Below are 144179 nucleotides of genomic sequence, written 5' to 3' on the forward strand. Positions count from 1 at the left end.
CTTTTGTATCAATCAACAATCTCAAATTTAAGCAAAAGCGCTATCTTTTTTATCATATGCGCTAATCGACCATGCATATGCGCTAATTTAAGCAAAAGTACTATCTTTTTTATCATATATGCTAATCGATCATGCATATGCACTATTTTATGCATTTACACTATCCTATTGAACATAAGCACTAACAAATAAAACATAAGCACTATTCTAAGCGTTTGCACTAACATTCTATGCATAAGCGCTAACAAATAAAACATAAGCGCTATTCTAAGCGTTTGTGCTAACATTCTACGCAAATACGCTAACATATAGAGCATATGCGCTAACCAAAATTGCATATGCGCTCACCTAAATTGCAAATGCACTAAACTAAAAAATGAAAAAATTCAAAATTTTCAAAAATTCAAAAAAAAGTGCCTAAAACATGAAATCTTGAACGAAAACTTTAAAACAAAGCTTGGGATAAGATACATACCGGATACCCATACTCGGCTGGCCGCTGATATCGCTGAACTCGCTTGAATCGATGGTTCTCCACGGGAATCACCATTTTGTCCACCTCAGCAAGAATATTCTCTCCAAAAGCTGACAAGGATAACAATGAAGTTAAAATTAGCCTTGGTTAATTTTATATTTACTATTTCAAGAGTAATTAATTTCAAAAATGAGGCAATTTAATTTGTTTTTAACAAATGAATTTAATTGACTGAAGTTTTATCACATTAATCATGAGATTAATCATTCAAACTAAAATTTTCGACAATTTCACGATCAATCTCCTGAGGGGGCACACAATCTGGATTTTCAATTTCTATCAGGCATTATCAAGACTTGATTTAATCTTTGAAATAATGTTGTCTCGACATCATTTCAAAGAGGGGGAAAATGTATACACCTAAAAATGGGCTATGAGCAATTAAATAAATATTTTATATTTATTTAATATTTATTCTTCTATTAAATAGTTAATTCGAAAAGATTAATTAATTTAATTCATTTTCATATCTTTCTATTAATTAATATTTTATTAATTAATTCATTTATCTTATTCCTCTAATTAATTAAATATCTAATATTTAATTATCTCCTCCAAGCAATTAAATATCTAATATTTAATAATTATTCTCCTATCCTATAGTCTCAAATATTAAATAATTCTTAAATTATTTAATATCCCTTTTCCAACTCACCCTCCATCTCCACTTCATCTTCCCTTTGCCAACTCATCCAACATGTGGCTAAGGAAATTAATATTCCTTAAATATTAATTCATGATTTATCTCCAACCTCCAAAATTAATGAAATTGTGTACGTACACACATTTCATAACCATTTCCTATATTCTCTCTGACACCCCCTACATCTTGGGAAGGACTTGAGTCCACTTGTCCTACCATGCCATCCCTAGATTCCCTCAGTCAACAACCCAGTCAAGGTGAGATGAGTGACACTTGTCTTCTCCTTCCCCCTTTCTCTCAACCTTCACCTTTTCTCACAGCCATTCAAATCTATAGATCTGATCATGACCGTTGATCTGAGCCACATCATCTTATCCTCTCAAAGTCTATAAAACCAAGAGCTTCAGTTGAGAGGGAGAGAATCTTTAAAAATAGTTTTCAATCATGCATCTGTGAGTTTTTGAAGCAATTAGCAAATAGAAAATATCATTTTAGCAATATAATCATATAGTATTATCATTTTAGCACAATCATGTAGCTTTGCATATCATATTATCAGTTAACTACAAGTTATCAGTCCATTCTTCATATGCCATCTTGGAAGCCAACAGTGCATTGTCTGAGAGCACACCATCTACAACCAGGAATAGTGGAGTTAGGACACAATGAGACATAAGCCATGAAGGTAAAATAATGTTTTATTTTAATATGTATTTCATGTAGTTTCATTGGTGGATTTTGGATTTCCTGTATGCATTTCCATTGTATTTTGTGAAACTAACATATTGCAAGTAACATTCTAAGGATGAAATTCAAGCTTAAAGTCTCAAATAATGGAAAATCGACCTATGCAAGAAGCTCAACTCAACATGGATTGAAGGAGACCTAATAGTGGAGGTAATAGAGGACCATGTTTCATACCTGAGTCTCCATCATCTTTGTTTCAAAAACCTGAGGTCCCAACTACACGTGGTCAAGTTTATGATCTCATGAAAAAGCATCTCGTGAACAACTCCATCTACGCAGTCCTTTATGAAAGTCTTATGCAGAAAAATATACTCAATCACATACCAATGCTAAGGACCAACCACCAAAGAAATTGGATATCCAAAGGCATGTTCAAAATTTGGACACAAGGAAACCCCGCATCAAATTTGGGGGCAACACACTAGAACAAACTCATGACATGCCTGGAGAGTATGGTATACATGGACAAAACAAATATTCCATTCCTCATCATGACTCTATACCAATTGGTCCCTATACGCAACATCACTATAGACCTGCTCCATATGAACATGTATATGATCAATATCATCCATATCTACAGTATGCTCCTCCTCCACCCGATGGCTCAGCCATGGGATATGGTCCAAGAAGTCGGTCTCCACCTAAGAACAATTTGGAACAACAAATAAAGGATTTACAAAATTAAATTTAGGACATAAATATACCAAAGCCAACTTAGACAATGAGAGATATATGTCCATATCCATTTGACAAAAGCATTCCAATGCTTTATTTTCCTACACACTTTGTAACACCTAAGTTTGATAAGTACAGAGGCAAAGGAGACCCTAAGGCACATATAAGATAGTTTTTCATGGCTTGCATTGAGGTAGCAGTAGAAAAGACATATTTGATGAGATTACTCCCACAAAGCTTAGGTGATCAAGCTATGGAATGGTTCTCCCAACTCTCACCTAGAATTAAGTCATGGGGTGATTTAGCAGAGGCTTTTATCCAACATTTCTCATACAACATAGAGACAGATATATCAATTACCACTACGGGCAACGCCAAGCAAAAGGATGGAGAATCTTTTTCATCATTTTTACAAATATGGAGAAATATAGCTAGCAGATGCTCTTGTGAAATTCCACAAAAACAAATGGTAGAGATGTTCACCCAGAATGTCCACAGAAAAATTGGTTATGATTTAAGGAAAGCTTGTTTGTCCACTTTCAAGGACGTCATTGAAAAAGGCTTAGCAATAGAGAAGGTCTTAATCGAACAAGGAGTAATTAAGATATTCAAGGAAAACAAAGAAGACTTTAAAAGAAAGGACAAGCCACAATTTTGGAACAAAAACAAGAACACAATCAATGATGGTGTTGTTGATGCTAATACAATGCGACCCAAAATCCTTTTTTCTGGATCAAGTTCTACAAATAACTAAGTGAATACTCAAACAAATTCCAAACCACGAAGGAAATACACCACATTGGGAGAACCACTTGAGTCAGCTTTCAAGAAGCTAGTGGCAAACAAGATAATAACAATTCCTGACAATCCTCCATCTGAACCAAAGGTCAAGCCAAATTGGTGGAATGACGATGAATACTGTGAATATCACAAGAGCAAGGGATATAAAAGAGGAATTTGTCATCGGTTGAAGAACATCATACAAGATCTTATGGATAGAAGTGACATTGAGATTGAAGGACATTCATCCAATCAAGAACATGAGATGTTTAAGGAACCATTCCCTAAACATGACAAGGGAAAAGCCAAAGCCACATATGAGCAGACCAACTATACCAAAGCATCCTATAACTATGATTCAACTATTAATCACATTTCGATGGAAAATTATGTCTCTACCATTATCATAAAGGACAAAATGCCTGAAAGTTCTACCCAAAGACCCAAAGTTGTCCTAAAAGGCATTGGAACTTCTTCTGAATCTACCTCTTAATGTAATGTCACAACTCATCGAGGTAAGGTCACTTTGCAAGGTGCTCCAGCTAAAACCACCACTTCTTAATCAACCAAACCTGAGTATGACCTGGTAGAACAGTTAGGGAGGACGCCCACGCTTATCTCCATCCTTGAGCTTTTACGCATATCCCCCGCACATAAGGCCATTCTTGACAAAACTTTGAGAGACACTACTGTCCCCATTGATCTGAACCATGGACCAGTTTCAAGCCATGGTGGGATACCTTTTCATTCCACATTCTCTTACATTCACAGAAGCTGATGATGCCTCTGTAAGCCAACCACATAATGCACCTTTATATATTGAAGCCTTCCTATACAAGCATCGAATAAAACAAGTCCTGATAGATGGAGGAGCTGGTCTCAATATATGTACTTTGAACACAATAATACAATTGGGATATTCTGATAAAGTTGTGAATGCTACAAACAAAATTACCATCAAGGCATATGATGATGAAGAGTGTTCATCCAAAGGCATAGTCACTTTACCTCTCAGAGTTGGCCCGGTTACAAAGGATGTCATTTATCAAGTCCTAGACCTCGATCTCACATACAACTTATTGCTAGGACATCCATGGATTCATGAAATGAGAGCAGTCCCATCTACATACCATCAATGCATTAATTTTCCTCACAATAGAGTTGAAGTGACAGTTAATGGCGATCCTAATCCTTTTATATACTGCAATAACTTGAAGCTAAAAGTCAAGACAACAATTCAGATTAATAGAGAGGCTATCCCATCTTCTGCATATATTGACCCTGAATCATTAAAACCTTCAACATCAAAGCAAGGTGAGCTTAAAGGGAAATATTAGGAAGGACAAAGGCATGGGTGAATACACTTTAAATCAAACCATGTGCTTATGCCAAGTTATGAGTTCACCGAAAGAATATGGACGACCACATCCTTCTAAGCGAGTATCTATCATTACACTAAAATGGGATCCTACTATATTCCAAAAGTGGAATGAAATGGAAGAAGAGGACTTATACAAAATGCTTTACAAAGACCCTGAAGATGTTACACAAGATAACATCAACATACCATGTGAAAAATATGGCAAAGGATTCAAGATTTTACAAAAGTTTGGGTATGATGGTAAAAGTCCTCTTGGCTTAAGAAAAGAAGGTATCACTCAACCTTTATAACTAGAGTTGATACTTAAAAACCAGTGCTCGAAAGGGATTGGTTTCATATCTTCTAGGGTAAACACTCAAAAGGCAAAAAAAGCATTACAAATCAAGGCTTCTAAAGATCAACAAGAGAGATGCTTTTCCACCAACTCTATGAATGGGAATGGGGTTCAGAAAAATTCTCCAGTGACTATGAACTCACCAAGACATTCAGAGAACCAAGTGAACCCATAGAAGAAGAGGAATTTCATAAAAAATTCAAAGTTGGTCAATAAACAACCCCTGAGGATCCCACGCAGTCTTTGTCTTTAGATTCTAGGTCGAAATCACGAAGAATGAGGACACATGTTCCAGAATGCGCTTTTAGTGATGACAATTTGGACTCGTTCATGATTGAGACAAATGAGGAGAGTGCCAATGATGACCTAAACAAATTTCTTGACATACCTAAATATAATTGTATCTGCACCCTAACACCCGCTGACTTCAAAAACTTTGAGGGCCTTCCTCTTGTTCACAGCCAACTTATTGACCGGGACCATGAAGGACCTGTACAATTCGATACATTCCAAAATGATGAAGCCTTTATCAACTATTTAGGCATACGAGATGATCTTCTGTGTGGGGACCATAAGGCTAGATACACTATAGAACTCAACAGCGTGGCATATTTTGGTGAGGGTGTTGGGCCTTCCAGTCGCAAAATGTAAAAATAAAAACAAATCATGGTTTTTATGGTGAAAACCACATTGTGGCATTGTTTGACCCCAAAAAGGTAAAAAGAAAGGACGTATATGAGGGTGAAAACCTCTTTGAGGTGCCCAAAGATGGAAGGCTTGACATTCTCCCGACGTCATATGAAGAAAAATCATCCATGTTAGTAGAGGAGACCATCAAAACAAACATTGGTATAGAAGAGATTCCACATAACATCTTTCTGGCACAATCTCTCACAGAGAGAGAAAGACTGAAGTTCATAAGTTTCTTCACAGAACAAAAAATCAATTTTGCATGGTCATACGCTGATATGCTTGGACTGGATCCAGATTTAGTGATGCATCATTTCAGAGTTAAACCGGGGGCAAACCCAGTGAAATAGAAATTAAGAAAGATGCATCCACAGGTGGCATTATTAGTCAAGGTAGAGCTTGAAAAATTATTGGATTTCGGATTCATACGCCCAATTGATTATCCTGAATGGATTTCCAACCTAGTACCAATCAATAAATCGGATCGCAGCATCAGAATATGCACAGATTTCAGAGGCATTAACAAAGCTTGTCCTAAGGATGACTTTCCATTGCCAAACATCAACCTGGTTGTAGATCTCACAGCAAGTCATGCAATGTTATCTTTGATGGATGGATTCTCTGGCTACAATCAAATAAAAATTGCATCTGAGGATCAGCATAAAACAATGTTTACTTGTCCCTGGGGAACTTTCTGCTAGAATGTCATGCCCTTCGAGCTAAAGAATGCAGGCTCTACATACCAACGAGCCATGACTACTATTTTTCATGATCTCATGCACGTAACTGTAGAAGATTATGTTGATGACCTCTTGGGAAAATCAATAGACAGAGATACACATTTGAACATCCTTTCAATCATTTTTTATCGGTTGGAAAAATACAAAGTAAGACTAAACCCCAAGAAATGTGTCTTTGGAGTAACCTCAGGGAAGCTCCTGGGATTCATTGTTTCAAAATGAGGAATTGAAGCCAATCCAAAAAAAGTCAAAGCAATCCTAGAAATGCCACCACCAAGAAATATCGATCAACTTTGATCTTTACAAGGAACACTCCAGTCCATACGATGATTCATAGCACAACTTGCAGATAAATGTCATCCTTTTCAGCACTTGCTACACAAAAACATCAAATTCAAATGGGATGATAACTGTCAATAGGCTTTTCAAATACTCAAAGCTTATCTTCGAAATCCACCAGTCTTGATGCCACTAGTCCCAAAACAACCCCTGTTACTCTACATATCAGCTACATCAATAGTACTGGGGGAACTCTTAGCGCAACAAGATGCTGACGGCAAAAAAAAGGCAATCTATTACATCAGTCGTACTTTGGTTGGTTATGAGATAAACTACACACCAATTGAGCGTGTGTCTCGTTGTGGTTTTTGCTTCGTAGAAATTACAACATTACACGCTAACTCATAAAACTAAGTTGGTCACAAGGATCGATCCATTGAAGTATCTTCTCAATAAGATGATGCTTAATAGCAAACTAGCCAAATGGGTGATTCTCTTGAGTGAATTTGACATTGAATATGTGGACAGAAAAGCAATAAAGGGACAAGCTATCACAGATCAGTTAGTAGATGCACCCATGATAGATGATGCTCCTCTAACTTAAGAGTTTCCAGATGAATCCATCCTAACAATATCACATACGAAGCCTTGGCAACTATACTTTGACGGCTCATACACATAGCACAGTGCAGGAGCCGGCATCCTCTTTATCACACCTCAAGGGGATTCCATTCGAAAATCATACCGATTGTCATTTCCTTGCACCAATAACATAGCCAAATACGAGGCATTAACAAGTAGATTACAGATTGCAGCTCATTGGAAGATCCAGGAACTTCATGTTTTTGGGGACTCTCAACTAGTAATTCGTCAACCAACCGATGATTACCAAACAAAGGATGAAAAATTAATGCCTTACAAGAAAATGGTAGATGACTTCAAGCAAAATTTCATGAAGATAACCTTTGAGCAGATACCAAGAGAGCAGAATTGAGCCGCAGATGTCATGGTTACTATTGCCTCATTGATTGATCTACCACAAAATGAAACCTGCTATGAGTTCTTGGTGGATAACCTTTTGGTTCCCTCGTATGAAATCACTAATACTGAGATGATATGTGTCGTTGGTTCTAATTCCCCATTATATGGTGTCATTTTCACATACCTTCATAACAACACCCTTTCTCCTGACTTATCTAACAACCAACGTCACACTTTCATTTGCCAATCTTCCCGATACGTCATTTTAGCCAATATCCTATACCATTGAGATCTAGATGGCACTCTTCTTAGATGTTTAGAAAGGGACAAAGCTCAAATTGTGTTACATGAAGTTCATGAAGGAATATGTGGTCCACATTCTAGTGGTCCTACCTTAGCCAAGAAACTCATCAGGACTGGATATTACTGGCCCAATATGGAAAAAAATTCATATCAGTTTGTTAAGAAATGTAAGCAATGTCAAATTCATGGAGACCTTATTCATACGCCACCACAAGAACTTCAACCGATTGTGACTCCTTGGCCCTTTTGTCAATGTGGACTCGATCTCATAGACAAGATTCACCCTCCTTCCAATGGCCACAAATTCATTATCACGACCACAGAGTATTTCACAAAATGGATTGAAGTCGTGCCTCTTACACAAGTCACTGGAAAACAAATTGCTACATTCATTCTCAACTATATCATTTGTCGGTACAACATTCCTCTTTCCATCATGACTGATAACGGGCGTCCCTTCAAAAACCAAGATGTTCGTGAACTTTGTGATCGCTTCCATATTAACCACCATTTCTCCACTCTATATTACCCCCAAGGTAATGGTCAAGCTGAGGCGTCTAATAAAACTATTCTTAAAATCCTCAAAAAGACAGTTGATGACGCTGGTAAAAATTGGCATATCCAACTTAATCCCGCACTTTGGGCTTATCGCACAAGTGTTCAAACACCTACAGGAGCGACACCTTATTCACTTGTCTATGGCATTGAAGCTATCTTGCCTATTGAGGTCGAGTTACCATCTTTACGAGTCTCTTTGCAAAACATTATCAGTGATGAAGACTGCAGGGTCTCTTGCTTACAAGAACTAGAACTATTGGATGAATGAACACAAACTGTTTTCAATCATCTCAAGGCTTATCAAAAATGGATGAGTTGCAGTTACAATCACAAGGTAAAGCCTCACACATTTGAGGTAGGTGACTTAGTTCTCAAAGAAAACCCCAAAAATAGGCAATCCAGAGAGAAGGGAAAGTTTGAACCAAATTGGCTTGGTCCTTACATCATCACAGTAGTCTATGGATCTAGTGCATATCAGCTTTCAACTCCAGATGGAAAATTTTTGGAGGATCCTATCAACAGCATGCACCTTCGCAAGTTTTACACATAGCTCTTTAGAATATCCTAATTCAAAAATACAAAAAAAAAAATCAAAAATACAAAAAAAAATGCAAAAATACAAAAAAATCATAAAAATAAAAATCATTACTTGGTGAAAACCTGGCAAACAAGAGCCTTGTGACAAAAAAAAAAAAAATCAAAAAAATAAAGAGAAATAAATTCGTTCAATGGTGAAAACCACTTTGGTGGCGCCCTGGGCAAGTACCATGGTGAAAACCAGGTTACTGGCGCCATGCGTAGAGACCTTGTTCCTCCTTCCTTCAGGATTCACTTTCATCATTTCACTTTGCACACACTCATAGCCTATCCATCCATAATAAAATTACCCATTCCCATCATGGTTTATTATTGATCTACCTAAGATTGGTTAGTCATTCATGATAATCCTTCCTTTTCACCCCTTTCCATCCATAATAAATCAGCTCCTATATGTGGCTAAGGAAAATCCTACGTCTAGTGATGGGTGTGGAACTAAGAGCATCACAAGTTCCGAGGAGTACAATTTCTTCTAGTTTTCTTTATTCTATCTGCGCACAATCCACTATAAAGCAGCACTTCCATCGTAGATCCGCAATAAAGTTTTATCTTCTCCACAATAAAGTATCAGTTTCATGGATTCAATCAGTTTCAGATGAGACGCAAGCAACAATGGGCTTCAACAAATCAACTCTTTCAACAGACTCAAACAACATTATGGTTCAGTGCTATCTATCCTTTTGTGAAAGTAAACATTGTGACCACAATCAAATAGACTTATACAAGTGACAAGAGACACTAAACTTGAGGACTACAATGGATGTTGGTGTCGAGTCTTGATTTTCCTTTGATTTTATCTTTCTGGTGACATGTCTTTTAGATTTTTCGGGATGACTCTGACTAGAGATTTTATCTCTAGGATGTCTTTGACTAGAAAGGCGAGGATGGGGTATCGTCACCTATTTTTCTTTGTTGTCTGGGGATTGTCTCTTAGTAATGTTATGACTTGTCCAAGGATATGACGATAATGTGAGTCTAGTATGAACTGGGGCATTCTTTTTTTGTGACTGTCTGATCTCCATGCAAACAGGTACAATGACTTTCCAAGTCGAACATATGCCTCGATTGTCATAACCTATTTGCCATAATAAAGCTCAATGATGATAATAGCACAAGAATCTCTTTCACTTCCATATCTTCTAGCTTCCATCACCCTTTCTTGATTGACCTCCATCATCCTTCCTTAGTCCGTGTAGCCTGCTATCACATGATTGAGTATAATGACATGCCAAAAATATTTGCATTTCATGTAGTTTGCACCTGCATTACCACATATTAGCATTTCATACATACACATAGCTATCACAATTGTACCATATCTTGCACACAACACATGTTAGCACATTTTACATTCTCATCATGTAAATAGTTATTTGCATTATCGTATTCATATGTATGTCATACATTCACATTTGCATCATGCATAACATATTAAAAACATAAAAGAATAAAAAAATTACATTTCATCATGTACATATTTGCATCCATATCATAAGCATCACATAGAAACATGCATCACATAGGTAGTCATGCATATACCTGCCGCAAGGATGAATCATCTCATATATATCTCAAAAACATAAGTGTCATGATATAATGATGTCAAAATACATATGGCTGCAATAACCCGAAGGTGTCTACATCATCATACAAAATGGTACAAAACTGATACACAAGGAGCCCTCTAAGGTTATTATGAACTCCCTCCTTCAGAGTCAGTTGGCCTCAACAGAGTCTGAGCCCTGGAAGGACCTACCCCAGGATCATCTCTCCTACCTCCTCTATATGGTGGTGGTGGAGGACCCATGACCCCACAGCTAAACACATGTCTCCTATCTCTCCCTCTAGTGGTCATCGTAGTCCACGATGGTCTCCGAAATATCCTAGCCTATTGATTCAGTGGCACCACTCCATAGTACAAGTCTCTCCAGTAAGCTATCTCCTCCCCTTCCCGCAGAACATAGGTGTATCCAACCCCTATGTCCTCTACTGCTTGTCTCCCTTCCCTTAGTGTTGTCTCAGCCTCTGTATAATGTTGAATAGCTTGATCTCTCTCCCGCTCAGTGTCCCTCAGCTATCTCCTAAGCCTAGCCACATCCCTCTCTAGATCCTGGATCTCATTTGCTTGTCCCTGGCAGATCTCCCTCAAGGATAGTAGTTCATCCTCCTCCTCCCCTCTCCCCTCACCCTACCCCTGTGGCTTCTCCTGTCCTTGTACCTATCTAGGAACTTGTGCTATTGGTACCTGTAATAGCAATCCACCTCTACCCCTCACTATGTGCACCTGCCTCTCCTCTCCTCCATCTCTCCTCTGAGCTACTCTCCTCTCTGCCACTGCACCCTACCTTCATCGTCGGCCTCTGCCTCCACCATCTCCACTATCATCTCTACCATCACCCTCTATCGGCTCCCCTGGATCCATCAGTCATGGAAATGGATGCTCTGCCCAATATGCACTGTACTCAGCATCCATCCCTACATCCTCCACATCTACCCATATATCCCAAGGCATGGGAACCATCTCTTGCATTTGTGCCACTACCTGATCATAAGACAATAACAGACCTAAATGTGCCTGATCCCTCACTCTTTGTGCGTACATCCCTAAACCCCGTGGCATTTGATGTATCCTACCAAACTGCCTACATACTTTATCAATCAACTGCCTCTCAATAATATATGGTGTCCTCCCTATCAGATCTGCTCCTGAATACATATGGCAGCTCCACTGCATCATCCTCCCACTCCTCGTAGTCTAAGTATGGCCTCCATACCACACTGTCTATCTCATCCATAACCTGACGCTAGTACTCGAGCCTCCCAATTTGTGGTTGTGAAGTAATCATATCATACAGATGCACATAACTGCGCCCATGTCCCCTACCTCTAAAGTGTATCAGTCATGTCACTGAAAGATGCTCATATTCCCATACCTACAACAATGTCACTCCACACCCCAATCCTATTGATCCATGATATACAAACTAATGCAGCTCATAATACAAGTGTGCTAGCAGACACGACCCTCATGCAAACCTGGTGTGCTCAGTCACCAATGTCTCCAGAGTCCTCCCCCATCCCACAACCAACCCTCGTGTCGCCCTATCCAGACATAGGAACCTGCTGATCACTCTTACCAGCACCGCCGGTAGCACCAATCCTATAGCTATCATGGTGTCCCAAGCCACATGTCCTACCCTCATCTCCAGTCCTGGATCCTGGAACACTCCTCTCAGTGCATCCATGTCTCCCTCTCAATCATAAGGAGATAACTCCCCAACGATCGGTATCCTCAGTATCTTATATACATCCTCTATGGTGACTGTCATCTCACCCATAGACAAATGAAACGTGCATGTCTTTGAGTGCCATCTCTTAGCTAATGCAATCAGCAATCCCATGTTCGCCTGAAACTCAGGCACATACATAATATATCACAGGCCTGTATCCTCAACTACTGCTCTATCCTCGAATGTCAGCTCTACTCACAAAATCTGAGTTGAAGGGAATCTCTCTCATGACTGCAGCATCGGTAGGTCCTCCTATAGTCAAGCAAATCAACTATGTCAATCCTAGTGGTACTCCCTGTTCATCACAAAGTGTTGCTTTTTATCCTAGTGCTTATATATATCATATGGCACTCTATCCTAGTAGCATTCCCTTTTCATCACAAAGTGCTTCTTTTATCCTATATTTTAGGGCACCTACTTGAGTGTATCCTCTTGAGTAGCTTATCCAATTGGCAACGTATGTTCTATCACAGAATTGTCAATTTCTCTTGGTACTTCCTGTTCATCACAAAGTGCCTCGATCTATCCTATCCTAGGGCCTCTGCTTGAGTGTATCTTCTTGAGCAGTTTCCTCATTGGCAATGTATGTTTTATCACAAAATTGTCAATCCCAACCCTATCTATTATCCTAATCTTCCCTAGAGGACCTGCTTGAGTGTATCCTCTCAGCAGCTTATCCAATCGACAACATATGTTTATCACAGCACTGTCGATTTGACCTTGAAGACATAAACATGCATTCATGACACAAACGCACTTGCATACTACATAGACATTTCTACCCTGCACAGATGCGCCTAAAACACATAGACATGCCTTTGTTCTGCACAGACGTGCCTGCCCTGCATAGACGCAGTTACATTCTACACAGACATGCCTAGCCTACCCAGATGTGCCTGGCACCAACATAGATGTGCCTTATCATTTTTCCCCCTGCTTGAAATTTCTTTGCAACATACATAATGTGCATTTATTGCACTACCTAGCATACATTTATGACAACAATTAATGCAACAAGGTAAAAGGAGGTTTTGTGGTACTCACTAGCTCTCTTGCATCTGTTGGCCTCTGATAATGGTGAACATGATTGAATCTATGCACCAATGCCATCATTGCTGACTGCTCTTTGCTCTCTCTAAACTTTGATATCTTAGGTGTGTGGATGACAATGAGGATGTTTTCCCTCGTAGTCTATCTTATAGACTACCCTAGCCCTAATCTTCTGAGTCAGTATTATTTATCTCGTGACTCTTTCACTCTATCCTATCTTTCTTATCGATATATTGTTTGCGATCCTTTCAGACATTTTCATTCAATCTCTCAAGGGGACATATCATTCCCATCTTGGGGCAACTTTGTATCAATTTATCTCATCTTCTTTGAAACAACGCGACAAGCTGCATTATCTCAACAAGGGGCAAAATGTAGACACCTAAAATTGTCTTGTCTAATTAAATAAATGTTTTTATTTATTTAATTATTTTAAGCCTAATTCTTCTATTAATTAAATAAATCTTTATTTAATTAATTAATTCATTTATCCTCTTCTAAGCCTTTTTACTCATTTAAATAAATACATTTATTTATTTAAATTGTCATTTTTCTAAATTAAATAAATACTTTTATTTAATTAATTGATCCCACTTCTTCTATTAATTAAATAAATCTTTATTTATTTATTTAATTCATTGGCCTTTTCTACCTATGACACATGTCATTCATCTCTTAATTCCTACACTATCTACCCTTTAATCCTAGCCGGCAATTTATCTTTTACTCATCTCAACCTTATCTCTCCATTTCTTACAATGTCTTCTATATAAGGAGATACTTCTTTCATTATCAACCCTAATCAGCTAATCAATCCTTCAAGCATTCTAGCATTTGAACTTTCATATGCGATCAAGCTAATCAACCACATTTCGGTTCTTTGTTGAGCTCTTGTGCACACATAAAATCTGAGAGCAAATATATCAAGCAAGATCAATGGAGATAGGAAGAATGGAGATCCAAACCCTATTGGATATGTGATGGTATAATATTTGTGATTTCATTTGATTTGCATTGTCTTAGGGAATCTTCATATGTTATGGTGGATCTTTGTTGTTGATTAGGCTAGGATTTTGTGGTTGAATCTATTCAGTCTTTCAATATTGTTGGTTCCATTTTTACCATAAACAACAACAACCTTTCCCTATTAAGCGAACTAACTTACATGCATGCATTGAATTAGTCACAAAGTGTTAAATATTAGAGACCCCAATGTCTTCTTTAACATCTTTCACAATTTGAAATTGGAAGTTTGCACCCTTCCTTTCCATTGAACAATCAATATCTCTAATAAAATAAGATACAATTAAACTTGTGACAAATAGATTGATGAGTGGTCAATATTTAATATCGGTCCACTGATCAATGATAATAGAGTAGGTATCCATTATCCAAGTTTGATTCATTTCTTCCATCACACACTTTATTTAGAATATTCACTATTAAGAAGGGTGTTGTGCAACTTTAATTCTCAAGGGGGGAATGAGGAACCAACAACAATGTCATATTTGAACATTTGTTAAAAGTATGGAGAATGTGCCAACAAAATGGCATGTTATAGACAAAAAAATATTGAAATAGAAGAATCAACTGCTTGTTACGATTGTGCACCAAATAATATTTAAATAATAGTGATAATTTCTTTGTCTTGGTAAAATTAGAACCTTCCCCGCTTTCATTTCCAATATTTATGGTTTAGGAGGGAATGACACACTAGGTTCCATAGTCTCGTCTGGAAATTTTTATTTCTTGTGTTACCTTCCATGTGCAACTTAGTTTCCTTAGTCTTCTCTATTAGGGTGATTTTGTCACAACCTTTTACCATAGCCCACTTATGTGAAAAGGTAAGAATAAAATCATCTAGCTACCACTATTTGATGTTTCTTGCACATATGTGAAATTGAGTTTCAGTTTGTTGTGTTTTTTGGTAAATATTTTGGTATACCCAATTTCTCTACTTTACATTCTTTACAAATTTGAATTAGAAGTAAAAAGAAAGTCTTCAACCTTGATCTAATATTTCACAAGGGTTATTAAATGTGAAATTGATTATTTCCTAATTGGTTTCCTTCTAGGACCTATTTTCACCCAACTCTTAAGTTTACTTGTCTTGTGTAGGGTACACATATTATACTTCTCTCTTTGTGTCCCATATCATATGATTGTGACATTTAACATAGTCCTATATTTTATTCTAGTCCTACCTTAGATTTAAAGGCAAGGCTTCTCTTTTACATTCTGTATCTTGAGCATATTTACCATATTGTATTCATGTTTATAGTTTTGATCTTGCATCCTTATTTGGTACAATAATATCTTTTGTTGTTTATATTAGATAAGCTCATGAAGCGTCTTTTGTTGTTTCTATCTTATGTGCAAAAGGTTATTTGGCATTGCAAGTTTCTTGATCTTGGTTGTTGACTTCAATATGATAAAACTATGAAAATTGTATAATATTTAGTTGAGAAACAATGAAGCAAATTTGAGAGAGAGATTATAAAAAACAAACTACAATGTCCATCATTCTGTAAAGAATGAAGATATGTAATATTTGATAGACCTAGCACAATCTTCTAATATTTCATATCTTCACATAGTATAATGTCTAGTAAAGAAATACAAAAGTAGATGAGATTGGGTGTGCAATCAAGGGTAACAAAGGTTGGATACAGAATTTCCTTGCTCAAGGTTCAAAATTAATTGATGAATCTACTTTATTGCATCATAAAATCTATGATTATTTCAATCACATCAAAGAGTTAAGAAAAAGGAGGATTTGAGGTTGTTGACATTGGAATTTCACTTACCATTAATTAGAGAGATAAAGATTGTAACTTTAAAATCATGTTAGCATAAAATATCCTTAATAATTCAAAATGTAGATTGTTTATTGAGTGGATGGATGCATTTAAATTGGAAAATTAAAGTAATCAACACTAAAGAGCAATTCAATAGTATAAACAAAGATACTCTCACAAACATGCAAGAGGTTATTGAGAAAATATCATTGATTTAATTTCAAGGTCCTAACATTGATATTCGAAGGCATATAGACTCTCTCTAAAACTTGAACAAATTATGCCTTGATTATAACATTAGAGCCTCAAGAAAGTGAATGTGATTATTTGACATACTTAAGAGAGAAAACCTTTAAAAAAATTGAGATGAAAATTTCATGACGATATAATAACAATTAGAAATATGTCAAATTATGTTAAGAGGTGTAACCTATCTGCAATTGAAATAAGGGGTGGATTGTAATGGTAAGAACATGCTATTAATATAGGGAGCTATCCCCATAGCCGATAGCACTTACCTTTTTTTTTTAAATGGTAAGAACATGCTTACAAAAACTCTTTATAGTTGACAATTTTTTTTATATGCGTCATAATTAAAAATAATAAAAAATATACATCCATTTATCTTATTCCTTCTTGTAAATATTTTCATTGAAAAATAATTTCCATTTAGACTAAGGAATCCTGGGCATTTATGTAGTATCAAAATTTACTTTACAAATTTTCCTTCGGTTCTAAGAATGTTTTTTAAATTATATTTAAAATTAATCTATTTTCTTTATTACAACTTTGTAGATATGGCTTGATTAATATCAAAATTCAAAAATAAAGAATAATGAAGAGAATATTAAAAAACAATATGTTAAACAATTTATTGAAGATGACAATGAGAACAAGTGAGGAACATATAAAAAGAGGAATGAAGAAATCTTAGAATGGTAATGATATAGAGAGACATAGTAAAGTAAAAAAAAATGGTAGTTGAAGAACTCGAAGAACAAATGAGAAAACATGTGAATGAGATGATAACATCCTGCATACAAATATCACAAGAGGATTGAACTATAATAACAATAAGATTGTGTTCAAAGAAGTATGTTTAAATCAATTTATTAAGACAAAAGCAAATATTATAGGAACAAAATTATGTAGTTCAAAGATATCAATAATTGAAACTAAATGTTGAACTTAATTCTTAAGTAAACTCGATGACTTGTTCTAATTGGGAAGATAACATTTTGCGCATGAGATGATACAAGTAGTGGTTTATTTTCCTTGAAAACTTTCTTACAATTTGAAACTCTATTCAATAAACTTTATTTTCATAAGACTTTAAGAACCATTTGTGTTATAGTTGATCGAACTCTATGTTCTAGTTGATCAAATTTGCACCTGCATTTGATTTCAAAGCATAGTTTCCTTATAAATAATGCAGAATTATAATTCAAAAACCTCCATGCAAATTTGTATAGTGTGAATATCGTATACATATATTCAAGTTTTAATTTTGAATGTGGTGAATTTTTAACTGACGTGTTATAACATAATTTTTAATCATATAAATGATGCCAAAAAAAGCATAAAAAATAACTTGATGTAGTGTCAAATATCAAGAATAAAACTAATGTATTTATGATTAAATCTACCAAAAAAAGAATTTATCATTCTTTAAAAAAGAGCTCTTAAAAGCCACAAAAATTAAGTCATAACATGAAGACACCCATTTGAAATTAATTCCAAATCCATGTTAAATCCACAGGAACATATTGTCCCTAGCATTCATATATGGTATGAAAGGTGTGACAAGTAGTTGCTCTAAGAAAATGCAACGACAAATGATTTACCATTTATATATCCCATGTCCAACCGTGGTCATGCAAAGCATTTGAAACCTAGGAAGGACATGGTTCTAAAGCCTTTTCAACAAACCCATTTTGTTAATATCTTGTAATCAAAGTGTTCCATTAGAAAAATTCTCTTTGAGGCATTTTGTAAAATAGTTTAGTTGCCTTTGTCTACGATTCCACATTTTGCAAATCCTACATTCAATTTATTCCATGAAAACAAATTTCTTGGAGGCATTATGTCAACCAGTTCATGTGTCTTGTCTATGCTTACACATTTTGCATACATGTTTGTAAAGGCTATTGCACGGCTATTGCAATTGCAACATCTACAAAATTCCTCTATTGTTCATTGTGTGATGGATGTCCTTACCCTTCACCAAAGCTCCCATTTTCACATAGGCTGTGAAAATTTTGGCTTGGGTTGGAGATTATATTTTACACCTGCAAATAGCATTTGGTTGAAAGTTTGTAAATCTTTTTCAACGAATGCATTTTGTGTATATCTTGCAATCCACATTTTTTCATACATGTTTATCAAAGCATTTCTAACTGTAATATATGATAATAAGCTTCCTTCCATCATGCTTCGATGGATGTCCATTCATGTTTCAAAGCTTCGGATTTCGCACAGGTCGAGAGCGGACGTGAAAATGAAAATTGCTCGATGCGAAATATGCATATGGAGATTGACTGAGCGAGAGAAACAGTTTCAAAGTTGTTGGGCAGGAGAAACAGTTTTATGTTGGCATGATGATGATTTTTGTGTCTGATGACTTCATGTGTTGTCATTGATGGCACACATATGTTTTGATTGTCAGTCATCTTAGTTAAGGTTAAACCGGTACTACTATTACGTCTTTTGTATTGTTAACCGATATCATTTGTATAGAGTAAGTCTAACCCATATGAAGATGTCTAAACCGGTATATGTAGACAACTGGTATATGCAGTTAATGTTGGAATCCAATAACACTGAGAGGGGGGTGAATCAGTGTTGTACCGGAATGATTAATTTTAGCCTTATTAAAACATGCATACACCAACCGGTATACCAGTACATACAGAATTGAAAGAAGTAAAGCAACCAATAAGCCAATCACATAAATGAGAACCATAACACACAAAATTACATGTGGAAAACCTCAAAGAGGAAAAACCAAGGTGGGATTTGTAACCCACAATATCAATCCACTGGCCATATGAAGAGATATTACAAAATATGAAGGGTTTGCACTTGCAGGAAGGCTTACAGCCTAGAGCACATTGCTCAATCACAAAAGGAGCCTCACTAACTACATATAAATCCAGACTACAATCCGAAAAAGTGTTGGACTTCTTAACAAATTTCAAAATTTCTGAATAAACCTTCTCTAAGTAGGAACTTACCAGAGCTTAACAAATTTCAAAATGTCTGAATAAGCCTTCTCTAATAGCTCAAGATAGGTCTCCCAACCTGTTTTGGAAGTGCCAGAAATAGATACAAGTCCATTTAGTAAATGTGCAAATGACTCTTTCTCATTTACCTTTGTTGGCGTGGGCTTTCCCACCATATCCATACACTCTTTCTTATGTATACTGAGTGAATCCAACCAAGGACTCACCAAACCTCTCAGACTTTTGGCTCTTCTTATAATTTTATCTCTTTCCTTCTCAAGAACAGAAATTTGGTTTTCCAAAATCAAAATTTGACCATCAATGGATGTAGTCAATGAAATCTATCTGTCAAAAGAATTAGCTATATTTGCAATTTTCTCCTGAAGTTCTTTTATCTTCTTATCCAAATTAGTTGTAAGTATATCAGTGTTACAACATGCCCTATAAATATTTGTACATTGCTTCAAAGAATTTTTTATAAGTTTCAGCTTCTCATCAATCTTTGTTGCCTCTAATTCAATTACCTAATCAAATGCAGCTCTCTTAGCCTGAGTAAACCTCTCCAATGCTTGTCGGTTTGAAATTTGTTGTAAGGATTGAAAATCCTTTGAAATATGCTCAGTAATTATCTGAAGCTTGTCGGATGGGCTCGCTTCATTGTCAATCTTGCACTCTAGGACTAGTCTGTGTAAAATAGTGATTGATTGATCAGTAATCCCTTTATCTGTAGATCCTTCCTTCATCAGTTTTTGTGCTGCCATCATCATGAGTTTAGTGGGACTCATCTATGTTATTTTTTTCTTTTCGACCTATGAGGTGTCAATTGACAACAATGATGGACCAACTATCGGTTCCCTGTTGGATTCCCCTATCTTCTCCTCTGAAGATTTATCCTTTATAACTTCCTCACTTGAACCAGTGGCTTCGCCACATGGTGCAGTCTATGTAACTGTCAGTTCCTCTGTAGGAACTGTAACCTCAACCTGTACATTTGTATCTGGAGGATTGTTATCCTCAATATTATTATCTTGTACAACATTAACTTCTTCACTCTATGTGTTAACTAGTTTCTCAATGTTTGTCTGTACATTTGTATCAATCGGGGGCTTGATTTCCACTATCTTAATATTTTTCAAAACTGAGGGTGAACTACCCATAATCCCCTTTCCTTTTCCTTCAACCAGGGTGTCAACAGTGTCTGTTTGTGTTATTGTTTTTGCTATCACTGATTCATCCCCCCCCCCTCTCAATGCTTTATAAGTTTATCAATTGGTATCAGAGCCTAACTTCTTTAATGCTTAACTGCTTGGAAGGAAACCCTAAAGCCATTATAGGGAGATATGAGTTATAGAGAGATGGCTAGAGAACTTGTTGAAACTAGGGATGAGCTAGAAACCTTGAGAGGTAGATTCAAGGCTTCAAAAGCAAAGAGGAAAGAACTGACCGAGCAATTATTGGAGATCTCTTACAACAACTCTTCAGATGAGGCAAACATTGATGCACTAGTTGAAAAATAGAGAAATTGAATGGTGAGAAACTTAACCTAAGGAGATAAATTGAAGCCCTTACAATCCGTATGAGTCAAGAACTTGAAGCTAGGAGGGCAGCTGAAGACTTGATCAAAGAGAAAGATCATGAAATCCTTAAAATCAAGCAGGAGAAGGCAACCTTGCATGAACATTGGCATGAGGAGAAAGAAGAAAAAGAAGCATTACAAGCAGATCTTGAAATAGCAATGTCTCTTAGAGAGACCTTGATGAAAAGGAATGAAGGTCTTACTAAAGAGTTTATAGAAGCCAATGAGAAGCTTGATAGATTCAACAAGAGCTCCTCTATGTTGGATGAACAGATCCAATCTCAAAGGATGAAAGGTGATACATATGGGCTATTATACAATACATCTAAGAAAGGTGAATCTTCTGCTACCAAGAGTGGCATGCTTAAAGGTAAAACTGCTCCTAAGGCTCAAAAGCCTACCGGTAAGAAAGCTTACAAACCTGTTTGCTTTAACTATCATAAACCAGGACATACTGTTAATGTTTGTAGAAGCACATCTAATGGTAATACTGGTTATAGACCTAATACTAGGTATATGCCTAGAAGATTTGAAGGTTTTTGTTATACATGCAACATATATGGGCATAGATCAGTTGAATGTAGATATGGAGCAAACAATCTTGCACCTCACATGAATCCAAGACCTATTGGTGACTGTTGAAGGAATATCACTAACCGGAGGAACACAAATTGGCAAAGACCCTATGTTAACCGATCTAGTCCTTATGAGATGGAAAAGAGAGTCAATGTGACTTGCTCAATTTGCAACAACTTTGGTCATGTGGCTATGAACTACAGAAGAAGAACTAGAAGGGGCAATGCAAAACCTTGGAGAGCATCTGGAATGGTCTGCTATCATTGTCACAAACCGGGACACATTGCCAAGTTTTGCAGAACAAAGAAGAACCAATCGGTAAGTCACAATGAAGATCAAAAAGGAAAGCAAAAGGTTGATGTTGAAGAAAATAGAGCGGAGATGAATAGAATTTGGAAGAAGAAAAGTGAGGACAAGCCATCGAAAGAATCGAATACGTCACCTAGTGTGGAAAATCCTTCATCAGCAAACTGAGCTTTTCAATAAGTTTAGGGGGAGCATATCGGTAAATCTATTTCCGGTCCCCTTGAAGAATGTATAGTAAGTAAATTCTGCATTTGGAATTGGGATATGAGAATTTTTTATATTGTTATCTATCGGTTTTCTAAAGGATTATCAATTGGTTAGTATATCCACCGGGTAAGGCGAGTTTTATCAAGTGATAATTAGGGTTTTTCACCCCATTGGTAGTATAATAAATGCAATCGGTAAAGTTAATAAAAAGCAATTTCGCTAAGTCATTTTTATCCTACTTGCATCCGAAGAGCATTTTGTGAGCACTTGCAGAGCAAATCAAAGCATTCTTAATAGATTGTGAACGGATTTGTGCTACCGAGTGAGAAGTTGCATTGGATTTGAAGCTAAGAAAGGTGAACCGGGTGTGCAAGCGAGAGAGAAACCGAAAACCGTAGCAACGCGAAGGGAACAAGGTATTTGGTCAATCTTCTCTCTTGAATCAAAATGATTTGAAATGGCATCTTCATCTTTTGCACCATCAAAGAGTCTTTTTATCACTGTCGAAGCTACTGAGTTAATGGAGTCAAACAAGATAGAGTTGTACAACACATTATCAAAGGTACCCCAGGGAGTTTTGATTAAGGGTGATTTATCCAGTTACATAGATTGTAAAATAGAAGATTTAGGATCTTTGGCAATCTATTCCCAATTGAAATCTTTGTGCGACAAGAACGGGAAGATCAAACCCAAGTACATTAGGGTTTATGAGAAAGGTTTTCATAATGCAGTTTATTTTCTGGAGGATTTTGAGGAAGAACATGTCAAGATCATTCTAAGTTGTGTCCATGGAGGGAACATGTACTTAGATAGGTCACACACTATTACAAAGGAGGCTATTCATGTTGTGACCGGTTTCTGCCAAACCGGCAAAGTTCCTAAATTGAGGAAAATCTCACAGAATATTGTCATTGAACTAACAAAGACCACTTGTGACGGTTGTGCCATGTCTGTTAGCAACATTCAAGATGAAGCAGTCAGGTATGCTACAATGATTATCGGTTACAAAATATTCCATTCTAGTCGAATGAACAATGTGTCATCGACTGTTGTACACGTCACCTACCGGATGATTAAGGAAAATGCAGATTATGATCTGTGTGAGGCTATGCAAAGTCAGTTGATATTGAATCTGGAATCGGTCAAGAAGGACAACAATCAGAAGTTTAAGTTTGGACAACTTTTGAGCGGTCTGTTTTTCTATTTCCAAAATTTTATTTCAGGTATTGGAGATATTCAATGGTCTAATGATACACCTATTTCAGCCTAGATTAAGAATAGTATAAGGGTTGTAAATAACACATTTCCAATTGCTATGAACAAGTATTTCAATGAATTCCAGAAGAAGATGAGCATGAGACTAAGTTTATTAGATGAAGTGGTGAAACACTTTGAAAAAGACATATGTTCCACTGTGACCACTGATTTCTGCCTTATGGAGGTTATTGAACCAAGAGAAGAAGAAATGGAGCAAATGGGCTATGAAGTCAGTTATGACTTGTTGATCGGTGATGCCAACAACCTTTTGGCATCACCTAAGGATACAAAGAAGAAAAGACTGGGTACTTATCAAGAAAGGATTGCACCGACACAACCCAATAGTGTGAAAGGGAAGAAGAAGAAAGATGATCAACAGGCTTTTGTGTCAGCCGGTACTAGAGTAACAAGAAGTGTTCAAACCAAGAAGGAACTGCTACCTAAAGTGTACACAAAGAAGACTGCCACTAGAAAGAGAGGCAAACATCTCATCCTACAAGAAGAATCCAAGGATACTGAATCTAAGGAAGAAAAGAAGAAGTTGAAGGCAACCTAAATCAATAGGGGAAATCCCTAAACCAAATATGCCTATTGATATTTCATCTTTCAAGTCAATGAGTCATTTTGAGAGGACTCTGAAAAACATTAAAGAGAAAGCAATTTAGTAATATAAAAGAATATTTTGATTCTTTTGATGACGTTCAGAAACAAGAAGTGGTACAAGAGGTAATCAATTACCTATGTCAATATAACCGGTTACCACATGAGATTCATAAGGAAATCTCTGATTCTTTAAATTTAATTCTTGAAAAATAAATGGAAGTTGATTATTGATCAGGAACAAGAGATTATTGATAGAATTTTAGTTCAATATTTTCCTGAATTGTCTCATGAAGAATTGTTAGAAATGCTTTTTAAGCATAAAGGAAAATTTCATACAAGATCAAGGAGAATGAAACTATTGGCAGGAAAAATTCAGGAAGTTGAAGATGATACTTATCGGGTAGCTAAAGCTATTCAGGGAATGAATGGTCAATTGAAGAACTATCATAATAAGCCTGATGAGACTGATACTGGAGCTCCACCGGAGCTGGACACTAAAGAAATTATTACACCAGATGTAGTCTACGCTATCAAGGATAAAGGTGACACTATTTCACCACCTGTCATATTCTTTGTGGATGAAACTGAAGATGTTCAGGATACTGTTGATACAACCAGTACCTAAATTGAATCGGTTATAGATAAAGAATAGGAACCAGATATGGTTAAGGAACAGAAAGCAGAGGAAGCACCAGCTACTAAACAAAGTGTGAACATACAACCACCACCAGAAAAAGAACACAATGTTGAGAGTCAACTGCCACCGATCATTCCACCTACATAGAAGGAACAGATAAAGACAGAGAAAGAGAAACCAGAGAAGAAGTCTGAAGAGAAAACAATAGCTAATGATGATGATGACTCAATCAGCATTAAAGGTCCTATAGATATGGACAATTTGAGTGTCTGTGAGTTAATGGAGATTGCTGCTGTTATACAATCTTGTGCACAAAAGAAGAGGTTGAAAGAGAAGAAACGAGAAGTAGAGACCATTCAAATTGTTGTTGACATTTTGTCAAGTCTCCTACCGAAGTGATACAAAAAATATATCCACCCCTATTGCTAAAGCTTGGACCGTTAGTTGTTGATGTCAGTGAACAACTAAAATCACTTGAAGAGGCAGCTCATGCCTTAGCAGAAAAATATTATAGAAAGAAAAGGGGAGAGCAATTGATTTCAGAAATTGATAAAGGTAAGATTGCTTTAACAGTGAACAGAGATATGTTAAGAACCGGTATAGAGATTGGAGGTAAGCTTTTGGCCACTATATCCAAAGTATCATTATTCTATTCTGACTTAAAGAAAAAGAGAGAAGATGCAAAAAAGTAACTTGAGAGGATAAGTGATGCATACCTACCGGTACAGGATTATGCTTTGAATTTTGGTAAATTTGTTGATGCCTTACAGCACCTATTAGAAGTTTATGATTTTGAACAGGTGAAGCGGATAAGATCCTTGAAGGAGCTGAAAAATCAGTTAATTCCAAAAGTTGAAATCTTACAGAGGGCATAGAAGGATTCTAAAGCAATTTTGGCTACCCTGGAGATGAGCACTGTTGATGCTATGGAAGAATTTGCTGCACATATTTTGACACATGTTGAAATCACTAAGACACTGTTAGAAACATGGGACAATGACCTTAAACAGTTGAAGTTTCATTTCAGTGGTATTTTCTTGAGAATTGCATTGTAAAGACTTCAAAACTCTTATATCTATATATATATGTAGTTTTTGATGACAAATTTTGATGTAATGTATGTATTTTACTTCTTTTGTTTGGCATTGTTGTCAAAGGGGGAGTAGAATTAGTTTAAGAGTCAAAATTTTGTATGTATTATTAAGGGGGAGTGTACATTTTTTTTGTAAGCACACTTAGTTGTCAAGATTTTCCTAAGTGTTGTCATCAATGCCAAAGGGGGAGAATGTTGGCATGATGATGATTTTTGTATATGATGACTTCATTTGTTGTCATTCATGGCACACATTTTTTTATTGTCATAGTCATCTTAGTTAAGGTTAAACCGATACTACTATTAAGTCTTGTGTATTGTTAACCGGTATCATTTGTATATAGTAAGTCTAACCGGTATGAAGATGTCTAAACTGGTATATGTAGACAATTGTTATATGCAGTTAAGACAATCGGTTTTTATCAGTTCCATTGTTACCAATTCCGAGATGCAGCAAAGAGAGACAAGGAGGCGCATGGAGACAATCGGTCTGTGAGTTTGATGTGGTCAACACTCAACCGATATCGGTGTTCCAACCGGTTTCCCAGTTTGTGTGATGAGTTACGGCCGATTGTGATGTGTTACCACCAACCGACACTATGGCGGTAATTTGTGTCGTGTTAAGGAAGATTGTCTAGATTCACTGAACCTAGGAAATTGTGCCAAGGTTCAGGAGTCGACATGAAATCTTATGTCTATAAAAAAACATTGTGATGAGTTGTTTGAAAAAGAAGATACACAAGTGATGTTATGAGTTGAAGTAGATGCGATTTGTTGAAGGATTTGCAGTAATGTGTGAGCAGAAAAGGATCTAAACAAGCAGAATGTGCTAGTCTTAGATCATACCACTTGTTTTTTTCTAATCACTACAGCAGTTAAATCCCCTAATCGGGTAAGCTCTAACAAGCTTCATTGTAGAAATCCTCTAACAAGGTGATTCATTAACTTGGATCTAAATCCTCCACTGAGGTTATCTTTAACCAAGTATAGCTCCTAACAAGGCTCGGGATCTTTAACGGGATCTACTCCCAACAGAGCATTTTGTAGACCTTAACCGGTCAGTTACCTATCCTGCAGATAGTTAACTTGTGAGTTCCATCTCACCATGGTTTTTCCCAGTTGGGTTTTCCACGTATAAATATTTGTGTTATGGTGAATGTTTTGATTATGGTGAATGCTTTTATAACACTTTGGATTACATGCAAAGTCATTAGTAAACTGGTTAAATGTTTTTACCGGTCTATAAGTAAAGTGTTATTGTTTTTGCTATCACTGCTCCCCCCTCCTCCCTCTCAGTGCTTTATAAGTTTATCATTTTGAATGTTTCAACTTTGGGCGAGACTAACAAGAGATGGGAATAACGGTGAGGGAACAAAAACGGTCCAATGAAACGGAAATGGAACTTAGAGGTAGACCCACATAGAACAACACACACTAAGTCAAAGCTTAGTGTGAATTGTTTAAGCCAGCCCCCACAACACTAGCCATAGCAAGCTTATACAAACAATTGCCTTCCCAATAGCCTTCAATCCCCAAACTTGGTGCTAACTTGTGCCAAGAATTACGACCAAGATCAAAGAAAGGTCTTCAGACCATCAGAAGGAGTGGTGCTTGACATCACACCAGATGTGATAGAGAGGTCTGTGTTTGGGATACCTATCTACAATAAGTATCCAAACATGAGCATTGACTTTGGAAAGCAATATCATAACAATTGCCTCGATCCTATAAAGTACATCAATTACAATGTGTTGGACAAGCGATAACCAAACTAGCGAAGATAATCCATAGGAGCATGCTACATGAAGATTTCGAGGATCAAGTGACTACTAAGTTTTCAATTCACAAGTTTTCAAAAATGCTTTCTTCTATGTTATAAGGTAGGAATATAAATTCATCATAAAGTATCATCTATTTCAAACTACAAAAGCAGTCACAATTCATTATTATAATTGTATATTAACACAATTATGTAGAAGAACTAGAGAATGTAACTTACCTTAAAAAATTAATTATAAAAAACATTCAAATAATATCAAGGCTTAGATGGGTTAAGACGTGTAAAAGAATAAATATAGCGTATTGTCTTCGATTATTTCATTACATATAAGCTAGAAAAAATGTCACTCTATATTACTCCAGGAAACCCTAAGGGGTCCAGTGATTTTTTAATTATTGTGCGAAATGTGTAAGATACAATATTGCCATGGAGGTCTTATCACCAGTATGTCACCAAAAGGAGTGGGTCGCTACATGGTGGCTCACAAAACCCTTATTTTGCATAAAGACGATAAGTTTGAAGGGTGCTTTGGACTTAAAGGTAATTCTTGTTGGTGGCTTAGGGCTACATGTGGACAAGGATGTGGATGGCCTACAATCTATTTGCAATAAAAAGCAACCCACTAATATTGAGAGGGATATAGTTGGGATGGGTAATGGATGGGACAAGGGTATTCACAATTCACTATAATGAGGATAATAATTATCATATTGGTCATGTTAGGCATGAATGTGAAAGATGAAGAGGGTCATTATTCTAAGCTAAGCTTGACTTGTAATCGACCCCTTTGGCCCAATTTAACAATCTCTTTTATTGGATGTCAAAGTTATGGAAACCTCTACTTTCTAAAGATTTAGTTTTTAATATCCCTGTGCATAGATATTTTTAAATTGTTGCTTATGGCTCAAATAAGGATTGTGGCATTATCCTTGGCTCTAGATCATGATGCTTGGAGAGGGCAACAATATTCATAAAATCTTGGTTTAATGTTTTTTTGCCTATCTTCGTATTCCTTTGTGTCAATTTGCCTCTCAAGTCTTCTATTACAATATTGGGAACCAATAAGTTTAAAGACTATAAGCAATTCGATGGGAAAATTCTTGGCAATAAACCTTGTTTTCAGTGAGCACTCTCACACAACCTTTGCAAGAGTCTAAGTTGAGTTGGACCTTGCAAATAGACTCTCAAAGAGGTTCACTTACTAGTTGAATACCAAGTGTAGTCTTTTAAAAGCCCTTAACTATGAGTGGATTGCCTTTCAATGTAGGATGTGCTACTCCTACAGCCATTATGCAATGCATTGTTCACACAAATGGTCTCCAAAGAAGACAACTTCTTGGTGAAAAGGAGCAAAATCACAAGTGATGTCAGAGTCCTCTTAAACTACGTTTTGTCATTGCTTAGCTCGAATGAATATGACCCGTGTGACAACCTCTACCAATGATGGTAAGAAGAATGCTTTGACATCCAAAGCAAATGAGGTCTTTTCCTCCAAAGTGGAGGATCAAAAAGATCATGGCAGAGTATTTGCTAGACATGACCCTTCTCCCAAGAGGCAATGTTTATTCTCTAATTTGAAAGCATAAATCTTGGTTCCTTGGCAATTGTAATATGCCTCTCAAAATAATGAATTGGATAAACTAGATGGTTCGCCTTAAGTTAAATCACGAAGTTCAAGAATAAGAATTGTTGCAAAATATTTTTTGAATCTCATACAAAGAATAGAGTAGTTCATGGTTAATGAACTTTCTCTAATTGTATGATAAGTTTCTCTTAGTTTCTTCTTAGCTAAAATTAGGGCCAAAAAATTCTTTAAAATCTGACAATTAATGTTTGAATTATGGTGGAATGGTTATTCTTTACTACCAATTAACTGATAAAATTGTATTGCCATATATTCAACGGTGACAACCAAATAAAACCCTCTCTAAGTGATCATTAAAAAAAATTATTCATAGCACGTAGGTAGGATAATTAGTCAAAAGGCTATATATGATAGGATATAGGCAGGATAATTAGCCAAAAGGCTATATATGATAGGAATTTCCCCATGTCACACCCGTTTTTTATTTGGTTTTTGGAGCAATCAGATTTCTTTTCCGACGAGTCTCACTTCTGACTTCTAGGGTTTTGCACGGAATCGTATCCTAAATAGATTCCAATCGGTACGACCAATTCAAATAAACTAAAAGACGCACTAAATGTTTCGTTTTCCAAGAAGAAAACTCTATTTAAAAAGTTTATTTTTGATGGTGGGTGGGATGAAACGAGGGATTGCTGGACTCTGACAATTAAAAACGAGCTCCATTAACAATCCGTCAGTCTAACTCACAGCAATGCACGACAAGAAATTTCTGCGCAGCAGTCTAACCGCAGTTAGCGCAACGAATGAATCGTTTAACCAGAGGCTGAGGCCAAGCCAAACTGATACAAGATAGAGTACTTGAATGATATAAATATGTATTGACTATAAAGAAATAATCTTTAGGTCACTGCCATGGCATCCTGTCCCAAGATTATCAGTAACAGTAATCCTCGCCATAACCATGAGCTTACTTTGTGTGAAGGTCTTTACCCTTACAACTGCGATGGATGCAAAGAAAATGGCGCCAATATTGGCTACCGCTGCAGCTCCTGCCAAAACTTCACACTGCACGAAGTATGTGGGGTTTATCCAGACGTTTTTGTTCATCCCTTTTATCCCACATATGAGTTCAAATTCAGGCAAAAGACCCGTTTGAATCATGAGTGCTATGCCTGTGGAAAGGAACTAGGAGGATTTGTGTATGAAGCGCCTACAGGTAATTTACTGAGGCCTTTGAGGCTTCATCCTCTCTGCGTTGCGCTCCCCGCCTGTCTCGAGTATGCCGTCCATAAGGAACATCCTGTCAAGCTTATTATGGGGACAGGAGGGATTTTTACTTGTAGCAGGTGTCACAAGAACAAATCAGGGTGGAGTTACAGGTGTGAGAACATTGCGTGCAGGTTTCGAGTGGATTTGGGGTGTGTCAAGGATGATATTGATGTTCTCGGAGCTTGGTATCGCAACCATGAAACTTGGCAGAGGCCCAAGATAATTTCCTGGGAGATGTAGGAAATACGTCCTTTGCAGCACTAAAATTAGGGTTTCTCACATACGCTACTGCTGCTGTACATAGCATAGATGCCCATCAGTCTATCTTCATTTTGGCAAAATAGTTAATCAGTTTGTCTAACTCTGTCAGAAGTTCTTTAGCACAGCACCAGCAGGAATTAATTACTGTTGTGACATGTCTTTTGGAGTGGTTATCTAGATTTGTATTTTATGTAGGGAGCTTTGTTCTGTGAACAATTTCTTTGTAAGTCGGGCTTTTCTCATTCACTTACCGCAAAGATGGAGTTGTAATAGTGATTAATGTTGTACCATAGATGATAGAAATAGTAATTTGGTTTTCTGTTTTGTTCTAACATATTCATTCGTGGATAAGTTGCAATACACAATTTTATCTTGGTATTATGTTCATAAATCTCTCTATAGAAATTGGGGTATTCGCTAAAGGAGTTCAATTAAACTAGAGCTCGGAGATCATGTACAAAGGAAATTTGAGTTAGAATAGGTAGTCCTAAGAAAAATTGGATACAGAATCTCATAATGTAAAAATTGTATTTGTTAGTGATATTTTTTTGTAATGTAAATGAATTGTTTTTAAAATATAAAAATCTAAATACAAATGAATGCAAATAAATTCGGAATGTTACAATTACTTGTGTTGATTCTACATGCCTTTCACTGCAAATTTGCCTTTCCCTTCTAAGATCTTTTATCAGTGTTACAACATTTCTTATCTTGCAATGCCTTCTAAACTTGTCATTCATAGCATGTCTTTCCCTCCAAGTCAACTCTTCCCCTCTCAGCCTCTTCCAGAATTTGAATTTCTCATTGTGACATCTATGTCTGACTTGTCATTCTTAGTATTCCTTTCACTTGAAGTCTAGTTTTTCTCAATGAACTGTTTTTCGGAATGTTAGAATTTCTCATCTTGGCAACCCTGTTAGATTTGTCATCCTTGACATACCTTTTCCAAAAATGCACTTTTCTCTGAGCTCCTTTTCAAAGTTTCAAAGTTTCTGACCATAGTATGTTTGTCAGATTTCTCATCTCCAACATGTCTTTCCCTCTAAGTTCGCTTTTCCTCTCATAGAATTAACCCCAAGTGTTCCCTTATGCTAATGGTCTGTCAATTTGCAGAAAATGGTATAACCATTATTCATAACCATTATTCTCATTGCACGAGATGCCAATAGAGGATTGAGTGCCATAAAAACCCTCCATGATCAAGGTTTTTATAATCTTGTGTTACATGAGCTGGATGTTGAGAAACTCTACAGTATTTCAGGTTTTGTAAGGTGGATAAGGATACCTATGGCGATCTTGACATACTAGTAAAAGTACAGCTGCTAAAGTCCAATTGAGAGTAGCTTTTGTCCAATATTTTGGAAGAAGAAAGCCCAGAAGACTTTGGAGGATAAGAGAGAGAATTACTAAGTCGAGGTACCTTAATGATACTAAACTTTGTATATTTTTTTGAACTGCAATAGTTGTATACAAGATATACCACCAACCAACAAGTGTACTCAATCCAATCGACTTTTTGAGTTATCGTCTTCTTACATTGTAAGAAAAAATTATATAATAAAACCATTTTGAATAACATACCAGTTTAAATTAAGTTGTCTTCGCTCATATTCAGTTGTTTGCACATTTCATGATCAGCTGACTTTTATTGTAAAAACTTACTCCCAAAAAATGCAATTCCCACTTCTTACAATTGTTCCCCGCCCTCCAATATATTATCCAAACTATATCTTGCTATTGGCATAACCTTGCCTTTTGGTTCAAGTGCTAGCATATGAAACTCTTACCATAAAAAAATTATCCATTACACGAGTAGGATGACATGAAACTCTAGTATATTAAAGAATTAAAACAGCAGTACGCCATGCATAAATACTTCAAATCGTAAAATCATACCACAGGTACTATGTGATGATAGAGATGCACGCTAGGTCTAGTCTGCAAGTATTCATAAAAGTTTACAAGAGAACAACCTGAGGATAGTACGTATAGTCTCTTGCTACCACATGCGGCCAAACAAACCAAATTATCAATGAAAATCAAGTACACGTTATGTAGCAGGATGCAGTTTTCAGGGTAAAGTGGGAGCAAAAATAACATGAGAGATCAACACCATTTGCTTAGAAAATCACGGCTGTGAACCAGAATTTGATATATAAGCATGAAACATGTTAATACTTTATAGAATCATTCATACCTTGTGCTTAAAAAAGCACAAGATACATTTACTTGCATAAGAATTGTAAGTAGAAACTGTAAAGACCTTAGAGTAGTGGGAAAATATGTAAGGAGTGGAAGTGGTCTAGAAATAGCAAATACTCAAGCTCATTATATCATCTTCACCAAGTAGTAGCACCAAAATCCAACAACTTATATTAAAGTTTTAAACGGAGATTTAAAACCCAGACAAAAATGGACTGGCATACTATGATTAAATCCCAGCCTTTAAACGAAATAACTATAGCAGGGTTCCTTGTCTTTGTTGCATTTTTTTTTTCTCTAATTAGTTTTAAAGCCTAATGTTTACCTGCCAAGTTGCCTACCATGCAAAGCTCTAACAAGACATTTACTTAAGGTGAGTGACAAAATTATTAAATGTAGACTAAAATGTGATGCACAAAACTTTCCGTACCAAAAGCCAAAAGAGAAGGGATAATAACAGTACGGTATCTCAATGTCATGTATTATGATCACTAAATTCAGTTGGTGGCCTAATAAAATGTCATACAAAATGAAGGAAGGATGATTCCAGATAAATACTGTGCTGAATGATGGTCAAGTGAGATGATGAAAGCTTAAGGGAAAATTTTCTTGCAGGAAAGCTCAATAATCATCATCATCTTCTACATTCCTTTCTTCCTCATCAGTATAATCATCCACATCTTCTTCATCATCTTCTTCATCTTCAACTTCATCCTCCTTGTGTGAATCTGAGCTTAAAACAACTCGTGCACCCTTTGACTCCTCTAAATCCTTCTTCAAACGCTCCATACTGGCCTTCTTGCGCTCCTCCTCCAATTGTTCTTTCTCTGTGCGTCGTTTCTCAAGATCAACCCTGGATAGAAACAAATTAATCAGTACCATTTTCCAATCACAATGTAAAAGAGCAAAGAGATAAGGAGCTAGCAAAGGAATTTTCTATTAGTCACCTGTAGTTTTCCATGTACTCATTCGCACTTGATTCAACTGCTGCAAAGAAATCATCCATCCCAGCACCTGTTACTGCTGACACCCCAACGGTTCGTAGATTTTGATAAAATTCATCCAGTACAAGACATAAGCTTCTACTGAGGGTAGAAGTGTATGATCTGTCATTCTCTATTGCTGCCTGAAATGCCTCAAAATCCTCCATCCACTGATTTACCATGTAAGCCACTGAATCAGAAATTGTCAATCATATTTTCATAACGAACTAAATTAAGATAACGACCACAATCAGTGATCTGAAATGCATTGTAAATAATATAGTTCCTCTCTTTAGAGTTGAAAGAAATAAAATAATCTGCATTTCATTAACATCCTCCAATTAGTTTCCTCTCATTATTCTGAAATTCACGTCTTTCAAAATGTCATATAGCTTAAGGAAGCCTTTAATATTATTTATTTGAAAGGTTGCCAAGAAATTGTTGATCGCCCAAAATTCTTACAGAATGTTTTAATACATTACACTCGGATTTGTTGGCCTTGTTGCTAAAGTTCCATACTGTGGAAAGGGTTTCAATGTGGTACCATTCTTCCCTTTGAATGTGAACTACTACAGCAAGACCTTTTACACATCAATACAAAACATAGTCAAATATCATACACTACATGACAATAACGCTGCAGAACATTTTAAGCTCTGTGTGATGTTCAGATTATATTTTAGATTTTCAAGATTCTGCAGTCTATTAAATTTGTTGAATTATTATGCTCAAGTTGCATTGATGTTTTTGACCTACTAGATATCAAATGACACTTGATATTAACATTTTAAAGGCACAGAAACTGCTAAAACAGGATCAATAGTAAGATATTGACTAAGAACATTCATGAAGTCACTGAAAACATTTCCAGAATAATTCGAACTTTCCCCTTGACAAGCTCAAGACATAAATCGGGTAAACGAAGATAGATTTCAGATGCAAAATATATTGTGTATGATTAGTTTGCAGGATCAAGTCAAAAGAAACCAAAAAGTGTTCAGAGATTATCACAAAAGATAGGGCATTCCAAATTTAGAGGTCAACTACCAAGGCTTAAAGAAAAATAAGATACAGAAAACCAGCTTGGTTTTGAAAGGCTGGTAGGAGTCTGAATAAACCTGATGGAAAAAATAGAGAGCCTATTCCAGAAGTGAACAATAATTGCAAAAAACAGTAAGGCACCAATAAATTTCAAAACCTTCTCTGGAGCTATTCGAGCATTACAAGGAGAATGAAGTTATAAACTAGTCTAACCAAGGGCCTTTAAGAACAAAAAGCAACATTTGAAGCGTTAGTAGGAAACAAGAGAGTCCATTGGGATACTCTGTTTGACTCAGCAAAGCATTCAAACAACAAAGAAAATAGTACCCTGAGCATAACTAGATGCATATGCTCAAGCTAAATTACGGGGAGGGTAATGATGGCACAGCATAGTTACCAGATTTGAATAATTCTGTCCGGAATTACAGGACTTGAGAAATTCGGACCAAGTCAGATAGATCCAACTGGTCAAAGAAATCCAGATCTAGCTGCATTTGGTAACTATTAGGCACAGAGAGTCAATCATAGTATTGCAGTGTAAAAAATTCTGGAACAGGAGAATAGCTTAATCCTCAAAAGTGCAAAGAAAGTGTGGAGAGATTATATCATTCAAAGGATTTATTGAGCAAATTGAAAATACAAAGAAAGCTCCGCTACAGGGGATCATCCATGTAAAGGGAAACCTAAAGAGGCAAAAAGGCTTCATACGGAAGCACAGGAAGCACTTGATGCAAGTGGCCAACTTCATCTAACGGAGATAATATAATGAAGGAGAATGTCCCTCCCAAGAACAAATGAAGTTATCCTGGGATGTCAGGAGCATGAACCTCCTAAACCCCAAACAATACAGGTTGTTTATAGACAATTTCAGTTTTGGCACTGTACACAATTTTCATTCAAGAAACCAAGATTGTTACCTTGGATATGAAGAATTTAGAAGCAGCAACCTGGAATAACAAGGATTGTGTAGCCATTGAATTAGTGACCCAATCTGAAGGGCCAGCTACCATTGGGAGTCTCCATCATCTCTGTTACTCCTCATCATGCACAAATAGAGATAGGATGTGCCGCAGAATAAAATCCTCTTGGGAAACATGAACACTATTTTCATGAACATCAATGCCCAAACAAGCTCATTCCTTAAACAGGCAGTGCTGGGAGAACATTCTGCTTTTCTAGCTTCATTCAGGCCGAAAAGATGGATTTAGGAGAAATGATTAACTGTTTGAAATACTCTTCAAAGAGAACAGGAGACTCTTCCAAGGAATCTCAATCACAAGGATTTTTTGTGGTTTTATCATCAGATCTTTTAGGTGAGATGTGGAAAACAAAAGTTAAAAATCTTCTTAAAACATGAGACCAGGATTGTACATATAGGTTCCTAGCCCCCTCATGGCATGACCATTACTGCATTCCAGGATCGTAAAAGTCTCAGACTCTGATAATGCTCACATTCTGCCTTCCATAAAGAAGGATAAGGACACCCTGGTGGAAGCCCATTGAAGATCAAGATGATGTGAGCCCAAGAGAAGGTTCTCCAGGAACAAATGTTGATTAGTTCAGTGAGCTGATTTAAACCAAGGGCTCCAAAATATTAATATTGACTCCAAGCTCCAGTGTATGAGATGTAATACATCGGACTGGAACAAACATGCATTCAATAACATCCTGGAGAATCAGAATTTGTGTCTCCATTGAAGTCATCCATGAGAAATTCCAAGTAATAGCCTTGATGAGAGCTCCCTTCAAGCCTACCTTAGCAGAATTGTTGGTGTTGGAAATAAGCCACACCTGGACCGACAATGGACTGGTGCAAGAGGGGCCAGTAGCTCAGTGGTAGAGCACTCCAGCAGCATATGGAAGGCCCTAGGTTCGAGTCCTAGCTGGTCCATGTCTCAACATGGTATCAGAGCCAAGTTATAGAACCTGAGGCTATTCAATTTTGTGGAAAATTTAAGAACTAGTTTATATCAAGCATTCTATTTCTCTAATGGCCAATGCTATGAGATTCGAAGATAGACTTGGTGTGGGTGATGATTTCTCCGCATGGAAGTTTAGAATCAAGATGATTCTAAGGGAGAGCAAAGTCGAAACTTTTATCAAGACTGAATCTACGGAACCAGAGACCGAACCTGACAAAACATCATGGTTAGTAGGAAATGAAAAAGCAATCAAGATTATTGTTGATGGGGTGAGAAATAACATAATGCCCATTATAAAGAAACATGAAACGGCTTTTGAAATGTTCAAAGCACTTGTAAACACATTTGTGATATCAAATGCAAGTCGAACTCTAGCCTTGAAGCGAGAAATCAATCATATAACCATGAACAAAGGAGAGACAGTAAACGCCTACTTCATGAGGATCTCAACTCTAAGAGATGAACTAGCTACTCTAGGATATGAGATCCAGAGCAAAGAGTTAACACTCATTGCTCTAGATGGGTTACCTAGTACATGGAAAATATTTGTCCAGGGCATCAGTGCAAGGGACAAATATCCTGAGTTTGAAAGACTAAGAGATGACTATCTCCAAGAGGTATCTAGACTGAATAAGAAAGGAATAAAACATAAGAATATAGATGAAGACCTACAAGTCCTAAACACTAACTCCACCAAGCAAAACAAGAAAAGGCAGTTTAGGAAGAGAAAAGGTCGTCAAGGCAAGAACACTTCAAAGAAGGACTTATCTCACATCCAATGTTATAGATGTGATCAGTTCGGACACTATGTTGCGAAGTGCCCGGAAGGAACCAAGCAACATGCTACATTTGCCAAAGCAGGAAAGACTAAAGGGGAAGATGACTCCGGAAAGTATGTATTCTACTCAGCACTCACAAGCCAAGCTTCTAACAAGATCAACTCATGGGTGATTGATAGTGGTTCATCCAGGCACATCACAAGGTTTAGAGAAGTACTTGACTCCATGACAGAGGAGAGTAATGAGGAAGTAACCATCGGAGATGACTCCACACATCCAGTCAGAGGAATGGGAACCTGCACCATCAAATTGAAGACATGCATATCCTTACGACTCGAAGGAGTACTATATGTCCCCGGCATCAAAAGGAATCTAGTCTCTATATCGGCACTGGAAGATAACGGATACAAAGTGACATTCATGGACAGCAGAGTATTGGCTTGGCCAAAGAACTCTTCCATCAAGAAGGCAAAGACCATTGGATAGAGACAGGGCTATTTGTATGAGCTGTGCACATAACCCAACCTAGCCCTAATCCATGAAGCCACTAATGCAAATGAAGTTTGGCATAGAAGATTAGGCCATCTGAATTTTAGGGCTTTCTCTTCAATGGAAAACCTTGTCACAGGTCTACCTAAGTTAAAACAAGATCATTCAGGGGCATGCAAAGGATGTGCCCTAGGTAAAAATACCAAGGGTACATTCCAAAATAGTACTAGGAAAACTAGTAAAGTTCTAGAGTTAGTTCATTCTGATGTATGCGGACCTATGTCTGAACCCTCTCTAGGGGGATTCTTGTATTATGTAATATTTTTTGATGACTACTCTAGGAAGATTTGGATCTACTTTCTGAAATGTAAAGAATCAGAAGAGATCCTCTCTAGGTTTAAAGAATTTAAATCACTCACTGAAAACTACTCTGGAAACAAAGTTAAAACCCTAAGAACTGACAATGGGGGAGAATACACATCAAATTCGTTTAGAGAATTTTGTAGAGATAATGGGATTAAGAGGGAGCTTACTATACCTTATAACCCCCAACAAAATGGGGTAGCTGAAAGAAAAAATAGGACTATAGTCGAAGCTGCCAAGGCCATGATTCTAAATCAAAACCTTAACACAAATCTCTGGGCAGAAGCATCCAGCACCGCTGTATATATACAAAACAGATGCCCACACTCCCATCTTGAAGATAAAACTCCTGAGGAAGTATTCACTAAAATTAAGCCAAATATCAGCCACCTTAGGATATTTGGGTGTCCTGTCTATATCCATGTACCTAAAGAAAAAAGACTAAAACTAGACCCTTCTGGAAAAAGAGGAATGCTTGAAGGATATAGTGAAACCTCCAAAGCCTACAGAATCTATGTACCTGGTCAAAGAAATATTGAACTAAGTAGGGATGTAATCTTTGAGGAAGACTTAGCCTTCAAAAGAGCTCAGAGCTCCATAGAACTTGAAATCTATGTCCCTATTTCTAACTTAGATGAAGATCTTGCTCCTGAGTTTCAGAGGGAGAATCTAGATGAAACTGAAAATGAAAATGAACACTCACCTAGAAATCTCAAGAAAAGATCACTATGGGCCACCAAAACAGTACAAGAAGCTCAGAGGTTTGTTGCTCCTTCAAGAACATTCAGAGAAAGCAAAAAGCCTAATAAATTTACTAGCTATGTTGCTCTTATGAATGATCTATCTAAAAATGAACCTGACAATGTAACTGATGCCCTTAAACATCAAGTATGGAAGGATGCTATGTCTGAAGAGTATCAATCCATAATGAAAAATGATGTATGGGAGATTGTTCCTAGGCCAACTAAGAAATCTGTTGTTTCTTCTAAATGGCTTTTTAAGATCAAACATGCAGCAGATGGCAGTATTGAAAAACATAAGGCAAGATTTGTAGCCAGAGGGTTCTCTCAAACGAAAGGAATAGACTATGAAGAGACATTTGCTCCCGTAGCCAGATATACCTCAGTAAGGACTGTGCTAGCCATTGCAGCAGCAAAGGGATGGAAGGTACACCAAATGGATGTAAAGACAACTTTTCTTAATGGAGAGATCTCTGAAGAAGTATACCTAGAGCAACCTGAAGGGTTTGAGATTCATCGTGCAGAGTCTCATGTGTGTAGACTCAAGAAAGCTCTATATGGGCTTAAACAGGCTCCCAGGGCCTGGTATGAAAGAATTGACACATCTATCAAAACTAAGTTTCTCTAAAAATGATGCAGATCCTAATCTCTACTACAAACAGAACAAAGGTGATATGCTAATATTGATTTTATATGTTGATGACTTATTAATCACAGGAGAAGATCACCTTATAGATCAATGCAAGAAAGATCTATCCAAAGAATTTGATATGAAGGATTTGGGATTCCTTCATTATTTCCTAAGGTTGGAAGTATGGCAGAATTCTGATAACATTATTCTAAACCAAGGCAAGTATACCTTGGACATCCTAAAGACATTTGGAATGCTAAACTACAGACCCATGACCACTCCAATGGAAACCAATCTTCATAAACTTAAAGAAGCAATAGCAAAATCACCTTCTACTGACCCCACTCTATACAGGCAAATGATTGGGTCTCTTATGAACCTGGTAAATACAGGGCCAGATATCTGCTATGCAGTGAATGCTTTGAGTCAATTTATGTGTGAGCCAAAGGAGATACACCTGGTTGCAGTAAAACACATTATGAGACATTTACAAGGCACCTTGAATCTTGGTCTCAAGTATGAGAAAGTTGATCTTAATCTACACGGATTCACAGATTCAGATTGGGCTGGAAGTGTGACCGACAGGAAAAGAACCTCTGGGTGCTACTTCAGTTTGGGATCAGCCATGATATCCTGGATCAGCAGAAAGCAATCTTCTATAGCGCAAAGTTCCATCGAGGCTGAATACATTGCGGCCTTCATGGCTGCTCGAGAAGCAATGTGGCTTAGAAAATTACTTGTGGGATTGTTTGGTGATCCTATGAAGCCTACTATTATCCATTGCGACAATCAAAGTTGCATAAAACTTTCAGTGAATCCAGTGTTCCATGATAGATCCAAGCATATTGAGATTCCATACCATTACGAGCGAGATATGGTAGATAAAAATGTGATCCAATTGGAGTATGCGAATACAAGAGACAAGACTGCAAATATTCTGACCAAACCCCTTTCCAGAGTGAAGGTTGATCACTTCAGAAAAGGTTTGGGTATGATAGAAAGGTAATCTGTTTTGTAACCTATACTTGCATATCAATAAGATGTTTAATGTGTAAACTTCTTTGTCGTGTTAGGACTTCTATGGGTGTAACCCCCTATGTTCATATTCAAGAAGTGACGACTTTTCAAATATTGTACACTTGTATGGGAACATCATAAGGTGACGATCTTATGATGTTCGAACCAGTTATCGTGACCATGATTATGTTGTGATATTACATTTGAAATAGAATGCTAGTGCACTTATCACAACTTGGATATGTTGAAAATTTAATTATTTTCATATGATTATCCTTAGTATTGTGTGTGTAGGCAATACTGATATCATGTGCTTAGGTGATATCATGTCATTACAAATTGACTAACCCCTTGTATCACATGTTTAGGTGATACTTCATAATTGAATGGTATAATCCTATGTAGAGTAAGATTATGAAACCTCATAAGGAATCCTGACCATCATAAGAAATGAGATGATAGATATGGTAACTTTATCTTCCCTAGCTAAGAGGGAGTGTTGATTCAAGTAGCATCGATCAGATAAAACCATATACCTATCTGTTTATATCAAAAGAAGAAAGACGGTAATTCAGATATATATTTCATATGAATGATTTATATATCGAACCTCTTCACTATCGAATGGCAATTAATACATGTCCAAAACATTATTGATATATAAGCGGGTTATATTAGAATTGACCCGAATTAGTTATCAGGCTTGTTTGCTTTGATACCGATTCATTATCGGGTGTGTTTACAATGGCACAGATTAGTTATCGTAGACACCGAATGGATTGGTTGCCATATGGAAGAGTCACGACCAAGTGACATCTTGGTCGGACATGTCTAAAAGACATGTCCGATCAAGGTGCCACTTGATCGTGGCTACCTTAATATATATGCATCATTCAAAAGAAAGGGGATGACATTGAAATCGATACATGTTCATCCTCTATACCTGCAGCAAAAGAAAGACAACAATATTATTGTCATAGTCATAATACCTAAATCTGAAATACACCATCTTGCATATAACTTGTTCATTAAATTGGAAATTGCAATAACATTTACATGGTATCAGAGCCAGGTCCAGGCTAGGAGCCCCAAGCACACGAGAGGTGTGGCTTAAGGGGGGGTGTTGGTGTTGGAAATAAGCCACACCGGGACCGACAATGGACTGGTCCAAGAGGGGCCAGTAGCTCAGTGGTAGAGCACTCCAGCAGCATATGGAAGGTCCTAGATTCGAGTCCTAGCTGGTTCATGTCTCAACAAGAATTGGACTCCAATAGTTTTATTGTAGAGAGGAGATTCGCTAGAAATAGAAATAAATTCACATTTGGTTTAAGGATGGGGATAGAAACACCTCTTTCACAACCAATTGTTACAAGGCGGCAAGCCAGCCAAATATCATTGTTAAAGGAGGCTATAAAGGCTGTAGCAATCAATATTTTTCAATGTTTGCTAAAGCGTGATGGCTAGGGAAGATCACAAGCACAGGACTCCCAGCTTGGTAATATCCCTCAACTAGCTACAAAAGCTGTTAACAAGTCCACAATGGCCCCTACTACAGAATGGAAGATCAGGGTGATTGCCTTGAAAATGAAGGGTCAATCACTGAACCTGACTGCCAAGTTTCTGCCAAGGCTTTGGTCCACATAATGGGTAACTGCTGGCACTCAAGACCCATCTCTCCAACTTCAGAATTCCCAATCTCCAAGGTCCAGAGACACTCAGGTGGAATGGGAAGGAAGACAACCATTTGATCATTATGAAATACTTCAAAGTTGTTAAAATTCCTTCCCAAGATCTATTTTTCCATGTCACAACATTTGGGCAAAGGTAAATTTCCTTAAGGCAAACACTTTCCTACGGCTGGCAGCTAATAAGAGAATTCTGGCCAAGACAGGTTGTATTCTCTGGGGTTCTGTATGTCCCTCCACCTGCATCATGTGCAAAGTGGAGAACAAAAATGTCAACCACCTTCTCCTTTGTTGTGGTTTTGCATTGTTGGTTTGGTTCTGGTTGCTACAAAAAAAAAATGTCTTCTAGGTTTGTTCCCAACTCCTCACCTACTTCATGCAGTCATGGCATTACTCAAGTTAGTGGTTAAGGCACTGTGAATTGTTGCTTTAGCATTGATCTCATGGCTTAAGATGAAATGAGCCTTAGAAATAGAATTTGAAGGATTAGGAAGTAGACCGAGAGTGTTTCCTTGCCAAGCTGGAGGCCATGTCTTTTGAAGTAGTGTCAACTAACCAAAAACGGAAGCTAACTCTAGCTCCTGCTGAAAAGAATATCATCAACCAATAAATCCTCATCCATTGCCCTTCCTCTGTTAATGGGGTTAGAACAAAAAGGTAAATTAGAGTTGAAATTATGTGTACAGTGACCTAGAAGAACCGGATAAAATTAGACTTTGGATGTTGTAAGATGTCAAGATAAGAGGCTTTGTTAGGGATCAAGAAGAGAAGAAACTATGGGCTTATACTTACAGTATCCCACATGGAACTAACAACAAAGCAGAAGCTATTCGCCAAGTCAACTGGATCAAACCGGCTTTTAGTGAAAATTTCAATGTACTCCTTGATCATACTTATAGGAATGAACTCATAAGATACCTGTGCTGGGGATTAATGTCACATTCAATCATTACTACAGCATGGTTACCTTCTTGCTAGCCTGGGAATAGTCTAAGCCCTCAACAAGGACTTGAAGACTAGAGATGATGTGGAGACATAGAATGTGGTTAATACCCTCGTGCGCAAGGACCCTCCTCCAAAGAGAGTTGATCACAGTTTGGCATACATGTGGGATGACAGATACACACAACATCGATTTCATTATCATTTGAAAGTAACTTCCCTTCTAAATCTCAAAACAATCATTCGGTCTCATAAAGGCTGCCTCAAATTTGGGTGTGGAATGTCTCAGTGATTATCTTCCAATTCCATCAGTATGAGACAATGCAACAGAATAGAACAATGGCCAATCATTGATCTTTACAAATGGCAACATGAGACCAAAAAGCTATTCATTAAGTGAAGATTTTCTACTTCTATCTGCTTCAGCTATTCTATGGGGTCTTCCTAGTGCTTCTCTGATTGTTCTTTGGGCTCCTCTGGCAAAAGCAGTCAAGAAAGCAGTGGAAATGGATGTGATATCAGTGAAGTGAATGTTGACCTCATGATTTTAGAGCTGCCATATGACCAGAAGAAGCAGGGAAAGAGGCAAATTTTTCGGAAGGGCCCTGCACCTAGAGAGAATATTTTAAGAGATGTGACTAAAAAAAGGAAGTTCAGTTTGTCTCCAATACATCCTATTTTTAGCCAACAATACTTTGGATCCCAAGCATAGTGTAGATTTTTTGAGATAAAAGTTTGTTATTGATCAAAATTCAAAACACAGGACTCCAGATGCTCTTTAAAGCAATTTCACCAAGGCATGTATACCAAAACAGAAAGAAAGTAGAAAAAGGGCCACAAACCCAAAGGATGAGATCCTGTTTGAGAAGTAGGTCAAGAAGTTATCATTAAGAGTGAAGGTTTAACACTGACAAAGATGGAGAATGTGATTGCCCAACAGACTGATCTAAATTCCATCCTAAATTCTGATAGCATTGTTCCTCCACTGTTGAAGATTAGGGACCAAAAGCTAGGCCTAAGAAAGATCTTATTGAAACAGAGGTGAGGGGGGAAAGACAAAGAAGTATTAAAACCAAATGTTCTTGGTGAGAGCTCATTGTTCATTTGTGGTTTACAATTGGGACACAATTAATTGTGCCACTCCTAGGTCCCTGGAATCTCCGCACCGCAAACTGAAGAAAACCCTTGCATGCATGGTTGAGGCCTCTCTCAAGGACAATGAAAATCATATTGTACTCAAGTCAATATCTTGATTTTTTATGGCAGATATGGATTTGTTTTCTTTTGATAATTAATCAGTTGTCATAATCTAATAAATAGCAGCTTTGAATAGGTCTCACTAATACCCTTTCAAGTATTTTGCCACCCCTTCTCATATATTTAAGGAGCCTCTCTCTCATTGAGAAGAAATTCAATTTGGACTTATGGTGAATTCTATCACCATGCACAGGAGGTATTACTGGATACAATCTTGAAAGTGTTATTACAGACTGATGCTTTATGTGGTTTTATACTAGATTATCAATTATTTTGAAATGGTAGTTTTGAATAGGTGTGAGTCAGTGTGACTACTACCCTTTCCAGTATTTTGCCACACCTTCTCTTTTATTTAAGGAGCTTCTCTGTCATTGATAAGGAATTCAATTTGGAGATTTCTAGTGAATTTTATCACTATGCATAGGAGGTAATTATTGGCCATGTGAGAGTGTGGAGAAGTAATATCCACAGGTTTTGTCTATAATTTTATTGTCAATTTTTTAAGTGATTTATAATAGAATGATGCTTAATGGGGTTTTTAACCCAAACGAATTCTCCCCATGTATATATTGTGTAATGTGTTGAAAATGTGCATCCTGTAATTCTTATTTCATTTATCTTAAATTTTATTTGTAATAATTAATAACCTAAGATCCTAATTCTTATTTCAAAACAAAAGAACATGAAAAAATTTATTCAAGGAAACATGGCACTAATTCTTGTCATTCACTTGGATGCTTATTCTGATATGCAAAACAGTATGTCACAAAGCTAAATAATGCAATTATTCATGGATGATTAAAACTTGAAGATTTTATTTTCTGCATATGCTTTCCATGTAAAAATAATCATGTAAATTAATCCCTAGATTATAAGCATGGAATTACTCTAACATTGTTCCAGCATCAACAACCACCCTGTTGAAATATATGAACCATTTTAACAAACAAAAGAGCGCACAATCGCTTGGTTATTAACACTGTAAATATGTTTCATGCACATTAATAACAGACAACATTAGAGAATACATGGAATAATACTGCAAAATTTGCTTTCCCTGTCTTCCCACATGGAGTGATCAATAATATATCGAAGTCCCTAAGAAAAATCTTTCTATGGAAGCTCACCACACAATAGGGCATTTCACAATATAGATAATCCCAGATAATTTGCAATACCCAGATGTTTATTGATGACAATAACTGAGAGAACTTTTACATGGGAAAGCAGCTTCAAACAAAATCATTTTTTTCAATGGCATACAAAATTCAACTTCCATAATGAATTTGAAAAAAAAATTAAAATCCAATTAAGGCCATTCTATTGGATACACATAAAAGATAGCAATAAAATTTGAAGAGCTGGAATATAATATTGAACATACCTCTAAAGCAAATTGATGATGAGAAACATCTATCTTGTTAAATGCAAGGAGAAGAGGCAGGCGTGTCTTGTAAAGTATACTGCATGCATAAAGCATATTGCTCATAAAAGTGATTGGGTTTGTTGAGCGGGGAGTATCAATGACATAGGCCACCATGGTGGGGAAGGTGGAAGCAAAAGCTTCTGTTATTATGGCTCCCGAAGCAGACCAGGTAAATATTTCTATCTGACCTGGTGTGTCTACAAGAACATAGTCAAGATCGTCTGCCCTTTTCTCCACCAATCCTATGACCTGGAAGCAGAGAAAATGAAGAGCTATAACAGAACATTTTAATGCATGGTAAAATAATTCAAACAAAATGTACACAACAGAAAACACAATAAGAAAGACAATTTCAACGAAAAATCCAATTTAATATATCTCATTAAGTTGTAACAAACCTTTGAAAAGTGAAACCTTGTTATAAATAAACTATTTAAGCTTGTAGTAGTCAACAGATTACTAATTAAATTATACAGCTACTCTGTGTGGCTGATAAACATCACTTTAACACACATCTGAATGTTCTACTTAGAGAGCATTCCTTGAAATTTTCTACTAATACCCACAGCTAAGAAAGCAATATAGAAATCTTGTCTTTCATCGCCAGCTTCATTTAAATTAATATTAGTCACATTTTCTCATGTCTACACTGAAAACTAAATTAAAATACAACTAATTCATCTCTATTCTATTATTGAGCTCTCACATCCACTGGGTGGTAGTGTATTTGTATTTTAGTATGTTGTGTGTCAGAAGTCCCAAGTTAAATGCTAACCCTGTGATAACGCAGTTTATTAAAAATTGTGGACACACAATACATGCTTGTATTTTAGTATCCACTGTATGGCGCCAGGCTGCATGATCTCCCCAAGGACCCCAAAAAAAATAATTCAGCTCTCACCCTTCAACCAGTATGTCAGCTCTTTGATGAAAATAAATAGGTATTTAAAGATGATCAAAACATAAATTTTAATACACAGACTCTCATGATTTTGGGGTGCATAATTAAACTCTAAAAATTTCCTCCTGACAAGGGATCTCATGAGCATAGACTGACTAAAGGTTAAGCAGTGTTACCTGGAGGTGATTGATGCCAAGTGTTACCTGGGATTGTGAAGAAGATAGCTGATGGTATCACTAAGGTCACCAAGTGGTATATGTCAAAAGCTACTTCTTCCTGGTTGGACAAACTTGTCACCAATGGCTTATAGGTGATTGAAGTCGGAATCCACCGGGTTAGGTTGGTTCACTACTTGTGGAAATCCTTGGGATTAAGGATGGACCTGCAGTGTAGTATGGGATGCACCAAATCCTCTTCCCAGTTGTTAGATGGTATACTTGACCTTGTCGGGTTGAGGATGGACCTGCGGTGTAGTATGGGATGCACAAAATACTCTTCCCAATTATCCACTAGTGCAAAAGACCAGGGAAAGGAATGGGACCCATGGTGCAGTTCGCAATGCACTGACATTCCTCTTCTATCTGGGATGCACTATGGAAAGGAGATAGTTAGCCATTGTGTATGAGCCAGTCACTATAGTCCTTGTGCTGCGAGTGAGATCTATTCACTATTGTCTTTGTGATGCCTATATGAACCAATCATTGTCTTTGTGATGTTTGTATGAGCAAACTCCCTATGTACCTGTGATTTATGTTGGAGCTATTCATTGTGTATGTGATGTATGTCAAAGCTAGGCAGCTTATGTACCTGTGATGTGTGATGTACGCTCAAGACAGTCACTTGGTGTGTGATGATGATATGACCCTTCTGTATGTGTATATTGAGCACTAATGATTGGTAATGTTGTGCATGGAACTAACACTTGACGGCAATGGTTATCTTTCTATCATAATGAAACTAAGTTAATAGATTCACTTAATTAATAGTCAAGGTTTAGATAGATAATAGATCTCATCAAGAGGAGCGAATGAACTCCCTCTAAGTGCGAACTGCGAAGCCTCTGACTTCCTATCAGAAAATATGTAGGCAGGGTCATCAAGAATGAACCCTCAAGGCTTAGGTCTAGGTCTAGGGATGACCCTAATTATGGGAGCTTGATACTTTCAAGTATGAGCAGTTAAGTGATTCATTGAGTTGACACCACCAAGGTGAATGAAAAAGTTACAAAGTCAACCCTTCTAATCTAGAGGGAAAATGTATGGTCACTTAAGTTAATAATCAATGTTAAGTGTATTTAAAAAAAAATTGGAGTGGTCAAGGGGTGGATTTTATAGATGAGAAACTAAAAATAAGTCGAAGCATTTACAAGTGATTTTGATGTGGGTTATTACAAATCCATTTCCCAAAAACTTCTATGTGCCCAAAAACTTCTATATGCACAAAACACACACATTGTTGTAAAATTCAATATAATGTATTTGCTTCAATGTGAACACCCATCATCTCCCACATCTTGCACCTTAGGGTCCACACACACCCAGATATAATACTACTGACCTTGAGACCTAGATGCACCATCCAGGGGACTAACCAAGGCAATCTCCCAAGCAAACATAAACATCTTTTTTGTTCTCAAAGAACTTCCATCTTATATAATTGTGCACAGGTAAATGGGACATAAATTCTACAACCACCATGAGCATTAGTAGACCCAAGCACAGATTCCCATAAATTTGAAGGTGCACACAAGCACAGGACACTACCACCTTTTTCAGATTGATAGCACAACTTGGACATTGTAAGCACAGTTCAGGGGTCAGCTCCATGACAATTTCAGCTTTCTATCACTTGTCTCAGGTCAGCTGCCTACACAGATTCAGAGGTCACTACCCCAATCTTTTGGGTCATAACCATAACTTCCAAGTTGAGACTGTCTGTGTCAAGTTTCCAGATTCTTGAACCTTCTTCCAGAGTTTTCTTCAATTTCTTCAACATTTTGCCTTCATCGACAGTCAAATCAGAGACACACTCTCTTACCTTACGCACTTTTCTTTTCCCATCTCAATGTACTTGCTTAAAGTTTATTATTGTTATTCACATTGATAAATGTAATTAACTGTAATTAATGTAGCCACTTGCACAAATACACAATATGTAGGAAAAACATTTTTTCTATTTTAAAGGTGGTTAAATTTACCCTACAATATTAAATTAAAACATATCAATTTCTACTGCAAATTGTTCTTAGAGCCCTCATCTCAGCAATTTGACCTTTGCTACAAGTCAAATTAACAAATTTTTGGCAAGCAGAGGAAGATAATAGAAGAGGCATAACAGAGTTGACAAAGAAAACAAATGATATTGATACTATAAATAAAATTCTGAATGTAATAGCATATCTTGCCACCACTGTTTTCAAATCAGAGGAGCAAAGAAACACAGAAAGCTAAACAAAGTGCACGAGGACATCAATATCATGCACTTGCTTCTCTTAAACATTTCCTAGCATCTTTAACCATAACATCTTGGTGGGTTGCAGCTGTCCTGTTCAAGTAAATAAAATGTGGCTACAGTAATCATAGTTGAGTTACTGCCTATCAGATTTAAAGTTTTAAGATGTAACTAAGAGAAAGTAAGGAAAACCACTAACTCACTAACCTACTAGCTATTGGAATCTACCGGTTAGCAAATTTTCAGACTTAATTTTAAACCGCCGGAAGCATAAACATGAAATTGAAATGCAGGAACATAAAACAATCAACCACAAAATCATAACACGGATTTTTTACGTGGAAACCTGTTGTGACGTTTTCACACATCGCCCCATTGCAAATGGGGACCCATGTTTTTTTGCTCGTTTTGTTCGTTTTCGCTTTGCTTTTTCTAGGGTTTTGTTAGTTTGTTAGTTGTCTGGATTTAGGGTCAAGCCTTAGGGTTTTAATTACCGTCTTTTCGGACCAGAATCCAGTCGGTTTTGGGAGCTTTTTGAATTTCCTTTTCTAGAATGCAAATTTTGAATGCAATGAATTCGCCAGAATGGTCTAATTTTCAATTGGAATGTTGATGCAGAGCTTAAATTTGTCTAAGTGTTGAAGATGAAATGTGATTTTTTGTCCAATTGAATATTTTTGACCAAATTTTGACTTTTTTGAATTTTGATCCTAGGCATTTCAAATGATTTGTTTTCGCCTTGTGAAGTGATAAAATGTGTAAAATCATGATATTTTGGCCTGTTGGAGCAAAATCGCTCCTGTCCCTCAGTGAAGGACGGGAGCTCAATTTCAAATATCTCATCGTCCCTGCAGAGTCCAGACAAATTTTACGTTTGAAATAATGGAGAACGACGAGATCTTTCCATTGAATATAAATTGAAGATTTTCATGAGCACAGAAATGCCTCCAGGGGAAAGATCGCCCCTGTCCCTCAGTGAAGGACCGGAGCTACAAATTCAATTTCGCCTTGTCCTTGCAAGATTTTGATGACTTAATGATTTGAGGACGTCCAAAGGAAGATGTTTTGCGAAATGAATATAATTTGAGATGCAAAAATGAAGGAGAATGACCTATATTGACCAAATCGCTCCTGTCCCTCTCCAAGGGACCGGGGCGAGGTACCTTGTAGCTCTCGTCCCTCTCCCAGGGACCAGAGCGATTTCCTTCATTATGCAAAATCCAGACAAAGGTCAAGGCAAGTTTACGTTCAAAAACAAGGAAAAACATGAGATGAACGCATTGAATACAAAATGAAGATTTTTTGGACGTCCACAAAGGTCCTAAATGTCTAGTTCGCTCCTGTCCCTCAGGAAGGGACCAGAGCGATTTTTGATATAATTGCTTTTCTTGCAAGGTTACAAACAATGTCAAGGCATGAACGAATGGAGTGAAGAAGGACGAGTCCGTTGAATATAAACTTGGAACCTGACAAAGTGAGATAAAGGCTACAAAAGGAGGATCGCTCCTGTCCCTCTCCAAGGGACCAGGGCGATACAATGGTGATGTTACTTCCTATGCAAGTTCGAGGTCGATCCAAGTCAAGACAAGGTGGCGAGGGACATTTCAAGGCGTCTTTAGCAAGCACAAACATTAAAAGGTCGTCACAATGATGAAATTCGCATCCTAGGACATAGATCGCTCCTGTCCCTCTCCAAGGGACCAGGGCGATGTTAGATGCATTGGTCATTTTGTGCAAGATTTACGTAAGAACAAGATTTCATAAGGTAATGCAAGGTCTAAGGCATCGTTTGAAGATAACATACAAGAGTTTTGAACGTCCAAACATTGCTAATCAAGGTAAAAAGCTCACATCGCTCCTGTCCTTTGGACAAGGACCAGGGCGATCCTATCAAGAGCACTCATATTCCTTCAAGATCAAAGCAAGGTGAGGTTAAGCGAGGCAAGGGACGACGTTTGGAGGACATCACAATGAAGATCGAAGATAAAAGGATGCATATTGAACGTGGAAATTTGAAGATCGCTCCTGTCCTTTGGACAAGGACCAGGGCGATGAACATCCAAAGACACTCATGAACGCATGCAAGGCAATCAAATTCGAAGAGCTCATCATGATGATTAATGTTGAACGTGGAGATGAAGGAGTTGAACGTGAAAAATGCAAAAATCAAGACAAAATCATGGATCGCTCCTGTCCCTCTCCAAGGGACCAGGGCGATGAGGTACGTCCCTCTCATTTTCATAGTTTTGGCGCCAAATAAGCAATTCAAATTTTCCTTAAATGCTAAGTTCGATAAAAAATTGAAAATCCTATTTAATTTGGCATTTAATGTGGCGTTGATCTTTTATTAATTATTTTGCCTTTATTAAAAATCGAAATTTGCAAATTAAAAACGTAAGGCATTAATAATTAATTAATTAATTAATAAAAATCGAATTTGAAGCGCTACAAAGGGAGGTCGGCCTTGCTAAATCATTTAAAAATCATTTAAAAAATTGTTTTATATCCTCAAGTCGGCCTAAGGGATAAATGCAATCCAAGCGCTATATATGGGGAGTGGAAGATTTCATTTTCACATCATCATTTTATCCTTCTACATGCGAATTAAGGAAGACAAGGGAGAAGTGCGATTTGGAGTTTACTAATAAAGGTGGTGCGATATCTTGGAGACTTCGTTGGAGCGAATTTGTCAAGGATTGAAGACCACGTCAAAGGTGCGAGACTAGGAGGATTTGTTGAGGCGAACTTGAAGTTTCCATTTGAGCGAAGTTGCCTAGGACGTCAAAGACATATCAAAGATGGCGAAATTGCTAACTTGAAGAGGAAATCACGTCCAAGACTTGAAGGGTGGCGAAGTTGATAAGAGGAACGTTCTTTTGAAGATCACATCAAGACTATCGAATTTCAAATTTTGCCTAGGCGAATTCCTTTATTTTGCATTCTAGAGTTAAGCTCTCAAAGAGGTATGACGATATGGATTTATTGTTTTAATTTCGAACGTTGATCGTCATTTCCTTAATTTCGGATTTTGAAATTTTGTTTTTCCTTAGCTCAGTCTTTTTTAGGAAATGATTAATAAAGGACTTATCATTAAGTTTCCTAAAATTTGCTCTCTAATTTATGTTATGTATTGCAAAATCATGGTACTAATTTTGAAATGTTGTGTAGGCATCAAATGGAGGTCTCTTCAAGGAAAATCAAGCCGGATCAAGGACGGTCTTCGCCAGGACGGTCTTCGCCAGGACGATCAAGCCAAGACATGGGCGACCTCTTTCAATCCAGCGTTCCAAGGCGAGGTACATCGTCATCCTGCACATCAAGGACAAAAGGAGTTAGAACAAGAGTTAATTAAAGATAGCCTCTCAACGACATCAAATTGAATATCTAGCAAGCTTCAAGTGTCAGATGAGGTGGCGTCCTAGTCATCATTTCTCCAATCAGTGAAGTCCATCTCAGCATGTCCAGATTCAATGTACTTAACTCATGGAAGGTGGCACAAACTCCGATGTACCTACCCCGGCTATCCATTGGTCGATTTTTCTAAAAGGGACATGTGTCCAAGCAATACAATTTTATCATTGGTCAAGCATTAAATGTTATGTAATGGTTGTAACAAACCCTAATTAGGGTTTTCATTGTAAAATCTTGGCCATTGATCTTGAATTGATCTAAGCCATCAAATTGTATTGTGGGCACTATATAAGCCCAGGCATTTCATTTTGTAAAGGTGGAATTTTAGATAGAATTAGAGAGAGTTGTAAATAGTTGAAAGTAGTTAGAGAGTAGAATAGGAGGACAAGGCAAGAAATTGTTGCCATTGATTGTAAACAAACTCCATTTTCATTGAAGTAATGGTGAAATATGTCGTTTTTCTTGCAATTTGCATGGTTTCTTGTTGAGTCTTCAATCTTAGATGGTAGATGATTAAATGAATGGAGGGAATGTGATTGATTGATGGTGGAATTCGTACATCCATACTACTAGCAGTTTGTTGATTGCAAATTTGCCTTGTGTAGTCGACTGGAATCGTTCAGCTTAAGCTCAATTTCAATTTGTCGCCTCTTCATTGATATGCATCAACTTGGATGGTATCTATGCCTGCGGTGATGATTTGAACATCATAAAGCTCCCTTAGAAGATCGCACTAGTCTTGTGTAGATGTTCCATTGATGTCAAAACAAGATCTAGTTAGAGTTTCACCAAAAATCAAGTCATTGCTCCTACATTCTTCGTATTAGGATTAGATCCTCTCTTCGCCCTTATCCTTTTTCCATTTTTTTAATCTAAGTTAGTCAGAGCCTGTGTCCAGCAAAGCAGATCGGAAGTTCAATGTAAGTCCCCTTGTGATTCCAGCAAATCACATCATACCACTGGAGCTTGTCCACATGTAGAGACCCTACCAAAAGGAACCTTGGAGTCATCCTAACTGATCCTTCATGCGAATCTTCAGCAGTTAGAGGCTTTATTCAAGAGAGGATAAGATACCCTTAGGTATTTTATTCTGTGTATGATGGTGTACAAAATACACGTCAACAAAACCCAAATGGGAAAAACCACGGTGGGATTTGAACCCAAAATATTATTCCACTATGGCCAGTAGCAAAACAATATAACAATATGGGGAATGCACAAGCATTCAAGCACACTGCCTAGAGCTCACTACTCAAATACAATAAGGGCTACAACCCCGAAAGGCTCACTACCTTACTGATTAATTACAGTGGTGAATTACTACAAATGAACTCCAAAATGGCATCTACAATGCTTGGATGAGTTCCGGTTAAGTGCCAAATACACCAACTGAATCACCTCTGTTGTTCTGCTCTATTCTGCCCTGTTCATTGTCTCAGTCAACTACCGGATCAAGAATGCGCACGTGAAACTGCGCCAAAACGGATTCTCGATCACCAGTCGCTCGCATACAATCATATCCTTCACCAAAAAGATCATCGACACCGGTCTTATATATCCACAATCACAAAATAGATCATTTACCATGTCGACCTGCTAATGTAATGTGTAGTCATGTCGGGTTGACCGGATCACCAAAGATAAATGTAGATCACCAAAACAACAATAAAATGATGTCTCTATGTCGGCTCAATCAACCCATACACGATTCATAGCTCCGCAATCACCATAAACCTTCCAGACCAAAACTACTCAATTCTTCCTAAAATACCGGTTAACTAGCTACCGGTTGACATCCTCTTCCGGAAATCAAGATCCGTGATTACCGGATGGGAATCTCATGAAGAGTTGCCATCAATGACAAACATAAACCAATAATAAACCATCAGAAGCCACCGGATGAGTGGCAATTGCCAACACTAGCATGTGTCTATCATGTGCATGACTCATTACTTTATGTGTTTTCGTGCTTAGTTTTCTATCTTTCATTTCATGAATGCTTAGGATGATTGGTTATGTTGATGCTTATCTAAGTTTTCTAACTTTACTTTAATTACCTGCACACTAACTATGGGTTTGCAATAATCTTCCAATTATCATGATTATTTCTTAGTTTCTGCATGCACATCGACATCTAGTTTACCTTTACTTTGTTATTATCTTTCTTGCGTATGCATGTTAATTATCTTATGTTAAATGTTGCACTTATGGTAATAGTAATTTATTTTCATCGATATCTTATTAAATGTATGTCAGATTTAATTAGGATTTAATTATGCTGGTTTAATTAAGTAAAACTAATATTTGGTTTTATTTATCAGGGAAAACTCAGGTATTTATTGAAACAGTAGTGTATAGTCCTCAAAAAAAACCATTACACAAAAATATGGAATATGTACTGTAGGTTCAGATTTGAATTAAAAACTGTGTGCTCTAGTATTTAAAAATTTACAAGAGAGTAACTGGCAAAATAAAAAGTCCTCCAAAATAACTAATAGCAAGATACAAACAGAGAATTCTCTGCAACCTTTACCAAAATATAGCTTATAATTAAGCATAAAGTTAAACTTAATCTAAATAAATTTTAAAATGATGTGTATTGGTGAGGATGCTCAAAGCAATCTTACCTCGTCAAATTTGGTTGCAAATAAGTTCAAGGATGTCAGAATTCCACCATTCGGACCTAGATTGAACTCCTTCATAACTTCCTTGTACTTAACAGTGTCCCGGATATCAATATTAGCACCAAAAGGTAGTGTCATTACTGCAGGGTCCAGGTTCAGAACATATCCTCGGATTCCAGACATCTTTGTGTGTGCAACAAGGCGGTGCAACAGAGTTGTCTTACCACTTCCTGCAAGTAAACAACAATTCGATTAAAAAATAACTTAAATGCCAAGAAATTGGTACAGGTACAGGAAATGCCAAAAAATATAATGAGGACTTACCATAATATCAATGTTAAGTGTGTAATCAGAAAAAAATAAACAAAAATTTGCAAAGCACTGTATAATTCAAAATATCTAGTTTTCAAATTTTATAAATTATGATTTAGGTTAAATTAGTATTATTGTCACCAACACATCCAAATTCAAATTTGGGGCCACCTCTTAATTTGGACAGATGTGATACGGATAATCATGCCCATTCCAAGTGATGTTTGATGTTTAATTTGTAGTGTTTATCATCTTGGTATTTCATTTCCTATTCAGGCATTTTATTTGTTGTTACAGTTTGCGAATCTCAGATATTTTCAGGAAGCATATTTTTTATTCAAATTATGAATGTAAGTTTGCTCAATAGAGCATGTGAAGCCAAAGAGAAGATATGCAGGGTACAAACATCTTGCAGACAATTATATGCCTACATAACAGGAAAGCCTGTGCCAGAACAAAGTGCAGCTCATTTGTAATGGAACAGTGAGAAGCGACAACAATTACCATGCAACACAATGAACACCCCTCTTCATTTAGCTACCTATACTCTTAATCCCAAGTGGTATGCACCTAAAGCTAGTTGAATTCTTCCTTCTAAAGATGATGAGGTAATGGATAAGATGTATAGCAATGAGGAGGCAACCATACTTCGAGAGCACTGGCTTCAATTTTCCGATTTCGGGGTCCTACATTTAGCTAACCAAAGGCTAGAATGGATAGAGCCACTATTGCACAAAAAAACTCATTGGATGGTGGAAAGTTCATGGGAAGGACACACCAGAATTGAAACAACTTGCTATTTGTCTACTCTCATAAATTTTTAGTTTCCTCTGTTGCAGAGAGAAATCGGTCTACCTATGGCTTCATCCACTCAATTAAGAGTAACCAGCTTCCCTCTAAACAAGCAAAAAAGCTAGTTGCAGTTTATAGTATTTAGAGACTACAAGATCAGATAGACTATTCAGTATCGACAAACACCAGCAACGTATTGGGACGTTGATCCAGGATGTCTGGCAAATAAATGAGAAGAAGCAACCAAGATTGGTCTCGATTCCATTAGATGAACCACAAATTCAACTCGAAACTAAATGTGACTCTTTAAGTCTTTTGATATTGATAGCCCAGATGAGGCGTAGTTTTATTTTTAAGTTTGATACTTAAGTATAAACTTTAATAATTATTAATTTTATTTTCTAAACTTTATAAATTAAAAGATCAAATATTGTTGTTATATAATAGATTATTGTTATGCTATTTTCATGATTACAGTACTATTAAACTTTTGAAATACTATTTTTTTTCACTTTGTAATAATTTTATATTTTATTAATTTTTGAAAAGAGTAATACATGACCAATCAGGCAACTTTCCAAAGAGTTCACAGTAAGCCAAAAATAAGACATCCCACCTACTCCTATCGTGAGCTTTTTCAAAATGCTCATTCACTGACACTATAGCTTCTACATCAAAAACTCACCCTTCATCCGGCTTCTATACAAACTAGACGAGATACAAAAAGATGGATAAACCCATCAAGACAAAACAGAACACAAACTAACTGAAATTGTACCTAATAATTATTTCTTCTTCTTCAAGGAACTCAATTCACCTTCGGGCTTCTTCCCCTTTGTCTCTCTCCGCTTCCTCGGGCGCAACACTCTCCTCCCCACACCCTCTACTTCAACCTTGGCAATTTCGATTACTACCTCCAGTTCTTTTATTTCCACTAGAAGTTTCAACGCCTCCCAGCCATGCTTTGCCTTGGCTCGGCAGTACATTTTACACAGTCCTTGCAGCCACCTCACAAAAAGGATCAACCCTGCCCTAACACCCTGTCCACCAACCTCAAATCCTTCCCCAACATCGAATCCTTCTCCAAGAATAGCCCATTCCAGAAATGATTCCATCCCATCCAGGAAATCCTTGTGGACTATAGTTTCCATCAACCGCCTCACCGTACCCACATCCTCTCCAACTTCCAAACCCCACGCCATAATCAATGAGTAAATATCCATCCTCGTTTTATACATGTGCTTCACCCAGTCAAAAGCTTTGCCCACAATGAGGAAAAAACACTGTGTTAGAAGCTCATCCAAGAAGCTGAAAATTCCTCTCAACCTCTTCTTCCTCAAGTCCCCATAGAACGGACACAACTGCTTTTTTGTTCGTAGAGTGGAGTTTGCCCCCATATCGTCTACCCGCTCCACTCCACCACCTTTCTCCACACCACTCAACTCCGCTTCTACAAAAAAATATCCTACAAAGAAAGCTACCTTTCTCCACCATAAACTCGAAAAAGACAGTGATGTAGTGATAGGACATGCATTTAATCGTGCATTCAATCAACTCAGCGTCCTTCATAAATGCTCCTACAAGTTTTAATGCCCAGCGCCACTTACCACCTCACATCTACGGTCCTTGCAATTCAAAAAATAAATAATCATTAGCTCTCTTTAATATTTAGATTTCATCAATTATAATCTACAGAAGGTCTTCAAACCTAAGTTCACCAATCTCATCAAAAGATAAAGCCCATTTAGAAAGAATGTCCGCCTCCAAGTTACCCGTTCTTCTAACATGACTAAATTGATAATCTTCAAAACAATTCCACTCCTCCATTATACTGAAAATTGAATTTTGTAAGTGTCGAGCTTTTATATTAGCCCTTCATAATAGCTTGAATAATGATCAATGAATCTCCCTCCAAGTGCAACCTCCTGGCTCCCAATTTCTTCCCAATTCTGACTACTATCAATGTTGTTGATGCTTCACCTATATTATTTGTTCCCGGTTCAAGTTTTTGTGCACCTAGTGCCACCACATCCCCCTTCCAATCCCTAACAATGAACCCTGCCCCAGATGGTCCAGGATTTCCTTTAGAGGCTACATCAAAATTAATCTTCCACCATCCCTTTGAAGGTCTCACCCACTACTCCTTAGCTTGAAAAGAAATGCTAGATTGAACCCAGCCCTGCCCCTTAACGGGCTACTTTTGAAATACTATTGGTGTATTGCTCTGATGATTAAATTTTACTGTTGTTATATTGCTGTCATGATTAAATTTGGGCATCTCCCCCTATCTCTACTGTCATACTATTGTTAGTGCTGTCCTGCTACTGGTTTAAATGTAAAGTTGCAATTTTATGTGTAGCAATTTGAGTAATCTCTCATTATATATAATATATATATGAAAAATTCATATATATTGCCATCCACCTGCTGTCCCCAAAAATGGCCCTGGGACGCCATCCACATCCCTGTCCTCATTCCCAAACATTGTGGAACACAAAAAATAACTAATAATAGCTACCACCCACCACATCCATGCCACCTTTAATAGGATAAACTCTTGATCTAAGATTGGAATCCTAGCCATTCATCCATCTCAAAATCTTATAAATTGACATCAAATCTCCCATTTTATAAGACTCTCAATTCCAGTTTTGAGCAAGTAGATGTTGTCCAAGCAAGCAATATACATTCCAGCATTAAATCAAAGAGCATATCAACTTAACACTATCAAAATAAATAGTTTTAAACATTGTTTATAATTCTTAGTTTTGTTCTGATTCTATGCTCATATTGTGCATTGTGCTATCTTTCTGCATTTTGCAATTTTCATTTCATTTATTCTCAATTTCACATTTAATGATTAGTTGCTTATACATCCTATCCCTCAACAATCTCAAAGACATATAGTAATATCTACAAATGTTGGAATACTTTAGATGGAATATCCTAACATCCCTATACAACTCCCAAAAACTGTTGAAAATATTAGCTAAGTTCGGATTATGAAAAAAAAATCGAACTTGCATGCATTATTTTTTATGTGACTATTATTGGGCTAGACCCAAATGTGACGTGTGAAAGGAAATTCATATGTAATAGGGCTGGGCCCTAAAATGTAACGTGCTAAAGAGATTGGACTGGACCAATGTCCAATGTGGTAAATGTTAATTAATAATAATTAATATTTAATGCAAGCCGACCTAAGGTAATCCACCGCCAAAGAAGGGTATATATACATATCAATTTCAAGATGAACAAAGACAATCATCACACTTGCATACAGCGATCTGCTCTTCCATTTTATGCAATTTATCTCTGCTATCCTTAACGATTCTGATTGGTCTACATTTTGGCGAACTTCAAGGGCTTACCAAGCTGTCAAGATTCTGATTAAAGACACCTTCTGATTGGTCTGCATTTTGGCGAACTCCAAGGGCTTACCAAGCTGTCAAGTTTCTGATTCAGTCTGCAACATCTATCATTATGGCAACTTGCTGTTAGAACAGCAATCAGAGATAAGTCACTTACATTGTAATTGCCTACCATTGATATAATCTGAGTTACCAGGTTCGGCCCCCTAGACCCCTGGTACTGGTCCGGTACAGTCCTGGTTCGGGGTTCGGGTCTGGTTCGCTTGTGGTTCGGACAGGGTTAGTGGTTCACAGGCTTGGTTCGAACCAGGGCGAACCCAAAAGGACCCAGAGGTCTGACAGCCCAAAAATGGATTTTTTTTTTGCAATTTTTTTTTTTTTGAATTCCACCACATAAAAAATTAAAATGACCCTATGTCTCAAGCCACACACCTATGCATCGTACAACCAAGAGAGAAGCACAAGTCTGTACAAAAGAACAAGTCAGAAAAAACAATTCCTGTACGGGAGAATACACCTTGATCAGAATTTTGACTTCTTTGGCCTTGTTCCTAACGTCTTAAAAAAGCAGAAAATTGATGCACGCCATGGAGTTCCGTGTGGGTTTGAAGGTTGTAATTTGGGAGCGCGCCTTGGGCGCTGCCCCGGAACCCTGCGAGGGGCGCTGCCCCTCGACCCCGCAAGGGGCTCTGCCCCTTGACCCCACTGGGTGCGCTGCCCACAGACCCCCGCAAGGGGCACTGCCCCTTGACCCCATTGGGGGCATTGCCCCAAACCCCCATTAGAGAATCCATTTGATGATCAAACTTTAAATTGTTGAAAATTGAAACAATGATACTTGAATATTTTATCACTTTGATATTAAACTTGATGTATATGATGCTGTTATGGTATGATCATGATGCTATGATTACAAGTTTATGTTGCTTTTGTTGTTTATATGATGCTATGTGACATGCTAATCTTAATTCATGCTTATAGGCTGCATATATATATAATTTACATGTTTTTGTACTAACGAACCCAAACGAACCCAAACCCCTTTTCAAAATTTTGCCGTACCGGCATACCGGGTTCTTCGAACCCGAACCGGTAACTTAGGATATAATACATCTTAAAGTTTGAGGCTGGGTTTTTCACCTCCAAGAGGGAGGTTTTCCCAAGGTATTGGTGTCTTGTGTTTATTGTTGTTACTGTTCTTATTTTACTGTGTTTTATTACTGTCATTATTTATACATAATCTGATTATTGATCAAATTAACACCTAATTGCCTTAAAATTAACAAAAACAACGCTTGAAAATTGGAAGTTTCCTAGATATGTCTCATAGATTACATCGATTTTTCCACACGTGTTGATACCTGGTTAATTGTTAAAGAACTAAATGTTAATGTTGTAGCTTCACGAGACTACATATTACCCGTGATGAGTGTGAATCTCTTCTATTTCGCTCAACTCTTTGAGCTCTGTGTTCGTTGTAATTTATGGAATGCTGAAGGAGTATCGGTAACTATAGTGTAACTGACGATTATTTAACTGTCGATTATTCCTTAATGTGTGGCTTTCCATCTTCTACCGTCGGGAGATATGTTGCGTCAGACTTCTTCTTTTCGGGTGTTTTGTTATGTGTCTCGGGCTCATAAAGTTCAGGGGATACAATATATTTAAGAGTTCACTCATGAAGAAGTTAATTTTTGGCTGGACGATATCTTCCTGTGCGTCCTCACATCTGTATCAGACATTCTGATTCTGTTCTCTATATTAAGTTGAGGTCTTCCGCAGCATCTCTGGTTATATTTCATGCCATGCCTATTCTATGTGAGGTGTTGCGAAGAGTTATTGATTGAATCGTGAAGTTCTATTTGCAAACGTGTTCATACCCGAGAAGAGTTTTTTTTTTGTTTTATATTCAGCATTCCAATTATCTTTTCAGTATTCTGATATCTGCACTTGGTATACAATTGGTGCTCGATTATCTTTCATATTGTAGGAGGAGTTTATGCTAGTGATAGAAGCCTTCAGTTGTCTCAGATAATTTTGGCTTCTTCTCTTTGTATTCAAATTTGGAGTCTTCAATAAAAGTTAATTTTGGTGTGGCTGGGTTTTTCACCCTCAAATGGAGGGTTTTCCCAAGATAAGATTTATGTGTTTTGTGTTCTTGTGTGAGCTCTAGTTTCAGATTTCTGAGTTTTAATCTTTCTGGTTCTAAATTTAACATGGTATCAGAGCGGGTCTAAAGAAAAGATCCAGAACTAGATTGCTTAGCTTTGAAATAATCTTTGCTTAGCTTAGTTTGTTATTTCAGTAGTCAACAATGGTGAATGGACTCAAAGTTGAAGACGGGTTGGATGGTGCAGCTAATTATATCTCATGGAAATTCAGAGTCCTTATTGTGCTTGAAGAGAATGATCTTCTTAACTACATGAAGTTTGTTGTAGATGGACCGTCTAATGATTTTGAGAAAGCACAATGGAGAAAGACAAATTTCTTGGCAAGAAAGATTCTAATTGATTCTGTTAAGGATCATCTGGTACCTGTTATATCCAAGTTAGATTCAGCCAAAGAGATATAAGAGTGCCTTCAAAGTTTGTATGAATTCAACAGCACTAGTAGAGCTCTAGCCTTGAGACATCAACTCCTTCATATCAAAATGGGTAGAGGTGAATCTATTGTTTCTTTCTTCATGAAGTTTACAGAATTGAAGGATCCGCTCAATGCTATTGGAGATTCTATTGAGGATAAAAACCTGGTTATGCTAGCCATGAATGGCCTTCCTCGCTCTTGGGAATCTTTCATTCAAGGTATTAGTGGAAGAAATGAACTACCCAAGTTTAATCAGTTGAGAACTGATTGCGTTCAAGAAGAATGTAGATTGGAGGCGAGAGGAATTGGGCAAAAATCTCACCATGAAGAAGATCATGTTCTTGCTGCCCATACTTCTAAAAGAAAAGGAAGGAAAGGAAATTTCAAGAGGAATAGAGATAGGAATTCTAATTCAGCTCTTGAACCTAAGAAGAGAAAGGATCTCTCTAGAGTTCAATGTTTCAGATGTGACAAATTTGGTCACTTTGCTAGAGAGTGTCCTTCGAGACCCAAGCATCAAGTTGTCGCCTCAAATGTTGAAAATGCTTCTCCTCATAGAGAATCAAGTGAAAATTCAAAGGGTTTCTTATTTATTTCTATCCTTTCAAGTAATGTTCCCTCTGATAGTTATACTTGGCTGATTGACAGTGGAGCTTCTCACCATATTACTGGATATCGTGAACATCTCTCTAATCTGATTGAAAAGGATTATCATTTGCATGTTATCATGGGTGATGATGCCAGTTATTCTGTAAAAGGAGCTAGAACTACATCCTTTCATTTAGATTCAGGAATTCCTCTTCATTTGAGTGATGTGTTATTTGTTCCTGGAATCAAGAGAAATCTGATTTCTATTTCAGCGTTGGAAGATAAAGGATATCGAATTGCATTTGCTTAAGGCAAAGTTCTTGCATGGAAGAAGAACAGTCACATTAAGACATCTCGTGAAATTGGTGTTCGTCATGAGAGTTTATATAGACTTTCAGCCCATCCTATTCATGCCTTAGCACATGATTCCATGACTTCTAATGAGCTGTGGCATAAAAGATTTGCTCATCTAAATTTCAGAACTCTTTCCTCCATGGAGAAGATGGTCATTGGTCTTCCTAAGCTTAATCAAAATCATGATGGTGTCTGCAAAGGATGTGCTCTAGGTAAGAACATTAAAAGTCCTTTTCACTCTAGTGAAAGTAGAGCAAAAGAAATTCTAGAGCTGATTCATTTTGACTTTTGCGGTCCTATGTCTATTGCTTCTTTAAGTGGTTTTTGGTACCATGTTACTTTCATTGATGACTTCTCTCGTAAGACATGGATTTACTTTTTGAAATCTAAAGAATCTGATGAAGTGTTGTCTAGATTTAAAGAATTCAAAGCTCAAGTAGAGAATTTGTCTAATAAGAGGATCAAAGTTTTAAGATCTGACAATGGGGGTGAATATACTTATGGTTTGTTTCAAAAAATTTGTATTGAAGCTAGGATTAAGAGGGAGTTTTGTGTCCCTTATAATCCTCAACAAAATGGAATCGCTGAAAGAAAGAACAGGTCTATTGTTGAGGCAGCGAAAGCCATGATCCATGATCAAGGCCTTCAAATATTTCTTTGGGCAGAAGCTTGCAGGACAGTTGTTTATGTTTAGAATTGTAATCCTCCAAAAATTCTAGACAATATGACTCCTGAAGAAGCATTCTCAGGTATTAAACCAGAAGTTAGTCATCTCAAAATTTTTGGGTGTCCAGTTTACATTCATGTACCTAAGGATAAAAGGTCTAAGTTAGAACCTTCAAGTAAGACAACAATTTCTGTTGGTTAAAGTAAATCTTCTAAAGCTTACAAAGTCTACATTTTGGGTCAAAAGCATATTGAAATCAACATAAATGTTTCATTTCAAGAAGATGTAGCTTGCAAAAGATCTAAAGGGACTTCTATGGAAATTGATAGAGAAGATCATGAGATTTTTCAAGATATGGATACTGCTGCCCCTGATTCCCCTTCTGAGATTCAGAGGGAGACTCTTGAATTAGAAGATCCTATTCATCCTATTGATCCTATAGATACCTCTGCCAAACCAAGTAATGTTTCATGTGACAAGAAGAGACCTTTGTGGGCCAGGCATACTACGCAAGAGGCTGAAAAATATTCAGCCCCTCATGGTACTTTCAAAGAAAGTAAGAGACCCCATAAGTTTGCAGCATATGTTGCTTTAATGAATCATATTATTGAATCCGAGCCTTCAAGTTTTGAAGTGGCTTCATGTTGATGTGTTTTTTATACACAATCAAACACAGAATAAAATACCCATAGGCATCTCATCCTCTCTTGAACAAAGTTTCCCTGAATGCTAAATATTTCACCTAAGGATCAATCGAGGCAACTCCAAGGTTCTGGTATGTAGGTTCTCTACGTGTGGATAAGCACCAGCATTTGTTGTTTCATCAAGGGGCCTTACGTACTTTCTATGAAAGTCGGTTCTTGCAGCTACTTGACCAATGATGAACAAGATTTTCCTAATAGGCTAATACTAACCGATGTTTCAAAAAAAGAACAGAAGATAAGGGATTAGAGAGGACTATACTCAACTAGGCCTATGACTGACTAAATGGAGGGCAATCTTAGTGAAACTCTACCAATTTCAGTATCGCCATAGAACAACAACTCTACTGGAATCGGTGCGATCTTCTAAGGGAATTTGAAGATTTTTCAAATCATTCATTAACATAGATACCATCAATAGGATGCATATCAACACTCAAGTAATGAGTGAACTTTAAACAATTTCAATATCTCCATTTGACCACACAAGGCGCAATTACAATCAATAAGAGTCTAGTGGTTTGGACTATGAGCTTCACAATAGTTCATACACAACATTTCATCATTCAATCTAACTTTAACATCTAAATACTATCTTCAATAAAGTGATTCAAGAAGATGAACAACCATGCAAGAAGCCACAAAAATTGCAATAAAACACCATAACTTCAATGTTTTATTAATCTCATAGCAAAATATAACAACAATTGCTCAACTTTCTCTCTTCACCAAATTTGCACTACTGCTACTCTCTTCTTTTCTACCAACTTTTCCTATTCACTCTTATTATTCTCCTTGTTAACCCCACAAATGAAATGAGTGAGAGCTTATATAGCATTCTCAAATACAATAAATGGCCCAGATTTAAAGAACAAGAGCTAAGATTTTGACACCTAAACCCTAATTAGGGTTTGTTACAAAAATAACCCTATTTGGATAAACATTATCATAACATAGCCAATAGAAATTGGCACGAATAACGAGGAAGCATCCTCCAATAGGGATCGAATTGCCACATCATTTCATAACAATTTTTCATCTAGAATTTTGTTCCCTTTTCCTTGTTCCTTTCTGGCATATTCAATAAATTTGGACATAATCCCTTCAATCTCTGCAATGGGAATCTCAAGCAAGTTCTTCATTCGTTCCTCCAAGTGAAGGACATCATCAAAGGCCACAAGACGAGTCATCTCCCATCCGTGCTCCAGCTCTTTTGTTCTATCAATCAGGAACATAGTAGCATACATTTGATCTCACTACTCTTTTGTGATCGTGTTGTCCTCTCTACAAAAGATGATCTTGATTCTGTTCTCCAACTCTTGGATATCCACATTTGTCTCAATCTCTATCCTCCTATCAAGGATCACACATGGTACATCAAACACCTTGTCTTGAATAGGATGGATAGTGTCCTCAACTTGGTTGCACCTGCTATTGATGTCCTTGAATAGAACCTCCTTCATTTGGAGCAAAGTTGACCATTGTAGGAAATTATGAGTTTCACCATCAGCTACTCTTTCTCGTGCCAAAACTTGTCTTGATGTCCGTCTTACTACTTGTAGTACTGGGATAGTGATGTCTCTAGTATGAGTGAATGCATCGACTATTACACCAAGACCATGAACTATCTCAAGAACTCAGATGGCTTTGTGCAGTATCTTCGTCAAAACTCCTATAAATTCCTTGGCTATCATATTGTGTAGGATCTATCAATCCATGTATCCATGAGTTGTATCCATGAGTGCCTGCAAAGGTAAGACTTATGGATCCTGTCGCCTCAATGGCTCATTAAGTTGGCTAAAATAATTTCTCCAAGCATTAATCTCTCTTTTCCAACCTCTTATTCTTTTCTATTTCTTCTTTTAGCTTATCATTAACTGCCCTCACTGAATCAGTTGCATCTTCCATGGCTTGCTTGAAGGTAAGTGGACCAAGATCAAAAGTCTCCAAATTATATTCTTCTGCCATGATCTCATCAACATACTTGTCCACCGCTGGTGTAGCTATCTGTATCTTCCTGGAGCCTGTATCATCTCTTATCACCTTAGATATCTTTGTAGCTTCTCTCTTTTCAATTCCTTCTTGAGACTGGCTTAGAAGACTTTCCAAATCAAATACTTGCTCTTCTTCTTCAACTACAACTTCTCTTGTAAGTCTTTCTCTAAGCCAATCTGGAATGGAAGATTTTCCTTCTTTTACTTGCATTTCCTTGGGCAATGACTGCTCGCCTCTAAAAGGAGATGTCGCTTCATCATCATTTCTTTCTTCTTGCTGTTCATTATCACAAACTTGGAGAGGAAGAGACTAACTTGATGATTGTTGAGGTGTCTTCCTTTTGTCCTGTCCATCATTTTGCACTGTGGACTCCATGGACTCATCCATCTCATGTACCTTCTCCCTTTGATCCTCTCCTTGACCTATCTCTTTTTCATGTCTAGAAGAAGCACTAGGAGGATGATCAGGATTTACTCTTTGTTTCTTCTTGGATGACTCTCTTTTCAGGTTCCTCCTTTCTCTTCGACCCCTTGGAATGAGAAGTGTTCTCACTTGCACTCGCCTCTCCTTCTTCCGTTCTTGTTTCCATGTTGAATGCCATAGCTATGTTTTGTTCCTTCAACTTTTGATGCTGGACATCCACCCATCTGCGAGTACAACTCAAAACTGGATCCATCAATGCTCTCAAGTCTACGACTTCTTGTTCATCCCAATCGATCTTCACTTCTTTGTCTTCTTTTTCATAGGAAGAATGAAGATATATGCCATTGTCTTGTGCATGATCTGCCACTCTATAGATCTTACATTTCCTGATGAGATTGAGGGATAATCGAGAGTGCATCTTTTTCTTTACCTCTACATCATCCTCAACATTCATCCAAAAGTCTTTTACTTGAAATACATGCTTGTACTTCTTCCCAACAATTTCCTCCACATAACCATAAGGATCAAAATTATCTCTCGAAGCAAAAGATGTGAATGAGTAGAGAGATAGCTCCTTTTCTACATCTTCAGCTACTTGAAAGTTACGACAAACTTCAATTGAATTTCCAAGTGAAATAGGTATAGGGATACCATTCCCATGCTTATGCCTTGATGCCTTAGCACACGCTGCCAACTGTCAAGTCACCTCAAGTAGTATTATCTTGTCCATAGGATACCTTGGCAACATGTAGAGAGGTGAGGGACATCCATGAATTCTGATATAGGTGAATTTAGGAAATTGAATGAACCATGCACCGTGTTTCTTCACAAGCTCTTGTGCTTCTGGAGACAGTCGTTGATGAATTCCTCCTTGTAGGATCCGAGTGATATGCATAACGAAAGTATCATTGACTATCTTGTAGTACTTCTTAGGTGGATGATGTAATTGGGCATAGGAATCACATACTCTTATCTCTCCAGGCCCTCTCCCAACAATGCCTCTATGTGGTAGTCCTGCATACTCATAGCATCTCGCTAAATAATATATAGCATATGAGCTTATGTGGAATGGTTTAGCAGGAACTAACCTCCTCAACTGCACATCTAGGTTATTACTGATAATTCTGGCCCAGTTGAACATCCCTTTCCCTTGTATGATCACTTGTATAAAGAAAAACATCCACTTGTCGAAAAAGAAGGCTTGAGAAGCACCTACAACTCGATTAAGCATGGTTATCAAGTCTCTGAATTCTTCTTGGAAATCAATTTTGTGAGGTACATTGGGTATCTTATTCAAGTGAGGCCTACTCTTGAGCAACCAATTCTTATTGATGAAATTCAGACAAGTATCAGGATCATCTTCGTAGATAGACTTGGCTCCTTCTAGACTCTTGTAGATCATATCCCTCTGCTCAGGGAGATGAAAAGCTTCACTTATAGCTCCCTCCGAGAGATAAGCGAGGATAGTCCCATCCTTGGCCACAATCGTCCTTGAATGTGAATCATAGTGCTTGGCACATTCGATCATTAGCTCATGACACCTGACTGCAGGAGGGAAACCTATTTCTTTAATGATTCCACTCTCAATTATCCTCTTGGCTATGGGTGATGGCTTGCCGATATAGGATGCTTCACGAAATTTCTTCACATTGAAGTTTGCTAGGTTGGTGTCTCCGACGTTGCTCCACTTGGACATGATCTTTGTCTCCAAGTCTCCACTCCTTTGATCTTCTTTGATTAAGGCTTGTTGAGTAGTGGATCCGCTCGCCTTTGGGGCCGCCATTTGTCACCTCAAACTTGATCTTGAGATTTGAAAGAAATGAACCTGGAAAGATGGGTAAATAGTGAGTTGTTGTTGAATTCGCCTCCCTTCCAAGTGATGTTTTCACATGATAGCTCCCTTAAACGATTCAGACCTGCACCTTAAATATGTTAAGAGTCTCCTTAGAAGGATCGGTATTCTTTAAATTCGCCCTCTCAAATCTGAATTTTATCTCTCCAATCACCAATTTATCTACAGATTTGTCCTTAAGAAAAATGCCTTGGCGAATTCAAAATTGTGAAGATTGTTGATAAATCTGGAATTTGTTTCTTCACTGCTGAAAGATTTCGCTCATTAATCTGCTTCTATTGCACAAGGTATAGGCTTGGAATATGACTAGTAAAGATCATTATCATGCCTTGGGAGTTCACCTTCATCACTAGATCAATAGATAAAATTCGCCTTTTGCACTTGTCAAATCTAGAATTCGCCTTCCAACTGTTGATAATCACCCCTTTAGTCTGCTCTTAAATTTGCCTTCATGAATGATAAGTGATCAAGGATCAACCCTCCTTTATGCCTAGGCGCCTTCATGGGGAGATGTGCTCTCTAGATGAAAGCCGACTTGAATAAAATCAATTGTATTTTCCTTCAACCTTGCCGACTTTCTCATTAAAATTTCAAAATTGCTTTTGGCGCCAAAAAGGTGAAATCGGTTTGTTAATTCATTAATGCTCCTTAGCCGACTTGCTCTGCTTTAGTTTTTTTTTTTTTTCATCCTATCAGTTTTATCACAAAGCACTTGTTCTTCTCATGACTGCACTTTTGTATCTTCAAGAGGTACATATCTCTAATACAATTTTGCCTTGGTACCTTAGAGAGGGACACAAGCGATTTTGGAAAATGATGAAGTTTATTACCATTCGATGAAAGCAAGTTTAGGTGTGCATGAAGCGTATGATGTTTAGATCCTTAAAATCACCTTAAGGAGAACTTTCAGCACACCAACATTAGCAAATCACCCTTCCTTATGCATTTCGCTTTGGTACCTTGGGAAGGATCATGAGCGAAATTCTCCTCTTCGATGCATTTCGCTCTTTTCTGATTCAATCACTTCATATTCCTCATTATTTCACCTTATACTTTAGTTTTTAGATCCTTCTTCCACCATGATCAAGTCCACTTGCCCTCAACTTCGCTTAAGATAAGGTTTGTTCAATTGCTTGAGTGACGAATTAGGAGTTTTCAAGGATTTCGCTCATGTACCCTTGGAAGGGTCAAGAGCGAATTGGAGGTATTAGGCTTAGATATCTATCGAATGTTCTCTTCTCACCTCCATTCACGTTGCCTTGGTCTAAGTTCATGCTAAGAAGTCATCATTAGAGGTCTCCTTGTTAAAAAGGTTGGATCAAAGACAAGTCTCAATCACTTTGCTTGTGTACCTTAGAGAGGTACGGAGTCTCTTAGGTGATTCGCTCCTGTACCTTAGAGAGGGTTGGGAGCGAATTTAGCTTCAAAGCTCAAATTCCTCACATTTCTTCACGATTCAAGTTCATTCAATCCACTTTCAAGGTATGCACGAATCGACCTTTATCAATCACGCCAAGGGAACAAGGTTTTCAACCCAAACAAGGAGCAAAAGAGTGTTTTAAGAAAATTCCCTCCTGTACTTTTGGAAGGGTTAAGAGCGAATTCGACCTTTAAGCTCAAATTCTTAATCTTTTCAAGGTCCAAGGGCATTCAACTAGGTCTCAATTCACTTTCAAGTCATTAACATTCTTCCAATCGCCATGGGAGCAAGGTTTTCAACCCAAACTAGGTGTAAGAGAGGATTCTAAGGAATTCTCTCCTATCCCTTTGAAAGGGTCAGGAGCGAAATTGACAAAGTTGCTCTAATCCTCCATGCTACATCTTTTAACTTGGTTTGAGTGCACTTCAAAGCATCTATGAATCATCTCTCTTTCACCCAAAGGCTTAAAAACACTAAATTCGGTTCAAATGAGGGGAGGTTTAAGAGAGTTCGCTCTTGTACCTTTGGAAGGGTCAAGAGCGAATTTCATGATCTTGCTCAAATTGTCAACTTCCTCTCAAACTTTCAAGTCCAGGGCGGCTCAAATTTCACTCTCAATGGCGGGCTCAAGTTGATCATCTCCAATGAGATTTCGTCCAAACTTAGGAGGCCAATGGGAGCCTAAAGAGAGTTCATCCTTGTACCTTTGGAAGGGTCAAGAGAAAACTAGATGATCCAACTCAGGGTCTCCAACTTTCTTCAAGTTTTCACGCTCAAATTTCATCATGTTCCTTCAAATGGATAGGCAAGTGTATTGGCACCAAACAAGACCTTGAAGCGTAAGAATCCATCCCAAATGAGGGTAATGATCTCTTTCTTAAGAAATTCGCTCTTGTACCTTTGAAAGGGTCAAGAGTGAAATTAATCTTTCAATCAACTTGCCCTTACTAGCCTTCATCCTTCGTGCCTACACTTTGATCATTGCTTCGTCTTATCAACTCAAACTCCACAGGAGACCCTTGACAACACTCTGGCCTAGCAACTTACAACTTGACCCATATCCTTGACTCATTTGGACTCAAAATTCTCAAGACTTCCTTTACAAAATATACATTCCTCGACCCTCAAAGGCAAGGTCTTGCTAAAATTCACATCAAGACTCTAGGCATAGAAATATGACTTCCCTATTCTTAGGCCAGACCTGACCCTAAAACGAACCCTATGGACAATTATGAGGCAGGCTCCTCAAAGGAAACCCCAATTTACCTAACCTAGGCCATCACTGACTCACTCAAAACCCCTAACAAGCAGAGAAAAGCCAAGCAAAGAGAAAGCAAGACCCAAAAAAGAGAGGGGGTCCCCATTTTGATGGGGCGATGTTGTGAAATGGTAACAACACTTCAAAGCAGCAAGTATGGAGAAATGCAATGTTAGAAGAATATCAATCTATCATCAAGAATGATGTTTGGGATATTGTTCCAAGACCTCAAGGTAAATCTGGTGTTTCTTCTAAGTGGTTGTTCAAAATTAAACATGCAGTTGATGGAAGTGTTGAAAAATATAAAGCTAGATTCGTAGCTAGAGGGTTTTCTCAAAAGGAAGGTATAGACTATGAGGAGACTTTTGCTCATGTAGCTCGGTACACTTCAATTAGAACTATCATTGCTATTGCAGTAGTTAAAGGATGGAAACTTCATCAGATGGATGTAAAGACAACATTCTTGAATGGTGTAATTGAAGAAGTATTTATTGAGCAGCCAGATGGTTTTGTGATTCATGAGAAAGAATCACATGTATGTAGATTGAAAAAGGCTTTGTATGGCCTTAAGCAAGCTCTACGTGCATGATATGAAAGGATTGATCATTACTTATTGAGCTTGGGCTTCCTCAAAAATGATGCAGATCCAAATATTTACTTCAAGTAATTGATGATAAAGTCTTAATTTAAGTTCTTTATGTTGATGATTTATTTCTTACTAGAGAGGATGATCTTATCACTAAATGTAAGAAAGAGAGCTTATGAATTTGAGATGAAAGATCTCGGTCTTATTCATTACTTTCTTGGTTTAGAAATGTGGCAAAGATCAAATGAGATTGTTCTGAGTCGAGGGAAATATGCAATTGACATTTTGAAAAGATTTAGTATGTTAGATTGCAAATCTATGGCAACTCCTATGAAAGCAAATCTGAAAAAGTTACATGAGATTGCACCTAGTTCAGATTTAGTTGATCCTACTATGTATAGGCAATTGATTGGGTCATTAATGTATTTAGTCAATACAAGGCTTGACATATGTTATGCTGTTAACACTCTCAGTTAGTTCATGTGTGCGCCTAGACAGATTCATTTTGTTGTAACTAAACATATATTGAGATATGTGTGTGGTACAGTGGGATATGGTCTGAAATATACTTCTTGTCAAGGTCTGAATTTACAAGGTTTCTCTGATTCAGATTGGGTAGGGTGTGTGCCTAATAGGAAGAACACTTCCAGTTGTTGTTTCAGCTTAGGTTCAGCGATGATTTCCTGGTGCAGCAGCAAGCAATCGTGTGTGGCTCAAAGTACAGCAGAAGCTGAATATGTTGCAGCTTGTGTAGCAGCACGAAAAGCAGTGTGGCTTCGAAAGCTTCTTGCACGACTATTTGGGCAGCCTTTGGAACCAACTATGATTCTTTGTGACAACCAAAGTTGTGTAAAGCTTTCGGTTAATCCTGTTGTTCATGATAAATCCACGTATGAGGAAATCAAGTTTCATTATTTAAGAGATATGGTTCAAAGGAAAGCAGTTGAGCTCAAGTACATTTGCACAAATGAGTAGACAGCTGAAATTCTCACCAAGCCACTTCCTAGAGTGGAGTTTTTTTATTTTAGAGATAAGCTTGGCATTGTGGAGAATGATGCTCTTGCTGAGAGAGAGTCTCAGCTTCAGTGATTCTCATTTCATGTTGTAATGCATTTTTCTCTGTGATGGAGAAATTTGAGGTGAAAGCTCTTGTTGCTCTTTCCACTCATAGGAGTAGCCATAGTGGATGTCATGTTGAAAGACTCCACGACAATATCACATTGAGTGACTCCGTGATGAGAGCTTGTGTTTATTTCACTCATGGGAGTAGCCATGGTGAACACCATGTTGAGTGAATCCATGATGCTATCATGTTGAGAGAATCCGTGATTAAATTCTGCTATTTTACACAAATGGGTGTAGCCATTGTGTTTGTCATGTTGAGAGACTCCATGACTTGAAAATTTAGTAAATGATATCTCCTTTGCTAAGAGGGAGTGTTAATGTTGTAGCTTCAGGAGACTACATATTACCCGTAATGAGTGTGAATCTCTTCTATTTCGCTCAACTCTTTGAGCTCTGTGTTCATTGTAATTTATGGAATGCTGAAGGAGTATCGGTTCTGTATGATAACTATCACCACTCATGTGTGAATGACGTGAGGCTTCGTTGGAGCATCGTGTATGCTGGAAATGGTTTATTTCCTTTTTTTTATTATTATTCATTGTAAAGTTCTGCAGTTTCTTCATATTGTGCTGTCAGTAGTGTAACTGCCGATTATTCCTTAAAACTACTTCTTTTCGGGCGTTTTGCTATGTGTCTCGGGCTCATAAAGTTCAGGGGATACAATATATTTAGGAGTTCATTTGTGAAGAAGTTAATTTTTGACTGGACGATATCTTCCTCTGTGTCCTCACATCTGTATCAGACATTCTGATTCTGTTCTCTATATTCAGTTGAGATCTTCCACAGCATCTCTGGTTATATTTCGTGCCATGCCTATTCTATGTGAGGTGTTGCGAATGGTTATTGATTGAAATTGTGAAGTTCTGTTCATCCATGTTCATACACAAGAAGAGGTTTTTTTTTGTTTTATATTCAGCATTCCAGTATCTTTTCAGTGTTCCGATATCTGCACTTGGTATACAATTGATGCTCGATTATCTTTCATATTGTAGGAGTTTATGCTAGTGATAGAAGCCTTCAATTGTCTGAGATAATTTTGGCTTCTTCTCTTTATATTCAAATTTGGAGTCTTCAATAAAAGTTAATTTTGGTGTGGCTGGGTTTTTCACCCTCAGGTGAAGGGTTTTCTCAGGATAAGATTTATGTGTTTTGTGTTCTTGTGTGAGCTCTAGTTTCAGATTTCTGAGTTTTAATCTTTCTGGTTCTAAATTTAACACTAAAGAAAACACCATGACACATGTTCTTTATATTTGCATTAACTTTTTTTATTTTTTTTGTGGTAGAAAGTTTTTTTATGAAATCCCAAGTAATACTTGTAGAATAGAAAAGATTAAGAAGGTTTAAGATGCCTACATGCACAAAAGTTTTATCAATCGACTAAAATGGGAACGAGAAGTTATACACAGCACTAACTTGCACTTAAAAACCATATGCTATAGAATATAAATGTAACACTAACACTAAAATTCCAAAATTTACATATATTTATTCATTTATCACATTTTTCTTTAATAACATCACCATCCCAATACCCATCTCGTACACAAACATCTCTTGTCTAAGGATTTGTATGGTACTAAATCTATCTTCCAAGTAAATTAAAGATCTAATCAAGCACTAGATTTACAATCTTAAAGATAGTAAAACACTTATCCCCCTATGCACGACAATGTGCATAACACCACCCAAGGTTTATCAAGGAAAAAACAATAAATTTAGGCTCAAATACACCAAAACTTGGATTTCTGAAGTACTAGGTAGTCTCATAAAGGTTTACCTTTTCAACTACGTGTTTGCCTACTAAAAGCTAGATAACATGAAAAAATCAAAAACCTTTAAAATATTATAATACCACCTTGAGTATTATAAGTTCATGTGATTAAAGTATTGGTGGTTTTCTAGAAAAGCCCCAGGGCCCAATTCCCTCGAGATTCGAGACATTATAAAAGGTTAAAACTGGGGAAAATATGGCTGCTGGGGTACACTAGCAGAAAAGGCTGGAAGCAAGTCATACATGACATTGAACAAAGAAGTACCCCTCAGTAATAACCTTTAAGCATAAGGTTACCAAAAAACAAAACAAAAGACTTCACACTAAAATCAAAAATTTTCAGACTTGCCAGCCATTCCGATCACGATGATAACAACTGGCTTCCGCTTGAAGTTTGGAGGTCCGGACACCACCTTGCTTGATGTGGAAGATGACGATGCTTCTGCTGCTTCATTTGATACAGCAGGAGGCTCCAAATGCTCTACTTCACTCATTTTCTGTACAACACAGAAACCCCTATCACCAGTATGCATAAATCCTTACAATGGCTGACAGAGAATATATGTGAAACTTAAAAACAAGAGTGTACTAAAGCAAAGACAGCTTGAGAATTGCAAAACGCCACTACAAAAAATTGTGGAAAATTATTTGTCAGGTATAAATACCTGTTCCAGTAATTTTCAAGAGAAGTGAAGTGAATATGGTTCTTAACAGGTCACCAGTTCAATTCTTAGCACCACGAGATGTTAATTGTTGGGAAGAAGTACAAAACTAGCACTTGCAACTTTAGGATGTGGAAGAGATGCATCAAAAAGAAACTCAAGAGAATATCTTCATTGTCTTCTTTCACGCTTATTTCTTTTGAGATTTCCTATAAGTCGAAGTATTTTTTTACACCTAAAAAATAAGCACATGTAGCTAAAAAAGTAGTTAGAACACCATAAAGATAAGAACATTGTAAAATTACTACAAAATACCATTCAATGTCATTTTGCAATGAAATACAAAGTAATGTCAACATACACAAATATTACTCACCTACATAAATTAGAACAAGTAACAGAGTAGAGCAAAACCAATAGAGCTAACCAAAAAAAATGGTCAGCTAAGCTCACATTTTTAAAAATCAACCATTACATGAAACTTTTAATTGCTTTACTTAACTTGGCACATAATCATCAAAAGAATTTGGTATTTAAACTAAGTAACCTCACCACACCAAGTTGCATATACGTCCTAAAAATTTTGTTGAACTAAAACCCACACTAAAAGTTCCTAAATATCACAGAAAGCAATGTAACCATCTACACAACTTAGAGATCACTGATGCGCTATAAACTAAATTTGCTTCAAGCATGCCATTAGAATGATTTAATTTTGGAAGGTGGTAGAAGTAATAGGAGCTTATAAATAATTGGCAACCCTTATAAACACTTAAATCAAGATTAACAACTTCAATTTTTTTCCAAATTTCAACAGTACTCCATTCTGGTCCTTCTTTTTACTTTGTCAGAAAAGAACCTTATAAATAAACACTTTTCTGACTGAAAGCTGTTACATACTAGCTTTCAGTCAGAGAGTGAGACACTTCTCTGACTGAAAGCTGTTACATACTAGCACTTGCACCAAAAGAATGTGCAATGGTTACACTAATAGAAAACTATACGTAAGCTAATATGTCAGAGAGTACAACTCAATTTGTGCATAGAAAAAAAAAGTGGAAAAGAGAGCAAAAAATTAACAAACCTACACCAATTCAGTACCCCTAACACTTCAATCACCAATCACAAACTAACAAACCCTAAAAATATATTGCTTGTTTTCCTTGAACAATTATGATTACAAATAAATTTTATTTTAAAAAATATCAAAATCACAAATTTTATTGTGTATTTAGATGGATTAACCACTAGAAAGTATTTAAACTTCAGATTTTTATGCATCCTTAAAAATCAATAGACTATCTTTCAAAAGATATTAGAGAATCTGGTAGCTAGACAGGGTCCCAACTAATTGCCAATTGATAGAAAATTTCAAAAGACCATATACATTTCTATCGTCAATTGACACTCTTCAAAATATAAAATTTCGAAAAAGCATATAGCAAAAGTGACATAATTTATTTTTGTCCCTGATAAAAACTCTTTAAATAACAAAATGTGAACTAATGGGGCCTAAATAAAGAAACTAAAGCAAATACCTCATATTTTAAAAATGGTAAAACTTTTTGTGATTGGTGATGTTGCCAAGGAAAGCTAGGAAAGTTGTGATAGAAAGAGAGAAAATTTGGTTCAAATTATAGATAATCATATCATTTTAAAATGTAAGTGCAATGACTCGATATGCTTCATCTCATCTTCCTTTTCCATTTGAGAAACCTAAGAACCCAACCCAATTTGCAATTAAGCAGCCATAATTTCCAATTGAAAACATCCCTCAGAATTGAATCCTCACACTTGGTTTTTAGGAAGTTTCTCTAAATTAAATATGAAAACACTATCACAAAGTTGTGTGTACATCCTCAATCTTTGTTGAACTAAAATCCATACTGAAAGTTCCTAAATCTGACAAGAATAAACATAACCATCTCAACAACTTAGAGCTCATTAATGTACTATAGCTAAATTGCCTTCAAACATGCCATTGAAATTATCTTAATTTTGGCAAGTGGTGGAAGCTATGAGAGCTTATAAATAATTAGTAACATTTACAGCTGCTTCACATCAAGATTAACAGCTTCAATCATTTTCTAAATTTCAAGAGTAATCTGTTATGGTTCCTCTTTTAAGCTTCTAAAAATAAACCTTATACAAGAACACGTTATTTTTCTTATGCATGCCCTCAATTACTGACTTTCAAGGATAAGATCAACCTCTAAATTATGTTACAAATGTATCAAGCAAAAAACTTGAAAAAATATAGAATAAAGTAATTGTAATGCCTCTCATGTCTATGTTTTGATGTATATATTTTGAGACATGATCCGTATAGTTATACCTATATATTTGATTCAGAATTCTTCATATCGCCATTCGTTTTGTATTGGCATCAATATTGGATGTGCTTTACGAGACACTTATATTATTATCATAGTATGTTTATTATGTTGTTGTCATTTCAGTGGATTATGCACATGTGTGCTTATGTGACTGCTTTCATGATTATGATTTCTTGTCCCATTCTGAGAGATTGTATGCATTTCAGCTATTATATATATGCACAAGTACACTTGATGTGCATTGAAGTGGTTACAAGTACTAGTAATTTTTCCACCTAGCTTCACAGATCTGAAATATTCCTCAACGGTGGATATCACACTGGCCATATCCATTCTACCTTAACCATCGTACTCAGTTCAAGTACAATTTCCCGTTATTATGTTCAGTATTATGCCCCAAATATTGTGATTGGTAATACTCTGGAAACCCAAATCCCTAAGTGGTCGACCAGTAATGAGTGTTTAGATGTTAAGTTAATTTATTTGTTTCCATAAAAATAAATGCCAAATGGTTTTAAATCATAATTTAATGATTGAAATTGAATTGTGTCTTAGGATTATTGTTCATTATGTGTTTTGGAAATTGAAAAAAAATTATATGCATTTAGGAATTTAAAAGAATTAATTTATTTATTGTATTTTTATTTTCAATAAAAGTAAAAGTGGGTTTTGGGGTAAATAAAAAAAAGGTTATTCATTTTGGCATTATTGCATTTTGCTAAAACAAATGGTGGGAGGAAGAACCCTACAGGTTGAAAATTTGTTTTGATGATTGTGGGAGCTAGAGTGAATAAAATCTGTTGCATTAGGATATGATTGGAAAGGGGATCATACTGCTGTGAGGAATCGAGCATTTATTTGGTGTGTGTGAAGAAATTTGATTTCTAAATTTTAGCAAGATTTGAGGTAAGATCTTCATCCATCCTCTATTTCTTGTTGTTCTTGTTTCTAAATGGTTGGAAATTGTTTAATGGAGTAAGAGAGGCATTTCCATTATTTATAGAAATGAATTTGGTAGTTAGTTTATTTGTTTTGATAAATTTTATGCAATTTTTCAAAAATACTCCATTATTCTGCCCAATCTCCCATAGAATGATCAAAAAGCATGTTTATGTTGAAAGAGGAGTGATGAGTACTTCTATTCCAAAAGGTATCCTTCAAATTTTGATTTTGCGAATTTTTTATTGTGATGAATTTCAAAGCTATTTTCATGGAGCCTTTGGAATCTTGCTTGTTTTTATGGAATTATGAAAATGTGAAAAAGGTAAAATTGTGGTATATTACAATGGATTATTATGTAGAAGTATTGGTATACCTTGTAAAAAGTGCATTATTGGTGAACACTTCTGAAAATTGGAAATTTGCATTATTGAATTTATTTCCAAGTTCCCTAGGGAACTTGTGTTGCAAATGTGAAGTTGATAGTGTGTAAGTATGGTTGTCATTGATGTCAACATACTGATTCGATTGGTTTGTACTCTACATTTCTAATATGTTGCAGTTGCAGTCATGAAGCTTTGGTACGTTGTTGGATGCTGCCTTGGGATGTCATGCTTATGATTTGATGCTTTGGAAGTTGTGCTTCGGAAGTGTCTCGGTGATGATGGTATTTGACAGTGTTTGCAGTGCTCTACATTTCTGGTTTTGATGATGATATCTTGGATTTATGTTGTTCATGTCTTTATCTTCGTTATTCTGATTCGGGACATGATGATGTACTCCGCAATTGTGGTTATGGATGTGTTCATTCCGGATCCGGTTGACCTTGAATGTTCTATTTTTGCTCTAGTGATTGTGGCGTATGGATAACATGTCGTTTTGATCGATGTAGTGCATTGTGGTATAGTCCACTTCTCATTCCTTTCCACCGCAAGAATGTTTAGTGTAGACCTATTTCAAATTAGGTTTTGGTAAATTCCTTTGGCCGACTTGGGAAACTTCTTATTTCAGAGTTCAATATAAATAAAGGATGATTGCAATGAGAAATATATAGAAGCAAGTGGATTAAAAAAGAAGATATGCTTTTTTGTAAATGTGTGTGAGGTTATGTGAAGTTGTGGTTGAGTAGTGTGGTAGTGTGTTGTTGTTGTTTGGCACCGGAGGCAGTGAGCCAAAGGTTTCTTCCAGCATTGCAACATAGTGGGAGTTGTGCTTCAGTGGTGGATTCTTTCTTTTTCCTTCTTCTTTTGGGCAGTGATTGTGGCATATGGATAAAGACGTGAACAACATAAATCAAAGATATGATCATCAAAACCAGAAATGCGGAGAAACCCAAAGCACTGCAAACACTGTCAAATACCATCATCACTGAGAACACTTCCGAAGCACCAAATCATAAGCATGACATCCTAAGGCAACATCCAACAACGTACCAAAGCCTCATGACTACAACTGCAACATATCAGAAATGTGGAGTACAAACCAATCACTGAAACACAAAATCAGTATGTTGACATCAATGACAACCATACTGACACACTATCAACACATTTGCAACAATCTCCCCCTTTGTCACTGATGACAACACTCATCAACAACAAACACAAACTCAAAATAATAACTCATCTCTCTGCCAAACATCTCCATACCTTCCAATCTCTCCAATCTCTCCCCCTTTGACATCAAAGACAGATGAGCAACAACTCAACACATGTAACCATCTTCATATTCCACACAGCTCCCCTTAAGCGGAAGCCCCAATCATATTCCAGACTAATATATACATGAAGTTCCTTGGATTAATGCACTACTAAATACACTAGTTCAAACTAGAAAGGGGTGTGTTGTGACCATTTCACACATTGCCCCATCAAAATGGGGACCCCCCCCCTTTTTTTCAAGTCCTAGCCTCTTAGTCTAGTCTCTCTCTCCTTTTGCAGGATGGAATGAGTGAGTTTATAGGGTTTGCATGTCATGTCAATCAATCAGGAGTCTAGCTAAAGAGCTTAGTAAAATTGCTAGTAGCAACAATCCAAGAGTCCAAGGTTGTAGGTAAGCTCAAATTGTTTTAATTTTCCCTTGAATCTCTTGTTTGAGAATTAATGTAAGTATGAAGTTCAAGCGCTTGAATGAGTTGTTCTAAGGATTGAACTCTTGTGCATGAAATAATCGATAGGCTCATTTGTAATCCGCCTCATCTCTAAGTCTTCTCTAGGTTTTAACTTCATGACTTCATAACTTGAAGCGAACTTCATGAGTGAGAGATTTGGAGCAAACTTCATGTTTGAAGGATATGAAGCGAACTTCATGAATGAGGAGATTGGAGCGAATTTCACTTTCAAGCATTCATAAACGAGGTTGGCAATAAAGGAATGAAGTGAAGGATTTGAGAACTGATACTTCATGAGTTCACCTTTTGGAGCGAATTTCCAACTTCATGAGTTGCACTTTTGCAGCGAACTTCATGAGTTGGGGTATTGGAGCAAATTTCACCTTCAAGGCTTCACAAGCGAAATGGAAAGATAAAGAGATGAAGGAATCACTCACTTCATGTTCAAGCATTCACAAGCGAACTTCATGAGTTGACATCTTGGAGCGAAATTCCTACTTCATGAGTTGACATCTTGGAGCGAACTTCATGAATTGACATCTTGGAGCGAACTTCATGAATTGAGCTTTCGAAACAAATTTTATAATTCATGAGTTAGACTTTTGGAGCGAACTTCATGACTTGCCATCTTGGAGCGAATTTCATCAATGAGCATACATGAGCAAGCCTACATGAGTAAAGTTGAAAAAGAGATGAAGGATGTTTGATAGTAATCGCCTTGAATAGATTCAAGGCCAAGTGAACTTCATGAGTTTAGCTTTTGGAGCGAGTTTTATACTTCATGAGTTCACATCTTAGAGCGAATTTTATACTTCATGAGTTCACCTTTTGGAGTGAACTCCATTGCTTGCCACCTTGGAGCGAATTTTACACTTCATGAGTTGAGCAATTGGAGCGAAATTTTCTACTTCATGAGTTGAGCAATTGGAGCGAAATTCATGAATAAGAAGATTGGAGCGAATTACATTTTCAAGCCTTCATAACTGAAGTTGGGAATAAAGGTATGAAGCAAATTGGAGAACATGAACTTCATGAGTTGCAAGTTTGGAGCGCATTTCATACCTCATGAGTTGCAAGCTTGGAGCAAAATTCATGACTATGCCTTTTGGAGAGAACTTGAACTTCATGAGTTGGGTTTTTCAAGCGGACTTCATGATCTCACAATTTGGAGCGAATTTCACATTTGGAGCAACTTCATGAGTTAAGGAATCGAAGCGAACTTCATGATTTGAGGATTTGGAGAGAATTTCTACAAAGGCTAACTCCGTGACTTCAAGGTTGGGAGCGAACTTCATGAATCAAGAAAGTGGAGCAAATTTCATGCAAAGAACAAACTTCATGAGTTGGTGATTGGGAGTGAATTCCACATAAAATGCACTTCATGAGTTGACAAAATGGAGCGAAGTTCATATGATGTATTGAAATTAACTAATGCATGACTTAAGCACCTAAAACAAATTCAAAATTAATCAAGAGGTAAGTCGGCCAAGGTAAGTTCTTGATTTAATTTAATTCATGGTAAAGTCGGCCTTCATGGGAAAGGGCACAACCAGAACCTTGATCGCCTATAAATGTAGGTTTGAAACAATCATTTTAACATCAAAACAAACGAATTATTCCTTCTCTCTTGAGCAGCAGTCAGCGAATTTCAAAGTGCAGATTGGCGAAAATATCGGCAAGAAGGCGAATTTACTCCAAAAGGGATCAGCAACAGCATCTTCATAAAGGCGAATTCACACAAAAGATCAGCAGCAGCATCTTAACAAGGGCGAATTTAGGCAGGTTGGAGGGCAAATTTCATCCTTCAGCAGCAGAAGATTAAAGAGACAGGGAACCCTTCAGCATTAGCAGTCGCTTCATTAATTAGATTTTGAAGTTAAAGTTCAGAAATCAGAAGTAAGTGCATTATCTAGACTGATGCAAAGTCAGGAGCAGGTCTGATTTGGGATTGAAAGTCATTTTGTTGAAATACATTAGACTTTTCCTAATGCATATAATGGATAAATCAGTCTTATTTAGTAATCAGTTTTGCATTTTAAGGAATAAAACTCATTTCATAATTAAGAAAATAAGCTTCATTGCATCACCATTATTCTAACTTGCACATCTCTCATAGGTGAAAGATGGTGGCTCCTAAACCAAACAAGACTCTCTCCCGCCAAGCACCTATCAAGGGATATGAAAGGGAGTGCATTCAAAAGCAGAATCACGTCAAATTGGAGCAAAGTAGGAGACACTAATCTCGGGAAGTTTGACACCAAGAAGTTTCGCCACCTATCATACATCAATGAACCCACAGCTACAGCCAAGAAGATGATCAAAAGTGGAATCATAAATGCAGCCGGCTTTCCTCCCACAGTGCAATGCTACGAGCTCATTGTAGAGTGTGCTCAACATTATGACTCTGACTCGAGGAGAATTGTGGCTAAGGATGGGACAGTGCTCGCATACCTCTCAGAGACAGCAATCAGCGAGACATTCCATCTACCCGAGCCCAAAGACATGATCTACATAAGCTTGGAAGGAGCTAAATCAGCTTATGACGATGATCCAGATGCTTGTGCGAAGATCATTGACAAATTTTGGTTGAAGAAGAGTAGAGGAGGAAGAAGCAGGTGGCCCAAATGGACTACACAAAATAGAGTTTAATGATGAATACAGAGACTTCATCACCTTACTCCATCAATTGGTCGGTGCACCTGAGGATTCATACTTTGAGGAGTGGATGTTCTACTTCATTGAGATTGCTACACGTGACAAGAAGGCAATCAATTGGGCAAGACTCATTAGCAACAACATTGATAAACAGTTAAGGAGACTAATGCGCACCAAAACATTCTATATGAGCTCCTACATCATAATACTCTATCGCAAGAAATTTTGAGTATCCGGGACTCGTGTACACGGGTGTAGTTGGAAGGAGACTTGGAGAGATCAAAGTGTATGATTGTTATCCACAGCTTAAGCATCCACCAAAACAACACTATAGGAGGGTTAATGATGCATTCACTATGCATATCACGAGGCAACTTTGAGGTGGATCACAACAAAGACTCTCTCCAGAAGCGCAAGCATTGGTAGAACAACATGGTGTGTGGTTCATCCAGTTCCCGAAGTTCACCTACATCGTAGTTCAAGGATGCCCTGTTCCTCCCTACATATTGCCACGCTACCCAACGAAAAGAGTGGTGCTACTCGAGGTGGTGAGACAGTTACTATCATACATCAAGGCATATAGACATAAACATGGAGCCGGTGTTTCTTTTCCCATCACACTTGGAGATTCCATTGAATCATGCCCATCCATTCATGCAGCAGAAGATGTCGTGCAAGAATTAGCACTACATTCACTCAAGCTATTCACAACTAGAGATTGCTTTGATCCATATGGTAAAGTGAAGGAAGTCTTGGGAAGAAGAATGGACATCCCTGGCATCTTGAAAATTATTGGATGAAAGTTCAAAATGATGAGGAGGTAAAAAAGAAGATGTATTCTAGGCTATCCCTCAATTTCATCAAGGAAGGCAAGTTATTTCACGTAGTTGATCAAGTCCAAGACAGTGGTAGATATCTCCAAGGAGCCTACGCCAAAGAAGATAAAGAGATCAAATTCAAATGGGTAGATATAGAAATTGATGACTTGAAAGAATTCATGAAGCCGGTCCTGGAGTACACTCGCATATGGATAGATGTACAACACCATAAGTTGAAAGAGCAGAATATAGCACCAACATTCCACTTAGAAGAAAGGGCAGATGATGAAGTTGAAGCTAGTGCAAGTGGGAGCGCACATCAATCATCTCAGTCAAGAGGATCAAAGAGAAAAGAAGATCGTGGTGAAAAAGAATCCTCAAGGAAGAAGCATAAATCAAGTGCGAGTTATCCTTCTTCCAGACAAGAAGAACAAAGGATAGAAAAGGAGTTGAGTCAAGGAGCCAATGAATCAGCAAAATCTACAGTCCACAATGATAAAGGCAAAGAAAAGGCATCTCAAGAACAAGAAGATCTCACTCATCTCATTCAAGAGATCGAAGAAGGCGGAGAAGATAACGATGAAACTACTTCACCACCTAGAGATGATCAAATGCACGAAGGAGAACAAATTCAAGAAGGAAGATCTTCTATTCCAGAGTGGTTAAAAGAAAGACTAGCTCAAGAGGTGATAGTGGTTGAAGAAGAACAAACATATGATATAGCGAACCATCTAAGCCAAACTAGATAAGTCACTAAGAAGAGGAAAGCTACGAAGATGTCAATGGTGATTAGAGATGAATCGGGATCAAGACAATTGCAAATAGCCACTCCAAGAGTTGAGAAATACGAAGGAGAGATCACAGCTGATGAGTATGATATGGAGACTATTGATTTAGGTCCACTCATCTCCGAACAAGCTATTGGTGATGCCACTGATTCATTGAAAGCAATCAATGACATGTTGAGAGCTGAAATAGAAAAGAATAAAAGATCGGAAAAGGAAATAAATGCGTGGAGGGATTATGTTCAGCAATTCCAACAACCATTGAGGCATCAGAGTCCAGCAACCACACCACCTCCCTTGCTTCCTCTAGAATCAATTGATCATATGGAGAAGATGAGGAACTCCGCACAGTTGATGGATACATGGATGGAGGATTCATATACTAGATTTAGCAAATTTATGAAGGACATAATGCAGACACTCGACACGATCATAAAAGTCCTTGGGAGAACTCATGTTCTCATAGAAGCCTCCTAAGCATTTACTCATGCTAGAGATGTCATCATTCTGGTACTTCAAGTAATCAAAAAAACACCGAGGGAAATCTTATCAAGAGAAAAGGAAAAGAAAGAAGGAACAACACCTAGCCTCCTACAATGGAGTAGCTTACTTCGCATGAAGAAGATCATCTTTGAGGAGATTGGAAATGGGTGTAGTCAAGTTCAAGATGATATGCACTGAATCCATGATAAGATAGTAGAAGTAGCACGGATTGTTTTGGAAAGAAAGATTGATCCTGAAACAATTATAGAAGCTAAGGAGTTGGAGGAAAGAATAAGAGCTATATTCCATGGGACTGATGGAATGATTACCAAGGAACAATTGAATAATATGGTCGAGTTCGTAGTCTTAGCAAGCAAAACTCAAGAACTCGAACCTGAATGGGAGGATGCCATCGTCAAAGCTTTCAACGAGGTCGTGCACATGGAGGAGCAGCTGAAATCTCTACCTAAGATCCTGATGACTGAGATAGAGGACATGGTGACTAGATTCATCGAATATGCTAGAAAGGAACGTGAGAAAGGGAACCAGATTCTAGAAGACAATTTGTTATGATCCCACTTGGCATTCCATTTTCCTTTTGGAGGATGCTTCCTCAATTTACGTGTTGACACATGTTATTTTCTCATTGGTTGTTTCATGAAGATGATTATCTAGATAGGGTTTTCATTTGTATCAAACCCTAATTAGGGTTTAGGTTGCAAGATCTTGGCCCTTGATCTTCACTCGATCTCGACCCTTCATTGTATTTGGGAGTCTTATATAAGCTCCGCTCATTTCATTTGTAATGGTTAATAATAAGAAAGAATAGAATAGAATAAGATTAAGAGCAATAGGAGAGAAATAGGCTAAGGTGATAGAATAGTGACAAGAGAAAGACTTGAAGAATTGTTGTTGTTTGGCTATTGGATCAATAAAACATTTAAGTTATGGTGTTTTTACCCAATCCTTGAAGTCTATTGCATGGTTCTTTATCTTCTCAAGTCAATCTTTGATGATAGTTTAAGCATTAGATTAAATGATGGAATGTTGCAATTGATATATTGTGAAGCTCATTATCCATACCACTAGCTTTCTTGCTGATTTTAAGTTAGCTCTGTGTGGTCAACTGGAACCTTTGAAATTGCTTAAGTTCGATTATTGCTCAATCATTGATATGCATTCTATTAATGGTATCTATGCTTGGTGATGATTTGAAAACCTTCAAACATCCTTAGAAGATTGCACTAGTTCTAGTGGAGTTGTTCATGTATGGTGATGCTAAGACTAGTTGAGTTTAACTTGTGTCATTCTTCATCCATTCATTTTTGGGATAGCTTAGAACCTCTCTAAACCCCTATCTTTTGCCATTTTTTGTTAATCGTTCAATAGTATTAGGATGAAACCTCATTGCATATCATTCGCAAAGTCCTTCATGAAATCTTTTGTAACTACAAATGCCCCTGATGAAACAGCAATTACAACGACCAACTAAACTTATCCACACGTAGTGACCCTACATTCGTGAACCTTGAAGTCTTCTCGAATGATCTTTAAGCTAATCTTTAGCATCCGAGAGATTTTGTTCAAGAGAGGATAAGATACTTTAGGTATTTTATTCTGTATTCGCATGTGCATAAAAAACACATCAACAAGGTGTTACCCCCAACTTCTACTGGAGATACTCATAAGTATCTTTGCACAAAGCCTTCATAAAGATATCTACAACCTGCTCTTTTGTAGGAAGATACTCAAGTTTTACTTTATTGCCCAACACCTTCTCCCTTAAGAAGTGATACTGAATAGAGGTATGCTTTGTTCTGGAATGCAGTACCGGATTCTTCGAGATATATATCGCACTTGTATTGTCACACATGATTGAGATTGTGTTAATGCATGATAGCCTCGGTAAGATAAATGATTGAATGAGAGATAAATGAAGTCTCTCATTCAAACATTTATTATCATGAGGGGGCACAATCAAGTGATGTCTTGATCGGCCATGTCCAAAAGACATGGCCGGTCAAGGCATCGCTTGACCGTACCCAGCCCACTACATATACCAAATGAAATGTGTGAGAATGGACATTGAAATAAAAATGCTCCTCCTCTCCTGCAACATAAAAGAAGACAATTAGATTTATACAACAATTCAATGATAGATAATACATAGAAGAAGATAAATTTTAATTCTAATCCACAAAATTAACATGGTATCGGAGCCAGGTTTCCTTCTATAAAGCCTAACCGCCTGAAGGAAGATCCGATTAAGATCAGATTGATATCTCCTTGAAAGTCTCGAATATGGCCACATTGCAAGAACTTGTCCTCTCAAACTTAAACTACAAGCGTCCCTTGTTGAAGTCAGAAATTCAGACGTATGTTCAAAAAAATATGTTCTCTAGAAGAAACTCAAGATACCTTGTGATTGAGAGGGAGCTTACTAATCAAGATTGAGCACTTCTGAGGTAAAAATTGTAAATATTGATTATTATTATTAATACTAATAATTATTTTATGGGCCCTATGTAAATCATAAGGAAGTGACGAATTCCAAATGATTTCCACTTGTATTTTTGAGGTTATTGGAAGGTGACGATCTTACAATAACTCAAGATTGTGGATAGAATCGCCGACTAAGGCAATCCACATAAAAGCTTGTGGATAGAATCGCCGACAGAGGCAATCCACACAAGAGCTCATGGATAGAATCGCCGACTGAGGCAATCCACGTAAGAGCTCATGGATAGAATCGCCGACTAAGGCAATCCACGTGAGAGCTTGTGGATAGAATCGCCGCCTGAGGCAATCCACGTAAGAGCTTGTGGATAGAATCGTCAACTGAGGCAATCCACACAAGAGCTCAAGGATAGAATCGCCAACTGAGGCAATCCACGCAAGAGCTCATGGATAGAATCGCCGACTGAGGCAATCCACATGAGAGCTCATGGATAGAATCGCCGACTAAGGCAATCCACACAAGAGCTTGTGGATAGAATCGCTGACTGAGGCAATCCACACAAGAGTTTGTGAATAGAATCACCGACAGAGGCAATTCACATCTTGAAACTATGGTCCCAAGATAAGCATCATACGATTTATGAATATTGCTCCCAATACCTTTTACATTTATCTTACCTAGCTAAGAGGGAGTGTTAATGCATGATAGCCTCAGTAAGATAAATGATTGAATAAGAGATAATGAAGTCTCTCATTCAAACATTTATTATCGTGAGGGGGCATGATCAAGTGATGTCTTGATCGGCCATGTCCAAAAGACATGGTCGGTCAAGGCATCGCTTGACCGTACCCAGCCCACTACATATACCAAATGAAATGTGTGAGAATGGACATTGAAATAAAAATGCTCCTCCTCTCCTACAACATAAAAGAAGACAATCAGATTTATACAACAATTCAGTGATAGATAATACATAGAAGAAGATAAATTTTAATTCTGATCCACAAAATTAACAGATTGGTTCATCAAACATCAAACCAATCTCCTTCAATGTCTGTTTCATCCAAAGTATCGAAGTGCAGCATGATGCGGCTGCAATGTATTCAACTTCTGCAGTTGATAAAGACACAGAGTCCTACTTTTTACTTAACCATGCAACTAACCAGGAGCCAAGGAAAAATGCTACTCCACTGGTACTCTTTTTGTCATCAACACTTCCTACCCAATCTGCATCAGTATAAGCTTTTAGAGTAAAATCTAATCCTCTGGGATACCACAGTCCAAAATCTTTTGTACCTTTTATATATCTGGAAATTCTCTTTACTGCAACAACATGTGACTCTTTTGGATCTTGTTGAAATCTAGCTACAAGGCAAACAACATACATGATATCTGGTTTGGTAGTAGTCGGGTATAATAGTCCTCCAATCATTGATTTGTACTTGCTTGCATCAGTCTTAGGAGATTTATCATCATTAGTCAACTTGCATCCGGTTGTCATAGGAGTGTTGATTTTGTGACTCAGACCAGCAATCAGACTTTCAGTATTTAATTTCAGATTAACATTAAGTAGATTATAAGCAAGTAAATGAAAGAGAGAAAGTAAGTGCACAAGAGGCCAACACAATTACCCTAGGAAAACCTCCATGGAGGAAAAACCTAGCACTAAAGACCCACAGGTCAGATTATGTATTCAATCTTGAATTGTAACAATACAATACTTAGCTCCAGTCATGTGACTCAGATCTGGGATCTTCAACCTCTTATCAAATCTGCCATTTTTATCATATCAGATCTGCACTTCTAAATTCACCAAGTCTGCTCTTTAATGCACTCTCTAACAGAAATTAGGAACACCAAAATAGCTTTGTCTTCCTTGAATAAGTTCGCCCAGTTCACCTCTTAATTTCACACACCAAGGAGCAGAAGAACTTCGCTGATTGCATGAATGATTGATTGAATTGATCTTGGCAAATGATCTTTATTTATATGAGCATATAACCTTCAAGCCGTCCTTAATTAGATAATTATGTTTGGCGCCAAAATAGGTTTTAGTGTGGCGTGTCATTATAGGGCTGGCCCTATTTAGGGGCACGCTACCCTCTTTGGTGTGAAGGGTCCAACCCTACACGTTAAGATTGGGAAAGGGGAGGCCCAGCCCTTTAGGGGTTCGGATGTTGCCTTAGGCAATCCGAACCCCCTTTCCTAGTTACAAACAATAAGGAATACATACCAATTTGGAATTCTCCAATCCAAACTTTTTCAACAACTCTTTAACATACTTTGATTGAGAAATAAAAACACCTTTACTGTTTTGATTCACTTGCAATCCAAGAAAAAAGTCCAACTCACCAATCATGGACATTTCAAATTCCTTTTGCATTTCACCAGCAAATTTCTTGCACATGCCATCATTTCCTCCAAATATTATATCATCCACATATACAACAACAATTAGGATCTTATTTGATTCAACTTTGTAATAAAGATTGTTGTTGGTAGACCCTTTTTGAAAACCTTGATTCAATAAGTACTTGTCTAGCCTTCCATACCAAGCTCTAGGAGCTTGCTTCAATTCATACAGTGCCTTCTTCAATCTGTAGACAATATCCAGATTATCTGACAACTTAAATCCGTCCATTTGCTTAATGTAAACTTCTTTTTTTAGTTCCCCATTCAAAAATGTTGACTTCACATCCATTTAATAAACTTTGAAATCTTTACATGCTGCAAAAGACAAAAACATCCTAATAGCTTCCATTCTAGCAACAGTAGTATAAGTCTCTTCAAAATCAATGCCTTCAACTTGAGTGTAACCTTTGCATACCAATCTTGCCTTGTTTCTTACAACACGTCCATCTTCATCCAGCTTATTCCGGAACACCCACTTTGTTCCAATGACATTCTGATCTGCCAGTCTAGGGACTAGTTCCCAAGTCTGATTTTTCTCAATCTGATCTAACTCTTCCTGCATAGCTTTCATCCAATTCTGATCTTTACAAGCTTCTTCAACTGGCTTAGGTTCAGCTTTAGAAAGTAAACACGGAAGAACTTGTTCTTCAACAACTTTACTTCTTGTAATAACACCTCTGTTCTTATCTCCTATAATTAGTATAAAAAGGATTCTCATACGCACACATACGTATCTGAGTATAGGCAACAAATCAAATTGTAATAAACAATAGACCTGTGCATTTACAAGGTGCTTGGGCAAAAATATAGGAATATCCTAATAGGGGACATTACAAATGGTATCAGAGCATGATCATGCCAGCCTGTAGGGTAAGGATAAATCGACTATGCATTCTAATCAATGAGAAGGGATATATTAACTCAGTCCAAAAATATGGCAACAACTAAATGACAATGGCAAGACAATATGAGAGATTGTTGAACATACATGTATTGTGTGCGAAGAAGACAATCAAGTGTATAATATATACACCAAATTAAGAGAGAATAGTATATGAAGATCTAAGGTGAAGTATATGAAGAGTTTGTAACAGACTTTTGAGAAGAGATTGTGAATACTTTATGACAGTCTTATGATCAAATTATAGAAGACTACACAACAGATTTGTGGAAGACTTTATTGCAGATTTGTGGAAGAGATTTATTATGAATTGTGGAATATTGATTACCCCAAGGGATGGAATTGGCTATAGTTGGACATTCCTGCCTCTTGTGGGCCAAGTAATGAATTGATTACCCCAAGGGATGGAACTGGTCATAGTTGGACGATCCTGCCTATTGTGGGCCAAGTCATGATTACCCCAAGGGATGGAATTGGTCATAGTTGGACATTCCTACCTCTTGTGGGCCAAATGATGAATTGATCACCCCAAGGGATGGAATTGGTCATAGTTGGACATTCCTGCCTCTTGTGGACCAAGTGATGAATTGTTTACCCCAAGGGATGGAATTGGTCATAGTTGGACATTCCTGCCTCTTGTGGGCCAAGTGATGAATTGATCACCCCAAGGGATGGAATTGGTCATAGTTGGACATCCCTGCCTCTTGTGGGCTAAGTGATGAATTGATCAAGGGATGGAATTGGTCATAGTTGGACATTCCGACCTCTTGTGGACTAACTGATGAAATGATTACCCTAAGGGATGGAATTGGTCATAGTTGGACATTCATGCCTCTTGTGGGCCAAGTGATGAATTGAATTCTCCAAGGTATGTAACTGGTCATAGTTGTTCCTACTGCTTGTGGGATGTGAGGTGTATGGCTATGATTTGGATGTGACACACTCTCGGGCTTAGTTGGGTTGCGCAATTTACCGACGCCCTTTTGAGTTTCCTACTGAACTAAGCAATGATTGGTTATAGTATAATTAGCTAGTCATAATGTTTGTCATAATCTGCTTATTCACTAAATGCTCATCATTTCTTATGTTCATGTGTATACTTCGTGTCTTCATGTGTATGCGTCGTGTTTTTATGTGTATGCTCCGTGTTTTTATGTCTACTACATGAATATCTATGATTATTGTAAACATGTTCCTATCATCATGGGATTCCTATTTTTGGTTGATCTAGAATATGAGAATAACAAGAGTAAAACAAAAAGATATGAATTTATTTAGGGTAATAGATATGTGCCATGCTTCTAAGCCTCATCTTAATATATGTTAAGATCGCCCATGATTTAATGCAAAGATATATCCAAAGTATGGTGCAAGCATTGAGTCAACCAAAATAAAGAAGAAATACCAATCTCCAAGGGTTGATTTATTCAGTTCTTAGAAACCTACATTGCTTGAGGACAAGCAATTTTGGGAAGGGTGGACTGTAATGTCCCCTTGTTGAAATAGTATTTATAAATAAATAATAATAATAAATTTAAATATAAAAGAATAAAAAATAAAATTTAATATAATTAAATTTTAGCTAAGTTTAATGAATGTTCAAAAGGCATGAAATGAAAATTTGTTACTCCTTCAAACATGAGATATAAAAGGGAGAGAAGAGAACTTCATTTGGAAAAAAAATAAAAAAAGGAGAGGAAGGAAGAAAGAAGGGAGCAAAGGAATTAAGGAAGCATTTATGGGAAGAAGATAAGGAAGTGACTCTTTCAAAGGGTCAGCAATGATGAAGGGTTGTCACTCTTTTGAAGGGTGGTAATTGTGAAAGGTTGTGACCATTATGAAGAGGTGCGACTCTCCCTCACATTGGAGGATATAAAGGGGAGAAGTTTTCATTTGAGAAGGATCCATGGAACGGAACAAAATATCTGAAGCATTGAAAGCGGATTTAGGAGCAAACCTAAATCAGCAGCAGGTCAGATTGATATAAACAGCAGACCTGTGCATTGACAAGGTGCTTGGGCAAAAATATAGGAATACCCTAATAGAGGACATTACAGAGTCACAACTTTTCATGTCATGTCTTTTGACCATTCATTAAACTTAACTAAAATTTAATTATATTAATTTTTTTTATTCTTTTATATTTTAATTTATTATTATTATTTATTTATAAATACTATTTCAACAAGGGGACATTACAATCAGGCAGTCTTAAAGAAGTAGACAGTACGTGGAATATTGGTGGCTTAATTTTTCCTATGTTGAATGCTATTTGATATATGCAACAAAATATGTTTTGTTAAGGAAGTCGAATGCCTTTTTTAAGCTATGCCGGCAATGGTTATCAGTCAGCTTACGTTGAACTATATTAGGCATACATTATGGGTACTACATTAAGCTTTTGTGTTATTGAAAGTTGTGATATTATGTCAGGTGTGGTATTCTTGAGAAAGACCCGATATTGGGTATATTTTTGCGTTTAATTTTTCTAAGCAGCGGGTAATTTCCGTTCTGCGTGAAGACATTAAGTAGGCATGGCATCGTGGCCTATTTACTAAAAAATTGGGTTTCATTGCATAGGTTTGATATCTTGCTCATTTTGTGGTTATATAAAAATAAGACACGATGTCTTGAAAATTTCATGGAACTATATTATTGAAAGAGCTGGACATTGTTACAAAGATATGTTTTTGACAGCAAATTCTAATCATAGGACAGTGTGAAGATGTATTCAATTCTGCTATAGGGCGTTGAAGACTCTTCCTTCTTGTGCCATGAGGTTTCTTGTGGCTGCAGAATGGTGGATGTTTCTATTTTCTTGGTTCAGGTCTACTGGACATAGTTGTATTGAACAAACAAGGCCGTGTGTGGTGAATGAGTATCTACCGGAGATGTGATTTTTGAGTTGAAGATTTCTGAAGGAGCTGTGTGTGTAGTGAGTCAAGTTTGACAAGGAGACTATTATTTTGCAGTAGAGTATATTGTTTCAGCTGGTGATTCAAGTGATAATGGTTTAAAATTTAAAGAGAACTAGTCAAGATTTGCTTCAGGTTTCAGTGTATTTTTGAGTTGGTACTCAAACTTGGGTTGGTGCCTCAGTTGTTCGGAGTTGGTGCTTCGAGGAGGGTTGGTGCTCTCTGAGAGTTGGTGCTCACTTATGTAATCTGAGTTGATGCCCACTTGTTAGTGAAAGCTATTGTGTGCCGTGGGTTTTTACCCGAAAGGGTTTTCTACTTGAATTTCGGTGTTTGCATCTTGATGTTTGCTATCTCTATGTTTCATGAGGTTCCATGTTTTTAAAAGTTGAAAATAGTGATTCACCCCCCGCCGCCCCCCAACCTCTCAGTATTTTTTGTGTGCTCTTCAAGTCCATCATGTCTAAAGATATAGGACTAGATATGCTTACTTGACTAGTGCTTGTAGGATCACCCCTCCAAAGTATTTTTCTAAAAAGATTATAGAGTTCTTGGGGCCTATTTGGAGAGACTAAAGATGGACTAATATGATATTTTTTCTTTAATGCAACTAATATTCCGCACAAGTGTGGACACGAGTTTCGTATTTTTTATCAACTGACTAATAAGAAAGGGCCCAAGATCCGACAATTAATGGTTGCATAGGTACCAAAGTAAAGAAGACTAGAAAGTAAAAATGATTTAAGAGGAAAGTATTGAGTTGATTACTTCTCCATTAACACTCATCAATCAAGATAAGACTAAAAAAGATAAGGCTCATAGGCATTGCCTATGTTAAATGACATCAAGAAGAAACAACGTTGTGTACCTTCCTGGAAAGAAAAAAAGCTAAAACCTTTTAGGGGTGCAAAAACAGCAGTTTACAGGGGACTCTTTGTGTTCCTTGCGAATGAAAACATCACTAGGAGAAGAAATTTGTATGATTGGAGACAAAAGAGATAAATGCCAAATTTTGCAATTTTTTGCATGCAAAAGACTTGAATCAAATTTTTAGAGTAAGAATTCTCCTTTGCAGTTAAAGAAACCTAATACTTTGAGGATATACCTGCCAAACATTATCACGTCTATAATAGCTTCTAAAAGGATGCTGAAACATTCCAAATTGATGCAATAGCAGAGATGCTTACTATATTTGTCTGTGGGAAGATGATCTCTCAAATGTAGCACCCCTGTTTTGTTTAAGTAACATAGACATGTGGCTTCAGAAAAGAATGTAATCATATCAAAAGCATATTGACACCTAATTGTACCTCGGAGTCTTAACGATGTGAGAGGATGTACCCATCTGAAAAACCAAGCTGTTTGCCACTTATTCAACACAATCTTTTAAAATATTTGTCATTTTGTGTCACACTAATCCTTTGCCTTGTGATATTTGGTCTTTAAAGTGCAAGAGCCAGTATAATGGCACAAAACTGTGAAGAAATAGGTTTGTGAAGAAGAATGTAATAAGTTTAATATATGAAGATGGTCCGACTCCAATGTTCACTCTATGTGAAAATAGCTCTCACAACTATTGCATTTAAAACATCAGCAGTAGCTGATATCTGTTCAATACTAACTAAATAATTCTATAGGAAAATTGTCACAAATATAACGTAAAAACAACGAAAACAAAATAAACAAAAAATTTAAAACCACCAAATAAATACAATTTATTTTACAGTTCAAAATATCTTTACGTGGAGAAACAAATAGGGAACTAACGGTAAGTATTAAAATAATATCATATTGAAAACGGCCATTTCTAAAACCACAGAACCAATGCCATTTATTTAACAGAAAACAACAGAATTGTTTTCAAATAAAACAAAACACAATAAAAATGATCCCGCCGCATACAGATTCCAAAAGAAATCACTGAAACCATGGCAAGTGACTTACCTCAATATTCTGCACAAACTGTGTTGTGCTGTCAACAATGCCAATGAAAGGAAATGGGCAGAGCTTGCAGGAAAAATTATTACGAAACCCTACCAAAGCAGATTTCTTTTCAAATGAGACGACCCAAAACCACTCTCCCTACAGTAGCTGCTTCAATCCATTCATAGTAAGCTCAAAGTGAAAATATCGGGGTTTTAGAGCTACTAGATTCTTTGAGGTTTTGCAGCCTTTGAAATTCGTTTTTAGACGTGGGCGAGAAATGTTTCACCTGCCTGGAAGTTGGTTTTCCCGGCGGAGACAACTTTACAGGTGTAGCTGCTTCAAAATATAGCGTGTCGGCTGATAGTTAAGAAGATATTTGTGGTGTGTAGAATGTTTTGGTTTATGCTCATCATAATTTAACGATTGAATAGCTTGTATAGGTATTTACCATACCTAAGTAAACATATTTATATTTTTTAAGTAATGTTTTTCATTAATACCTTTACAAGTGTTATGATGCGAATTGCACACCCATTTTATGGATGAATTTTTACGAAGTACTTCAGCGATGCAAGTGCTTCATTATGCATATTCATGGTCACATGAGGCATGCAATTTATGGGGCAATATAATATATTTGAGAGATATGTTATACATGCATTAAGTAATTAATATAATCGGTAAAAGTTAATGTTATTAATGGGCAATTTATAATAATTAGTGAAAAAAATATTTGGATGAAATTTTTAGTTAAGCAATTTTTTATGGGCTTTTAAGGAAATTTGGGATTAGTTTAAGATGTTATTTGAAGTACAATGATCTCTTTAAAATAGTTGACTTTTTGTGTTTAGCATAAGGATGAATAATGTGAGAGAATGGGAATTTGTTTGATAGGTATTGTCTTTGTCTTTTTGATGGATTGTAAGTAATTAATGGTCAAGGTTTGAATAAGGAGTCGTGTATAAGTTGGAAGAATAATCACTTTCATATGAAGTGATGAAATTGTTGATATTATTATGTTTTTGCAATGTTTTCATGACTCAAACTTGGTGGCAAAATTTCAAACCAATGTTAATATTAATCAAGCATCATTTTTAGCCTTTTATAATAAGAGATTGGAAGCTAATTTAAGGATCAATATTTGTTTAATTATTTTTCTCTTTTAGGGCCTTCATGGCCCTTTTCCCTCATGTCACATGGAGTGTGGAGATTTTGTTTTGATTTATTTGTCACTTTTATTTCTTCATGATATAGTTATTAATGAGGTAATAGTGGATTATGGTTACAGGCTCTATTTATAACTTGTAGGGTACAAAATAAGGTCACTCAAGTGATACCTTTGTACATTCAAGGTTACATTATTTTTCTAAGGCTTCATTTTATTTATGGTGTTGAATCATTTTTTAAAATCTCTTGTAGGTTTCTATATGGTTAGTTATGTGTTTAATTTTAGTAGGGTTTTTGGTAGTATTGAATGGGTGTTTTATTTGTTGTCTTTGTAGTTGGGGAGATGGCTCGACATTATTTTTATTTGATGGTGGGTTTTTCGAATAATTTTTAAGCTTCATTTTTCACTTTTCCAACTAACATCTTTGCATGTGGCAAAAGGTGTGGGTCCATATTAGTGTGGCAACTATAATGGTATTTGGTTAAAGGCTTCAATTCAAAATTATGCCATGGCTAAATTATCTTTGGTTGTTCTTTCCTTACAACTAAGAATCCCTCAAGTTTGGTTCTCCATTGTGGGCTCTTGCTACTCATCTATGAGCACTGCAAAACCCTCTCCCTACTAGAAAACAAGAGGTTATCCACCTCCCCAGGGAAGAGAAAGATGGAGGGAGGCAATTCCGGCAAGGAGAAGGCGTCTTCTAGCAAAAAAAGAAAGAGTGCCCCTGGGATGGAAACAGAGGAAATTGAAAAAGAAGGTAGCAAAATGGAGATGGATGATTCCGATGGTGAAGACAGCTAGAAAGATGAGGAGGTGGGTATTGAGGAGGAAAGCGGTGATAATGAGTCTGACGATGAAAGCCCTATCCACAGCGAATGCCCTGGCAAGGACAACAGCCATCCTATGGAGGATGTGGATTACAAGGATAATGAGGAAATAGATGTGAATTCCGAGAGGGAAAGGAACAAGGAACCTGAGAATAATATGACTAAGGATAGTTTAAGTGAGGACAAGGAAAGTGCGGATAATGGGTTATTCCTGGATAACCTCAAAAAATTTGTCGAGGCAAGACTCGATTATGACAGATGGACCTATGAACTCTTGAAGAACCTGGAAAAAAAGGGGAAAAATATGGATGAGAAGAAGGAGAATGACGATAGGGAGCAGACAAAATGGAAGCAGGATATGGAGGAGAAGGTTAAATCGCTAGAAGAAGGGAGAGAGGCAATGAAAAATTTGATGGGCATTATCCCGAATATCTTGTCATTTGTCACTAAAAACTTGGAGGATATTGCTAAGGTCTTCGATCATAGCAGCTCTCCTAAACCGATTGTGGAACTTGACATGGATGATGAGACTATCCAGATTGGCAGTGGTGAAGCTACTCCAGTTGGTGGTGTTGCTAAAAGGACTATGGCGAGTGTCAAGAAAGTTGTGGCTGCTTCTGCTAAGGATCTCCCAAATCTCAGGGATAACATCAAAGATCTGCATGGGATTAACAACACCCTGACTAATGCCCTAAAAAAAATCAATCAGTTTTTCTTCTTTGGTCTGGCTGGTTTTGCTAGCTTTGTGGGGCTTTAGTCGGTTTTCTTTGGTTTTCTGTTGGCTTTTCGTTGGCCCGTTCCTTTTTGTCTCTTGTTGCTTTTTCTATTTAGATTGAATTGTAAAGGGTTTCGAGGCCCCTTCAAAACCTGTTTTTACCTTAATCAAAAACTAAGAGTTTGGTTGTTGCATCTTTACTTACCTTCCTATTTTTGCTCCATGGAGTTGGTTAAGGATTTGGGAGACCCAGAAGTGAAAGTGGAAGAAATGAAATCTCCAATATCCATGTGAGATGTAAGTGTGCCTAGTAAGGAAATCTCATGGCATCTTAAATCCCTCTATATGGATTTGATAATTGTGTAAAGAATTCGATGGTTATCAGCATTCTAAAGGTTTTCTAGAAGTTTCCATTGCACACACATTGCAATGTGGGAAGAAGATGGTATGGTTCAAGCTAAGCAAAGGGAATAAAATCCATAATATCAAGTTCCCAACTTGGACTATAAAGAAAAAGCATTTCCTTGGTGCTTGAGAGAACCAATAAGTCACAAATAGTTGTGAATTTGGATGGTGGGATAAGGAATTTGTTGATGGAGTTTGTTGTTAGGGAGCATCCAAATCATATGTTAGATCCATGTTTGTGTGTGTCATGCGTGTAAGTTGTTTATCTTAGGTGGTGGAAGGTTGTGTTTTTTATGTTATTTGGTGTAGTGTCCCAAATGAAATAATATTGTCAATTCATTATGCTTTAGCTCAGTTTTATATTTTCAACAAGCTAAGGTATGCTAAAAAGGATTATTTTATTTAATATTTATTTTGGTTCTAATTTTATTCAAAATTAAGATTTTCGGCCAAATAATATTATATATTAATAAAAAAATACTAAAGAGAAATTTGTATTCTCATGGGTGCCATTGTGCATCATGGAGGCTATTTTAGATTGGAGTTTGTGGTGGTTATGACGCGCCATTTTGAGTTGTGAAGTGAACAATCAATATTTGACTTAATAATAAGATGAGAGTTTCTATGCAAGTTTAAATTGTATTTCCCTCCCAAGTGATGGATTTGGTCTTCTTCGATGCCCAAGTTAGTGAAATTTCTCTGTATTTTTTGTCAAGGACTTTTGTTGGATCTTTTTTCCATTTTATTATCTTTATTCTCATTATAAGAACACTTTTTCAACAATTATCTTTGATGGATGAAAACCCATGGACGATTACAATTTATGGATGAAAACACATGAGTTACTAGAGACATATAATAAAACCCCTAAAATTACTATGGCCATCCTCACTTTGGGGGCACATTGGAGCTTCAATGATTAATGCAATGCAACTAGTTTTGGAGTAGTGTTTGTTTGCAGGTAAAAGGTTTGATATTACTTTCTAGTTTTGAAATGTAGGTAAGTTGCTCTCATGTGAAGATATTTTGGGGAATTTCTCTAGCCATTCATTTTAGTATTTTTTTTTCTAGTATTTATCATTGATGTATGTATCGAAATTATACATTATTTTATGAGAATTTATAAAGGGAAACTCACCCGATTAGTGTAGAAATGTGAACTCAATTTCCATAGTACTTTTTTTGTAGCTAATGGTATCTTATAGGTGTTTATTTTTGGGTGAGTCAAATCCTAATATCTCATATTCTGGTTGTAGATTTAGTAGGATGCATTTGCTATAGTTTGACAATACTTGGGAATGATGATTGCTAGTGGTGGGTGTGATTAAAAAAAACTATTTCTATTGTATGGTATTGTATTTTGTTTTGTAGGTGTCTTGTAATAAAATTGTATAGTTTTAGAGCTTCCTAGTGTAGACACTAAAAAATGGTTAATACCTGTGTCTCCTATTTTTAACATATCATACAAATAGTCTTTACTGACCTAAACTCACTTTTACTAACAATTTCTTCTAAGTCCTAAATAAATTAATTAAATTATTTATTTATTTTTCTCCTTTGTTCATTAATTAAATAAATTCATTTTATTTTTCATAAATATGAGCAATAAATTAATAAATCATTTTTTTTAATTTGTCATATTTATCTTCCTCCAAAATAAAGATAATTATTTATTAATTCATCTTTATCTTCTTTTTGTGAGGATGCATTTGCTATAGTTTGACAATACTTGGGAATGATGATTGCTAGTGGTGGGTGTGATTAAAAAAAACTATTTCTATTGTATGGTATTGTATTTTGTTTTGTAGGTGTTTTGTAATAAAATTGTATAGTTTTAGAGCTTCCTAGTGTAGACACTAAAAAATGGTTAATACCTGTGTCTCCGATTTTTAACATATCATACACATAGTCTTTACTAACCTAAACTCACTTTTACTAACAATTCTTCTAAGTCCTAAATAAATAAATTAAATTATTTATTTATTTTTCTCCTTTGTCTATTAATTAAATAAATTCATTTTATTTTTCATAAATATGAGCAATAAATTAATAAATCATTTTCATTAATTTATCATATTTATCTTCCTCCAAAATAAAGATAATTATTTATTAATTATCTCTATCTATCCTCTCATGTGAGGATATTTCCTGCTTTTCTTAATTTTTTATTCTTCTGTTTTATCCTCTTATATGGAGATATTTAATCATTTTAATTATTAAATATTTTCATAAAATCCTCATAATTTTTGAATTTGGAAACTATAAAGTGGAAAATTGGATCCTAGCGACTCCCCACCTAGGAGAGAGAAAGGAAGCCACTAGGATGATTTTCACTTGGAAAGAACTTTACATTCAAAAGAGGGGTTGAATCTACTAAATCCAAATCCGAGGGAAATAAGGATGTCAATTCTAAGTGGATTGCAAGGGATCGAAGTATGATTTAACCTCTTTTACAAATGAGAAAGTTGACTTGTTGACTATGTGGGGAAGAGAGAGGAAATGAGTGAAATGAGGAGCTACCAGTTCGGGATCGCATTGTATCTTTGGATCTAAGCTAATTAAATTGACGCAGATCTACCCTGCAAATTTGGAGAAAAGTCGTCAGGACCGTGCCAGGAATGTACATGGTCCACCACAAAATCCGCGAAATGAAAAGGGTTCTCTCGTCTCTGCAAATGAAGCCCAAATTTGTAATTATAGCTGCGCACCTGCAACCTACACACAGGAAAGAGAAGAAAGGGGGGTTGTGGATAGGGGTTTGCCTCAGTCAAACTCCAGTTGAGGAATCAACCTAGAAAGAAAGTAATTGTAAATGCTTGAATGTAAACAATGGAGTTGCATACCTTGTAGATCTGCAACTCGTTGACGATGATTGCTTTGCTTCTTGAATGTAACCACAAATGTTGTATGAAATGGTATGTAACATGACAAAACCCTAACACACATAAATGCTTGCAAATGAATGTTGTAATGTTGCTCCAATGGATGAATGAAGAATACTTGAATGCTTGATGATGACCTTGAAATTTTGTATCTTCTCCTTATGCTCTCTATCCGTCTATGCACTATCCATTTGTTGTCCTTTGTCTTCCCTTGAATGAGGGTATTGAATTCCCTTTTATACATGACTCAAGGATTAACTTTCAACCACTGAAGGCCAACAAAGTAGAATAACAAACCTCGAAGATAAGAAGTGCATAGGAGATTGGGCAACACACAAATAAGACCACCCTAGGAGGTGGGGACAGGGGCACCACACCCTTGTTCTAGGGGGACAAGGGTGCCATGCCCTTGTCCTGCCCTATTTTGGGCCCCCGACAGGATACAGAGCAACCACAAGAAATAAAGGAGAAAAGGAGAAGGATTAGAAATGCAGAAATAGGTCCCAATTAAGGAAGAAGATGTTGTCGCCAAATTGAGGACCCCAAATGTGGTTAAAATTGCAGGGGTTGCAATTTTATGACACTACAGAAACTAATATCTTTCCTTGGTTTTCAAAAATCAATCTTTTTGGCAATATCTCATTAATTTATTCATTAATAAATACCTTATGAGAAGATAATTAAAGATTTTATTATTTATTCTCATAAATATATTCCCATTTTCTTTCTTCCATCTTCATCCTTCCTTGAATGGAAACTCTATTGTGCACTCAATCAAGTTCGTCCATCTAACTAAAAATCTTTTCAATCTTAGCCATCCAATCAATTTCTCAATTTTTCTATAAATTGAGCTCCTTTCTCATTGTTTTTCAACCACGCTTCGAGTATCCTTATGTTGTCTAAATTATTTTTCTATCATCTCATCATCTTGCTTTTAGTACACTTGCTTTGTAGGTGAGATCTACAACAATTTGAAGGAGAAAGAAGAAAAATGGAAGAATAATGAATGATAAATCTGCATTTGGTTTGCATTTCTTTTTTTAAAATTTCATCTTCATGCTTTCATTGAATGTGTTAGGATTTGATTTCATAGCATTTAAGCTTTCGTGGTTGGCTTAATTGATTGTGTTTGATTCCTTTGCCTAATTCTTACCTCACACCTAGTTATCTTATTTTGATGAATTGTACAAGTTTTATAAAAATATTATCAAACCAAAATTTGATATCTTCCAAAATTTCATTTTTGGATTCTTACATTTACTATTTACATGTGGGTGTTGGTCTAATTTTTATTGGTGTCTATTATCCATGAAATTTAAATTTTGTCACCATGTCACAAGTCTTTTCATGTCTTGAGGTTTTTCTTTAGGGTCCCCCTTTATTCACTTTAATAACCTAAATGTTGGGTACCGACTTTTATGCATTTTCAAACTTAGTCACCAGTCCCTTGCATTTTCTTAACCTTGTCGTGAGGTTCTAAGGTTTCGTAAGTTCCCGACCACCCAACATGGTTGTGGAAACTCACAAAAGGTCGATAAATCTCTGCGACAACTCATAGGAGGTCAAGTTTCTAGTTGATTTCTGAACCAATTTGAAAGTTGTGAATCCATTTGATTCCTCGACACGTTTTGTTATGTCATTGGATTCGGTGATTCATGAAGCTTCAAGGGGAAGCCACATACCTAACTTAGAAGCTAGCGCATTTCTCAAGAACATGACCTAAAGGTTTATATAGCAGGCCTATTGAGGTGGTGACATAAGTACTAACAGGGGGTGAGTCATAATTAATCGTCAGTGGAAATTGATTAAGTTTATATACCCAGTAAAGGCAGTCACCTTTGCTATTATCAACTCTAGTCCATTTTTCCACCATGCAATGCACACCCTCCAAGAAAGAAATTAGAAGAAGATACACAAAGTACCATCATTAATGACAGGTTGAGCAGTTAAGGACACGCAAAGGTGGCAACATGTGTTGTAACACTTGATACTATTGATACTATCACCCTTGCAAATAAAATTTAATGCACCACCTTTTGAAAATGGTCGAATAAACGTATGTTATCATGAGATTCCTCTATTAGAATGGTTTTACCCCATGATGGTGAGCTACCATTTGACAATCCAAACTCAAACTGCCCAGAAAGTGAACAAGGAAATATCATTTGAGAATTGTGGTCTTTTGCATGGAAACAACACACTGATTTTGATGAATATAGAAAAACTATCATTCTATTGAGAAAGATCACAAATCGGGCTAAGAACCACGAATGACGTCTACAAGAAGAGCTCACTGCAGAAAGAGATTGATAATTAGTTTTTAAACAACACACAAGATGGTACTTAAAGGTAAAGGTCCTATGATCTAGCCCAATGTTAAACACTTGCAAGATGATATTCTCTTGGACCTGAGTGACCTTGCACAGGCACTCATAAGGAATGAAGATGAATTTACATTGGTCCTTTGGGTGTTGATTGAAGAGAAGATGATAGATGAGAGTATCGACAACCAGATTGCAGGTCAGAACCTCATGCTCGATGAAGAAGAAGGAGCATAAAATTAATAGTTCAAGAGTTTAGTGTTAATAGGGTTTATCTAAAAAAAAATTATTATTTTTAAATCATGTTTAAAACAATCACTTTCAAGACCATTACTCTAAAAAAACCGTTTAGTGGAAACGAGAAAAGGGAACTCTAGGTATAAATAGATAGAAGATAGATTAGAAAAAGAGGAGGGGAGGAAGAGAAGAAAAGTTACTGTAATATTTTTGATGATTAGCTATGTTTTATAGTGTGGATGGACTTTGAACCATATTTTGAATATCTTTTAAATGAATTAAGTACATGTATCAAAACTTTGAGTTTGCAATATTCTTTGATGCTGGAAGTAAGCTTTGAATTACTACAATTTCACTTGGTTCTTATCTATTTGACATAGTTAAAATAGGTGGTGTATAGACTTTGAATTCTACATGCTTAGTATTTAGTTTATTTACATTGTATTTCTTCTTTTTCCGTGCACTCAATTGCACCGTGGGCAAACTATGTGTTGTTCATATTCTCGGTTGTTAGACTCATCCTGAGTTCTACTCTCCCGATAATGTGGGAGAGTGTTGTCCCTTGAACCCTTTCTTGATTTCTAGTTAAAAGCATACCCCAAAAGATTAGAATTAGATCATATGAGGGAGTTGTACCTCTAAAACTCAGAGGAAGATTGTTGATTTAATTAGTAATCTCTCCAATTGTTAGTTTCTTGTTGTAGTGTTATAAAATTGCAACCCTAGCAATTTTTGACTGCATTAGGGTCCTCATGCACACAAGTTCGAATCCTCTAGCCTGATCGGAGATCAGAGATTGCTCAGCCCTTAGAAACAGTTTCTTCCTTGGCCTCTGCATCACCCCGTCTGCACTCTGCCTTGGAGAAAGGGGTAGGACAGAGGCATGGCACCACTATCCCACCTTGGATAGGGGCATGATGCCCTTGTCCTCCCAAGACAGGGGCGTGGTGCCCCTATTCCTGCCTTATTTTGGGGCAGGACCCTTCCTAGGGTTGCATTGTTGGTTATGCATTGGACGGGAAACTCCCCCGATGTCAGCCCATGATGAAAATCAAATCCAATAACATGTATTTAAGGGGCACTCATCCTCTTATTTGCATAAGTTCAATAAATTTGGATAAGTGGAAGTTGCATAAGCGATTGATCATTTAAGAACATTCAAGCATCCTTTTCCAGCATTGAGCATTCTCAAGTCTCCCTTCAAGGCTAGGTGTTGCATTCAAGTCCGGGATTCAACCATTGAAGAGGAGATTGATTACAACATTCAATTCCACACAAGCATTTCTATCAAAATTGCTACCACAACCTCCCTTGAGGTGATTTACAATTCAGTCTTTCATTTATAGCTACTTGCAAGTACTTTCTTTCATTACTTGGTTAATTCCAAAACTGGGGTTTGACCTAAAGGCAAACCCCCAATCCCAACCCATTTTCCTCTTTTTTGTGTGTGTAGGTTGTAGGTGCGCAACTGTACTTTCAGATTTGGGCTCCATTTGCAGAGGCGAAAAAACCCTTTTCATTTCGCGGATTTTTTGGAGACCATGTATGTTCCCGCCATGGTCCGGGCAACTTTTCCTCAAATTCACAAGGCAACTTTGTCTCGACATATTACTACTAGATCCAGGTGCACAACTTCATCCCATATTTTGATCTTAAGTTATAATCAGTTCTTTGTCACTTTTGCACTACATAATTCAATCAATTCCTTTCCATTTCAAACAAGGAAGAGGGGATCAGCTTACCATTCCCATTTCATTCAAAATTCAATCTACCATCTTTGTGTGGAGAGATTGAATCTGGTGAATTATCCTCTCCTCTTCCTAATGTAACATGGTGAAAAGTGTTTGAAAAGTAATCAATAGTGAGACCCTCATCTCTCTTTGAGGGAAAGGGTAGTTTTCCTCTTGATCTATCATTCACCATTTTTCCACCATTACACTTGTTTGTCTCATTGTCGGGCATATTGAGTCTTTCTTATAATTATTTTGGGGAGACAAATCTGTTAACTAACAGTGTCTACAAAAAATATTTATTGAAGTTTCCTTGAGAGATAATCCATATAAACCAATGTGCTTTACAAAAAAAAACTTAATATGAACCTTATTCCTCTCACAGTACTCAATATAAAATTATGAAATTAAGTTGATTTTACAGTCATGTTTATTAACATAGGAGGGGACTTGTGTTATCATTCTTTCACTTATCTTATCTAAATTAGCCTTATGAGATAATCCACTCTTCCATCCCCACGGGGACTAGTATCTTGGTTTATCCTTGTTGGAGACAAGTTAGGACTTCTTTGTAACTTTTGAGTTCTATTTATAGAATTTTTTAGCTCTAATATGGCAACATTGTTATATTTTGTGTCATTTTCTCAACATCAATGCTTGAGGATAAATCAACCCAAGTGAATTTATTTGTTAAGGGTGTCATCAAATTGAGAAACATTTGAATTCTACTTTCTCCTTACTATATGTAAATGACCATTAACTGATTTCATCATTTGAGATTAGAATACTTAGTTTCTCTTGTAGCTTACATGAGTAGAGAATAACTAGATGGTTGTATTTAAAATATTGTTTAAACTTTAAGGTTGTGTTTTTGTAGTTCACTTGTTGGGTTCTTATCAAGCCATGTCACTTTTATATTATTTTATTTTGACTATATTTGTTATCTAACTCCACTTAATATCAAGTACATGTGGTTCTAAGTTTCATACTTGTTAATTATTTTAAAGTGATAAATTTTGCTATAGTGCTTGATATATGGTAGCATGTCTCTTGTGACCTTGCCCAAAGTAGAACAAAAGATAAGTTGTCCATCATCTTCCTAATGAAAATGTAATACAAATGTTTCAACATTAGTATGGGTGCAAATTGCTCACCTTGAGTCTAATGTACTTCCTTCAAATTGCTAAATACTTTGGAATATACATAACCTACAAACTCAAATTGTGGGATAAAAAATATAATGTTTATTTATCTATAAGAGTATGATTGTATTCTCTTATTAGATATATTATGATATTAAGATGCTCATGGTTGTGTGTGTTTCTATGTAAAATGTAAATATGTTTTTATATTAATTATAGAATATTGCAATATAATGCTTACATTCAAAAAACAAATCTACATCTCCAAAATAAGCAACGATCTATTTATAATAGGATTTTTTTCTAATAGTAAATTACAAAGAAAAAGAAAAACATATGGAAACAAGTGTTGCACAAAGTTAATCAACAATGTTGTAATATGTTTGATTATCTCAATGATAATAAATAATTAAAGGACTAGCAAATATTGATTCTCTTTGATTGGTATCTACTAAGTAAATAGGTTGGTGCAGACAACTCAATGCATACTCTTAATGGATAAATAGATCCCCAAAACAAGTAATTATCCTAGAGAGGCTCATTTAATTATCAACCAAGGACGTATATACTTGGATGATGTTGGCACTATATGTGCAGCAAAGGACTCTCCAAGCCACCTAACAATTGCATAAATGGAAACCAAACAAGTTCAAAAAATAATTGAAACATAATCAATATTGAAATGAGAAACTTATCTACATAGTACTTGTTATGGGTAACTGGAAAGTTAACTCAACAGTGGTTACGAGTAGACAGTATGTCAACAAGGTTGCAACTATAACTTACACTCTGAACTATCAAATTCATTAACAAAAAACATACATTTAACCAAGAAGCATAAGCAATCCAACTAATTTATGGAAATAATGAATAACTTAACAAATACTAAATAAATACACCTAACCACAAAAGGTTTACACTACCTCGAATGGCCCTTCCTTGATGGGATGTAACCTCATGTATCACAAAACATTCTTTAAATAAGTGTGTAATCAACCAAGCACTTTATTCATCTTCAATCAATACGTAACAAAACAGTACTAGTAATTGTTCCAATCAATAAAAAATCTAGGCAAAATCTAGTATTTATCGCATATGCAAAAGAAGATCTCCCATGTCTTGCAAGACTAAATTTTATACACAATCCAAGAGAGTGAAATAAATACTACTTGGAATCCATTAAGAAGACTTGTGAATCCTCCCTAACACTAAGGATGGCTTATTCTACTATGAAACTGAAAAACAAAAACTAACTTGATAGGAATTTTAATCCAAATTGGACACTTGTTTGAACTATAAACAAAAAGATAGGATCGTGCAAGAATCCATGTGGATAATTTAATGAAGTATAACTCCACCATTCTATGAGTTCTACACATCCTTAGCATATTTATTCTATAGGGACAAGCTCAATACGTCTTCATAACAACTATGTTTTTGTCAATGTCCTGTGATTTCCATGAGAGTTGGAAGGGCACATTCTGCTTTAGCTACAGGTCAACTACTAATCCTTAAGCTACAAGTTAATATCTCTGAGCAAGAATTTTATTCACATTGACATCATTTATAATAATATAAAATTATATCAACCATGGAAATACGCATAACATATTCATTCATCACAAAGAAGCAAAATGGTGGGAGTAATCGTAGGAGCGGGAGCGAAAGTAGGAGCAAGAGCAAAGATAGGCGCGAGCACTAGGGGAAGATATGAGGATCGACTTGGAGGCATTGGACTATAGAGGTGGTAGGAATATGCTGGTAATGGCAGATCTGGCAATGAAGAGCTAGGAGGTCGTCAAAGGAAGATCAGATGGGGAGACTCAATGGAAGTGGAGTTTCCCATGAAGAATTTTAGAGCAAGTGTTAAACTGATGGCAAGCATGCGGAAACCCTCAACTAGTTTTGGAGCAGAGGAGACAAGGTTTCATTTCTCCCCCTCGAATCACCTGGGTAATCACAGGCCATAGTGGGTGTTCGAAAAGGGTCGATGGGTGGATAAGTTGGCCATTCCAGGAAGTTAGACTCTCTATAGGTGAGGTGAAAACTTTGGGTGGCATGTAGAAGCGAGATCTGGAAAGAAGTGGAGTGCGGAACCCCCTAGGTGAGACCAATAGATATCTGGAATACATTAAATTTCCATCCCTCGGGTGAAGGAAGGAGAAATAATGTACAAGGGTGAGGAAAGAAGGGATCCCAAAGCTATTTGAATGGGTGGTTCAAGAAAGACTCAATGGCGGCCTCTGGGAAGGAAAAGTTGAGAGAGGAGCAAAAAGAAGAAGGTTTAAACATTGCAAGAGCTCAGAAGGAGAAGGAAAGGTATTGTTGATTAAATAAGAAGGACCATCTAAAGAAGCAGAACAAGTTCACGACAAGTCCTCGATTGAGACTCTATTTTGCATTTATCTTGAGGAAGCATCTATTAAAATGAATAGGGAGTTTCTCAGTAAACAATCAATTTTTATTAAGTGGGGAAGGCTAGGCCTAAAATATTGGGAAAAAATTAGGGCATGATGTTACAATCGGTGGGGTAGGAAAGTGGGTGTTAGGCCACTTGCAAACAAGTTTTACCTAGTCTCCTTTGATTCGCATGAGGAAAAGAGTAAAGCATTAGGTGTAGAGCCCTAGTTTTTGGATGGGATTCAAATGCATCTCATTGATTGGATTCCTCTTTTCGATCCCTAGTCATTCACTATCTCAAAGATATTGTTATGGTTTAGATTGTATAATTTGCCCACTAAATATTGGTTAGATGACATTATCAAAGACATTGGAGAGAAGATTGGCAGACACACCTTTATGGATACCCCTTTGGAGGATCAGAAGTGGGGCTTATACTTTAGAATTTGTGTCAAAGTAGTGAGTAATATGGAGATCCCGAAAGAGATATAACTAGTTTCTGAGGCAGATTCCTGGAAAGTGATCATCAGGAGCGAAGAAAAAATGGACCTATCTTGATTTCAAATTAGTGGCACATGGGAAGGACAAATGTTTCTCAGCGGTGACAGAAAAAGAACTATATAATTTCATGCAATCCCCTTTGGTGAGGTTAGAGGAGGGGTCCATGCAAGGTGACACTTTATCAGAAATGGAAAAGGAGTTACTAGAATCGATATAGTCGATGGGAAAGATGAGTGAACTCTTGGAGGATCAAGGTAGAAGAGGAGGGAATCCCAGAGGGGAGGTTTTGGACCAAGAAAGTAACTAAGAAATAGAGAAGGCACAGATAGGCACTCAAACAGTTGTTGGAGGGGGGATCAACCCAACAATCACACCTTCTCTTGAGGAATATGCCCCTGAAGTAGAAGTTGAGACTCAACAAGGGTATTTGGAAGAGCCCACACAAGATCAAGAGATAGGTTTAGAAGATCATAGTCTAAACATATTGGAAGAAAAGGGAGGGGAGGATAGATTTGGGGAGGTGACATTGGAGGATGACATAGAGGTGGAGATACAGGGAAGTGGAAATTCAGATTCAGAAATGGATGACAGTTTTGAAGAGTATCAAGCAGGGATCATGGAGGCTAGGGGTTTGGAGCAAATCCAATCCAGCATAAAAAATCCCAAAGTTAGAACTAGAAGAGAGAAGGGATGCATGAAAAACAAAGAAATATTGGAAATAGTTGGTGGTGCCAAGGGGCAAACCAAGATCTCTCAAATTATTCTTAGAAATGAGAAGGAGTTACCCCTTCTCGAGGAAGCATGAGAATCATTAGCTGACTTATTTTTTATTTAGGAAACAAAATGGAAAAAAGAGGAATAGGAGATCGAGATGATAAGTTGGAGACTGTTGGAAGGACTATTTGTGGAGTTGATTGGAGTAGCAGGAGGTTTGGGGGTGATCTAGAATCCTATGAAGGCTTCTTGCACCATTTTAGAGGGCAGCACAAATTGGATGTTGGTTTCATTCACAGATCATTGGAACAATAAAACTTGGAAGGTCATTAATGTTTATGGACCAATTACAACGCAGGAGAAGAGGAAGGTATGGAAGGATATTTTAGAAGTATTGGCTAGATGTAGGGATGATAAGATTATTATTGGAGGGGATTTTAATGCTACTCTCAATGGCTCGGAGAAGCAAGGTGGCATCAATAATTACACTAGGGTGCAATAGGATTTTCAAGAATATATGGATATCAACAAACTAGGAGATGTAGACTTCATGAAGGGAAAGTTTACTTGGACTAACAGGAGAGAGGGATTCATAGCTATTGCTGAAAAATTGGATAGATTTCTACTTTTTGGCAACTGGTTGGAAGAGGGAGATTAGTGTATGGCCTAGAGACCCTTCATTGTATAATATGATCAAACAATGGTGGGGAGAGGTGTGGGTAATAAGCCACTTAAAGATGTTCCTATACTGTAAAAAGCTCATGCATACCAAATGGAAGTTGAAGGAGTGGAATAAGATACATTTTAAAAACATCTTTGTTGAAAGAGACTGGATTGAAAATAAATTGAGGTCATTGAACAAGACTGGCACTGAGAAATGGATGTCAGAGTTAGAATTCATCAAGGAATAGAGCCTAGAAGCTGAACAGGTAGAGTGGATGGCCAGAGAGGAGTAATTATGTAGATAGAAGACAAGAGATGTGTGGCTCAAGAAAGGAGATCAGAATACTAGATTTTTCCATAATTCAACTATGATTAATAGAAGTAGAAATAAGATCTTTGAACTGACAAGGGAATATGGGACCAACATTCATTCAAGGGAGGAGATAAACCAGGAAGCAGTTAGATTTTTTCAAAACATCTTGAACCAAAAAAATCTAGTACAAGATTAAGATAAGGAAGAGTTTTTAGATATCATTGCAAATATTATTTTGGACAAGAACTTGGAACTTAGAGCATCAATAAGTATGCAAGAACTCAAGAAGGTCACCTTCTCAATGAACCCTAATAAATCCCTTAGACCAGATGGGTTTCCGACCAGTTTCTATCAAATTTACTAGAATATCATAAAGGAGGATCTTTAGGGTGCAGTGGAGGAATCTGGAAGAAAAAAATCAGCCCTTTGGGCTATTAATCACACCTTCATATCCCTAATCCGTAAAAAGAAAGAGGCAACTAGTATGAGGGAGTTTAAACCAATTGCATTATGTAATACGATACACAAGATCATCACAAAAATCATAGCAAGAAGGTTGAAAAAAGTCATTGATAAAGTCATATCTAAGGAATAGAGCGGATTTTCTCTGGGCAGACCTATCCATTGTAGATTGTATTATTGTGGCACATGAGGTTGTCCACTTGGTCAGGAAATTGAGATTTCTCTCTATGATAGTGAAACTATACATTCTAAAAGCATATGACTTAGTGGATGCAAACTTTTTGCTAAAAGTGCTCAAGAGATTTGGATTTGATAGTAGTTCAGTGGATTGGGTTAAAGGTTGTATTGGGGGACCCAAATTCTCAATATTAGTTGATGGAGTGGCATAGGGATTCTTTGGTTCAACTAGAGGTGTAAGACAGGGGGACCCCCTTTCACCATTTTTGTTCATTATTATGGCGGAGGCCTTGGGTAGGAGCATTTCTAAAGCCAGGTTGGATGGGTGATGCAAGGAGGTTGAAGTAACTCCAGGTGTGAATCCAGTCACTCATCAACAATTTGTTGATGATACCATCCTTTTTGGGGAGGCCTCGTGGGGGAAAGAAAGGGCAATGAGATCCCTACTAGATAAATACAATAAAGTGTAAGGCCAATCAATAAGTTGGAGGAAATCATAAGTCTTTTTCTTTAATGTTCAATTAGGTTTGTAGAGGGATATCACTGGGATTTTGGGTGTCAAAGTGGTTGCTTTACCAGGCAAATTCTTGGGTATGCCATTATTTGGAGGGGTAAACAAAAAGTGTTATTGGGGTAAGTTGATTGAGAGATGCAAAATCCAAATTGAGTCTTGGAAAGGGAAATGGTTGTCATCGACTGGGAGGCTTTTGATGGTTAAAGCAGTTCTCTCTACAATTCTGGTTTACTCAATGTCTTGCCTGAAACTCCTAGCTTCAGTCGAGGATAGCCTCAATCAGATTATGAGGAGATTTTTTTGGAGTGGGCCTCATGAGGAGAAAAGACAACCACTGTTAGCCTAGGATAAGGTTTGTAAGTCGATGTTTGTTGGAGGTGTGGGGATTAGACAATTGAAAATCATGAATTATGCAATGGGGCCCAAACTGGCTTGGATGATGACTAGGTGTGACTTCAAGTCGGCAAGGATTATTAGGAAGAAATATCTGAACTCAGATGACCCAATCAGTATTGTCAAATTCAAGGATCCCCCGACAGGGTCTACTATTTGGAACTTTGTGTGTGATAGCAGGAGTATCATCTCAAACTACACAACTTGGGAAGTGCATAATGGGCATCGAGCCTCTTTCTGGGAGGATTCATGGGATGGACATCCTAAACTCTGTGAGAATCCTAATCTATAGGAGATAAGGAGAGATTTGTCCAAAGTATGGGGTAAAGAAATCTCTAAATTTGGGAAGGTGGTCAGGTTAGATGGTGTGGATAGATGACAATGGAATTCAATGAATAAGCTTGATGCTCCTCAAGAGCAAAAATATATATTAGCTAAGATTCTTTGAAGTAGACCTATTCTAGTCTTAGGAGAGAGCGACAAATTGAGGCGGTGTGCTTCTACAGATGGTGAATACAAAGTGAAATTGGGATACATGATCATGCATGAAGTAGGCCTGATTAATAATTGGCCCATTAATTTATTATGAGGAAGGGATGTTCTATCCAAGGCATGACTTTTTGTGTGGTTAGCCATCCAAAAAAGGATTCTTGCTTATGACAAATTAGCAAAATTGGGGTTCAACAAGCCAAGAAGATGCATGTTATGTAAAAAATAGCGAGGATGTTGATCACCTGCATTGGAGATGTTCGTATGCGAGATTCTGTTGGATGCAAGTGATGATGAAGTTCAACTGGTTGACTGTGGAATCCCTCAGCCTTCAAGGCTGGTTTATGGCATGACCTAGAAGGATGTATAAGGGAATGTTTAGTAGCATTTGGATGGTAACCCCTTCCATTATCGTGTATGAGTTGTGGAAGGAAATGAATCAGAGGATATTCAAAGAATCATCAATGTTGATTGAGGTCTTACTGGGAAAGATAGAAAAATCTATAGCTGAAGTAGTAAATTAGGTGGCTAAAAGGAAAATTAAACATTCCAACACCTTCTCAAATTTAGATTATGAAATGATGAAGAGGTTCTTGGGGCTAGTAGTTCCAATAGGACATGGAAATGGAGGCTCAGACAACACAAAGAAAATTAGAAAGAATACAGTGTGGCTAGCTCTTGAGAAGGGCTGGGTCAAAGACAATTTTGAGGGTGTCTCGTAGGGAAATTTGGGCTTGTTTGGGATTTCTTGTGTGTTGATAAATGAGAAGGGTATGACTATTGGGATAGCTACAGAATACATTGGGACATCCACTAACAATAAGGCCGAGATACGGGTTGTCGTGAGAGCTCTGGAGTTGGGAGTGCACTTGGGGATTAAGCGGTTGCCTCTGGAGGGAAATTCATTGTTGGTGATCGGTGTCATTAGGAATAATGAGACTCCTAGCTAGAAGATCCAATGATGACTGGAAACAATTTTAAGACTTTTGAATAGATATAGAGAATTCAAACTAAGCCCTATCTACCAAGAAGGAAACACTAAAGTTGATGGTCTAGCCAAATTGACAGCCAATAAAATTGTATGCCTTGACATTCATTGGGAGATGATGTCAGTAGATGGCCCCAACTTGTAAATATAAGGATTGAGGAGGATGAGTTGTCAATAGACTTGCAGGTACTGCAACCGATAGTAGGATAGTGATGGGACAGATGGATGGGATGCTCAAGTGTGTGAGACCAACAATAATAAATTTCTGAAAGTATTTGAATTGTCAGAGGCAAATTTGTGTGTACTAGTCACAAAGGGAGCTTATGGATTTATGCCAAATGCGGGTACGAGATGTGGGAGGACATTATGTGGGTGTTCTTGTAATAAGAATGGCTTTCATGGGAAATTGTGGGAGTTTGGAGGATCAGGTGGATCGCGACATGAGGCGTTAATGCATAATTATGGCAAGCCATCATTATTTGCCACAATCTTTTTGGGTTTTGAGAATATGTATGGGGTGGTTGGAATAGTATTTCATTCTTGGAATTTGTAACTTTCCTTTCTCAATGATTGAGAGAATGGACACACCAGTTTTTCTCGAGGCCACAAAACAACAAATGGTGTTTCTTGGGGACATCTTAGACAAATGACTACTGCAGGTGTTAGAATTTGGGCACACATTGGTTTTGCATGTAGTGAAGCAAGTCTTGGGAGAGGAATTTTTGCAGGCAAGATTCAAGTACAGAGTGAATTATGATATTCTTGCAATGTTCTTAGCTATCAGAGTTGAACTGGGGATTTGTAAACTACACATCAAGAAGGTCTACCAAATGATATTTCGGTAATCCTTCCTAGATGGAATTTATGAGGTGCTAGATAACATTGATGAGCAACGAAAGACGCCTTTCACTCACTTTTTCTGTCAAAGTGAGAATGTGGTAGTGAAGAAGTTTTCGTTGGTACAGACTCCAGAGGTGGAAAAATTTAAAACTTCCTACCTTGTCCGGAATCACTGTCTTACATTTATTCTGTTTGTGACTAAAAGTCTGGCTAGGCCAGAAAATTTTCATTTGGGAAGGTATCTCAGAGTGGAAGTCTTGGATGGGAGACAAAACATTGGGGTGATTGAGAATGGAAAAGAGGCAGAAGGAAATGACCGGGGTCTGTGTGAGGAGAGCTTTGGGTTCCACAGGATGGCGAAGACATAGAGGAAATTGTTGCAAACCCTACTCATTCAAGATGTGGGTTGGAATGTCTAGTTGTTGCAAATATCGTGGCGGCCAGAAGGATGAGGGAAGTAGAGGAAAATGGCTCTTCTAAGGAGGAGAGACTTTGAGCTTGTTGGGGGTCTGGTAGATATTTTATTGTGAAAAGTTTTTTGTGTTTACTTTTTGTATATTGGATAGGCAGGTTGTTGATGTATTGGGGTAGGATCTTTGTCGGATTACAATAGTGTTTGTGTTTCTGGCCTGATGCCTTTGTCAGAGTATTGTCTATGTAGATAAATATTTTTGAAGTAGGGGGTTAGGTGATTGGGTCTATTTGCAATTTCGATATCACTTTTTTGGAGGTGAACAAATCATAGACACCTCCTGTATGTATCAAATTTTCAAGTAATATGGGTGTTGGCCTATCCATCTATTTAATGATATTAAAAACAAACCCCCCCCAAAAAAAAACAAAACAAAAAAAAACATATTCATTAATCACAAATCATATATATCATTCATTAAATAAAAGCTTGGTTCAAGATATAGTCTTAAACATATGAAAGTCTAATAAAGGTAGGGATAAAACATGTAAAATAGTACCAATTGCAAGACTCGTCGTTCCCCCCAACCACACCTTTGCTTATCCTGAAATAAAGTAGGACCTAAGATTAAACTACAACAAATCAATCCTAAAGTCTATAGAATCACTGACACGTACACCTTGTGTCATGTAAAAACCTTTTTGTCCTATGATCTTCCACCATTATCTTTGTTTGACCATATCCACTAACTTTTTTTCTGACTAGTGTGGAACTAGATATAGGAGGAGTGGAGGATGAAATGTGAGTAAAAGACATGATACCTTAGTGTTTGATGAAGCCTTGATGTATATGTTTACTCTCAATTCCAAGCCAATGTAGTTTTAGATTAAGTGGGGCTCCTTTGTTTTGAGCGCAAGAGTGAGCTTGCTCCATCTATTCTGACAACGCACCATTATACATTTACATGATATGATTGGACTAATGCTTAGAACTTGTTATAGTCCTTTAATATGCATTGATTAATTTTCTCATCCACCTCTAATTTGTTGATAAGTTCAATTCACTAGTCTATAATTTTGTTTGGCTTAGTTGATTCAACTGTAATCTACAAAGGATGTGATTTCTCCCTTTCTTGATATGCTCAAGACAACTCTCCCCTTTCCTATTCATTCCTAAGGTAAGATGTAAGAGATTTTAGTTGAACATCTCCCACATAAATTAAGGGATCCTACTTTGTATTGTAAGGAACAACTAGATTATGAAGGTAGAATTCACCCATTTGGTCCTATATATCCAGTGTGACCATAAAATAAGCAATTAAAGAGGATGTAGGTATAATAATAGAAATAGTCGCATTACTAAAAAGTTGAATTATCTAAAAAAATAAAAAATAAAATTGTAAATATAGGTCATACACCCAAGTAAGCAACCTACAACTTCTAAGATGCTTTTCCATATCAGTCATCTTCTCCAAGTTGACTGCCAACTGTTTCGCTTTTGAGTCCCTTTCTTCTAGATTTGCCTCATAGTTGGCCCTGAGTGCTTCTTTTTCTTTCTTCTATAATTACTTATGACATTAAAATTTTAAATGTGTACACCATAGAGCAAGCCGAAGGGTTAGTGTTATGAGTGGCAAGGGTGCATAGGAGCATCTATTTCATTAATAGGAGGAGGTTATTTCTTTTAGAGATTTACTATAGATGAATTTGATAGTTCATTTGACCCTACTCCTTTCTATTGATGGAGTACTAGTTGTGTTTCCATCTCCTTAACTTTTCATTGCAACCAAATCTCTCCTTTTTGTACCCTTCTATTTGCTCTTCCAGGTCCTTAATCATTTTGAGAGCTTCCTGAAGCTCACTATCTTCTTCTTTTCTTTCAAAGGACATTCTCTGGTCCAATAAAAATAACTCTAACAACCATCTCAACATCGTCATTATTAGTCCTGATAGGAGGGATTATCTCATTCTAGTTTGAGCTTTGTATATCCTTAGCCTTCTTCTTGGTTGTGAAAGTGTCATTATTATTTATGTTGAACACAAGATGCCACTAAGAGGGGGGTGAATCAGTGATTTCCAAACTTAACCCCTTTCTATCCTATGTGTGTATACCGATTAAGTGATCTAACATAAAGCAAACATACCAGTTAGATGGGAGAATGACACAAATGCAACCACACATAAAAGGGACATCACATAACATCAGATGTACGAGGAAAACCCAAGATGGGAAAAACCTTTGGTGAGAAATGTTGCTGAAGACTACTGCTCCAATCCAGCTTCATAATGAAAACCTCAGTTACAACATTTAGGGCACCAACCCAAGGAGTACCACTCCTGCTTTAGGGCACCAACCCAAGGAGTACCACTCCTGCTTTAGGGCACCAACCCAAGGAGCACCAACCCAAGAAGCACCAACCCTTGCACTGAGCTCTAACTCAAAGATTACAAGATCATATAATAAATACAAAATTAATCTCCTTGTTACATAAGAACTTTGTAACTCTCATGCAAGTCTCACCACTGGTTCTCCTCTCTCCAATTCTCTATCAATTCTCTGCTCACCTTCACACTGTTGCAACCTTATCTCTTGTTGCAACTCACTCTCTGCTACAACCTTATCGGTTCATCCATCTTCTTCTCTGTTGGTTCTGCTCTCTATCGGTTCTCTTTTCTCTCTATCACACTACTACTACCCACCACCAGTCTTCTTCACTCAGTCAGTTGTCTGCTATCTGATTACTATCGATTCTCAGCTTACCGATTCTCTTCTGATTCTCACTGTGCTCTTCTCTTTGCAATCTACTATGGCTCTTCTCTGTCAATTCAATCATCATTGGTGCACTCCTCTATCAGACTTAATGGCAGATTGTCAGTTGCCTCACTCTCATCAGTTGGACTCTTCAAACCGGTTCTCTCTCACACACACAATCTCTTCTCTAATTGTCAGTGAGAACTTGACTAGTTATCTCTCTGGTTTTGACTCCCTTCACCTACTTTACTCTCTCAGGCAAAAACATCATTTTACATCTTTTGTTCGCATACTTATAACTAGACTTTCCCGCCTAAACGTGAGTTTGAACATTTGTACACTAGGGTTTATGCCATGCATTGAATTTGCATCCAATTTGATCTCTGATCATTGTGGCACATCATATCCAATCAGATCTCGTGTCCCTTATTTATGACTTACAACTCATCAATCAACATCATCATACTCTTTACCTTTCAACACACGTCGTCTATCTTTAGTCATTTGTAACATGATTTTCGGCCTTGTGTCTAGTTAATTGCATGCGTGATGTGGTTTCCTTCACCCACTTTGATTTGCAAGATCAGACTATCCTGCATCTTTGTTGTTTCCTAAATCTTGAGCCACAAACCTCTACCATCATTCCTCGATCTTCACAGTAATTAAATGTTGGACCAACTGCCAACAACCTCACTGACACACCACACCAACCTGTGCATGTATGCCACTTCACCTTCACATGGCACCTATTTGTCGGCATCCACCTTGGCTCACTATGTCGATTCAACTTGGTCACCGACCAATAGCATGCAACTAGGTTCATCTACCGATTCACAAACCGTACCAATTATACCCTAACCGATCTGTCTTTAAACTTGCACTTTGCTTCTCTTCTGGTGGAACACCTAAACCGGTTAGCACTCTTGCCAACCTACCTCATGCACATCTTCAACAGATGGTAGCCTTATGCATCTGCACTTTGTCAGCTTACTGATTAACATCTATACCGGTAGTATCTTCTGCATGTATACTAGTAAGATACCATGCACACCCATGACACCAAAATTCATCTTCATTCTGGCAACATTCTCTGTCTGCAGTTGTTCCAACTTTGCCTTCTTCATCAATAAACCGGTTCTCCTATCAACTAGTTTGTCAAAATGACAAACCTATCCTTCCTTCTCTGCATCGGCAACTCATCATGTCTACCTGACTGATCCGGTGCATATCTCTAATCTCATGCACCTAAGGCAACTTAGTGTTTCACTGGTTGATCCGGTGTGAGCCTTCAATCACCTGCCTTCTACTCTTCTATCTTATCTCGGAGGACTATGATTCATTCCATGCATAATAGGAGATAAGCTCCACTTATCGGTGGGATTGGATCCTTGTCATCTACATCCAACATTGCACCAATATTGCTTCCCTATTTGAGTGGGCATATCATCAAATAGACACATATGATGCAGTTGGGCACACTCTCTGTCAGTCTTCTCATCAACCTGTGATATCTTCTTCATTTGGGTGACTGCATCTTTATCTGGCAAGAATCCTGTTGTTTCTCATCCAAATATCCAACATCATATCGGTTGGCACAATTGCAATAGCTAACCTTGCAGATCCACTTGTTGGTTGGCAACAATGCACTGCCAACATGTCACTTACCGGTTGTTATACCATATCGATCTCCAATCCATTTCTTCAACACAAGTCAACGCTAACTTGTGTACTGTTGACTCCAATGATCATTATGCTAGATGACACTCTCTTCCTTAACAGTGACCTCCTAAGGTAGTTGACATCAAAGACACCAATTCCGGTATGCATCAATGACAATACTACACATGTATCTCCCACATCAGTTGCCACCTTATACCGGTTGACATCAATGACAACACAATGCCAACAATCTATATCATACTATGAATTGTATTTGTGCATTACTCTTTTTTATATCCTCTTCTATGGTTTCATCTTCCCACATTTTCTCACCCTCGATTTCATTCCTATATTCTTTGAACATGTACTCTCTCATAATTAATTTCAATATTAAAAACATCAACCTATTTTGGAGGCCTTTGTTCTTTTTATTTTATTACAATCCCCCTTCCTTGGAGGAGGTGATAATGCCTCTCAAGCTTATGTTGTTTTTGAAGTTTTTCCTTTTTGTGGTTTTGCCTCTAGGATTTCTTTCTAAGAAGTTGAATTATCTAAAAAAATCAAAAAAATCTTGTAAATATAGGTCATATACCCAGGTAGGTGGCCTACAACTTCTAAGATGCTTTGCCATATCAGTCATCTTCTCCAAATTTACTGTCAACTTTTTCACTTTTGAGTCCCTTTTCTTCTAGATTTGCCTCATAGTTGGCCCTAAGTGCTTCTTTTTCTTTCTTCTATAATTACTTATGAAATTCAAATTTTAAATGTGTACACTATCGAGCAAACTAAAGGGTTGGTGTTATGAGTGGCAGGGGTGCATAGGAGCATCTATTTCCTTAATAGGAGGAGGTTATTTCTTTTAGAGCTTTACTATAGATGAATTTGATAGTTCATTTGACCCTACTCCTTTCTATTGATGGAGTACTAGTTGTGTTTCCATCTCCTTAACTTTTCCCTGCAACCAAATCTCTCTTTTTTGTACCCTTCTATTTTCTCTTCTAGGTCCTTAATCATTTTGAGAGATTCCTGAAGCTCACTATCTTCTTCTTTTCTTTCAAGAATATTCTCTGGTCCAATAAAAATAACTCTAACAACCATCTCATCACCATCATTATTAGTCCCGATAGGAGGGATTATCTCATTCTAGTTTGAGCTTCATATATCCTTAGCCTTCTTCTTGGTTGTGAAAGTGTCATTATTATTCATGTTGAACACAAGATGCCACTAAGAGGGGGGGTGAATCAGTGATTTCCATACTTAACCCTTTTCTATCCTATGTGTGTATATCGATTAAGTGATCTAACATAAAGCAGACATACCAGTTAGATGGGAGAATGACACAAATGCAACAACACATAAAAGGGATATCACATAACATCAGATGTATGAGGAAAACCCAAGATGGGAAAAACCTCGGTGAGAAATATTGTCGAAGACTACCGCTCCAATCCAGCTTCATAATGAAAACCTCGGTTACAACATTTAGGGCACCAACCCGAGAAGCACCAACCCCTGCACTGAGCTCCAACTCAAAGATTACAAGATCATATAATAAATACAAATTTAATCTCCTTGTTACAAAAGAACTTTGTGACTCTCATGCAAGTCTCACCACTGGTTCTCCTCTCTCCAATTCTCTGTTAGTTCTCTGCTCACCTTCACATTGTTGCAACCTTATCTCTTGTTGCAAGTCACTCTCTGCTACAACCTTACCAGTTTAGCCATCTTCTTCTCTATCGGTTCTGCTCTCTGTCGGTTCTCTTTTCTCTTTGTCACACTGCTACTACCCACCACCAGTCTTCTTCACTTAGTCAGTTGTCTGCTATCTGATTACTGTCGATTCTCAGCTTACCGGTTCTCTTCTGATTCTCACTATGCTCTTCTCTTTGCAATCTACTATGGCTCTTCTCTGTCGGTTCAATCATCATTGGTGCACTCCTCTATCAGACTTAATGGCAGATTGTCGGTTGCCTCACTCTCGTTAGTTGGACTCTTCAAACCGGTTCTCTCTCACACACTCAGTCTCTTCTCTGATTGTCGGTGAGAACTTGACTAGTTATCTCTCTAGTTTTGACTCCCTTCACTAACTTTACCCTCTCACGCAGAAACATCATTTACATCTTTTGTTCGCATACTTATAAGCAGACTCTCTCACCTAAACGTGAGTTTGAACATTTGCACGCTAGGGTTTTCGCCATGCACTGAATCTGCATCCAATTTGATCTCTGATCATTGTGGCACATCATATCCAATTAGATCTCGTGTCCCTTATTTATGACTTACAACTCATCAATCAACATCATCATACTCTTTACCTTTCAATGCATGTCTTCTATCTTTAGTCATCTATAGCATGATTTTCCGTCTTGTGTCTAGTTAATCACGTGTGTGATGCGGTTTCCTTCACCCACTTTGATTTGCAACATCAGACTATCCTGCATCTCTGTTGTTTCCTGAATTAAGCCACAAACCTCTACCATCATTCCTCGAGCTTCACGATAATTAAATGTTGGACCAACCACCGACAACCTCACCAACACACCACACCAACCTGTGCATGTATGCCACTTCACGTTCACATGGCACCTTTGTCGGCATCCACCTTGGCTCACTATGTCAATCTGACTTGGTCACTGACCAATAGCACACAACTGGGTTCATCCACCGGTTCACAAACCCTACGTGTTACACCCTAACCGATCTGTCTTTAACCTTGCACTTTGCTTCTCTTCAGGTGGAACACCTAAATCGGTAAGCACTCTTGCCAACCTACCTCATGCACATCTCTAACAAATGGGATCCTTCTGCATCTGCACTTTGTTAGGTTACCGATTAACATCTATATCGGTAGTATCTTCTGCATGTATACTAGTAAGATACCATGCACATTAGTGGCACCAAACTTCATCTTCATTCTGGCAACATTTTCTGTCTGTAGTTGTTCCAACTTTGCCTTCTTCATCAATAGACCGGTTCTCCTATCAACAAGTTTTTCAAAGTGACAAACCTATCCTTCCTTCTCTGTACCGACAACTCATCATGTCTACCCAGCTGATCCGATGCATATCTTTGGTCTCATGCACCTAAGGCAACTTAGTGTTTCACCAGTTGATCCGGTGTGAGCCTTCAATAACCTGCCTTCTACTCTTCTATCTTATCTCAGAGGAATATGATGCATAATAGGAGATATCCTCCACTTACTGGTGGGAGTGGATCCTTGTCATCTGCATCCAACATTGCACTAATATTGCTTCCCTGTTTGAGTGGGCATATCATCAAACCGACACATATGATCCAATTGGGCACACTCTCTACCAGTCTTCTCATCAACCTGTGATATCTTCTTTATTCGGGTGACTGCATCTTTATCCAGTGGGAATCCTGTTGTTTCTCATCCAAACATCCAACAACATATCGGTTGGCACAATTGCAATAGCTAAACCTGTAGATCCAGTTGTTGGTTGGCAACAATGCACTGCCAACATGTCACTTACCAGTTGTTATACCATACCGATCTCCAGTCCATTTCTTCAACACAAGTCAACACTAACTTGTGTACCGTTGACTCCAATGATCATTATGCTAGATGACACTCTCTTCCTTACCGGTGACCTGCTAAGCTAGTTGACGTCAAAGACACCACTTCTGGTATGCATCAATGACAATACTACACATATATCTCCCATACCGGTTGCCACCTTATACCAGTTGACATCAATGACAACACAATGCCAACATCTATATCATACTATGAATTGTATTGTGTGTGACTCTTTTTATATCCTCTCCTATGGTTTCTTCTTCCCACATTTTCTCACCCTTGATTTCATTCCTATATTCTTTGAACATGTACTCTCTCATAATTAATTTTAATATTAAAAACATCAACCTATTTTGGAGGCCTTTGTTCTTTTTATTTTATTACAATCCCACTTCCTTGGAGGAGGTGATAACACCTCTCAAGCTTATGTTGTTTTTGAAGTTTTTCCTTTTTGTGGTTTTGCCTCTAGGATTTCTTTCTAGCCCTAGGTTTTTCAAAATCTTCCTTAAGTTTTTGCTTCTATGGTTCCTCTATAGGTGTCTATTTCCTAGACTCCTTCATAGGTCTTTGTTTATTTAATTCCCTCCTAGGAATATGTTTCTTAGACCTCTCTTTATATATATTTTTGTATCTTATTCTTCTTTCTAACTAAAGAGGAAAAATTAAATATTTCATTTTTTGGGTTTTTGGTGGAGATAAAGGAGTAGGGCTCCTAGATGAAGACTATGCGGGGGTTTTCTAAGATGTTGCGAGTGATTTTTTAGATGCTATAGGTTTTTTCTCAAATGTTGCAGGTGATTTTACTATTAGTAGCAACCAAGAAGGAAAACTGAGAGGGGGGGTGAATCAGTTTTCATCAGATTAATCAAATTAAGCACAATTTCATATCTAAACAACTGCAACATGAATAAAGATAAACACAATATAACCAACACACATAACACCAATATTTTGATGTGGAAAACTTGATTATGAAAAAACCCACGGTGGGAACCTACCCATAATAAGATGATACTCTATAGTAGTATATGTAAACATTACAATGGGGAATGCACATGAATTCAAGCACACTGCCTCGAGTTCACTACTAAAAAATAGATGTCCCGAAAGGCTTACACCATTAGAGAAGGTTCACTACCTTACAATAAGATTTAGACTACAATCCAGATTACATGAACTGCAAATATAGCATCTGCGAATGCTTGATGACAGTTCCGGTTAAGCACATTTGTTTGTCCTGCAAGAATCTTTGTTCAATTCACCACACTGAAGGATAAATTCAATGATGAACACATACACAACTCATTGATAATGAAGACACCACTTTGATACCTAAATTACATGACTATACCACCTATTTATACAATTCATTAACCTTGACTACAAGGTCGGCCAAACCCTCAACTCTCAATTACAAAATTACATCACACGATACATATGTGAACCATCAGACCAATATAATGATGTACATGACATATCATGGACCTAAATAAAATCTCCAAACACGCATCACCACCGAAAATCTCACCAAGATAAACCGCAACACGTTACATCACTAAGAATACTGCATAACACGAAGATTGTCACCGTATCACCAAAATCATCAAGAATGTGTACAAGGATCAATGCGAACCACCGAAACAAATAGGACGTGATAAAAAAAAACAAAAAAAACATTAGAACCATCCACAATAGTTGTACCAACGCCACTTATTCAGATCTTCATCAATAAACACGCTAACTCACAAGAACACTCAACAACAACAATTCGGACTAGAAAGATAACTTGAGGAGCACCAAATCACGAACCATCTAAACTGAAGATACACATGAACATCCAAAACATTGTCCTAAATACGCAGCCAAATATATGATCATACCAGAGCTCACCAGATCAAACACCAAACTTTGCCAACCACTACACAGAAAGAATGAACTACAAATCGGATCAAATAATATGATCAAGTAAACTTCCAGATCACTGAAACCAATAAGGAATGAAGTAGATATAATAGAGATACTTCATTATCGAACCACAAATCCTCAAACTAACCAAATCAACTTTGTAATCACTAAAACACCAAACAACTCTCTACAATACCAAAGCACACGAATATGTTGATATCAATGACAACAACATATCATAGCAACAACAATATCTAACATTTACAAATGCTACAGGTTAATCTTGTTGTAAGTTTTCACTTATAGGTTCTTGTTTCAATTCCTCATTTTTATGCTTGCTAGGGCTAAGGATAGGTGATGTAGGAGGTGATGGGTCGTCCGCCATATTTTTTGGAACATTTTATCCAAAGGTTTCAATTTCCTCTACATCCATAGTCTATTCAACTTCTTCTTTAGCACTATCATTTTTATTAATCAAAATGTGTCATAGTATTCCATGTTGAATATTATCTCAATTCTTAAATCCTTCTTATGTAACATTTAGAAATTGGGCAGATAAACTTATTTTAATCAATAAAATAACTAAACAGTGATGTGACAAAGAGAAGTATGCAGTTTTATATTGAGTTGGGCTCCTTTGTTTTGATCTCAAGAGTGAGCTTGCTCCATCTATTCTGACAATGCACCATTATACATTTACCTGATCTGAATGGACTAATGTTTGGAACTTGTTATAGTCCTCTAATCTGCATTGATTAATTTTCTTAGCCACCTCTAATTCATTGATAAGTTGAACTCCTTCATCTATAATTTTGTTTGGCTTAGTTGATTCAACAATAATTTTCAAAGGATGTAATTTCTCCCTTTCTTAATATGCTCAAGACAACTCTCCCCTTTCCTATTCATTCCTAAGGTAAATGTAAGAGATTTTAGCTGAACATCTCCCACATAAATTAAGGGATCCTAGTTTGTATTGTAAGGAACAACTATATTGTGAAGGTAGAATTCACCCATTTGGTCATGTATATCTCATGTGACCATAAAATAAGCAATTAAAGAGGATGTAGGTATAATAATAGAAACAGTCGCATTACTAAGAAGTTGAATTATCTTAAAAAATAAAAATAAATCTTGCAAATGTAGGTCATACAACTAGGAAGGTGGCCTACAACTTCTAAGGTGGTTTGCCATATCAGCCATCTTTTCCAGATCGACTGTCAACATTTTCACTTTTGAGTCCCTTTCTTCTAGCTTTGCCTCATAGTTGACCCTAAGTGCTTCTTTTTTTTCTTCTATAATTACTAATGACATTCAAATTTTAAATGTGTACACCATAGAGCAATCCAAAGGGTTAGTGTTATGAGTGGCAGGGGTGCATAGGAGCATCTATTTACTTAATTGGAGGAGGTCTAACAAATTCTACCAAATTATGAGTGGCAGGAGTGCATAGGAGAACTTAGTCCCTTGAGTTAAACAGTTCATCCTTTCTCATGGTCTAACAAATTCTACCCTTGCAAATACCATATCTAGAGATGTTAGATATTCCTCTCTAGTTTGTACAAACCAGACACTTCTTCTATTGCTACCTCAAATGATTCTACTCTCAACCCTTTGATCACTACTTCATCGTTCCTTAAAGTCTCTACAAATTGTTATGTCATCTCATCATTGAACCCTATTAACCTCAAATAGTAGTGAATCTACCTAGATATTTCAAATAATGGCAAGTGTTCCGCATCTAAGAGGAGCAGGGTGTGGCTTTTAGGTTCTCTTCTTAAAGGGTCGCCACCTATTATTCTACTGCAACTAAAATTAAACTATGTCCTAAGATTGTTACCTTACCAATACTTCACTCTGGTTTTTTATTCACTCAATTTCCAAATGTATACAACTCAAAATGTTTATCAACTTACCTTACCATTCCCATATTCTTTTTTTGTTTATGTCTAGTAAGGTAATCAAATAGACATGATGTCTATTGTTGGTTTACTCATGTAATACAACTAAGCTAAGATTCTAGACTTGCCGAATAATTGTGAAAAATAATTTTGGTGATGCAAGAGATATAAATTATGATGACCACCTCCCCCCAACCAAAGCTTTAATTTGTCCTCAAATTAATTATAGGTTGGTAGGAGGTACAAAATAGTTGAAACTTGGAATTATGTGATGATATATGACAAGCGAATAAATAAATAAATGCATGTAAATTGTGAAGTAAAAAAGAATATCAAGTGTGCAATAAATGATGTAATACTAAAATATCTATTAAAGATTTGTAGTGTGATATTCAACACACAGATCTATTTGTTGAAAAGAAGAGTAGACGGTACTTGGAGTGGTGTTTGATTGATTGATTTAATTGTAGTCATGCAATGGATTTGTATGTTGATTTTATAGTGGTGGCATATGGAAAAAGTTTTTAATTGGCAACAAAAATTGAATGGTTGAGATTGGAAAGGTATCACAATGTATGAATGGATATGTGAAATATATGCATGTGAAGTTGTGTTTCCTTTGCTGCATGCAACTTGACAAATCTGAAGACTATATGGAGGACAATAGTTGTTGTGTGCACGCAAAGTTAGGTCTCATCATTTGTGTGATGCTATAGTTCCCGACTAATGCATGATTTTGCATGCACTTCAATGTGAATAAGAAAGAAAAGAAAAAAAAGATTGTTCACACAATTTTTGTATGTGATAGTTGGAAGTATTTAATGTGTAGGAGTGGCTGCGAGTGAACTAGGTGGTTCATATATAGTTGGTTTGCGAATTGAAGTTGTAGGTGATGATGATGGTTTTGGAATGAGAGCATCGAATGAGATGAATGATGTGGGTAAGTCAAGTGGTGAGATGAATCATTGTTGCAAGTGGAGAAAAACTCATCCTTATTATGTGATTTCTTATACCATTTGAGCCTATACTCTTTAACCATTAAGGAGAAACTGATTAGGTCTATCATGGCGAGATAAAAAACACTATTTGGGAACACTTGTTGAATTTCATAGGGTCCCAACCACTATATTTATATCTTTCCCTTGTGGTCCTTATACATCAAGTAATATAACAATGCCTAATCTCCTTTGTTGAATTCCTTCATCTTAATGTATTAGTCATGACATTTGCTTCATTGCTTTTGTATAATATCAATGTTTCAAATTTCTTCCATCCTCATCCCATCAGGTGCACTCAACTGATGTAGGCAATCATTCTTTTCTTGATTGAGATCCATCTCTAGTTTTACTATTGTGCTAAGTATTTTATATTAAATTCAATAGATAAGACTGCCTTTTTTCCATTAATAGGTGCATAGGGTATACACCCTATTGTTGTCTTCCATGTTGTCATGTATGCCCAAACTACTTTAGGAAATATGACAATGTAATATCTTCTATGCAATTGAATTATCGTAATCAATATGGCTTCAAGATCTTTATTTGTAATCTCAACTTGTCCATTAGATTGTGGATGGTAGGGTGTGAACTTCTTTTGCATGGTCTCGTACTCTTACACCAGTTGTACAACCAAATCAAAAGTAAATTAAGGTCTCTCTTGGAACACCATGCTTGGAAATATCTCCTCATACAAGAATCCAACAACCTTAGTGTCTCTTGTTGTCCTTAAAGCTTTCACTTTCACCCATTTAGTGACATAATCAATACATACCAATATAAAAGATTTGGTGTTATATACTAGTTCTATTGGACCAATAAAGTCGATATCCCATTTATCATATGATGTAATCACTAGTTAGGGTTATAGGGATATCCAATCACTCTTTGTAGTGTTGGAAGTATGCATTGATGTGTTGTTGTTGTTAGGCCCAATATGGAAAGCTAATGTACTGAGAGGGGAGGGGTGAATAAGTACTCCAAAACATTTCTTCAATAATAACTTTACTGTTATGCATAAACATAATAGTGCAGTAACATAAAATAAAGTTAAAACAAATAGATAACAATCATACATGATTCACTCCATAACACATATATTTTGGTTACGCAGAAACTCTTGGTTAGAGAGAAAAACTACGGTGGGGATGGCACCCACAACTTCACTACTGCAATAATAAAGAATGCTCGGTTAGAGCTACATTTAGCTATTTCTGATAGCTTACCCTGTTAGGAGTAACAAGATCTGTTAGATCTACCTTGCTAAAGGATTTTACAACATTTATTCTGAATGTTGCACCTGGTTAAAGGCTTTACAATTTATAGACTTGGTTAGAGTCTTTTACCCTGTTAAAGGTTTCTCTTTCAATCTTCACAATATTACAATAAAAACATTACAAATATCTACAACTTTACATCTGAAATGTTATAGCAGATTCTATGTGCTCAAAATAAGATTACCTTGCTTGTAGCATTCCTAGGTAACCCATATAGTAACTTGGTAAACCCTTCTGTTTACTCTGTTCTTCGACTGTTCTCTGAAAACCTTCTCAGTGACCTCTGTGTCTCTGTAATAATCTTCCTTCATGCATACATGCACTTAACTCATACTGTATAAATAGATCTCTTAAAATGGTGATCCAATTCATTGCTTTGATCTTACAAACAAGATTCTTTGAATGAATAACTAAACAAATATTTCATTGGTTAGATTGTCCTTGTAATCATACACAATCTTCTGGTGCAATTTCCAATGTAATAACGGTTAGATGTGCCTCGATCTTGTAACATGTTTTCATATGCATGTCCAGGTTCAATGTATCTGGTAACACGTTTCACTTGATGAATATCAACTCGGTGTGTCATCTTTACTACTTAGTAGTCTCAAAAAGATACTCGGTAGACAACTTGGTGTGTATTGTGTTCTGTGACTGGTTTTTGTTGTAACCGACTAGATTGTGCATACCAACTTCTCTATGTGTATATCGACTGCATGATTCGGTAGTGCTAACCGACTATAATGTATAGTATGACTTTGAATATAAAACTAATGGCAACTTGATAAGTAGTAATAATCTCCCCTTTTGACATTAGTTGTTTGACAAAAACTACTTTCAAAGTCATAACTCAAAAATCTATATACTTTGCAAAATGACTATACTTGACAATAAATACAATAGTCAATGAAATAGTATATTCAGATATACTCCCCTTATCATTATATTGTACATAACTCTGATTTTGTGCTCGGTTTTGTGCTTGTGCTATGCTTGCTCTGCATACTCTGTATACTCTGCTCGGTATACTCCCCTGTGTACAATACTCAAAACTGTATCACTTCCTAAATATAGTATATTACTCCCCTTTTTTGACAAACATCAAAAACTTAATTTCCATCCGGGGCCGGTAACTGATCAAAAATATATTTATACTTCTTTCGGGCGTCGGTGAGTGTGACAAAGAGTGCATCCTTTACACTTTCCATTAAGGAATTTTGTGCTTGAATATCGGCCAATAGTGATATTAAGCCATCAAGAGTGCTTCCCTCTTGTGTAGTAGATAGGCGTGTAGCTCTGTTAATCTATTCTTGAACTGATGAGAGATGAGGAAGGAATAATGTCTGGAGGGTCATTATATCCATCCTGATCTTATGCTCTTCATTTCTGAGTTCTAACTATTGAGCCATGAGCTGTTGAAGCTTGGTATAAAAATTCTGAAAAAAATTGGGCTCTGTGGTCAACTTATTTGAGAGATCGGTGATCTCTTTCTCAATTGCATCAATTTTATTCTTGATATCTTTAATGAATATGGAAAATGTACAAAGTTTCTGAAATAAATAAAGAATATGTTTGAGTTGAGGGGACAACTCAGCAATGAATTTGACAAGCTTGACTTTTATAGCTAGAGCTTTTTGTACCTCTTCTATCATTTTTGCAGTAAGCTTTTTGTCTTTTAGCTTGCCCAATTACTTAGATGCATGAACGCCAGATGTTTCTATTTGAGTAAGGATTTCATCCAATTGAATGTGGATGGCGACATCGGTTGACACTGTAGCTAATGGTAGCATTTCTGTTAGCAGTGTCTTTACCTTCTGAAGTACTTTATTCTTCTTTTGAATGGCCATTTGTTTTTCTTGTTCGGCCTTTGCTTTGCATAGTTCACCGAAATCAATAAGTGCTTGCCCCTTTAATTTTGAAATGTCCACATTGGGCAACACTATCGGTTTAGATAAATCAACTTTAAAACTATGCTTTTTCACCTTCTTCTCTTTACCTTTGGTTGGTTGTACCAAGACAATAGCTTGTGAGGCTTGCTAACCCTCGGTAGGTTGCTCGGTAGATGCAACACTTTGGTTGGTTCCTGTAGCCGTTGTGGTGTCCTTGGGTGTCTCGGTACTGGGGGTCTCAGCTATTGCATTTTCAGTGCTTGACGGTGCTTGAGAGGTCTTTTCTTGCGTTGTACCTTCTATTGCTTCAGACTTGTGACCTTTGGTGCCTTGTGTTGTATCCTTAGGTGCTTTGGTAGTGACAGGTTGAGTGATCGATGGATAAGGATGAACTTGTACTATCACAGATTCACTAGATACAAGTTTTGCATATGTAGTGCCTTCTATCATTTCTTGCTCTGGTGCTTCTGCATCCACGACATCTTCATCAATTTGAATAGTGTCAGCCAGGTCTTGCTCGATAGCATCAGGACCTTGCTCGGTGACATCAGGATCTTGTTCGGTGACATCAACAATTTCAACTTGAGATTGTTCACTGATATCTTTTAGTTTGAAGATTTCCTGCCACTTGGCTTTTGTCTCATTTTCTACATCAATATATAGCCCATTCATCAATTTTAAGGCTCTCTGTTTGACAAGAAATTTAGAATTGTAGGTTGTCAAATGCTCCTTTATTTCTGCTATAGACATATCAGGAAATAGATGGACTAGACTTCTTTCTCTAATTTGTTTCTCTGAGTCCATTGCATATTTCCACCTGTTATCAATATGTAAGTACAATTCACTCGGAAGTGACTTTACTAGTTCTAATGGAGCTAGCCGAAACTTTAGAAGTGTACAAATGACAACTTCTTCAATTTGTCACTTCTCATCATTATTCCTAGTCTCATACTCGACATATCTAAATCCTGCAAATCCACCATATGCTTTAAGATTGGCACAAAAGTTTTCAACACTGTGAATATTTACCTTTTTGCTCTTTACAATCTGGAATTTGTTTGCATCATCGGATTCTATATCACTAGACTCTTTTGCCAAAATGAGTCTCCGAGTAGATTTCTTCTAGGTATTGGCTACCTTGGGAACAGTAACACTCTTTTGTTTCTTACTCAGTGATGCAGCTGATGCTCTTGTATTAGGTCTCTTTGTTGGTGGAGTCAGTAGGGCCTTTGAAGTATCCAGTTTCTTTCTTTTTAACACTTTACCCTTAGGCAACTCGGTACTCAATGTTATAGCTACCTCTCGAGCTTCAGATTCCTCTTTGGTAATGGCAAGAGTGCCTTTGACAGGTGTAGAGGAAGACTCTTCTCTGAATTTCTCAGATAAAACCTTTATCATCTTTGTAGCCTCTCTTGTAGCTTTAGGTACTACAATGCTCATTTTCACTTTTTCCTTAACTTCTTCATAAGTTCCATATCTCAGTTTGGTAGCATGCCTTGGTAATGTGAGATATGCATCGATTTGTTGTTGTGTGATATCATAGTCAATCTCGTAACCCATTGGTGGCAAAGATTGAATCATCGGTTCTATAGCATTCACATAATAGTAATCGGTGTCTACCTCAAAACATATATCATCCTTGTATTTCTCTACCAGCTGTGGTGGAATCTGGTACCTGTTGCGCATCTTCTCTTGAAATTTGCTGAAGTAGTCATCCATGATATCATTAAAATTATCTCCCAAATTCTTGATAAAATCATTAATTTGATGGGTGATTGGTCGGTGTAGCTCCCAAACTACTTTACCGACTCATGGAAAGAATTTCTCAAAGTAGAAAAACATGCATACAAGAAGTGAACCAAACTTCAATGTATTTGCCGAGTTGTTCTTCTTCGGCTTGCTTATTCTGTTCAGGTTCTCAAACAAGTTCTTCAGTAGCACTTCACATAAATCAACTTTCATTCCCTTTTTCACTATTTTATAGGCTAAGTCGACTGCGGCACAGGGTACACTATTTTCCCTTGCAGATTAGAAGAAACAGTAACCAATTACTCTAATTGCAAATTTAAGTTCTGCATCAGTGACATTTTTTAGTTTTAGTCCTCGGTAATCAGATTCTACCCTAGTTAAACTGATTAACTCCTTCCGTGATATCATCTTTTGTGCTCATGCATGATCATAGATAAGATACCCGGTGATCACATGAATGATTTCCTTTATAATTTTGAATGGTTTATCTTCTAGCCACATAAAATCATCATGAACTCTGCTTAAAACAAACTTAACCCACTAGGGTTTGAACACACGGGGATAGGCTAGGGCTTTAGTTAATCCCTTGATTCTGATATGCTCGTACTTGCTATCCATTTTTCCATTGGTACATAGCTCATCATATGTGTCACTAATCTCAACATGACCAAGTTCTTCAACATGACATTTGGTGAAGAATCTAACATCTTCGACTAATAAGACTTTATCCGGGATGAGTGAAAAGGCAGTTTTGTCATCCGGTTCAGAGGCGACTTTAGGAGTCAAAGTGTATTTCAATGAGGGCTTCTCCACATTTTTGACAACTACAGGATCTTGGATCTTGGGTGCCATTTGTAAATTTCAGATAAAACTAGCAAACTATTCGTAGGGTTTGATGGTATACAAATGACAGACGCTTCACACTTGGTAGATAATAGCAATTTGACAAGATCAGAAAACCAGCTTAACAGTGTGATGAGATTTGATGTAAATACCTTGGATTCGCTCTGAATGAGGTTTGATCACCTTGATTCGCTCTGCTCTGCTCTTTGAAAACTTGGTGAATGTAAATGACTGTGAAAATACCTTTAAGTACACAAAATACCTTATCGAGCTTCGTGCGGGTTAGGTCAAAATATTAAATGCACTCGGTTTACCTTTAACTGATTTACTCCCTTTTTTTCGTTTTAACCGAGTAACCAAATTTCCTTCATTTACCGACTTGACAGGTTTCCTGTAAAGTACTTTTGATAGAATTTCAAACCTACTAATGCATCTCAACTATGTAGATTTTGGATTTAATACATAATAGAATAGGAACTGTTATAATTTTAACCTTTAGAGAATGCAGTCCCTTCATACCTTTTCTGATTAATTTGGAATAGGTGCACCTAACTCGGTAGGTAAGGTGCTTTCTTCATCTGACATGATTTCCTTCTTTTTCCAAATCATCTTTAATTTTTCTTTTATCTCTTCAGTGTCTCCTCTAGGTTGATCTCTGCAATCTCTAGCTAAATGTCCAACTTTGTGACAATGAAAACATGCCATACCAGGATTTCTCCATGATCTTCGGTTGTTCATTCCAAACCTTATAAAATAGTTGGCACTAATATGTCCATATCTTCCACAACATTCGTACCATATCCTTGTATTGTAATCCCATGGTACTACTGCATATTGTTGGTAAGGATCTGGGTGAGTTCGGTAACCTCTAACATTTGCTCAATGTGCAGACCACATGTAGTTCTTTTGCTTAAGCCAGCACTTCTCGGTACTATGTCCATATCTATTGTAGTTTATACAAAACTCTTTGAATTTTGTCTTCTGATAGTTGTTAACAGACTTTGTCCTACATTGATTAGATGTATGACCATATTTATTGCAATTGTAACAATAACCATTGGACTTAGTGATATTTGGTTGCTTACCTTTTCTGATTTGGCATATGTTGGCAGTATGACCTTGATTTCCACAGTAGTAGCAAATAGGCTTCTTCCTTTTGATGTTATTCCTACTTCCAGCTTGCTTTGATGATTCTCCTCTCTCGGTAGTATAAATTCCTTTCTCGGTAGAGTCTTTTCCTTTGTAACCGAGTCCTGCATCTTTGTTGGGTCTTCTTATATTCAGTTGCTCATCCAACATCTTTGATGCTTCATATCTCTTCTTCAATGTTTCTTTGTATTTCTTCTTTGTTTCAAGTTCATTGATCAATCTTGATATTTCAAGTCTCAATGCTTGATTTTCATCATTCTTCAGAATTGCTTCATGATGTGCATATCCTAGTTGATCTGTCATATTTTGTTGAATTTTAGTTAACCTTGTGATTTCATCATTCTTATCAGATACTAAGACTTCAAGTTTTTGCTTCTCTCTTTGTAGATCTCTTGCTTTATCCTCTACTGTCCTTAATGCATCTAGATTTTCAGTCATCTGTGTACTGAAATGTTCATGTTCTCTTTTCATTGGTTTTAGTTGATCAACCAATGCTTTGTTCTTTTCTTTCAATAATCCAATCATTTCTTCAGTTTCTTCAAATATACTATTCTCAGATGATGTCTCAATTTGTTCCACTAACTCTTGAGAATCTTGCAAGTCATCAGATAATCTTCTTCTTACTTTCAGAGATTTTTGCATTTGCCTTTGCATGTCTACAATCACTTGATTAACATGATCCAACTCTTCTTGCAGATACACAATCCTCCGAGATTGTTTAAAGCCTTCCATTGATAAGATCTTTCTCTTTATGTAGTTAAACCCTTTTCCAAGATTGTAGCTCTGATACCAATTGTTAGGCCCAATATGGAAAGCTAATGTACTGAGAGGGGGCGGGTGAATCAGTACTCCAAAATATTTCTTCAATAATAACTTTACCGTTATGCATAAACAGAATAGTGCAGTAACATAAAATAAAGTTAAAACAAATAGATAACAATCATACATGATTCACTCCATAACACATATATTTTGGTTATGCAGAAACTCTTGGTTAGAGAGAAAAACTGTGGTGGGGATGGCACCCACAACTTCACTACTGCAATAATAAAGAATGCTCAGTTAGAGCTACATTTAACTATTTCTGATAGCTTACCCTGTTAGGAGTAACAAGATCTATTAGATCTACCTTACTAAAGGATTTTACAACATTTATTCTGAATGTTGCACCTGGTTAGAGGCTTTACAATTTATAGACTTGGTTAGAGTCTTTTACCCTGTTAAAGGTTTCTCTTTCAATCTTCACAATATTACAATAAAATCATTACAAATATCTACAACTTTACATATGAAATGTTATAGCAGATTCTATGTGCTCAGAATAAGATTACCTTGCTTATAGCGTTCCTAGGTAACCCATATAGTAACTTGGTAAACCCTTCTGTTTACTCTATTCTTCGACTACTCTGAAAACCTTCTTGGTGACCTCTGTGTCTCTGTAACAGTCTTCCTTCATGCATACATGCACTTAACTCATGCTGTATAAATAGATCTCTTAAAATGGTGATCCAATTCATTGCTTTGATCTTACAAACAAGATTCTTCTAATGAATAACTAAACAAAATATGTCATTGGTTAGATTGTCCTTGTAATCATACACAATCTTCTGGTGCAATTTCCAATGTAATAATGGTTAGATGTGCCTCGATCTTGTAACACATTTTCATATGCATGTCCACGTTCAATGTATTTGGTAACACATTTCACTTGGTGAATATCAACTCGGTGTGTCATCTTTACTACTTAATAGTCTCAAAAAGATACTTGGTAGACAGCTTGGTGTGTACTCTGTTCTATGACTGCTTTCTACTGTAACCGACTAGACTATGCATACCGACTTCTCTATGTGTATACCGACTGCATGATTCGGTAGTGCTAACCGACTAGAATGTATAGTATGACTTTGAATATAAAGCTAATGGCAACTTGATAAGTAGTAACAGTTGTGGTTGTCATTGATGTCAAACTTGTTCTTTTGGATTGGTCTGGAATGTCTATAGTGCAGAGTTATCTTGCTATGTTGTTGGAATGTCTATGGTGTAGAGTTATTTTCTTGTGTTGCTGATATTACAATTGTTCTATTGGTTGTTTTGGAAGTGTTTGGGTCCGAAATGTGTTGTTGATGTTGAGTGTTGTTATTATCTTCATTGGATATAATTTGGGTATTAATGGATATGATGGTTTTGTGGTCCAAAAACATCTTTGTGTTCTCTGGGTGTTGTGGCATTGATCATTGTTGGTTGTGAGATCCTATGTTAGACCTATCCTTTGGTTTGAATATGATTTGTGGAAGTGTGTTTGATATGTTATGGGTCTCATCGTAACGCGTGGAGATCTGGATTTGAGTTATGTGAATTGGAGAGTATGTTCTTGACTATTAATTGCTTATATGGATGTGTAGCATGTGGATATGTAGGTTATATTTTGGTGATTGCAAATCAGTGAATCAATCTTTGGAAGTTTTATTTTGGTCCCCTCTTTCTCCTAGAGTGGATTAGTGTGTGTATTCTTGGTTTGTAAAATGTATTTTGATTCAGGTCAACTTTATTTAAGCTAAGATGATCTATCTTGTATATAAGGATGTGTATGATTGAGTGGTGTTTGAATGATATGCAAGCTATGCGAAGACTATGACAAAGATTTGAGATAGAGTGTTGAGAGTTGAGACAAGAGTTGTGTGCATTGATGTTGGTCACTTGATGCAAAGTTCAAGGATAGCTTCATGATCAATAGATCCTTCTTTTCACATCATTTTTGTATCTTGCCTTGAGTGCAGACAACTTTAGGTTTTGCAAGTCATCTTTGTATCTTACCCATGAGCAGTTAGTCATGGTGTGCAAGTCTGGAGCAGTTAGCCATGGTGTGCAAGTCTAGAAAAATTAGCTCTTTTCTTTAAAATATGATATACATACTGGATATATTTTGTGGGCAAGTGCTCATCATGGTTTTTCCTTGTTTGGTTTTACCACATATAAATCTCGGTGTTCATGTGTTGGATGAGTGTTGTTGATTAATTATTTATATTCTGCATTTAATTTTTATTTTGGATTGATTCATCCCCCCTCTCAGTCCTTCCTTAGGTTCAAAATGTAGGGCTACCCATCTCTTAACATTTATCACATCTTCTAGTATAGTTGGTAGCATATCTATATGTGGTTGGCCAATAATACCTTGTATCGAGTATTTTGATTGTTGTCCTCTTGGCTACAAAGTGTTCACCACAATGTTCATCATGACAGACTTCAAGTATAGCAAATGTTTCATCTTCTCAAAGACACCTACATGTGACATTATTAGGCCCTAAATAAAACATATAACCAACTATCCACGAGTATGGAGAGCTACATTAAACCAATTGTTTCTTCTCCTTGTGTGACAAGTGTAGAGGTGTTTAGCCCACGACCAAGTAGTTAGTAATATTTGCATACCGTGGGGTATGTAGTGATAATGTAAATAGATGTTCATTTGGAAATGAACCATTTACTACTAGATCTATAGAGGAAGATATTAACATTGAGAGAAAATTAGCTACCATATTGGCCTTTCTAGGCTTGTCAACAATGTTGTCCAACTCTTGTAACAAGATCATTCATCTAACAAGCCTACCACTTACCACCAATTTATTCATGAGATAGCATATTTTTACATGGTTATCATGAACAAAGACAAAGTAACCAATGATATAATGCCTAAATTTGTTTATTGTATAAGAGACAACTAACATTTCCTTCTCAATCGTTGTATAGTTAGCATTAGCCCCTTGAAATTTTTTACTAATGTAGTAAATAATTCATATTCCAAATTACTTTTTGATGCTCTTCAAAATACCCAAAGGTTAGACTGGAACCTGTTGTCGTATAACACACAAAAACACACAAGAAATCGTTAGTGTTATTCAACCAAGAACTAATCTAAGTAGGAATATCAAAAGAGATACTAAGATCATGCTAACATATTTAACAAATGACACAAATATAAGAAGGCATCTCCAAATGCCTCTTAACTTGTTCTTAGCTCCTTCTCATTTGTTCCTCTCCTCTTCAAGTTCCAAAATAGTGTAGCTCTCAGCAGTTTTTTGCACTATGGATGCTTATGGAGGATCAAGATTGTAGATGATCTCAAGCTTATGCAATGCAAGTGTAAAACAAACTAATTAAACATATTATGAAAAAGATCTAAGATTTATTTTAGTCCAAGATAACAATATATTAGTGATTTATGCTAAATGCTCTCTAAAATTCACTATAGATTAAATGCATAAAATTTTTTAGGATCTGGATTATGAAGAAATGGACTCTATTTATAGGTAAAATGGAGCAATGGATGGTTGAGATTGAGTAATCTCAACAAGGGTCAGGATTGAATGCTTTGAGATCCATGTGAGGGTTTTCAACCTAATCCCAGGATGACAAGTGTCAATGTGAGATAGGTTGAGAGGAGAGAGAATAAACATTAAACGCTTGACATGACCCAAGAGTTAACTTGGGAGTTAAGGTCAAGGTTAGGTTGAGTGAATAAATTCTTTATACAAAGAAAAAAGCTTTTATCCAATGGATAAACTTTTGTGCAAAGGCAAAGGGGATAACCATGGTCAAATCAATAAATATTTGAGGAGACACATGAGTGCAAGTTGAAATAACCATAAATGGTTATGTAAGAGCCATTAATGGTCATGTAAGAGCCATTAATGGTTTTGAAAGACTTTGGAAGTTAAATTGTTGAACACACAAAGCATTAAATGTTTTTCAAATACTTTGAAGTCTTTGAGAAGTGACTCCAAGTTGCTTAGGAATGTGACAATAATTAGGGGATGGATTAGGCTAATTAGGAGGAGGTTAGAAGAATCTATAAGGGGATTAGATTTGCAAGTGGGTTTGGTGGGTGAGGGAAAATAGGATTTTTATTTAAAATAAATTAATTTATTTCAATAAATGTGTGCAAGTTGCATTTGTAGGAAAATGCAAGTGGGGGGGATAAATGATTTAAATAAATGTTTTATTTAATTTATTTAAAAGAGAAAAGGGGGATTTAATTAAATAAATATGATTTATTCATTTAATTGATTTGTGATTTTGGTTGAATGAATTAATTAAAATAAATTGAATAATTTATTTAATTAATAAGAGAATGTTTGAAGATGAATTAAATAAATGTTAATTTAATTAACTGATGGCTAGTGAATTTTTAATCAAATAAATACGAAATATTCATTTAATTAAAATGGACAGATTTATGTGACTACATTTGCCCCTCTTTGAGACGGTGCGGTTTATCGCGTCGTTTCAAAGAAAGAGAAATAGGTGTGAAGAAATGCCCCATAAAATGTAGATTTAATGGGTGGTATGCCCCCTTGAGAAATGAACCGAAAAATTTCAAAAAAATCGGGTGATCTCTCGAAAAAGAATGAAAATTGGCAGGGTGATAGAAGAGAAGAAGTTAGCAATACGGGTGAAAAATAGAAGAAATCGGAGGTAAAATGAAGAAATGGGAGGCTCGGGAAGTTCATGGGGACCACGGCGGTGAGCGGGGGAAAGTTACGGTGACGGCGAAGGGTTTATATGGGGAGAAAGGGGTGAAAACAGTATCATTTGTAACCGCAACCAGAGTGAATTCAGAGCTCTGATAGTGACCTTTTGGAGTAGCGAACAACAGTCAGGATGCTGGTACCCATTGCAGAGCACCGTTTCGAGCGAGTCCGTCGATTCTAGTGGCCAGAAGACTACAGACCAGTGGTACGCAAATTTGAAAATTTGAATTTTACGTATTTTTGTCATGTTTTTTGCTGAGTCCAAGTTGAGTTAGGACAATAGCATTGAAACTATGTTTTGGTGCTTTTGTCCAATTAACTAGCGCTTTTGTGCTGCAATGGCACTATTGGCTTGTTGTTTGAGCGCTTTTAAAAATATTAGCGCTATTGTATGCATGTTTAAGCGCTATTGTTTGTTTAGCGCTAGTGAGGGGTCAATTAAGCGCTTTTGTCTTTAAGCAATGCTATTGTATAGGTTTTGTAGCGCTTTTGCAATTTTAGCACTGTTGTAGGGTTGATTAATCACTTTTGTTAGGGGTTTAGTGCTATTGTGAGGGGTTTAATGCTATTTTGTAGAAAGTAGCGCTATTGTTTAGGAAAATAGATGCTCCAGTTTGTGTGAACAAAAATCTTCCGATGTCAATGATGGATGAATAAGGATGTGAGGTGAGAGTTGTTTTGAACCATAGCAGCCCTGCTGAGACTTGGGTCATTAGAATAAATGTCTGTTGAAGTCTAGGTGTGCCATGATTGTTTACCTGTTGAGATCCGAAGATACTTGATCAAAGTATCTGTTGATAGTTTAGGTTTAAACTTAAGAAAGTTTGAAAATAAAACAACTGATGATGATTGATTGATGCCCGTGTGCAGGAGGATCTACGCGTGTTATAGTTGCGTGAGAGACATCCAGTGACACAGAGGTTGCGGAATCGGCTAACAGAGGTCGAGATTGATTGCATTACAACGACTGGGCTGTATGATGTGATGCATATGCCTATGATTTAGATGAATCATGGTTTGATTACAGCTTTGGCAGAGCGCTGACATAGTGAGACATGCATGTTTCACCTAGCACAGGGGGAGATGACGGTGACATTGGAGGATGTGTGGCGTATCCTTCATATTTCCATTTGGGGTGAGCTAGTCACATATGACAAATCATGGGGGACTCTAGCGGTGCAACGATTCTTCGATGAGGACGTGTTTATTGATGACGGCTCCATAGCCTAGGAGGACATCGCGACATTGTACGAGCCATTGCTAACAGTTTTGTCTGAGATCGTGGGAGTGCTACTATGTCCTGATAGGCGATCGCATGGTCTAGCTGTTGGGTGGGGATAGGTGATAGAGCAGATGATGACAGAGGGTACTCGATTTGCCTGGGGACTGTGTGTGTTAGTGCACATGTATTAGGAGCTGCATGAGGTAGTGTATCGTGGGAGAGGCTCCTTGGCAGTGGGAGTGACGTTGCTGCACATTTGGACATGAGAGCACTTATCGATGACTCGACCAATGAGTTTGAGATTTCGGGTAGTTGATCAGCCTTATATGTTCATGTACAGCGGCATGATGAGTCAGCCCCACCTGGGGAAGTTAGAGTGGCGGCGGCGGGCGCTAGATGATCTTGATGCAGTGATCTAGAGACTTTATCTAGAGTGTGAGCCTTGGGAGGATGATGTGGAGGCCTTGCCGTATGTATTTATGACCCGATTCCTCATTGGGAGGACATCCTACGATGTAGAGAGACAGGTGTCGTGCAAAGTTATGAGGCAGTTTGGACGATAGCAGGGATTACTTAAGGGATTATGAGAGTACGGCAGAGTGGTCCGAGAGAGATATGCATGGGGGCCAGTACTTCCATATGATCAGGCATTGACAGAGTTTT

At 37.0% G+C, this 144179-nt stretch overlaps 2 protein-coding genes across 5 annotated transcripts; one reads left to right on the forward strand and one right to left on the reverse strand.

The window, feature by feature from the left end:
* Positions 1–30137: 30137 nt before the first annotated feature.
* LOC131064103 (protein VACUOLELESS GAMETOPHYTES) lies at positions 30138–30734 on the forward strand. Its single transcript, XM_057998131.2, has one exon. It carries the CDS (start codon positions 30138–30140, stop codon positions 30732–30734), a length of 597 nt encoding a protein of 198 aa, XP_057854114.2.
* A 2674-nt stretch (positions 30735–33408) lies between these two features.
* Positions 33409–97218, reverse strand: LOC131063961 (GPN-loop GTPase QQT2). 4 transcript variants are annotated; one of them, XM_059218462.1, is made up of 7 exons: positions 96836–97218; positions 76083–76314; positions 75767–75914; positions 55623–55849; positions 46191–46481; positions 33905–34110; positions 33409–33810 (listed from the first exon to the last, which is right to left on the reverse strand). In XM_059218462.1, the coding sequence occupies exons 3-7, from the start codon at positions 75909–75911 to the stop codon at positions 33579–33581; spliced, it is 1101 nt and encodes a 366-aa protein (XP_059074445.1). In that variant the 5' UTR covers positions 75912–75914; positions 76083–76314; positions 96836–97218; the 3' UTR covers positions 33409–33578. The 4 variants fall into 4 exon arrangements, with proteins under 4 accessions (XP_059074445.1, XP_057853953.1, XP_059074446.1 ...); XM_057997970.2 differs by having other exon boundaries at positions 55623–55845; positions 75763–75914; XM_059218463.1 differs by having other exon boundaries at positions 76083–76335.
* Positions 97219–144179: the final 46961 nt, after the last annotated feature.

This window comes from Cryptomeria japonica, chromosome 3 (genome assembly GCF_030272615.1).
Source record: "Cryptomeria japonica chromosome 3, Sugi_1.0, whole genome shotgun sequence".
NCBI classification, from domain to species: Eukaryota; Viridiplantae; Streptophyta; class Pinopsida; order Cupressales; family Cupressaceae; genus Cryptomeria; species Cryptomeria japonica.

Excerpts from the sequence above, each read along its gene's own strand:
- LOC131064103 (XM_057998131.2), top strand. The coding sequence starts at position 30,138 with ATGGCATCCTGTCCCAAGATTATCAGTAACAGTAATCCTCGCCATAAC.
- LOC131063961 (XM_059218462.1), bottom strand. The coding sequence starts at position 75,911 with ATGAGTGAAGTAGAGCATTTGGAGCCTCCTGCTGTATCAAATGAAGCA. Across the intron at positions 55,850-75,766 it reads CATCGTGATCGGAATGGCTG|GAAGTGGTAAGACAACTCTG; the intron begins GCAAGTCTGAAA and ends GTTTACTTGCAG. Across the intron at positions 33,811-33,904 it reads GAGTACATGGAAAACTACAG|GGTTGATCTTGAGAAACGAC; the intron begins GTGACTAATAGA and ends GTTTCTATCCAG.